We start from the raw sequence: 144,179 nt of genomic DNA on the forward strand, positions 1-144,179 counted from the left end.
GGGAGGGGGAAGAGTCCCATAGAATGGAGAGGGAAAGGGTCCCACTGAGTTCCTTTTTCCTATGGCTTATATAGGCTGCAGATCTTGGTGCCCTGATATCCCCTCTGATTGGTCACTATTCCCTTAGACTGGTTACTATGGTAACTCCTGAGCTCAAAGGTCAAACCTCACATGGGACATATGAGTTCTCAGCAGCCCCCTCCACCCGCCACCCACTTCCTTATTGTTTTCCTATTCCTTTTAGGCTTTCCTCTTCTCTTCTGGATGCTAGGCTTCCTTCCCTTTATTTTGTAAATAGAGACCTTTTGCTGTTCCCAGCTTCCTCATTCTATGGTAATGGACCTGTTGCAGCTTTTCAGCTCCCCTATTCTATAGAAATATTGAAAGGGCAAGGGCTATGCCCTCCATCTTGCCCGTATCCTCCATGTTGGGGTAGGAGCCATGTGCTCAGGCCCCTTTCTTCCTGGAAGCCCAGGCCTCTGCTGGCCACGCCCGGGATTTTAAACTAACCAATGACAATCCAGGGACATGCGCACCATAGAAATGACCACATCCTATGTAACAGGACCCGGCTTGCGCCTGGCCAATCGGCAGGGCCCACAGTCCCCTCACTCCACCCCCTATTAAAACCCTGTTTTTCCCAGGCGGTTTCACTCTGCTTCAGGTCACTGCATTGGCCTGAAGCAGGAGTCGGGCCGGCTAGCCCAATAAAAGGACCTTCTGCTTTTGCATCGAACTGGCTCCTAGTGTGGACTTTTGGGGATCTTGAGATCTGCGCATAACAAATATATCTTCTGCTGCTCTGTAGCCCTGTGCTTCTTCCATGGTCCCCTTAATTTCTAAAATTTCCTAAAACCTGTCTTTCTCATCCCGCAAAATTCCTGTTTCATTATAACTACACCAGTCACTGGATTTAGGAGCCTCATTAATCCAGCATGGAGGAACCTGGAAAGTATGAAGTTAAGTGAAATAAGCCAGTCAGAGAAAGACCAGTATCACATGATCTCACTCATATACGAAATCAAAATTGTTTTGGAGACATTGAAGCATGAAACAGACTGATGAATTTCAGAGGGAAAGGGGGATTTATCAAAGAACTTATATGTATACTAGAGGCCGGACGCATGAAATTCATGCAAGAGTAGACCTTCCTTCCCCTGGCTGCAGGCACTGTCTTCCCTCTGATACCTGGGACCCGGGGTTCCCTCCAGCCACCAGCATCCAGGACCCAGGCTTTCCTCTGGCTGCCGGCAGGCACACAGGACCTGGGCTTCCCTTGCAGCCCTGGCTTCACCTGGAAGTTTGTCTGGAAGGTCTAATTAGCATATTAAACTCATTAGTATAGACTAGAGGCAGACACAAGCAGGGCATATTTTGAGAGAAAAAATTTAAAAAACAACCAAAAAAAAAATAAACTAGTGGCAAAGGAGTTATTGGAACTTGGTTTTAGAAATACTTAGAAGTTTTCTTCTAATATTTTATTCTTTCACCTTTTTCTCCAGCTTTAAGTCCTGTTTATACAAAGGTAAGGAAATTAAATTTTAAAGTATGAAAAAACAGTGGGACTCCACATTTATTAAAAAAATATTTACTATTGCATGGGTGGGGAATTAAAGAACTGGAAAACTGATAAATATTTATCTAGTCAGCATAACCATCAAAACATGATTCATACAGATGTGTCAAATCCACTTCACAATAAATCAATAATAGCAAGAGGGTACCATTATGTTAGGCTTACTGACTCATGCTCCAAATTACTAATTCACAGGGAATGTATAACAATCTAATCTTTCCTATATTATCATTAACTTTCACCTTAGGAAAAAGAAAGAAAATGAGTAAGTGATGGTTCACTCAAAAACAAAATCAGTATCTGCTATTGATAGAGGCAATTATTGAAATGCATGATTACGATACATGTGCGCTGTATAAATGCATACATTTTATGTCACAGTTTCAAAAGGTCAGAAGTTTCTTGTCAGGCGAAATTACTGATTAATAGTTAATTCTTGCTAAAGTATGCATTCTCAATTGTCTTGGATTTCATTGTTGAATCTTTAAAATGTTTTCCTATCCATAGGCTGATTATATCATGAATTGATTAGTATAAAGCATATGGAAAAACCAGTGAAGACTTGATGGTATGGTGAACACACAATACAGTGTATAGATGATGTGTTTTGGACTTGTGCACCTGAAACATATATAATTTTGTTAACCAGTGTCACCCCAATAAATTAAATAAAAATAAAAAAATAAAATTTTTTAAAAAGAAAAAAGAGTAAGAGTACTGCTTACCAGATAAAAGTAACAATTATTTAATGAGCTAGTATATTATTACTATGACTAGAGGCCCAGTGCATGAAATTTGTGCATGGGGGGTGTCCCTCAGCCTGGCCTGCACTCTCTCCAATCTGAAACCCCTCTGGGGATGTCCGACGGCCAGTTTAGGGCTGATCCCTGTGGCAGTCAGACATCCCTCTCACAATCCTGGACTGCTGGCTCCTAACCACTGGCCTGCCTGCCTGCCTGATTGCTCCCAACTGCCCTCCCCTGCCTACTCGATCACCCCCAACTGCTTTCCCTGCTGGCCCGATCACCCCCAGCTGCCCTCCCCTGCAGGCCTGGTCACCCAGAACTTCCCTCCCCTGACTGCCATTTTGTGGTGGCCATCTTGTGGAGGCCATCTTGTGACAACGTTGCAGTGGTCATCTTGTGATGATGTCATGCGAGGGCGTCAGGCGACACAACCTAGGCTTTTATTATATAGGATGGGAAATAAGTGGTAAGAGGAACCATTTGAATTAAAGTTCATTGTAAGCCAACATTTTGCTATGTCTTTAGCATAGTGCCCATGCAAAATATTTTTTTCATGTTTATTACTGCCATTAGAAATATTTCTCTAAAGATACAAGAATGTGTTCTGCAGGTATAAGTTTCTATAAGAGATAAAAATGCATTCAGTAGCAGCAAAAGTTTCAGTTTAATTTTCAAATTCAATTATTTCCCTTTACTATGTCTGGGCTCTCCTAGGCTTTTCAGCTCTTTCCAAGCTAGTGCCCATCTTAATCTAATCCAAATTTCTGATTAAGTTTCAAAGATAATATGAAAGTTAGATTTCAGTGAGAAAGTGCAGTTAGCCTTAACTCACTTGGGGACATTTCTTCATCATTCAGTCAGGTCAGGATAACTGGGTGCAGTTCTGTGAATACAAGCAGAGAGCTCACTCTGTAAAGAGCCACAGTGAATCCTCACAAAATCAAAGTCTATGAGTATATTAAGATCGCCATTATTAATGATAAGAAGGAGAAAATAAAATTAATATTTGAAAAGAATCTGCATTTTATAAAATATTCTCAAATTCAACATGCTCTGTAATGAGCCAAGCTGTGAAGCATCATCCTATATAATAAAAGCCTAATATACTAAGTGTTCGGTAGTCCGGTCGTCCGTTCAACCACTCAGAACATAATATGCTAACGATATGCGAAGGCCACTCAACCTCTCACTATGACATGCACTGACCACCAGGGGGTAGATGCTCCTACTGGAAGGTTAGCTTGCTGCTGGGGTTCGAGCTATCGGGACTGAGTGAGAAAGGCTGCACATGCCCTGGAGCCCTCCTGCAGTCATTCCCTAGCTGGCCAACCTCCTGCACTCCTTCTAGGTTCTGATCATGCACCAGTGGGGTCCTCAGCCTGGCCTGCACCCTCTTGTAACCTGGGACCCCTTGGGGGATGTTGGAGAGCTGATTACAGCCTGATGGCAGAATGACCGTTGGCTATGATGTGCACTGACCACCAGGGGGCAGATGCTCAATGCAGGAGCTGCCCCCTGGTGGTCAGTGTGCTCCCACAGTGGGAGTACCGATTAGCCAGAAGCCAGGCTCATGGTTGGCAAGCACAGCAGTGGTGGCGGGAGCCTCTCCTGCCTCCATGGCAGAGCTAAGGATGTCTGACTGATGGTCCACTCCCTCCAGGGAGTGGGCCTAAGACATCAGTCGGACATACCCCGAGGCACCCAGACTGTGAAAGGGTGCAGGTGGGCTGAAGGTGCCCCCCTCCCCCGCCCCCCCCATGAGTGGATGAATTTTATGCACCAGGCCTCTAGTTATTATATATTTAGATAAATTAAATGGTGGTAACATCTGAATCTGAAATTTAGAAGTAAATAACTTTATTTTACTTTTTTGTTTGTTTTTATCTTTATTGTTGAAAGTATTACTACTGTACCCCTCTTTTTCCCCCAGAAGTAAATAATCTGTCTATCTATATAAAACCTAATATGCAAATAGACCAAATGGTGGAACAACCTAACAACTGGTCATTATGACGTGCGCTGACTACCAGGGGGTGTGCGCAAAACGTGGTGAGCGTTGGCCACGGTGGGATGGTGGAGCAGGTGAGCAGGGGTGCCAGACAAAGGCAGGACACCGGTCACTGTCATTGGGGCAAGACTCTGGTGGTTACTGAAAATTCTTTGCTACCACATGCTGCAGTCCTGCCCAGCACTCACGCTTGCTGCTGGCACCGGCCCCACTTGTACCAGTTGCCATCATCCAGTACCAGTCAGTGGCTGCTGACCCTGATTGCCCCTGAGGGCTTCTCTATCTCCCCCTGCTTCTGAGGGGTGACTGGGGCAGCAGCCTACACTCCCACCCGCTGTCAGCGCCAGCCCTGCTTGCACCCGCTACTGGCGCCAGACCCAATTGCTCTGCACTGTCAGTGGGTGCGAGAGGGGCCGGGGCCATCAGCGCATGAGAGCAACAGCAGCAGGAGTGAGGCTGCCATCAGACAGGGGACAGGCCATGGCAGGAGTGGTTGGGTAGGGGGACGGACGATGGGCTAAGACCCACCCCTGTGCCCAATGCAACCTTGTGGCCCACAATTCCTTTCAAGGTGCACAAGTTTGTGCCCTAGGCCCCTAGTATATAATAATAAAAGCATGATATGCTGATTACACCAGATGACCAAACAGTGGGATGACCTCTGGACAAAGCCAGGCTGCAAGGGCCGAGGCAGCTGGGGTTGCAAGGGCTGAGCCCCTTGCACAAATTTCATGCATTGGGCCTCTAGTGTGTATATATCCTAGGCAACCGAACAATTGGACAACCAAATGACCAAACAACTGAATGACTGGTCAACTGGTCACTATGATGTACACACTCAATGCAGGAGCAGCTTCCTGATGGTCAGTGTACTCGCACAGCCAACCTCTCATGGCTGGCCAACCTCCTGTGGTCCCTCGTCCTGGCTGACCAAACCTCCTGTGGTCCCTCCCCCCAGCAGGCCTGCCCCATTGGCCCAGATTGGGCTGGCTGGCCAACCTCCCACAGCCCATCCCCCCAGCCGGCCACCCTCCCTCAGTCCCGATCGCCAGCCAGACTGAGGGACCCCACCCATGCATGAACTCATGCACTGGGTCTCTAGTTTTATACAATGATTCCAATTTATTGAGTTAGAATACATTAAAAATTATATGCTGTTTTAAAAGGATGGAGCCACATTAATATTTATGAACTTTGGCATCTCATAAATTGAAAAAATAGGAGAACCAAGATGGCGGTGTAGGGAGTGGACCTGTGCATGCTGCTCTCTCACAGCATCATTGAAACTACCAACTATGAGGCAAAGAACCACCACTCAGAACCATGGGGAAGTTGGCCCAGTGGGAGATCTACAACTGGAAGAAAAGAAAGAAGCGCAGTGAGACTGAGTGGGAGCTATGGAGGCACCAAAACCAGAGGAACGCAGTCACACACCAGGTGGGCTGCAAATGGATTCGAGGTTTTTTTTCAATCGGAAGCGGTTACAAACCCTCGAATCCCCTGGGCTTGCTCGGGGTGGGTCTCTGAGTCCCCAGATCCCACAGGGAGAGGCGGCCATGGCCTTGCAGTGGTCAGAGAGCAAGAGAAGCTCTGACGCACAGCTGCTTGCAGGCACTGAGGGACAAGAAGTCCTGGTGTCCCAGGGAGGCGCGGGGCGCGGAGATGCTGCCATTGCTATTTCCTCCCCCGTGGCGACACCCTGAGACCCCGCCCTATCATCCGGGCTATACCAGAGGCACAAGAGGCAATGACTGTGCTTTTACAAACTCTCAAATCCACTGAGCTGGTTCGGGCGGGTCTCTGAGGCCCCAGGCCCAAAGGCAAGAGATGGCACAGCCTTCCAGGGGTCAGAAAGCAAGGGAGGCTCTGGCTCGCAGCTGCTCGCCAGCACTGGGGGACGCAAAGTCCTGGTGTCCTGGATAGGCAAGGGGCTGCTGAGTCTCTGCCCCTGCGACTCCCTGTGACCCCGCCCTACGCAATTTACATTCCCATCTGGGCTGTGCCAGACTCACAAGTAGAAACGCCTTTGCTTTTGCAAACTTTCAAATCCACTGAACTGGTTTGGGCGGGATCATGAGGCACCAGACCCTATGGGGAGAGGCAGCACGGCCTTGCAGCCATTAAAAAGCGAGGGAGGCTCTGTCGCACAGCCGCTCGCCGGCACTGGGGGACACAAAGCCCTGGCGGAGAGGCAAGGGGCCGTGGAGACTCAGCCAGTGCTATTTGCTCTGCCATGGCGACTCCCTGAGACTCAGCCCTAATCAATTTACATCCCCATCCAGGCTGTGCTAGGTGCACAAAAAGACCCACCTGTGCTTTTGCAGCCTAACCCAACAAATTACAGACTTCAACTGCTCGCAGCCATGGAAGACACACTCAAGAAGCAGACCCAGGAGAACCAAGATGGCAGCCTAAGGAAGAGACCTGTGCGTGCTGCCTCACACAACAACATCGAAATTACCAACTATCGGACAAACACCTATCATACAGAACCATGGGAAAGTTGGCCCAGTGAAAGCTCTACAACTGGAAGGAGAGAAAGAACATTGAGACTGAGTAGGATGTGCAGAGACACCAAGTACAGAGCCCAACCCAACAAACTGCAGATTTCAACTCCTTGCATAGAAAGAAGCGCATTAAGACTGAGTAGGATGTGCAGAGGCACCAAGTACAGAGCCCATCCCAGCAGGCTGCAGATTTCAGCTCCTTGTATCGGGGAGGGATGCAATCGGGGGGTGGAGTCGGGTCCAGGGCAGGCTGGGGCTGGGCCTGGCTGGGCCGGCGATGTGGAACCGCTGTACCAGCAGGCGCACAAACATGCCCACCGGTTCCAGTCTCGCGTCGAGCGCTGGGGGATGGCAGACAGGCAGTCTGTGCACTTGCTGGAGGGCATGATCCGAGCAGGAGTGCTGGATGTTCAGCCACCAGGAACACCTGGAGATTTTGTCTGGTGGCGAGCCGTCGGCAGGGGACAGAGGGCGAAACTTCCTGTTTCCCCGGTAAGGCTGGGATGGCCCCGGTGAGGTCGGGACAGCCCCGGTGAGAACGATACGGCCCCGGTGATGTTGAAAAGGCCCTGGTGAGGTCAGGATGGCCCCGGTGAGGTTGAAACGGCCCCAGTGTGGTCGGGACGGACCCGGTGAGGTCGGGACGGACCTAGTGAGGTTGAAACGGCCCCCGTGAGGTAGGGACGGCCCTAGTGAGGCTCAGACGGCCCTGGTGAGGTTGAGACTACTCCAGTGAGGTTGGGACAAATAAATGGGACCAGTATAGACTGATGAACAGGGGTAGATACAGAGGCAGAGCAACATTGAACAGAATGTCAAACTACAGTGGGAAGCCTGGGGAGGGTTGGGGGGGATTAAGAGATCAACTGAAGGACTTATATGCATGCATATAAGATTAACCAATAGACACAAGACACGGGGCGGGTGGGGGGGCGGTGGGTAGGGGCCTGGGGAATGTCAAGGGGGGAAAAAAGGAGACATATGTAATACTCTTTGGAATACTTTAAGAAATAAAAATTGTTTAAAAAAGAAAAAAAAGAAAAAAAATTGAAAAAATAATTATCAGTATATCTACACTAATTAAATAGAAACATGCAAATTGGTATCACTCTGCTATGCCCACCAGTAATCAGGCAAGTATGCAAATTAACCCAACAAAGATGGAAGTTAATTTGCATACACAGGCTCGAAGGAAAGACGGAAGTCTCTGGTGCAGCAAAGACTGAAGGCTGAAAATGACTGAAGAGGCTTGGCTTCTCTGCTGTGGATGGAGCAAAGGCCTGGGTCCTGGAGCCGGAGGAAAACTGGTGCTGGCAGCCAAGGGAAGGATGGCCTATTGCATGAATCTCTTCATGCAAGGGGCCTCTAGTATGTGTATATTGTTAAACTTCTTTTCTATTAGTGAACAAAGATCACTGCTCCTAAAATAAGGGCCACAGTCTTGTCAGAATCTCTTTTCTACTAATTGCTTTTTACCAATGTGTGTTGAGCTAGATAATCTTAATATTTTCTTGTTGATAAAGTTGAAAAGAGTATTTCCTTTGGATAAAGGATGGTTCAAAATATGCAAAATAAAGTTATTTAGGTGAGTAGATCAGATGCCTGAAAGTTGAAATTATAAAATCCATGCATAAAGTCTACAGCAAAACGGAAATGAAAACCTAGTGTAGCGAAAAGTTAGTTAGCAAAGGTTTAGAGAGCACAAAGCCATGATATTAAAAAGTAATACAGAATAAAATAGAGTATCAGTGACTAGAATAATTATATCTGCTACTCAAAACACCACCTTCTTTTTTTAAGTATTTTTATTGATTTCAGAGAGGAAAGAGAGACAGAGAGAGAGAGAGAGAGAGAGACATCAATGATGAGAATAATTTATTGGCTGCCTCCTGCATGCCCCCTATTGGGGATCAACACACCACCTGCTTAAGATGATTTTTAAGTTAAAATCACAAAGAATAAGTGAAATTTTCCCTTTGAAATTGTCATTTGGCTTTGAAGAAAACTAAGTAGTTTATTTTAGGTTCACTTCATATTATTATTGGTACTAAAATATCTCTTTGCTCTTACTAAAATAAACCATAACTCATCTCCTTCAACAGGTATCATCAAGTATTTTTTTAAAAATTCTTTATTGTTAAAAAAATAAAAAAATACAATAAAATTCTTTATTGTTTAAAGTATTGCATATGTCTCCTTTTTTCCCCCATTGACATCTCCCCAGCCACTCCCACCCACAAGTCTCCCCTGCCTTCCCTATCATCAAGTATTATTAGATTCTGTTAATCTATTAATTTATTAACTATGTCATGGTGCAAATACTAAAACATTGTTCTCCATAAGCTTACATGATGTATATTTTTCTGATAATATTTTAAAAGAAAATTTGAGGGAACATGACAAGTTTGGAGAAACAGATCATCTACTTAACATTGCAATACATTTTAAAATCAAATAATTATATCACTTTATATTTATTTGTGGTGGCATATTTTAACATATTTTGATACCTTATCTCACAGAGATATGCTCAACCCTGGCCTGTGGGTCTCATTATATAGTCTATATATCACTAATCTTATTTTTAAATTATTTAATTACAAAGTAAAAGCCACATTTCAAACTTTTCTCTAAGATAATGTTGTTTGACCAATTTAATAGAGTGTTGATAAAATCCTAACTGATTGTGCTTATTCTTATTATTTGGAACAGTGTCTCAAAGTTCATCTGTATAACATGGCTGTTCTGATATCTGCATTTCTATTATGTCTTTTTTGGGTTTTGCCATTAGCTTCTTGAAAAGGGAAACTATGTCTCTAGTATTATCCATAATTCACATCCTGATAGATCAAAAGCATTACTAACTTGGTCTATTTTCAAGCTTCATTGAGTTATAGCTTATTCATGTATAACTTATACACAATAAAATATATCTATTTAAAATTCACAGTTAAAAGGGTTTTGATAAATGTATACAAACATGTAATTATGACTAAAATCCAGTTTTGGAAAACTTCCATCACCTCAAAAAGTTCTTTGTGGCCCTTTGAAGTTTTTCTCAAAAACTTCCCTGCTCCCGGGCTTTGACTAATGTATTTTTGGTCACTATAATCTTGTGTATTCTAAACGTTCATAGGAATAGACTCAAAAGTAGTCTTTTGTGGTAGACTCCCATTCCTTAGAGTGAAGGTTTTGGGATTTTTCCTGATGTTGTATGCATCAGATGTTGGTTGGTTTTTATTGCTGAGTAGTATTCTATTCCATGGATGAACCACATTTTGTTTACCCATTCAAAATGAATGGCCATCTAGGTTACCATTTGTTGACTAATATAAATAAGGCTCCAATGCACACTTGAATATAAGTTTTTGTGTGGACACACGTCTTTCATGTCTTTATTCTTTTGGAAAGGTACCTATTAGACCCCTCTCTTTCCTTATGGACTCTGAATCCATTGAGTGGAAGAGAGAAATAGCAGATAAAAATCAAAACAACCCCTTTATTGTCTAAAAAAGTTATTGGAGAATCTGACTTAGGGTTGTAGAAAACTGGGTTTTCCAGTGTTGCACTCCAGAATTATACAAACTTATCCATTCTGTCACAGGCAGCTAGATCACTATAGGTTTCCTAGTCAGCAAATTCTGTTTACATGCAGGGATTCTTGTCCCAGCATCAAGAAGGGTTCAGGAATCTGGAAAAGGCTGTGCGCAGATGACATAGGAATCCAGAGACTAATAAAGAGTCCGAAGACGAGATATAATTTTGAAAGGCATTGGGGGTCAGAGGACCTTCAGCTAAAGGAGCTGAAGATGCCCTCCTTGTCTAGCACCTTTGCTTTTATTAACACAATTTGTCCTAAGGCAAGGTGGAGATAATACACTTCAAAGGGTAAGGTTTCAAAAGGTACAGAAGCATTGTCAGTTTGGGGAATAGCCTACTGCTCTTCAGGTGTTTGGCCAGTAGGAGGCAATAACATGTAGATTAAGATGCCCTTTAACTGTCTGGCAGCCACAATCAGTTTCCTATTCAGGTTTGGGGAAATGCCTTTAGCCATTCCCAACAGGTGACTACATGTGTGACTCAGCCCTGTGGAGTCCCCAAGTCTCATCAACCTTTTGATGAAACTCTTAAAATTATGACATGCTGGAATTGGTCTACAGCATGTTTATAAGATGGAGAGCAGGGCACGAAGGAGTGCTGTGATATAGGATGTTTGTTCACATAGAAATCAAGGTAGTAAAGTCAGCATCTTGAATCTCTAGCTATTTGTTTTCTTAACCCCTCATGTTAAGCCTCTAGTTAACCAGATGGTGGCTCTATCTGTCAGAGAAAGCCCACAATATGCTAGGTAGTCCTGTTCCTCCCTATATTGAAAGCCAGAACTGTCTTATTCAAATCAACTCCAAGGTTACTGCGTGCTCAGAAGGGACCCTTTCATTCCTTATCTTATTTCCAACCATAAATTATTTCCTTCACTATTTTCTAGCAGCCTCAGAAGTTCTGCAATTAAATCAAATGACATGATAAAGATATTCTACAAATAAAACATCAATAAGATGTCCCATATTTGAAATAAAATCCCTTACAATTTAAAATGTTGAAGAAGAAATTAAAGTTCCAAAATTAAAATGTATTTTAAGTTCAAGTGCAAAGATCTTAAAGTCAAAATCTTCTGCCCTTATAGATTAAAACACAAAAATATTAGAATCCCAAATCCACATGATGTATCTTTGTAAAGAATAAAATAAGAATATTAGTAATTATTTGAAAAAATATAAAAATACTAATATCTCCTATGCTTTCCATTTTCATAACTGTGTGAGCTTGGGTTTCCTTCATATAATTCAAACCAACACAATAGATTTATTGCAAGAAATTGAAATGCGGAATCAGGTACAAGAAAACAATTCTATATTATTAAGCCAGATGTTTAAGTGTTTACAAAAATGTAGGCAATGCCACTTTTTGTACTGCACTTATCTTTGCTTTAGGGAATAGAGTTACTTTTCATAAAAATGTGTTATTTATGACTATCAGTGAAGGAATACATATTGAGACATAGCCACTCCCATACTTTCAAAATACCAGTTTAATGTAAAATAACCATTGACCTTTTAAACCACATAATCAAATGCTTGTACTCTTAATACATTTTTAGTTTAATTTGGATTATTTTTGGTTGTGTTTTATTTTGTTTTTTAATTGATTATAGAATCAAAGTAGTCTGAAGAAAAAATTGCAAGAACTACGAGGCTAATATATATGTAACTCAAAACATTGAAATGAGGTCCATGAATCCTGGCTAGGTTCAGCCTTAAAAAAACCAATCTGCTTTACTCTTATATTTTGCATTTATTTTGTTGTTCTTATTCCTTTATAAAGCTGGTTAAAGCTTGAGCTGAATAAATGAGTTCCAGGTGAAGTACAGTGTCTATGATAAAGCTACAGTTTTGAAAGTCTTCCTTGTAGTGAGAGTTTGACAGTTATATTTGGGATGAAAGAGCCTTGGGAAAAGATAAAACTCAGGAGATGTGTTGGGGACTGCTTAGTTCAGATTTCCATCTGCCCAATTAGTTTTTTGATTTTAAGATTTTGATCTTAAATAAGGAATTCATGTTGCTACAAATTCAGCTGTTAGTATGTCACTTTTCGTAATAACTTTTATTAACCTTTAAAAATATATTTTCATTAATTTCAGAGAGAGAGGAAAGGAGGATAGATAGAAACATCGTTGAGAAAGAACCATCAATCGATCAGCTGGGGATTGAGCTCATAACCTGGATATGTGTCCTGACTGGGAATAAAATGGAGACCTCTTGGTTCATATTTGATGCTCAACCACTGAGCCACACATACCAGGCATAACTGTTATTAATCCTATATAATAAAGAACTAATATGCAAATGGTCATCATGCCTTCACACCATCATGCTGTAATGGCTCAGACACTTAACACTGGGGAGAGAGGAATGGGGACCATCCAGGCACAAATGAGCTCATGAGAGAGGAATAGGGACTAGCCAGGCTGCGGTCCAGGAGAGGAACAAGCTGCCCGCCCTGCAGTCCTGGGCACCAGTAGCTGTGCCTGTGCCTGAGGCCTGGGAGAGGGTCAAGCTACCCACCACGCAGTCTAGGGTTCCTGCGGCTGTGGCCCAGGCCAAGTCACCTACCCATGGTTCCCTGCAGCTGAAGCCAGCTTGGGTGGAGCCAGCCTGGGTCCTGGGTGCCTGCAGCAGTCCAGAGGGAGGGAAGCCCAGGTCCCAGGTGCTGGGCGAGGCAGAGGCAGTTAAAGGTGATCAGGCCAGCAGGGGAGCAGTTAGGAGCAATCACGCCAGTAGGGGAGCAGTTAGGGGCCATCAGGCAGGCAGGCAGAGATGGTTAGGGGTTATCAGGCAGGCAGAGGTGGTTAGAGGTGATCAGGCAGGCAGGCAGAGGTCAAAAGCCAGCAGTCCTGGATTGTGAGAAGCAGTTTGATATCCCCCGAGAGGTCCTGGATTAGAGAGGGTGCAGGCTGGGCTGAGGGACCCCGCCCCTCCCCCCCATTGCATGAATTTTATCCACTGGGCCTCTAGTCCTTAATAAAATACATAAAATATATAAAAGAAAACATTTTATATATTTTTCTGTGAGGGACACCCACCAATCTCCACCTTGATACTTAATCTGATAACTGCTTGTACAGGAATTGGTCCAACAGCTTTTTGTCATTAGAAGGAAGTAGCACATTATCAAATAAAAATGTAACAATAGCTTTCACTGGGGGTAAGCTAGTACTCAAGGCTAATGTTTTTATCTAGTGGTGTACTGCTTTATAAGGAAATAAATATATATGTTAGAGTCCTGGTGCACAAAAATTTGTGCGCTCATTGGGGGGGAGGGTCCCTCAGCCCAGCCTGTACCCTCTCGCAGTCTTGGAACCCTTGGGGGATGGACACCTGCTGGCTTAGGCCTCCTTCTCAGGGGGATTGGGCCTAAGCTGGAAATCAGACATTCTTCTGGCAGCCCGGCAGCCCTCAGGGGATGTCCACTTGCCAGGAGGGAGAAGACCTAAGCTGCAGTTAGACATCCTTAGCACTTCTGAGGAAGCAGGAGAGGGTCCCACCACCACCGCTGTAATGGCAGCCATCAGCCTGGTTTGTAGCTGAGCAGAGCTCCCCCATGTAGGAGAGCATTGACCATGGAGGGCAGCTCCTGCATTGAGCATCTGCCCCCTGGTGGTCAGTGTGTGTGTCTTAGTGTCCAGTCATTCCAAGTCGTTCTGCTGTTAGGGTCAGTTTGCATATTACCCTTTTATTATATAGGATAGAGGCCTGTAGCACGAGTGGGGGCCTGCTGGTTTGCCCTGAAGGGTGCCTCGGATCAGGGTGGGGGTGCCGCTTGGGTGCCTGGAAAGCCTGGGTGAGGGGCTGATGGCTGGCTGCAGCTGGTCACACCCCCTTGCCTGGATGAGGGGCTGATGGCTGTTTTCAGGCTGGCCACACCCCCTTTAGTGTGGGGGTCCCCAAAGGGGTGCCTGACCAGTCTGGGTGAGGGGCTGAGGGCTGTTTTTAGGCTGGCCTTGGTACTGAAGCTACCAGCCTCTCCTTTTTTTCTTTTTTTTTTTCTGGGATTTATTTACCTTCCTTAATTGAAACTTTGTTGCTGTCACTGGAGCTGAGAGCAGGCTCCTACTCACTTCAGCTCTGAGGCCATGGCCTGCTAGAAAGCAGGCATCTGGGTGTTTTTTAGCTTCTATAATCGAAACTTTTTGGCTGTCACTGGAGCTGGGAGCCGGCTCCTACTCATTCCAGCTCCGTGGCCAGGGCTGGCTGAATGCAGGTATCTGGGGTTAGTTTAGGTTCTATAATTAAAACATTGTTGCTTTCGGAGGTCAGAACCAGGCCGTTGCAGTCAGGAAACTTTGGCTTCCTCCATTACTGGAGAAAGCAAGCCTCCTGCTTGCTTCATCTGTGTGGCTGCTGGCCGCCATCTTGGTTGGGTTAATTTGCATATCATGCTGATTAGCCAATGGGAGGTATAGCGTAGGTATGGTTAATTACCATGTTTGTCTATTATTGGATAACATATATATTTTTCCATGAAAATATATAGTTTTTTTTGCATAAAGTAAAACCTGAAAAATCTCAAGGAAGAGAATACTTAGAATGTTTAGCATATTCAAAATAAAATAAATATGACTTTCTGGCAAAAGAAATTACATAAATTTAGAAATCTTCAGATATTTATTTTCAAAATGTTTGTTAAGTTCCCAAAATACTTTATTCTCCTCACATCTGATAATATTATAGAAATCAGCTACTTATGAATGAGCATGAGATGCAAAGAGAAAGGCCTTGACATAGTAGACTGTTAATTAGTTTGATTTAGTTGAACACCATCACCATCAACTAAATTAATGGCAATAACAAATTGAGAGAAAGAAATGAGTAGATAGGAAGTCACCATCTGCCCATGCCACACTCTTAATTGATAATAATTAAGTAATTATAGAATGAGAGAAAATTAAATTCAAACATCTAAGGCAGGGGTGGGCAAACTTTTTAACTCGAGGGCCACAATGGGTTCTTAAACTGGACCGGAGGGCCGGAACAAAAGCATGGATGGAGTGTCAGTGTGAACTAATATAAATTCAAAGTAAACATCATTACATAAAAGGGTACAGTCTTTATTTTTTTTAGTTTTATTCATTTCAAATGGGCCGGATCCGGCCCGCGGGCTGTAGTTTGCCCATGGCTGGTCTAAGGCATTTGACATGCCTGCTTATAACTCCGTGTCATTTAGAATGGATATTGTTTCACTTAGTCCCTGAGTTAGCTAGAAGTATAAAATGCTAAGGAAAGAAATCACTTCAGTGTTGTCTAATCCATCTTCATGCAACAAACACCTTTATTAAATTTTTTTTGATATATAGGCTCAACGAACATAACAGGGATTCATAAACAAACTTTACCTGTATTTTCTTACTGTGGTCCCAAGACAACACGATATTGTTATTGTCATGAGGCATTAACTATGGGAAGGCTGTGGATGATGATGGGTGTGATGCCATAGCACCTTTTGGAATATGGCTTGATTACTTTGGGTCCTCAGTTTTTAGTTGTAGTTCAAACAGGGAAGCTTAGGGATTAGGTCTGGTTTCCAAACATCATTCACACTCAAGCGAGATGTGAACAATAGGTTCTGACCAGAGGTTAGACTTGTTTCTTTCCCCTGCCCCAGCCTACTCTCCCATTATTATATGTACATTAGACAGCTATTTCCTTTTGATTTATTCATCCTAGAGGTGTATGATTAAAAATATGAGCTTATTCCTTGTCTCAACTAGTTTTCTTCATATAGTGAAAAGCAAATGAAAAAAGAAGCCAGTGGTATTTGTTTGATTTATCTACTGGTTCTGTGGTGTTCTCTCTCTCTCTCCCTCTCTCTCTCTTTCTCCCTCTCTCTCTTTCTCTCTCTCTTAGATATCATTTGTACTCTTTTCTCTCCCCTAATTCTCTTTTCTCAGGTGGTCACTTATATTGGGGTTATTGGTGTCATGAGTACATTTATGCTTTGTTCCCCTTGAGTCATCTCGTGCTAAGGTGAATTTTATCCTGTCTGGCTAAAGTGCTAGAGAGCAAGACACATAACCAGACACCTGGAGAGGAACAGCAGCGACGGGTGCAGCTCAATCCTATCCAAAGAGCAGCAGCCGTGCAAGTAGCCCCCCTCCATCCAAGGAGCAGTAGACTTGCAATCAACCTGTCCAAGTCCAAAGAGCAGTAGCCCCACAAGCAGCCCACCACATCAGAGGAGCAATAGCAGCGTGCAGCCAGCCCACATACAAGGAAGAGCAACCACATGAGCAATCTGCCCAAGTTCAAGGAGTAGCAGCTACATGTGTAGCCCGCCACGATCCAAGGAACAGCAGCTTCGTGATCAGCACACGCTCTATCTGAGGACCAGCAGCTGTATGAGAAGCTTCCCCCCACCACCAGAGGAGCCACCACGGCTGTGAACAGCACTCAACAGAGGAGCTGCTGCCAACTGTGGAGCAACTGCTACCACAACTGCCCAAGGAGCAACCGTAGCACGAGGAGCCACAGCCATCCAAGGAGTAGCCCCTGAATGACTCAACATCTAGGTATGTAGATGAGATCAACTATGGGTAGACAAAGTAACCCCCAAAGGAAAGAAAAGCAGCTAAGTGAAACAGAGGCATACAAAATGTCAGAAAAAGATTTCAGATTAAGGGTCCTAGAGTGCATAAACCGGATGGAGGAAAAAAATCAACAACTTATGTAAGAATAAAGAAGAAATGGATGGAAAAAATCACTAACTTATGTAAGAACCAAGAAGAAATGAAGAGTTGTATAGCTGCAATAAAAAAGACCATTGAAAGTTTCACCAGTAGCCTAGGAGAAGCAGAGAGCCGAATTAGCAAATTAGAAGACAGGGGAAAAAAACACACCCAAACTGAACTGCAATTGGAGAAAAAAATTAAAAGACAGGAGGAGAGCCTAGTGAGCCATGGGACAACATGAAATGAAACAACATATGGATAATAGGGGTGTCAGAAGAACAGAAAAAGGAGCAAGGTTTAGAAAATCTATTGGAAGAAATATTATCAGAAAACTTCCCTGAGATGGGGAAGAAAAAAGTCACACAAACAAGATGAACCCGAAAAGACCCATGCCAAGACACATCATAATTACCACGGCAAATGTTCAGGACAAAAAGAGAATGTTAAAGGCTCCAAGAGAGAGACGGAAAGTTCCATACAGGGAATCTCCCATTAGAATATCAAATGATTTCTCAACAGAAACACATCAGGCCAGAAAAGAATGGACGGAAACTAACAAAGAGATGCAAAGCAAAGGACTGCATCCAAGAATACTCTATCCAGCAAGGCTATCATTCAAAATTGAAGGGGAAATAAGAAGCTTCACAGACAAAAAAAAAAGGCTAAGGGAGTTCATCACCACCAAGCCAGCCATGCAAGAAATGCTAAAGGGAATGGTGTAAAAAGAGGAAAGAAAAAGCTAAGAAAGAAAACAGCCACAAAAAATAGAAATGGCTACAAACATATACCTTTCAATAATGACTTTAAAAGTAAATGCACTAAATGCTCCAATCAAAAGACATCCAGTGGCTGAATGGATAAAACAACATGATCCATACATTTGCTGTCTACAAGAGACCCACCTCAGAAGATGAGACTCACACAGACTGAAAGTGAAGGGATGGAAAAATAACTTTCAGGCAAATGGAAATGAAAAAAAAGCTGTGGTAGCAATACTTAGACAAAATAGACCTCAAAGTGAAGGCCATCACAAGAGATAAGGAAGGCCACTTCATAATACTAAAGGGATCCATACCACAAGAAAATATGGTACATGTATGCACCCAGTGCAGGGGCACCCAAATATGTAAAAAAACTCCTGGAAGATATCAAGGGAGAGATCGACAACAATACAATCACAGTAGGGGACTTTAATACACCACTGACATCACTGGATAAATCATCTAGACAAAAATTCAGCAAAGAAACAGCAATCCTAAATGACTCACTAGATCAGATGGACTTAATTGACATCTTCAGAATATTTCACCTCAAAGCAACGGAATATACATTCTTCTCAAGTGCTCATGGGACATTTTCAAAAATAGAACACATATTGGGTCACAAGCAAAGTCTCCCCAAATTTAAGAAGATTGAAATCATACCGAGCATCTTCTCAGACCACAATGACAGAATATTAGAAATAAACTACAATAAAAACAACCCAAATCACTCAAACACTTGGAAGCCGAATAGCATGTTATTAAATATTGATTGGGTTACCAATGAGATCAAAGAAGAAATTAAAAACACCCTGGAAAGTAATGACAATGAGAACACAACAATCCAAAACCTATGGGACACAATGAAAGCAGTCCTGAGAGGGAAGTTTATAACCCTACAGGCCTACCTTAACAAACCAAAAAATTGGTAGTAAATCATCTAACTCTACATCTCAAAGAATTAGAAAGAGAGCAACAATTAAAGCCCAGAGTGAGCACAAGGAAAGAGATAAAAAAGATCAGAGCAGAAATAAATGACATAGAGACCAAAAAAAAAAACAATACAGAAAATCAATGAAAACAAGAGCTGGTTCTTTCAAAGGATAAACAAGATTGATGAACCTCTAGCCAGGATCACCAAGAAGCAAAGAGAGAGTACTCAAATAAACAAAATCAGAAATGATAGATGTGAAATAACAACAAAACCCCACAGAAATACAAATGATTGTTAAAAAATACTATGGACAATTCTACTCCAACAAACTTGACAACCTGGAGGAAATGGACAAATTCCTAGAAAAATACAATATTCCAAAACTCAATCAGGAAGAATCTAAAAATCTCAATAGGCCAATAACTATGGAAGAAATTAAAGCAGTCATCAAAAAGCTTCCAGCAAACAAAAGCCCAGGACCAGACGGCTTCACAGGGGAGTTTTAGCAAACATTCAAGGAAGAACTAAAACCTTTCCTCCTCAGACTACTACAAAAAATTCAAGAGGAAGGAACACTTCCAAGCTCATTCTATGAAGCCAGCATCACCCTAATACCAAAACCAGGCAAAGACAACACAATGAAAGAGAATTACAGGCCAATATCCCTCATGAACATAGATGCCAAAATCCTCAACAAAATCTTAGCAAATTGGATCCAGCAGTACATCAGAAAGATCATACAGCATGACCAAGTAGGATTTATCCCAGAAATGCAAGGATGATACAATATCCACAAATCAATTAACGTGATACATCACATAAACAAATTGAAGGAAAAAAACCACATAGTCATATCAATTGATGCAGAAAAAGCATTCGACAAAACCCAACACCCATTTTTGATAAAAACTCTCAGCAAGGTGGGAATAGAAGGATCATTCCTCAACATAATAAAAGCCATATATGACAAACCCACAGCCATCATCATACTCAATGGACATAAACTAAAATCATTTCCCCTATGAACAGTAACAAGACAGGGATGCCCACTCTCACTATTCTGTTCGACATAGTACTGGAAGTATTAGCCACTGCAATTAGACAAGAAGAAGAAATAAAAGACATCCAAATTGGAAAAAAATAAAACTGTCTGTATTTGCTGATGACATGATATTATACATGAAAAACCCTAAAGACTCCATCAAAAAGCTATTAGCCAGAGGAAGGGGTCCCCAAGGGGCCTCAGATGGAGGGAGGGCACAGGCCGGGCTGAGGGACCCACCCGAGTGCACAAATTTTTGTTCACCAGGCCTCTAGTTGTATAGTATTTTAATCATGACTTTTATATTTTCCTACTAGTCTCGTTTTTCATCAATGACCTTGAAAATAAAAAGATCCCCTAGTAAAAATCATTCTATAAGCTCAACTCAGTGATGGGAATGATGGAAACTAACATACTGAAAGGCGAAATTTGCCACCTTTCTTCCTGAAATCTAAAGAACAAGCTGCTATTAGGGGAAGAAGGGAAAACACATACACTGCCTGTATCCAGTGTTTAATTTGCAGTAAAATGAAGTAAAGCATATTAAAGGGGGAAAAAATCCTGGTAAAATTGCCTGACTTGTTCTCTTCTGTATTCTATGTCAGGTCTTGCACATTCTCCAATTTTGTCTAGCCGCTGTAATTCTTGAAGGTGTTTTGCCCTATTAATTTCCCTTTGTCTTTGGACTCTTATTATTTCTTGTTTCCACGACGCTCTTCTAGACGTCATTTGATCACACTTCTTTTGAAGTTCTTTCATTTCTTCCTCCAACTGATCAGTATTATCTTCAGGGCTATGATTACATGTTGAAGCGGCTATAAACTCCTCAGTCTGCATGAATAAAAGAATAGAGTTTGGTTATGAAGATATGGACACCGGTCTGAAATTTTTTTTATTTAAGTTCTTTATAGTTTAACAACACAAAATTCTGAAACAAATCCAATAGCAATAAATTTTATCTGCACTTTAGTAGAGTCTTAAAATGTGGAAACCTTGAGTTACTCAGAATCAAGGCCAAAGTGAAAATGACCAGGAAGCCCAGAAATAGATTTACTATCCTTGTCTTTGCCACATAACGTCTGCACTTGATTTTAGACTCTTTCTTTTCTATGACTTTTTCATGTCTCTCCTCCACAAAATGAATATACATTGCCTCTTAGTAGAAAGTCCCATTCCTCTTCCCCCATCTTAACACTTCACAATTTAAAAAACATTTTTAGGGATATCATATTGAAGTATTCAGGACTGATTCACTAAATGCCTCCAAAAATTGCACTTCCAAAATAGATTAATTAATGAATCTTATATATTTGGACTCTAGTGCCATAATTCTTTTACGAACTACAAACTTTTGATGCTAATTTGAATTGCATTCCATGATGAGATGATTGCCTGGTTTACTGAGAAATTGCATCTCTCCCTGTACAACTTTAGCAAGATGAGCCCTACATTTTTCAGAACCAATCAAATGGGGGAGGGGGCTTGATTCAATAGTGCTATCTTGAAATTCTTTGTTACATCCCACAAGATAAGGGAGCAGACTAAACAAAAACAACGCCATCAATAACAACAAACTTGCTGGAATGTCAACGACAACAACTTGGGAAGAACTACTTTCCTTTGCATACAATGATTCTTTGGTAAGACAAGGTGAGTGATGCCGAGTTTTTGAAGCATGTCTCCAGATTGTTTGGCACTTGTCCATGAAATAGGTGCTGGCCTGAGTGCTCACTGGGTTGTGGTGAATAGGATATGGTGACTGTTGTGTGACTGCTATGTCGGGGTGCCATCTGACTTTCTCCCTAGGGGAGCTCACCCTGGAACCTAGCCGCCATGTTGAGCAGAACGAAACAGCCCAGGCTATATGGCCAGTCCTCACACAGGTATCCAGCTGAGACTGCCCCAGTGAATGTCACAGCCAAAAGCCTTCTGCAACTGTCTAACCAGAGAGTGAACCAGCCTCAAGATGATTCCATTTCTCAGCTTCATGTCATACCAGCTGGTGGAAAGGAAATGAGGTGGCCTCACTGCAGATTTGTGAACAAAGTAAATGCTATGTAAAGATAGGAGGTTTGGAAATGTTTTATTAAACAGAAATAAATAACTGGCACAGATATTGATAGAACAATAGAGTGCTGACGCTAAGGAAGAAACACAAACTCATGGGAATGCCTCTGAACAGGAGGTAGGTGGAACCCGACATAATGTATTGAAGTGTGAAAATGAACACCAGGAGGGCCTCCAAGAAACACTGAGAAAAGCCCTCATGGCTCCTGAGGAGGCTAACAGCAAGGGTTTCTGGGCAAGTGAAAAAAGTGACACTGAATGAAGATGACAGGGATTCTCTCTAGGAAGCTGCTGAAATTGAAATCAATGAGAAAGATAAGCTAAAGAAAGACAATCTACACTAGTACAAAAGAAACATGCAAATTGGTGTCAAACCGCTACCCTTCCCATTGGCTAATCAGGGCGATATGCAGATTAACTACCAGCCAAGATGGCGGCCAGCAGCCAGGCAGCTTGAAGCGAACATGAGGCTTGCTTGCTTCAGTGATGGAGGAAGCCAACGTTCCCCGCCTCTGCCGGCCTCTAAGCTTGCAGTTTGAAACATTGTTACATATATAGAAGCTAAACAAAACCCCAGAAACCTGCTTTCTGCCAGGCAGGAACTCAGAGCTGGAGTTGAAACAGTGTTTTGATTATAGAACCCAAACAAACCAGATACCTGCTTTCAGCAGCTGTGGCCTAAGAGTTAGAGCCAAGCCCCAGAGCTAAAGCTGGCCCAGAATAAAAAATAAAATAAAAAAAAGAGCGATTGGGGGCTTCAGTCACCCGCCAGCCTGAAAACAGCCCTCAGTCCTTCACCCAGACTGGCCAGGCACTCCAGTCGGGACCCCCAGCATGATCCAGGACACCCTTCAGGGCAAACCAGCCGGCCCCATAGGTAAAGGGTAATATGCCTCCTAGCACCGCAATCAGCGGAGCCACGAGGCCTCCCCGCACCATTATCAGCGTGACAGGGGGCAGTGCCCAAACCTCCTGATCGCCCCTGTGGCTCTGTGTGTGACAGGGGATGGGGCCACAACCTCCCTATCCGCCCTGCTCTGTTCGGGACAGGGTAAGGCACCCCAACCCCCTGATCAGCCCTGCTCTGTGCCTGATAAGGGGGAGCTCCCCAACCTCCTGATTGGCCCTGCTCTGTGTGTGACAGGGTGCAGCGCCCCCCCCCCCCCCCATAGGCCCTGCTTTGTGTGTGAAGGGGTAGAGCCATAACCTCCCCATTGGCTCTGCCCTGAGTGTGACAGAGTGTGGTGCCCCAACCCCCTGATCCTCCCTGCTCTGTGCATGACAGGGGGTGGTGTCGCAACCTCCCCATCGACCCTGCCTTGAGTGTGACAGGGGGTGGCACCCCAACCTCCCAATCGGCTCTACACTGAGCGTGACTGAGGGTGGCATCGCAACCTCCAGATCCGCCCTGCTCTGTGCATGACAGGGGGCGGCGTCCCAACTCCCCAATCCGCCCTGTTCTGAGTCCGACCAGGGAGTGAACCTAGGGATTGGGCCTGCCCTCTGCCACCCGGGAGCAGGCCTAAGCCAGCAGGTCGTTATCTCCCGAGGGCTCCCAGACTGCGAGAGTGCACAGGCTGGGCTGAGGAACCCCCTTTTCCCCCCTAGTGCACGAATTTTTGTGCACCAGGCCTCTAGTTATCTATAAAAGAACCTGGATTTATGGCTTTCAAGTACCCACTTCCCATTTATAGCTCTTCCTTCATGTCCATTTGTCAAATAATATGAAAGCAAAGAAATGGCTTTCAGGGCTAACATCAAATCCAGGAAAACAGGGTCTAAGAATGAAGCCATGACATATGAAAGTCCTTAAGATCTCAGAAACATTAACGTGGTGCCTCAAATTCCGTCAAGGATTTTCAGAATGTAAGAATTTTAAGGGCACTGTCCTACAACACCTCCAGGAAGCCCCAGGTGAAGAGCTTATCTGAAAACTATTTGTAAGGTGGCTTTTCTAATGCCATGAACCCCAATTAAATTCACAGGAAACTCAAAGCTCCTAAGAGAATTGTAGTAGCACAAACCCTGCCTGCTAGCTCCTGAAGGGAGACCAACACAGTACACAATTAAAGGAGGCCTGAGGGTTTCAGATGTTCTACAGGGAGGAAGCAGGCTGAGACAAGAGCTGTAAGCACAGGTCATTTCTTATGAAAAGGACAGAGCAAAGACTCAGAGGGCACAGCCAAGGTCCACAGAGAAGCATTTCATGGTTAGGAATACGTTTTCCTTTCCTCAGTGAGGAAACAGACAACACTGTGGAATCACTTTAAATCTCAGTGGGAAAACCAATGCAACGTCCTTTGGCACCATTGAAATACAAGTTCTCCTCTAGCTTCCTTCAAGCTTGCTTGTATTTTATTCCACAATGTTTCTCCACAGAAAAAAAACAACTGGCTGTAAAATTCTGAGATTTCATATTGAGCCATTTATTTTTTCTTTTAATATTTTTAAATCCTCGCCCAAGGATAGTTTTCCATTAATTTGTTTTAGGGAGAGTGAAAGAGAGAAGGAAAGAAACATCAATAGCCAGGGAGGAGCCCTCAACCTGATCAAGGTATGTGTCCTTGATCAGAATCAAACCCCACTCTATCCACTGAGCCAAACCAGCTAGTGCTCAAATTGAGACATTTCTGAAGAGGAATGGTGACAGTCCAGATTGGAATCTTTTCCTCCCCAGGCATTGAGTCTATGAACTATGAGTTAGACACAATGAAGAAAATGGCTAATTCAGCAGATCCTGTGACCAGGATTCCATGGAATTGAATTGAAATGGGAGTCACTAGGTTAGAGGTTAAAGGTTTGAATGGAGAAAAAAAGTAATGGGTGTCATCCCATCATGTTAGAGTGTCAGCAAAACATAAGCTGGCCGCAGGCTTTATCAAGATACAAAACATCTCAAAAAACATTCCACTACACTGACTTTTTTATTGTTACATAAAACAAGTGTTAATATGCAAGACAACTGGGAAAGAGTACTCATAAAATTTGATTTGGTACTGGCATAAGGACAGACTTTTCCATCCATGAAGTAGAAGGGAGAATTCCAGCATTAACCCTCACCTTTATGGCCAAGTGCTCTTTGTCAAGAGTGCCAAGTTAAATCAGATATGAGTAGTCTTTTTAACAATTTGTACTGAGGCAACTTAATATCCACATGCAAATGAATAAAATTATACCTGTCCATCATACCACATATCAAAATTAACTCAAAATGTAAAAGCTATAACTATGAAACTCTTACAAGAAAACATACGTGTATATCTTCAAGACTGGATTTGAGTATTTTTTAGATGTGAAAGCAAAAAGACAAAAATAGATAAACTGAACTTCATCAAAATAAAAAACTTCTGTGCTTTAAAAGACAGCATCAGGAAAAAAGAAAAGGTGAGCTACTGAATGGGAAAAATATTTGAAAATTCTTTGTCTAAGGGGTTTGTATCTCTAGAATTAAGAACTCTTAAAATTCAACAATAAAATACAATCCACATCCTCCCCAGCACTTGGCATTTGTGGATTTGTTGATGATAGCCCTACAGACAGGTGTGAGATGGTTCCTCACTGTTGTTTTGATTGGCATTTCTTAGATGATTAGTGACGATGAGCATGCAATAATATGTCTCTTGGCCTTCTGTGTGTCCTCCTTCTAAAAGTGTCTATTTAGGTCCTTTGCCCGTATTTTGAATGGACTCTTTATCTTCCTTTTGTTAAGTTGTGTGAGTTCCTTGTAAATTTTGGAGTTTAAACCCTTATCGGAAATAGCATTGCCAAATATGTCCCCCTAGGCAGGGGCTTTCTTGTTGTTTTGATGACGGTTTCTTTTGCTGTGCAGAAGCTTTTTTATTTTGATGTAGTCCCATTTGTTTATTTTATCCTTAGTGTATATTGTCCTAGGAGATGTATTGGTAAAGATATTACTACAACATATGTCTGATATTTTGATGCCTCTGGAGTCTTCTAAGATTTTAATGGTTTACATTTAAGACCTTTAACCATTTTGAGTTTGTTTTTGTGTATGGTGTAAGCTGGTGATATAGTTTCATTTTTTGCATGTGTCTGACCAAATGTCCCAGCTCCATTTATTGAAGGGACTGTCTTGACTAAAAGGAACCCTCCTGCACTGCTCGTGGGAATGCAGACTGGTGCAGCCAGTGTGGCAAACAGTATGGGGTTGCCTCAAATAGTTAAAATGGAACTCCTATTTACCCCAGTAATCCCACTTCTAGGAATATATTCCAATAAACCAGAAACACCAACCAGAAAGGATATATGGACTCCTATGTTCACAGCAGCACAATTTACAATAGCTAAGATTTAGACACAGCCTAAGTGCTGATAAACACATGAATGAATTGAAAATCGTGGTACATCTACTCAATGGAAAACTACACTGCTATAAAAAAGAAGGAACTTTTACCATTTGCAACAGTATGGATGCAACGGGGGGAGCATTGTGCTAAGTGACACAAGCCAGTCCCAGAATGATGACTATGATATATCACTCAGATGTACGGCATAATGATCAACAGAAACTGATGCACAAATATAGATCCAGAAACAAGGGACAGGAAGGTGGGGTTAGAGATCAACCAAAGGATTTGTATCCATGCATATTAGCATAACCAACAAACAAAGACACTGTGGCAGTGGAGGCGAGCCCTGGAGGGAGGCGAGTAGCCTGGGGCAGGAACAGTTAATCTGGGAAAAAGGAGACATGTAATACTTTAAACGATTAAAAAAAAAAGATAATCCAATTTAAAATGGGCAAAGGAATTGAGTAGACATATATTCAAAGAAAATATACAAATGGATATTAAGCATGTGAAAAGGTGGTCAACATCATTAGTCAATAGAAAATTGCAAATCAAATCCAACACTAAGATGCCACTGCATACCCACTGGGATGGCAACAATCAAAAGACAAGTAATGGCACATTTACAAGAATGTGGAGAAACTGGAACCCTCACACACTGTCAATGAAAATGCAAAATGGTGCAGCCACTGTCGAAAACAGTCTGGAAATTTCCCGAAGGTTAAAGATATGCACCAGCGATTCCATTTATATCTATACTAGAGGCCCGGTGCAAAAAAAATGTGTGCACTCCGGAGGGAGACGGGTCCCTCAGCACATCCTGTGCCCTCTTGCAGTCTGGACCCCTCAGGAGATAATGACCTGCTGGCTTTGGCCTGCTCCCAGGTGGCAGAGGGCAGGTCCAATCCCTAGGTGCAGCCCCTGGTCGGGCTCAGAGCAGGGCTGATTGGGGAGCTGGGGTGCTGCCCCTTGTCATGCACAGAGCAGGGTGGATCGAGGGGTTGCGATGCCACCCCTAATCATGCTCAGGGTACAGCTGATTGGGGGTTTGGGGCACCGCCCCCTGTCACACTCAAGGCAGGGTCGATAGGAAAGTTCCAGAGCAACTCTCTGTCACGCACAGAGCAGGGCTGATAAGGCGGTTGGGGCGTTGCCCCCTGTCATGCAGAGAGCAGGGCCCATTAAAGTGGTTGGACTCCATAAACTGTCACACACAGTGCAGGGCCGATCAGGGGGTTGGGGAGCTCTCCCCTGTCACGCACAGAGCAGGGCCTGTCAGGAGGTTGGGGCACTGCCCCCTGTCACACACAGAGCTGCAGGGCGATCAGGGGGTTGTGGAGCTCCCCCCATCAGGCACAGAGCAGGGCTGATCAGGGGGTTAGTTGCCTTCCCCTATTACGAACAGAGCAGGGTGAATAAGGAGGTTGTGGCCCCACCCCCTGTCACACACAGAGCCTCATGGCGATCAGGGGGTTTGGGCGCTGCTGATCCTGGTGCCAGGAGGCCTCGTGGCTCTGCTGATCCCAGTGCTGGGAGGCATATTACCTATTTACTATATAGAATAGAGGCCTTGTGCATGGGTGGTTGCTGGCTGGTGTGCCCTGAAGGGTGTCCTGGATCAGGGTGGGGGTCCCCGGCCAGCCTGGGTTAGGGGCTGAAGGTTGTTTTCAGGCTGGCAGGTGACTGAAGCTCCCAACCGCTCCTTTTTTTCTTTTATATTCTGGGCCAGCTGTAGCTCTGAGGCTTCGGCTGCTGAAAGCAGGTTTCGGGCCTTTGTTTATCTTCTATATTTGATACAATGTTGTGGTCCAGCTGGCTGAAGCCCGGCTGACTAAAGCAGGTTTCTAGGGTTTTGTTTAGCTTCTATATTTGCAACATAGTTGCTTAGAGTTGCAGCTGAGTAGCCAGCAAGTCAGGCGGAGAACGTTAGAGTCCTCCGTCACTGAAGCAAGCAAGCCTCCTGTTAGCTTTAGGCTGTCAGCTGCCGGCCGCCATCTTGGCTGGCAGTTAATTTGCAGATCTCCCTGATTAGCTAATGGGAGGGTAGCAGCCGTACAGCTAATTACCATGTTTCTCTTTTATTAGATAGGATTCCAAGGGAATGAAAACATATGTGCACATAAAAACTTGGACATGAATGCTCATTGCAGCATTTTTAACAAACCAGAAGTGGAAATAACCCAAAGGTTCATCAAATGATGAGTAAATTTAGAAATATGTAATCACTTCATACAATGAAATGTTCTTCAGCAATAAACAGAAATGAGGTACCGGTGATACCTGCTACAAGAAAGCAGTACCTTGACAACATTATGCTTCATAAAATAGCAGTCCTGATGGAGCACATATTATATCATTCCACTGATAAAAATGTGCAGAATAGACAACTCTAGGGAGACTGAGAGGACAGTAGTGGTCCCCTAGGGCTAGGAAGAGTGAGGAAGTGGAAGCTGGCACAGGGTGGTTGCTAAAGGGCACAGGGCTACTTTTTAGGGGGATGAAAATATCCTCAAGGTGATTGTGATGATGACTGTGGAACTCTTTGAATGCAGACAAAGCCACTGAATTGTACACTTAAATGAGTGACCTTCATGGTATGTTCATTATGTCTCAATAAAGCTGCTTCCAAAAGCTTTGTGATTTGGTGCCGGTGGCAGGGCTTAAGACATGGAGAGTTAACAGTAGGCCCTTTTTATGGAAAAGTGGTAAGGAAAATGCTGCCTTTTCCCCTGATGACAAGTCTTTAAAATAAATAGAAAAAATCTATATTTCACTGTTCAAAACATTGAATGATATCTATTTCCCCAAATTAGGTATTTTGGGGCCCCAAAACTGAATTATAATTACCTCCTGTATTAACCTGTCAGTCTTCATTTTCATTTCTATTAAACTTGGATTTAAATCTCTGTCGAAACTTTGCTCTTTGTTGAGATTCCTTTTTGAAATGTTTAAAGGTTCCTGAAATCTGCAGAAATGTACAAAAAAAAAGTGTCAAATTCTTTCAGAGTAAATATTTAATAATTAAACAGATATTATGTTCCTTCATTTAAAATAAATAAATCTATAAATTATGATCCTCTTATTTGTCCCAATCTAATTTGTTTGAAAACATACTAGCTAAATTATAATCTTATATGAATAAGATGAAAGACAAGTCATGACATGTGTGATATAGAGTTAATATAGTAACTGTATAGAGCTCTTATAAGTAAGTTATTATTAATATTCATTTTACTATGTTAATATAAAACATGGACCTGTTACCAAATATCAACTAAAACCCAGAGATAAGTATCTAAGGGGAAGAAGTAAAGCATAATGATATGTGAATATTTTGAAAAGACACAAAATACCTTTTGGTACCTACTGACAACAACCTACAAGAAGGAAAGAAAAGTACCAACATCAACCAGATCATACAAAATAGGAGGAGAAGCAGGAAACAAAACTCTTTGAAGTCTGAGTGTAAGGGGAAATGGGGAAGGAGAAGGGCTTTAGAAGAAGGGAAGTCAGAGAGATGTTGTGTAACAGTGTCCTCAAGTCTGCTTTAAGAAGAGATCTTTGCTGGCACAAAGTTAAAATGAAAGGACTATGAAACAAAAAAAAAAAAGAACAGTTAAGTGAGAAGAAAAGCACTGATGATGCGAATCAGAGAACAAACTTAAGAACTCAGCCATTAAACTGAAAGGAATCCATGTGGGGCTTCCCAGATATGGGAAAGATGCTGTTGTGTTTCTATGAGTGGTAAAAACAGGATTTCCCCACTTCTTCTTTAGGTCATACGGACATTTTTGTATGTATGATATCTTTTAAAACTAAAAAAAGAGAGAGAGAAAGATAAGCCGAACCAAGATATTAGCCTATTTGAATGCTGAAGGGACGCACACTAGGAAAGAAGATCAGCAGACAGAGAAGATATTTTGCAGAAATAAACATTCAAGATAGACGTGGAACTTGCAGTTGACAGGATATGCAAAAGCCATCCTCATTATGGTTTTAGGAATCATTAAATTACAACTATAATATTATAGCCCTCAAAACAGTTTCATATTGTGCTGTTTCTGCAGACAATTTTTAATTAGGATAATTGGTTTAATTATGAAAATTACAGATAGGAAATAATATTTTATTTTGGTTTTAATAAAGTAAATGATCTGAGCTATAATTTTACCTGGCCATTGGTTTTTGTAGATCACTCTTTTTCTTCATTTCTTCATGTAATCTCTGTTGCAGAAATATGTTTAAATCAATGCATTTCTTTGATTCTTCCTTTTGACGCTGACACTTTGAAAAAAAATTAAAGAAAATTATTTTTGGGAATCTAGACATTTACTTTTCTTTCTTAAAAATGTGATTTCTCCTGGGTTCAGAAATAATATGTGTGGACAAGTTTAGGAAATGTAGTAGACGGGTTTATAAACTAGATGCCAATCAGTACAGATTTCAAGAAAAATGACTTCTTACAGCAGCTTAAATTGACTTTACATTTCCACAACTTTCTTTCTGGAAATAAAATTGCCAAAATTTGTTAAAACAGATGTTTGGTATATAAAATAGTAAGTGCTAAAATACTATTTAAGGCTACGTTGACCATTCAGTTTCTAAAGGTGCCCTAGATACATTTTCATCAATAGGTCAAGATATTCCAGGTTGTATTCAATCACATCTTACTAAGGTCATCTTTGAAAAATTCCTATCACTTCCCATTACCTTATGATGATAATCTGACTTAGAATGAGATAAAGTCTCTCATTCTCTGCAAGTTTTCTTCCATAGGTTTCAGTTTCTCCTTTTTTATTAAATACTTTTCTCTTTCAATAAAGCGTCTTTTCTATATTATATAGTAAACATAACTTTTACTTGATTTGTGTAGCTTTTTCTATAGTCCTATGGTCCCCTTCCATTAAACTCTAACATTTTTACTACAAGGTCTCATCCGCATATTCATATTTTACCCACTCATCGGCCCTGCTCTGTGGGTGATAGAGAGTGGCGCCCAAACCACCCTCCATGGGCCTTGCTCTGTGTGTGACAAGGTAGAGCCATAACCTCCCCATTGGCCCTGCCCTGAGTGTGACAGGGTGCAGCGCCCCAACTCCCTGAAGATTTCTGCAGACTTCAGGAATTCTTTTCTTTTGTATTAGAATCAGAATTTCAATCCTATAATTGCACTAAAAAAATTTGAGGATCATCTTTTGTAGTCCTTTAATGCTTTACTTCTCAGCAGAAACTGATAACAATGACCACATACACTCTCTTGGTCTGGTTCTCCAACCACAGTGCATTTCTAAACAGTGACGACGATGTACAGTCCTCAAATCTTTCAATTCCGTCTTTATTTATCTTTATCTTTATTTTTGCTTGTTTTGAGGGATATGAAGTGGTAGCATGGTTATTTGGCTATTTTTCTTCACCTGTTGAAAGCCATGGACTAGAACTACATTGCAGTTGAGGATAAGAAGTAACAAGTTTAAGATACTCCATACCTTGTTTTATAATCTGACTAGAGGTCCAGTGCACAAAAATTTGTGCACTGGGGGGCGTCCCCCAGCCCGGTCTGACACCCCTCAGGAGATAACGACCTGCTGGCTTAGGCCTGCTCCCAGGTGGCAGAGGGCACGTCCAATCCCTAGGTGCAGCCCCTGGTCAGGCTCAGAGCAGGGCTGATTGGGGAGTTGGGTCGCCGCCCTGTCACACCCAGAGCAGGGGCAATCAGGAGGTTAAGGAGCTCCCCCCTGTCACTCACAGAGTAGGGCTGATAGGGGAGTTGGGACGCTGCACCCTGTCACACTCAGGGCAGAGCCAATGGGGAGGTTATGGCTCTACTCCGTCACACACAGAGCAAGGCCCGTGGAGGGTGGTTTGGGTGCCACCCTCTATCACCCACAGAGTATGGCCAGTCAGGTGGTTGAGGAGCTCCCCCCTGTCATGCACAGAGCAGGGCCGATCATGGGGTTGAGGAGCTCCCCCTTGTCACTCACAGAGTAGGGCCAATAGGGGAGTTGGGGCACCGCCCCCTGTCACACACAGAGCAGGGTGGATCAGGGGCTGGGGTGCTGCACCCTGTCACACTCAGGGCAGGGCCAATGGGGAGGTTATGGCTCTACCCTGTCACACACAGAGCAAGGCCTGTGGAGGGGGGTTGGGGGCGCCACCCTCTATCACCCACAGAGCAGGGCCGATCAGGGTGTTGGGGCGCCGCCACTGTCACCCTCAGGGCAGGGCTGATGGAGAGGTGATGGCTCTACCCTGTCACACACAGAGCAGGGCCGATCAGGGGGTTGGTGCGCCACACCCTGTCAAACACAGAGCCGCAGGGCGATCAGGGGATTGGGGAGCTCCCCCCTATCAGGCACAGAGCAGGGCTGATCAGGGGGTTGGGGTGCCTTCCCCTGTTACTAACAGAGCAGGGCGGATAGGGAGGTTGTGGCCCCGCCCCCTGTCACTCACAGAGCCGCAGGGAGATCAGGGGATTTGGACGCTGCCCCTTGTCACACTGATCCCAGTGACGGGAGCCTTGCTGCTCTGCTGATCCTGGTGCTGGGAGGCATATTACCCTTTTACTATATAGAATAGAGGCCAGGTGCATGGGTGGGGACCAACTGGTTTACCATGAGAGGTTTCCAGGATCAGGGTGGGCGTCCCCACTGGGGTGCCTGCCCAGCCTGGGTGAGGGGCTGAGGGTCGTTTTCCGGCTGGTGGGTGACTGAAGCTCCCAACCACTCCTTTTTTCTTTTCTTTTTTTATATTCTGGGCCAGCTTTAGCTCTGAGGCTTCGGCTGCTGAAAGCAGGTTTCTGGCCTATACCTTCTGTATTTGATACAATGTTGCGGTCGGCTGCCTGATGTCCGCTGACTGAAAGCCGGTTTCTGGGGTTTTGTTTAGCTTCTATATTTGCAACATAGATGCTTAAAGTTGCAGCTCAGAGGCCGGCAAGTAAGGCGGGGAACGTTGGAGTCTGCAGTCACGGGAGCAAGCAAGCCTCATGTTCTCTTCCAGCTGCCTGGCTGCTGGCCGCCATCTTGGCTGACAGTTAATTTGCATAAGGATATGCTGATTAGGCAATGGGAAGGGTAGCTGTCCTACGCCAGTTACCATGTTTCTCTTTTTTTTTTTTAATATATATTTTATTGATTTTTTTACAGAGAGGAAGGGAGAGAGATAGAGAGGTAGAAACATCGATGAGAGAGAAACATCAATCAGCTGCTTCCTGCACATCTCCTACTGGGGATGTGCCCGCAACCAAGGTACATGCCCTTGACCGGAATCAAACCTGGGACCTTTCAGTCTGCAGGCCGATGCTCTATTCACTGAGCCAAACCGGTTTCAGCACCATGTTTCTCTTTTATTAGTGTAGATTGTCTTTGAATATTTAAGTTAATAACTTAAATCTGATGTTTTGAATATTTAAGTTAAAGATATGGCTAGAGATTATATACTTGTCATATGAACATAAGTATATAATTAATACAACAGAAATTATGAGGACTTTCTAATGACAGGAAGATAATAGCATCAACCTGAGAATCCCTAAAATTCAGAAAGCTGATAAGATCAAAACTGATAATATCAAATTCAGACAGATGTAGAAGAGGAATACTATGCAAACATGAATTAGGGGAACTCCAGTCTAGCAGCAGACACAGACAGTGTTAATCTAAGAGGATCCTTTTAACCTTTTATTATAGAGATTATCTAACCAGAAGCAGAAGCAGATAGAATATTGTATTGATCCTCCATAGTTCATCATCCAGGTTCACAATTTTCTTTTTTTTCCTATAGCACTTCTCTTTTTTTTTTCTTTCTATCCACCTGTATCCCTTCTATGGTCTCTTCCATTGCCACACAAACTCTCACATTACACAAATCACCACAATGTTGTCAATGTTCATGGGTTTTCTCTATTATTTTTTCCTTTTTCACTTCACCCCTGCACCACACCCCAACACCATCAACACAACCAACAGACAAGTACCATATGATTTCACTCAGATGTGGCATTTAATGAACAAGCTGAACTACCAAGCAAAATAGAGACAGAATTATAGAGATCAGTCTATTTCTTTTTAAAAATCCAATCAGAGATCCATAAAGCTCAGCAGATCAAACCAGGTTCCTTAATCAATATTTCAAGCCTTGACCCCTGTACTAAGGTCACCTGTACTTTTTATTTCTTTCTCCCTTCTCGCTTTCATAGACAATATCTTCAGCCACATACTCATAAGCCATGAGTGATACGGACCACCTTTGGAGATAGCTGGTCTGGTACATTTTATGTTGATTCTTATTGGTTCTACTTTGAGTGTATGACCGTTATGTTCTGAATTTGGGGGCGCCTTTACCCTTTGGATGTTGACCAACTTTCTGTGTCTTGTTTTTCTCTTATAATACAAATGCTTTTTACAAGCAATAGATTATCAATTATTGGCCTTTAAAAAATAATAATAGTTTCCTATTCCATAGAGACCTGACCTATGGAAGTCTCCTGAAGTTCTTTTCACTGGCTTACTCAACTATATACTTTGAAGTCTTGAAAAATCTAGAGCTATCTTCTTGCTAATTTTGACTCCTCAGCTCATCATTGTGTTGTTCAAATATGTTGGTTTGAATCCCAAGAGCACCAGTGATATAAAAGCATTTAATTGTATCCTAACAATAGTTAACCTGAAATATTTTCAATGTACACAAACACAGGCACCCTCATATCAAATAATAGCCTCCACAGACTAATTATATTCAGAAAGACAAGATTCTCCTTCAAGAAGAAAATCAAAACCATGTGAAATTAGGCGCTAACATATTATCACAGATTAGATGACAAGTTCTGGAAGAAAATGAGTTCAGTGAGAGTTCCAACAGTGAGAGTACGCTTCATGGAGAAGGAAAGATTGGGAGCCAGGTCTGAATAGATGAAGCATTAGTCACCGGGAACAGAACCTGAAAAGACAAAATAGACAGCAAGAGTAAAGGTGGAGAGTTGCTGAAATCATCCCAGTTATTGGCCAGAGTTAAAATCCAATGGACAGGATACGAAAACCTATGTTCACACAATGACTTGTATACTCATGATCATAGTACAATTATGAATAGCCTAAAAGTGAAAGCAACACAAAGGTGCCTCAACTGATGAATGGATAAAGGGTTGAGCAGCACAATGAAATATTGTTCAGCAATAAAAATAAATGAATAAAATATTTATATATGTTATAATGTGGATGAACCTTTAAAATGTGACATCAAATGAAAAGAGCCCATCACAAAGAACTGCAATTTGTGTGATTACATATATATATATATATATATATATATATACATATACATATAATATTCAGAATAAGCAAATCATTGGAGACAGAATTCGGCTGATTGTTGCCTGGTGCAGGGCAAGATGATAAGCTGGTGGCAACTGCTAAGAGGTGTATAGTTGGTGTTTGGAGAGATAAAAATATTCTATAATTGATTGAGGTGACAGATGCACAAATATATATGTTTCAAAATATTAAATCATACAATTTAAATTTGCCAATTATATGTGGCTATGTGAATTGTATGGATAGTTTTTTTTAAATATTAGTAGGAGATCTAGATTTAATGTCCTTAACTGACTGTTGTGGTTATACATATTACAATGATCTGAATATTTCCAAGCTTTCATTTCTAAGTGAGTGAGAATGAAGGACATGCCTACTTCTATTGGTTACTATAATGACCTCCTGTACAACTTATTTTGAAATCTATGGAATATGGATTCACCAAAGTGAAGATAAGACATAAAACAATTTTCTGGAACATTTCCTTCAGCACTATCCTCTTATTTGATCTGGCTGCCTCATCAAGATAATGGAAATATCACTGAAAATATTGTTTTGTAGGGGAAGAAAAGCCTTTTGCCTTCTATGAAGAATGATGCATAATTGTGAATATTCCTAAAGGTAAATATTATAATAAAAGAGCATAAAATACAAATGGCAGAATAAAAGCCAGGGTTTAAGAAATAAGTGCACTATAAAGATAATAAAATTATAATAAATTAATCACAATGAAAATACAAAAGAAAGCTGCCCATGAATAGTTGTATCCTAAAACACTTCATATTATTTAACCAGCTATAGATGAACGATGACATGTTAAATTTCATACATACTTGACTTCTGCTTTCATCTAATTCCTTCTGCAACTCTTGTATTTGATATTGTGAACACATACAATGATGTGTTTCAACCTTCAGTGAAGCCTCTGTCATAGATAGTTTCCTTTGGGTATCAGCCAGTTCTCCTTGAAGTTGTCTCAGTTTTCTTTGGGTATCAACCAGTTCTCCTTGAAGTTGTCTCAGTTTTCTTTGGGTATCAGCCAGTTCTCCTTGAAGCTGTCTCACGACTCCCTAGTAAGTAAGATATTTCTGTCACTGATTTTATAAATCACATTATTATTAAATTATGTTAATGATAGATAAATCCACATACAGGATTGGGCAAAAGGAGGTTTACAGTTTTGAGAAGGTTACTTACTACTTAGAATATTCCTCTCCATATGAAACAACTATAAATTTACTTTTGCCCACCCTAGATGTATTTTGCTAGAGTCATATATTATTAACATAAAATGTAACTTTCAAAGTATCATTAGCTGACTCAATTCACCTTCTTTTCCTCATATGGACAGGTTCTTGTTTGCTAAATCAGGTAAAAGTCACAGAAAATGTAATCCTCCTGCCTAATCAGTACTAGATTGCTTAGACAGCTGACTCAGCCCCATTCTCAATCCCTCCTCCTCCCCTCATGAATCTCAAAGCTTTACAATCTACTGACATCGCAAAGAAAAATGGGTATGTAAGTGGATCCAGTGGTAGTAACTTCAATATTATGAAACATTTTCTCTCTTTATTTCTTTCTAACCAGAGGTTTCAATTAATTTCAGAGTTCCTGGAACTTTTAATCCCCTGCTCAAATCCTTCCAATAGGTTCCTATCTGAAAAGAAAAGTGAAGTCATTCCAAGGGTCTTTAAGACCCTAGGTAGCCTGGCCTTGACCTCCCTCCCTGCTACACATAAATCCTGCCACCCCTCAGCAGTCTGAAATGGAGATCCAATGCCAAATTAGTAAATCACAGAGACCTACAATGCTCTCTGTCTTGGACAAACAGCTCCAAATGATAGTAATTAGGCCTTAACATGAGAAATAAGACCACATTATTTGTAAAAATATTCAAACAAAATTGTAAATCGTATTTGAAAGTGTATTCAGGTATGCATTTGCTAAAACTCATCACATTTGTTCCAAGTTATGATTGAATGAAAATTAGATGCCTTTAAAAGATCAAGAGGTCATATGAACATATTCCTTGAGACTAAATATTTCCAAATTTAATTCAAATTGGCATGAATAAAACTAGCATGTCAACCTAAATGGACAAGGAGCCAGGGGAGGAAAGGTACTATGACATACGACATCTACACTTCAGTTCATATGGGAAATCTGAACTTGATTGTCAAGAAAACCCACTTAATTAAATCTTAATTTAAAAATACTCATTTGAGGCAAGAACATTTCCATTTATCTGCTTCCTAACAATATTAAAATTCGGTGACAGAAAGACTAAAATTATTATTCTATCAATATAAGACTTCAGTATTATCAACCTACATCTAATACCAATCTGGAACTTAACCTCTTAAAATTTCATGGGCAACACAATGTCTCTACTCAAACAAAGCACTTCTCAGGTCTAATGTTCATTTGATGGATAGAATGTCTACTTCTAAGATGATAGAACAAACTGCTTTATAATCTATACATTTTTAATATTCACCTGGATTCAACATTTAGCCATCCTCAAATATTGCTATGAATTCTCTTTGAGGAAATTTGAAAATATTTATCTGTCTGGATACTTACATCACTTTCTGCTTTATCATTTTCATACTGAAGTCTGCTTTCTTTTAAAAGATGGCATTCGTGGATTAATTCCTCACATGTTTCATTCAGCCTAAGACCTTGCTTTTTACTGTTGGCTGGCAACATTTTTATGGTATCCACAATCTGATCTTGAATTCTAATGACTGTCTCTCCTTTCTTCTCAGATTTGTAGTGAGCCCGTTCCAGTTGCTGTTGAAGCAACTTATTTTCACGCTGCAGGTGAGATAGCCTCTCCTGTATAGATTCCTGCTTTCCAATGTCTGCATTCACTTTCCCTTGTTCCTTTTGAGACACATTTTCAATTTCCTTCTTTTGACACTGCGTTTGGCTTTGGTCTCTTTCTCCATCTTCTAAAACTACTGCCCTTTCTCTGAGAGCATCTCTTGTGTGATGCAACTCAATTTCTAGGCGATTGACTTTATTTTTCAATATAGAAAATTTTTGAGAAAAAATCTCCATTATGTCACGTTTTAGATTAGACATATCAGATTTATTTTTGTCCTGGGAACAAATCAGTTCTTCTTTTTCTTTCTTGAAATCAACTTGTAGATCTCCTTTTGAAGTCTGACAATGCTCATGATCCTGTACAACAGTAGCCCGTCTAGACCTGTGTGAGTCCCCTTCTGCTTCCAGTCTTCTTCTGTTTTGTTGTTCATCCTCCAGTTTAGAGCTTAGCATTGTAAGCTCAGCTCTCAGAACTTCAAGCTGTGCATTGGGTTGAAGAAATAGTGTTTCTGTTATTGTCTTTTGAAGATGGTCAATCTTTTCTTTGACAGTCACAATGTCCACTGAATCATTTTTTCCATCCATTTCCGGGTTCTGATTTTTCACTGTGTCTAGTTCCAGTGTTAGCTTGGCAATTTTATTCTTCAACCTGCGATTTTCACGTAACAGTCGTTGTTCTTTTTCATCACTATCAGAAACCTAAGTAAAACCAAGGAGACTTTAGCGAACTCATTGAAATGCTATATCATGATAGCCTCTGAAATAAAGAAAACTTTATGTTTTTAAGTGTAGCTAGAGTTATTCATCTTTTACCTTATAAAAAGGTTCCAATAGGTGGATATCCCTCATAAAAATATAGAATTGCACTAAACCTCTAACTTGGTACAAGCCTACATTCTCCAAAGTTCAAAAATTTAATGTAAGTTGATGGATTTTTTAAAATGAAATGCAAACCACAAGGTACTTTCTAAGAATCTCAGAATTGGAAAGGGCTTTTTCTGAATCACTACCAACCCAGGATACATTAAGTAAAAGATGAATAACTCTAACTACACTTAAAAATTGAGCTTATAGACTGAACTTACAGCTACCTCACAGTGAGAGTATTAACCCTGCATATACTGGGAGAAACTAAATTTCCTAAAAAATATTTTTCAAAGATTATCTCATAGATAGTCTACTTTTTTAGTACTTTCAGTCATAAAAACTACCTCTACTAATAACTGATCATCTAGGCATTGTCCTAAGCTCTTCTACATCCATCAATGAACCCATTCGTTAACACAATCTGGAATGGAGGGGTTAAAAAGATAAGCAACTTCTGGATTTTCCCCAGGTCTCCAGACTCAAAAATTGTTGCTCTTATGAGCTCTTTCTATCCCCTTTGGCTTGCAAAGGTGTTTGGTCAGAATTCCATCTTGTAATATAGTGGCATTCTGTTCTTGAGAAAGTCGCCTCTGAGTGTAATTTAGTTCTTCAACAACCTAGGGACATGTTTCATTGAGTTTTTGATCTCATACCTTTAACAAAAAGTTCAAAGCTTAAGAACAGCTCCTTAAAAAACTGTTAAAAAGAAGTAGCATTTTTAAGCATAAGGATCTTTCATCTTCATGAAAAACTCAAATTTTAACTTAACGGATAGCTAAATTTGTCATAGAGCAAAAATGCAGTATTGTGAAAGAAAATTTATTTATGAACTTTTGAGTAATTCCATCACAGTGTCAAGGCAATTTATCCTGTATGTTAACATTTTTTAAACCCAAAATTAACATTGATGTGAATGGTTAAACTTAATTTATTGTCCCTTTCTTCATTTAGAAAACATATACAGAGTATCTACTACCTGCCAAGGATAGTAATAAATTAATAATTTTAGTCATAAATGTCACAGTTCATTTTTTGAATGAGATAACATTTTGGGCTTGTTTAAAATGTCTTAATGTACATTAAATAAAAAAGATACAATTATTGATAAAATACTGTTAGATATAGGAAATTTTTACCAAAGATAAATTTACCTTATTCCTTCTTACTGTCTTCAATGCCATCACTTGTGTTCTAGTGGTGTTTTCAACTTTGGGGCTCATTTCAACATTTTTAATAGATTGCTTTTCTTTTTTCCTTGTCTGCCCTGTATTCTTTTTACTTAACAGATCAGCTTTTTGTCTCTTCTCTTCTTCTTCTTGTGAGATCAATCTGCAGTTAAACACAATCAAAGCTGTGATCAACATAAAATGTACTGTTATATTTATATGATATCTTATGTAAACCTCATGGTAACCACAAAACATAAATCTCCAGCAGATTCACAAAAGATAAAGAGCAGGAATCCAAAGCCCATTACGGAAAATCTTCAATTCAAAAAGGAAGGCAGCAAGAGATAAAGAATGTAACGATGGAACTACGAAACAGCCAGAGAACAACAAGATAGCATTAGTAATCCTTTACCTGTCAATAATTTCTTTGTAAATGGATTGAATTTTCCAATCAAAAGGCCTGGAACGACCAGGGGTGGAGAACACACAATATGGCAGGCAGACGCTGTGTTGTAGAAATGTGCACCTGAAACCTGTAGTCTTTTGATAACCAGAGTCACCTCAATAAATTCAATGAAAAGGAAAAGAGGCATACAGTGTTTGATAGATTAAGTAATAAGACCCCACTACTTGTTGCCTTCAAGAGACTCCAATCATTTTCTTAACTTTCCAAAAAAAAAAATCCTCACCAGGGGATGTGCTCAAGGATTTTAGAGAGAGGGGAATGGATAGAGATACAGACAGACAGATAGAGAAACATCAGTGTGAGAGAGAACATCAGTTGGTTTTTTTCTCCTATGTACCCAGACCAGAGATGGAATCCACAATCTAGGTATATGCCTTAACCTGGAATCAAACCTACAACCTTTCGGTATATTGGATGGTGCTCCAACCAAGAAAGCCACACTAGCCAGGATTCAAGTCATTATTAAAGACTAAAAGCTCAGAGAGAGAAAAGATATCCCTTGCAAGGGCAAACCAAAGAGAATTCGTAGATATACTTATATTAGACAAAACAGAATTTAAGCCACAAACTGTAACAAGGCACAAGCAAGGCCTTCACATAACAATAAGGGGATCACTTCATAACATATATAACAATTGTAAATAGGTATGCACCCAACATTTGTTCCCCTAAAAATATTAAACAAATTTTAACAGAACTAAAAGGTTTAAATATCCAACAACACAATAATAGCAGGGAGCATCAATACCCCACTTTCAGCAATGATTTGATCATCTAGACACACTATCAACAAGGATATGTTAAACTTGAACCAAACATTAGAACAAGTGGACCTAATGGACATTTAGAGAGCAGTCATACATTTTTTTTTGAGAAATAGTGGAATGCTTTTCATTTGTTTTTTTAATTCATTAAGGTATTACAGGTGTGTCCTTATCCCTACATTACCCCCCATCCCCCCACTCATGCCCTCACCCCCCTGTTGTCTGTATCCATTGCTTAGGCCTATATGCTAGCATATAATCCTTTGGTTGATCTCTCCCCCTTACCCCCACCCTCCCCTACCTTCTCTTTGAGTTTTGACGGTCTGATTGATGCTTCTCTGTCTCTGGATCTGTTTTTGTTCATTAGTTTATGTTGTTCATTATATTCCACAAATGAGTGAGATCATGTGATAGTTATCTGGCTTATTCCACTCTGCATAATCATACATTTTTTACACCACCTCAAAGAGATAGCTATACTCCCATGTATATGGCAGCCTTATTCACAATAGCCAAGATATATGAACTAAGTGTTCACCAATAGATGAACAGATAAAGATATGTGGTATGTATGAATGTTTGTAGGTATGTGTATACTATGTATATAATTATGTGTGTCTATGTATACACACACACACACACACACATACATACATAGACAATAGATTTTTCTCTTGCATGAGAAAGAAATAGAATGATAGAGACTGGCTATTGTTATAAGAAATGTTAATCACGCTCTATTAACCATGATTATTTTGTTCTGATTAAAGAAAGAATGTTCTGATCTGGCTGGGTGCTCTCCCCACACCTCTGGGACATGGAAGTTTACCTGGAAATGTGGTCCATCTTCCTTAACTCCCTAATATCATGGAAAGATTAATTACCTTGTTGGAGCAACAATGGAGTCCCAGAGGTGCCCACACTTTGCAACCTCTCAGCTTGCATTGCCTGTGATCTGTAAACAATATACCCGTCTATTTCCTTTTGCCTATTTTCCCATGCCTGTAATACCCGTTTTTGTTACTTTTACATAACCATTCTTATTTCATTTGCCTACTTCCCCATGTCATCTTTATCATTCTACCCCATCTAAGCAGCCACTTTATTGGGGTCAGGGGTGGATGGTGTGCAGAGCAAATATTCTTGGATGACCTGCTGCTCTCCCATACTGCCAGCATTGTTGGAATCAATGCTCATACAGGAATCAAACCTGTCTCTGCTTCATTGGCTCAAGTAGTGACAGGCAGACTGGACTTCCTTGTTGTCAGGTTTCACTACCAATCGTACCCACATAGGTGAACCTTGAGAGCATTAGACTAGTAAACATAAGTCAGACAATGACAAATACTGCATGATCTCTCTTGCATGTGGAATCTAAAGTACCTAAACTCACAAAATCAGAGAGTACAGTGGTGGTAGCCAGAGGCTGAGGGTATGAGTAAAGGCGAGGAGATTTTGGTCAAAGGTACAAACTTCAGTTATAAGTCGATCACTTGTGGGGGTCTGATGTACAGCATGGTGATTATAGTTAACAATACTGTACTATGTGCTCGATGGTTGCTAAATGATTAGATCTAAATGTTCTCATCACTAAAAGAGAATTGGTAATTATGTGCTGTAATGGAAATGTGAACAAACCCTCCTGTGCTGATCACTTACCACCATAAAAGCGTATCAAATGAACACACTATATACCTTCAAAATATGCAAGGTTACATGTCAATTATGACTCAATAAAGTTCGGGGAAAAATAGAAATTTGAAATTTGAAAAAGTAAACTATCCACATGGCAATCTACACTAATTAAAGAGAAATAAGTAAATTGGTTGTCACTCTGTCATGCCCACTCACCAATCAGGATGAGTATGCAAATTAACCCAACAAAGATGGAGGGTTAATTTGCATATGCAGGTGCAGAGCGAAAACAGAAGGCTCAGGCCCGAGTGTAGATTGAGGACAACTGAAGACTGAAGCCTGAAGAGGCTTGGCTTCTCTGCTGCAGCCAGACCAAAGGCCTGGGTCCCAGGTGCTGAGGGAAAATTGGTGCTGGCAGTCAGGGAAAGGAAGGCCTATTGTGTGAATCTTCATGAAACTGGCCTCTAGTGTGTGTATATATATATATATATATATATATGCATTAATATATAGAGATATATCTAGAAAATGGCAGCAAACCAATTACTTATGATTTTCTTACAAAGTAAAATATTTGGCAACTTTTGTATACTCTAGCGTAGGATCTAGTCCTATATAATCAAAGCCTAATATGCAAATTGACCAAATTCGAGAATAACTGGTTGCTATGATGCACAGTGACCACCATTAGGCTGATGCTCAATGCAGGAGCTTCCCCCTGGTGGTCAGTGCCTTCCCACAGGGAGAGCATTGCTCAGTCAGAAGCCAGGCTCACAGCTGGTGAGCAGAGAGGCAGTGGCTGGAGCCTCTCCAGCCTGTGCAGCAGTGCTAAGGAGCAGAGAGCCAAGCAGTAAGGAGCAGCCAGCACACGGGCAGTAAGGAGCTAGGAGTCCCAGACTGTGAGAGGATGCAAGCCAGACTGAGGGAAACCCACCCCCCTGCCCCAGAGCATGAATTTCATACACTAGGCCTCTAGTATTATATACATAATGACCTACTCTATGTTTTGTATACATAATAACATATAATAAATGTCCTTAGACTGTGTATGTGTGTGTTTATACTAGTTATGTTTTTATGAAAGATCTAGCCCTGGAAGTGAAGTTATTGGGATAAAAGAATGACATACATGACATTTTGAAAAAAGCTCAATTACCCTTTGAAAAAGATGTGCTAATTTCACCTACCAATAGTGCATGTGGATGCCTTTTCCTCCAATGCGAAAATTCTGGTTTTATTTGTTAAATACAATAGTTATTATAAGTTCAAAAAAATGGTATCTCATTTTTTGTTGATTAGCATTTTCTAATTAGAAAGCAAGGGTCAATCTGGTATAAATTCAAAATTTTTAATCATGAATATTAGCTCAACTTGGAATTTGTTTGATAGGAAAAGAATAATTACCTACTGTTAAATACTGCTATAGGCTTACCTCTCAGAATCATCATTCTCCACAATAGGAAACTGGTGCTTATCACTTTGTTCACTCTTGCTTATCTGTCTCCCTCCAGCACGGTCAGTGTCATCATTAGCCCCGTCACACATGTTTCCTGACTCTTCCCTTTTACTATTTTTCTGCTCCTTCTTTTCTTCAACCTTTGATGAAAGTTTGATATTAAGGATATTGTTATTACCTCATTCATTAAGAACACTGTGTTTTCATTACCTTTTTCATGTGGCTTTATGACTTAGTTTTGCTATTACCTTATTCATTAAATAAACTGTGTTTTCATTAATTTTATCATTTGACTGCTGGGTATCAGTTTCTTGACTGTTGCCTTGATGTCTCAATCCATTTCTGTCACTGTCATCATCAGCACCATCAGATATGTTTCCTGATACTTCCTTTATACTGCTTCTCTGCTTAGTTTCTCCTTCAACCTTTGATGCATGTTTGATAGTAAAGATATTGTTATTACCTTATTCATCAAAAGATAGTGTTTTCATTAATTTAATGATATTAATGAAACTGCTATGACTTGAATCAATGAAAATATTTTGAGTGTTTTATTTGATCATAAAAGGTCATTGAAATTGCTGTAATTCTGCTTTGTTTCTGCTTCTATATAGAAGCCAAATTTTCCAAGACTTCTAAGAGTGATTTCTTAATTTTGTGCTCCTATTCACACAAAATCCACCCTTTGCTACCTAATATTCCCCATACTCACCCCATCCCATTTATCTCACAGAGACAATAAAATCAATGACAAAAAATGCAAATATCCTTCTTTTGTCTTTCCCACCTCTGACTTGCATTACACAGATTTAGAGGATGTGACATTGTGCCTCAGCAACAAATAGGAAGCTTTCCTCTTTCTTCACGAAGCTATTGTTTCCTATATTGCCTTTTACATTTTCCAAGGTCTTTAAAGGTACCAAAAAGTGTGGCATTTATAAAATATATGAGCCTAAGTTTACTACAATATAGGGGCATTGTGAAGCCAATGAATTGTTAGTTAAAGTACAATTAGAGAAAGTGTGTAATGCTCCCCTAATGTCACACTGCCAAGTCTTCGTCTTTAGGGCCTGATGAATTCTGCTGGCCTTACATTAATGACTCTCTGAGATGCCCCCCAACCATAAGGTTCATGGGTACCCAGTGGGTGATCGCTGCTATTTGCATAGCCTGTGACTTTTGCTGAGTGGCCTCACACCCAGAACTGAAGCTGAGTTGGAGTCTGTATCAACATGGGAAGCACCATTCACACCTACCTGGTGACTCACTTACCTCATGGGACTCACATACCAAAGGGAGCTCTTTCAGTGATTGACCCCAACACAAAGCTGGTAGGCAGAGATGAGACTCAGAGTGACTTGGGCTTGTTCTTAGCTGCCTCACAGGCTCGGTGCTGCTGGAAGGAGGCATTGCTGTGCAGCTTGGCCCCTCGCTGGTGCACCTAGGCCTAGCAGAGGCAGTCACAAACACTGCATCTCGTTGTAGCTCCACACAGGTTACCCAGCGGAAGTCACAGGCAGAGACTGACATTGACTTATAACAGAGTGCTCTAGCAAGAGGCTCCAGTGGGGAGCTACAGAACATGAATCAATGACTCCACAATCAGACACCCAAATGAAGATCTCAACAGGTACCACAGCATACTGGAGTGTATTAATTGACATGGGGTCAGCCTTCACATAGCATCTCATACACTGCGGTCAGCCAGCGTGAGCATCAACCCCATCCACAAATACGTCAGCATTAAGACTCTACAAAGGAGGGCACACACACAAGTGACATTCCTGGAGTGCCCAGCTCTGGTGATCTGAAAGAATGATGCCAATGAGCCTGACAAAACACCGAACACATAAGTCCATTTTACTAAGACTGGGAGACATAGTAGATCAATCCAATTCATAGAAACAAATACAAAGAGGCAGCTTAAATGGGGAGAAGAAGAACGATGCCAAAATGAAAACACACACAAAAACAATACAAAACAAAACAATACAGGATAAATCCCCAAAAATAAAGAGCTAAATGTCATGCTGCGACTCCTTAAAACAGTTCCTCATGTTGTGGTGACCCCCAACCATTAAATTATTTTTGTTTATACTTCATAACTGTAATTTGCTACTGTTCTAAAGTGCAATATAAATATCTGACATGCAGGATGTATTTTCAGGGTTACAAATTTAACATAATTAAAGCGTAGTGATTAATCACAAAAACAATATGTAATTATATGTGTGTTATCCGATGGTCTTAGGTGATTCCTGTGAAAGGGGCGTTTGACCCCCAAAGCGGTCCAACTGACAGGTTGGCGACCCACGTGTTGAGAACCAATGGCCTAGAGGCTTTTTCAGTCATGGGACGGCCCCTAGAGGTAAAAACAGATAATGGGCCTGCCTATACTAGCTTCTCCTTTCAGCAGTTTTGCAAGCAATACCAAATAATACATAATACAGGAATTCCCTTTAATCCTCAGGGAAAGGCAATTGTAGAAAGAGCTAATCAAACCTTAAAAACTCAGTTACAAAAACAGAAAGGGGGAGAGGGGTATTATCCTACTTCACAGAATCAGTTAAATCATGTCCTTTACACTTTAAATTTTGACAATAGGGTCACACAGCAGCCAAGAGGAGGCATCAACCTCCTGGTCCCGTGGCATCTGCCGATATGGCACGATGGAAGGATTTACAAACCGGGCAGTGGAGAGAGCCAGACCCAGTAATAATATGGGGAAGAGGCCATGTTTGTATCTTTCCAGCAGGTGCTTCTAACCCCATCTGGGTGCCAGAGCAAGCGGTGTGTCACGACCATGGATCCTGGGAGAACAACTCATCCCACCATTCAAGAAGCTGAAGATCACACCTCTGGTGATGATGCCAGCTCAGCCACAGGCCCCAAAGAAGGAGAATAGCAGAAGGCAGCTTGCTAAGGCCACCCAAGAAGCTAGTGTCCCTACATTGGGTCAACTGAAGAAGCTGACCACCGATACTCAGCAAGTGGTGAAAGAAGAGGCGGTTCAGGTAACACCCTCCAACCTTTTTGTTGCTGTGCTGGCGCTTGTCAGCTGTCAGGTAGGTATGGCTGCAGCTGACACTTACTGGACTTATGTTCCAGACACCCCTATGGTCAATCCAGCCTCCTGGACCGGAGAATCAGTGCCAGCATTTACTGACAACACTAATATGGTCCGGGGTATCTCCAACAAGCATATAACTCCTTCTTCCCAAGGTGATTATACTTATAATGGTTTTAGTGGGGAGCTCCCTATTTATTTATCTAAAAGGGGGACTTCAGGATGTTTGCAGCTTGGCCAAGAAAATAAGACGTCTTATGGAGGCACAAACATTGCTAACATTGCAGGCTCTTGGGATATGGCAAAATATATTCAGACAGTTACTAAACTTGGATTTCCTAAGGCCACCTGATGGCTGTCTGATAAGCATCCCCTGCCCCCCTCCTGCCCTAATAGCACCACTACTGAGTTGGGAGCATGTCCTCAATGGCAAGATTGTGCCAGTCCTGTACCACTGAGACATATTATTTTTGGCTCTGACTTGTATGTATTGGATTGGTCCCACAGGCTTGATGATAAATATCCCATCATGAGCCTATGTCACCAGGAGGTTTTGTAAGTAATGACCTGACCATGAAAACAGGAAATTTACAGAAAGATCTGTGGCTTTTAGCTGCTGCCCTTGACTTTCTTAATTTTACTGGCTCTTTCTTAGCTAATACTAACGGAGCTGTTCATCGAGCCCTTGCTATGGCTATGAGCTTGTGGCCAGCCCCCATATGTATTGGTAACTGGAAATGTGAACATCAACAGATTGGACACCCATTATGCTGTCCAATGCCATCACAGTAACATTACCAGCTGTGTTTCTAGGCATAACCTGAAGGAGGACATATTAATTTTAAAGCAGACTTCTTTTATTACGCTTCCTACCAACAGGAAAATGGAATCATGATGCGGGCCCTCAGGCATTGCAGGAATTACACTATTGTCCCAGGAAAAGCATGCTTTGGGACTTATTATTTTTGGTATTGTTACCCTAGTTACTGTTATTGCATCTGCTATAACTGCTTCTCTTGCATTGACCCAAAGCATCGAGAATGCGAAGCTGTCAATGAATTGGCTCAGAACACCTCAACTACATTTCAGGATCAAGAAGATATAGAAAAAAGGCCAGAAACAAACTTAAATGCTTTGGAAGCTGAGCTGTAGTGATAGGACTAGGTAATCAATTAGAAAGTATCGAGATTAGATAGCAGCTTCAATGTCTTGCTGCTTTTACATATATTTGTGTGACTTCAGCCCGTTATAACAGTTCTCTATGGGATTCAAATAAAATCAAGATGCACCTACAGTGAATATGGTCTCATAATAATATCAGTATAGTCCTAGTGCGGCAAGCCAAACATGTGCAAATCATTCAAAATAGTCATGATGATATTATATCTCCAGCAAAACTAGCAAAAGAATTGCTGGATGATTTAAAAGAATTTAATCCGTGGAATATGTTAAAAAACATGACCTGGTACCTAATTGGATTCCTTTGTGTACTACTAATCTTATCCTGCCTTTTTTCAGTCATCAGCAAGCTCCTGTGATCTCACGTCTGAAGTCTCCAAGTAGATGTCCACAAGATACATTTAAAAATAAAAATGAGGGAGATGTAGAGGGCCCCTGGGAAGGCACATGGGCATTTATACTTAATAACTGCCACCTGAACCCAAGGTGACAGGCAGAACCAGGTCCTGGATACACATCTTACCAAAAAGGCACAAGTGTTCTCAGCTTGACTTTCATTTTTGCCCAGGTGTCTGGGAGTGGGTTTTGTTATGTAAATCCAGTCTAACACCAGGAATGAATAGGACTCTGGCCCACCCAAGCCCCTTTATGTTGAATTTTAGTGAAACCTACTGGTATTTGGGGTATAAAATAAACACACTGCTTTGGTGCTGGGTCCCTGTCTGTCCCTCAGAAGAGGACGGTGGTCCCACCCGGTCCCAGCTTTTTTCTTCCAGCTTTGAGTCTTGTCTCTTTCTTTCATTTCTCAAATCCCCAGCAGCCTCTACTCAAATAACCAGACCACTCTCTTTCCAAGCTGCACACAGAAAAGAGAGACCGCTCCACACTAATATGAGGAGACGCGAGAAGATTTGACTTTGGGTGGTGGGCACATGGTCCTATATGCAGATTTCGTAAATTAGAAATCCACACACAAGAAACCTATGTGCTCATATTGTCTAATGTCACCCCAATGAAATTTAAATAAATAAATAAATGAATGAATGAATAAATAAATAAAATGCAAACCACAAAAAAGCTGGGAAAGCTATATTTATGTCAGACAAAATAGAAGTTAAATGTAAGGCTATAAAAAGAGACAAAGAAGGTCATTACATAACGATATGGAACCCATCCAACAAGAAGAAATAACCTTTATGAACATATATGCACTCACAAGAGGAGCACTATAATATATAAAGCAAATATCTATACAATCATAATTAGGAAGTACAGTACCCCTTTGACATTGATAGATCTTTCAAAAAAAAAAAAGCAAGAAGGTAAATGTATATATTTTAAAAGCTCCAAACAAAACTCAAATGAATTTCGTTGATACGTTCAGAGCATTATTAACCTAAAAATGCAGGGTATAAATTTTCTTCAAGTGCAAGAAAAGTTTCCTAGGTAGGCCACATGTAAGGCTATAAAATAAGTCTCAGTAAATTTCAGAAGACTCCAATCATTCCTCACATCTTCTCCAACCATAGTGGTGTCAAACTAGAAATCAATTACACACAAACACATGAAGGGTAAATAAGCTGCTACTAAACAGTGAATGGGTTAACAATGAGATCAAGGCAAAAATCAAAAAATACCTTGAAACGAATGAAATGGGAACATGATAATTCAAAATCTATGGGACAACGTGGAAGCTGTCCTAAGAGGGAAATTCACAGCAATACAGGCCTACCTCAAGAATGAAAAAAAGTCACAAATGAACAATGTAACCTTTACCAGAAGACATGTTTTAAATGAGCCTATTGGATTGCTTTAAAAGGTGTGTAATATGATCTTAATTTTGTTGATTGATTATGACAGTATTCTTTTCTTAGTGATTAAACTTCACCAAATATAAAATATACCATTTTAAAGTATAAAATTCAGTATCATTTGGCACATGTACCATGTTGTGCAGTGATCGCCTCTATTTAGTTCCAAAACCTTTCACCAATCCAGAAGGGAACCTTATTCCCATGAAATAGGAACTCCCATTCCCCCTACCCAGTCTCTGGCAAACACTTGTCTGATTTCTCTCTCTATTGACTCACTTATTGTGGAAATTGCATATAAAAGGAATCATGCAATAAAGTAAATACATTTTCTCCTTTGGACAGTGGGGCTCAATGGATGGAGCATCCTCCCATCCACTGAAGGGTCATAGGTTCAATTTCCAGTCAGGGCATATATAGAGGTGGTCAGATCAATCCCTGTCAGAGACCATCCTCCTTGCAGGTGGCTTCCAATCAATGTCTTTCTCTCTCATCAATGTCTCTCTCTCTCTCTCTCTCTCTCTCTCTCTCTCTCTCTTTATTTTTATTCAAAAATAAAACATTTCCCAATTTGAGGATTTAACTATAAAAAGACTAATTTTGAATTACGAACATAAAACAATGATAGGTAGGCCACTAGGAAATTTTACGGGTAAGTGTTACACAAAATTCAATTGAGTACAAGAAAGTTAATGTTACAGGAGACCACTTTACCTTGAAGACTACATTGTCTGATGTAGGACATGCAACAGCAATGCGACGTTTGCTGTACAATCCACAGCTCCAATGAGGGAATCCATGTCTTTAAAAAAGGCAACAAAATTTTCAGTGAAATATCAGCTTTCTGTATATCAAATAAAGATTCTTGATATAATTAACTCTAGGCCTATGTTTAAAAAAAGCTTTTAGTTTTTTATTTCTGTTGTCACCTCTCCCAGCCTATGAACTATTTCATGAACACACTCTGACTAGGATTAATTTGTTTTCACCACTTACTGGTTGACATAATTTTTATTTCCTGAACTGGAACACATATGATGACGTAAATCAAGGCAGGAAGATACATTGTTCCTTCCTCATCATCTGTCCCTGGTTCAAAGACTAATTGATTTCTGTCAAAAATGACAGTCTTGCTTTTTTTGCATGCAAACCACTTATTAAGGAGATCCCACTCCTTCCTTTTGTCCTCAAAACACACAGTAATTTCCCTGAAATTCTGGGAAGTTAAATGTCCAAATGTCAAAGAACAAATGCATATTTTATTAGCCTATGTAACTACATATATGTGTATATATATATACATGTATATATATAGTTACATACATATAACTATATATATATTTATTGACATGTGCTGACCTACTGTATGTTTTATACACATATTAACATAAAATAAATGTCCTTAAACTCCATATGTGTATTTTTACACAAGTCATGTTTTCATGTAGAATCTAGTTCTGGAACTGAAGCTATTGAGAAATGAATGACATACTTGAATTTTTGAAACAAGTTCAATTACCCTTCTAAAAAGATGTGCTAATTTCGTCTACCAATAGTGCAGGAAAATGCCTTTTTCCTCTCATGGGACAATTCTGGCTTTTATTTTTTACAGATAATAATTATCATTATAACTTGAAAAAATGGTATCTCATTGTTGATATGCATTTGTTTCTGATCAGCAAGCAAGGTTCTATCTAGTAAAAATGTAAATTTGCTAATTATGAATATGAGCTCAAATTGGGATTGGTTTTATAGGAAAAGAATAATTACCTACTGCTAAATACTGCTATAGGCTTACCTATCAGTATTTACATTCTCCTTAATAGGAACCTGCTTCTTCTCACTTTGTTCCATGTTGCCTTTCTTCCTCACACCAACACTGTCACTGTTGTCTTCAGCGCCATCATGCATGTTACCTGACACTTCCCTTTTACTACTTGTCTTCTTCTCTTGTTCTTCAACCTTTGATGAAAGTTTGATATTTTTATTACCTTATTCAATAAAGGACTGAGTTTTCATTAATTTTGTCATTTGGCTTTTATCATTTCAGTTTGTTATTACCTTATTCATTAAAATGACTGCATTTTCATTAATGGTATCATTTGGCTGCTGGTTATCAGTTTGTTCCCTGTTGCTGTGCTGACTCAATCCATCATTGTTACTATCACCACCAGCACCATCATACATGTTTGCTGACTCTTCCCTTTTTCTACTTTTCGGTTTCTTTTTTTCTTTAACCTTTAATGAATATTTGATTTTAAGGATATTGTTGTCACCTTATTCATTAAAACAAGTGTGTTTTTATTGATTTTGTCATTTGGATTTATCAGTTGTGTTTGTTATTACCTTATCCACTAAGAAGGCTGTGTTTTCATTAATTTTATCATTTGGAAGCTGGGAATCAGTTTGTTCACTGTTGATTTGCTGTCTCAATCCACTTCTGTCATTGTCATCATTAGCACCATTATACATGTTTTCTGACACTTCCCTTTTACTGTTTATCTGCTTATTTTTTTCTTCAACCTTAAAGTTTGATATTGTGGTTATCATTATTACCTTATTCATTCAAAAGTTATATTTTCATTAATTTTATTACAGTAACTAAATTGCTATGACTCGAATCAATAAAAATATTTTGAATGTTTAATTTTATCATAACAGGTCATTGAAATTATAAATTCTGCTTCATTTCTGTTTCTGTATAGGAGCCCGATTTTCCAAGATTTCTAAAGGAGCTTTCTTAATTTTGTGCTCCTATTCACATTATATCCACTCTTTGCTGCCTAACATTTTCGCTCCTCATCCCCATCCCATTTATCTATCAGAGACAATGAAATAAAAAGACAAGCATGCAAAATTTCCCACTTTTGTCTTTCCTAGCTGTTCTTGCCTGACACAGATAGATTTAGAGCATGTGACATTGTGCCACAGTAACAAATAGGAAGGTTTCCTCTTTTTTCAAGAAGCTATTGTTTCCCACATTGCCTTACATTTATTTCAAGGTCTTTAAAGGTATCAAAAGTGATGGCATTTATAAAATATATGAATCAACATACTTCAACAATCCAGCAGAGTGATGCCAATGAATTGTTACTTAAAATACAATTTTGGAAAGTTAGTAATGCTCTCCTAATTCACAAAGCTAGTCTTGGTCTTTGGGGCCTAATGAATTCTGCTGGCCTTGCAGTATTGACTTTTTGATGTGCCTCCCAACCATAGGCCCTTGGGTACCCAGTTTGTGACAGCTGCTATTTGCATAGCCTGGGACTTTTGCTGAGTGGCCCCAGAGCCAGAAATGAAGCTGAGGTTTAATCTGTATCAACATAGTAAACACCATTCACACCTACCTGGTGACTCACTAACCTCATGGGACTCACGTACCAATGGGAGCTCTTTCAGTGATTGACCCCAACAGAAAGCTAGTAGGCAGAGGTGGATCTCAGAGAGATTTGGGCTTTGTTCTTAGCTGCCTCCAGGGCTTGGTGCTGGTGGAAGGAGGCATTGCTGTGCAGCGTGGCCCCTCCCTGGTGCACCTAGGCCTAGCAGAGGCAGTCACAAACACTGCATTGCTTTGTATCTCCACACAGGTCTCCCAGGGAAAATCACAGACAAAGACTGACATCGACTTACAACAGAGTGCCCACCACCACCATCTCAAGAGGTTCCAGTGGGGAGTTACAGAACATGAAGCAATTACTCCACAATCAGTACACCCAAATGAAGATTGCACAAGGCACCACAACATACTGGAGTGTATTACTTGACATGGTGTCAGCCTTCACATAGCATCTCATACACTGTGGTCAGCCAGCGTGAGCATCAACCCCATCCACAAATAGGCCAGCATCAAGACTCTACAAAAGAAGAGCTCACATAACACACACAAGTGACATTCCTGGAGCACCCAGCTCTGATGGTCTGAAAGATTGTGCCAATGAGCTTGACAAGACAACTAACACATAAGTCCATTGTTCCAAGACTGGAAGGCATAGTAGATCTACCCATATTCCTAGAAACAAATACAGAGAAAAAGCTTAAATGAGAAGAACACAAGAGATGCCCCAAATGAAACACACACACACACACACACACACACACACACAACAAACAAACAAACAAACAAACAAAAAACCATAGGATAAATCCCCTGAAAAAAGAGCTAAATGAAATGGAGGGGAGAAATGCACCAGATTCAAGGTTGAAGAATACGGTTACAAAGATGCTAAAGGAATATACTGAGAACTTCGACAATGTCAAAACAAGTAAAAAAGGATAAATGAATCATAAAACATCCACTCAGAAATGAAGAGTACAATACTTGAAATGAACAATACAAAAGAAGGAATCAACAGCAGATAGATGAAGTATATATTCGAATCTTTCACTTATAAGACAGGTAGCAGGAAACACCGAATTAGAGCAAATATATATATATTTGCAAGCAAAGGCTTGCCTATCAGTAGTATATATATATATACACTTTCTTTTTTTTTTAAAGTTAAAACTTTAATTTTATAGATAATTCTGGAATATCTATTAAATATTTTTAGTAGTATTTTGGGTAGACAGAACAAAATCAATGGAATTCTTTTTTTTTCTTTTTTTTCATTTTCTTTTTTTTTTTTTAATTTTTCGATAAAAGTATTACAAAGGGTATTACATAAGTGTCCTTCCCCCCTCACCCGCCCTTGACAAACCCCTGCCCTCCCTTACCCCCCAGTGTCTTATGTCCATTAGTTATGCTTATAAGGATGCATACAAGTCCTTCGGTTGATCTCTTACTCCCCTCCCTCCTGTCCCTCAACCCTCCCTGGCCTTCCCACTGCAGTTTGACAATCAGTTTGAGGCAGCTCTGCCTCTGTATCTATTATTGTTCAAAAGTTTGTAATGGTCTTTATTATCCATGAATGGGTGAGATCATGTGGTATTTTTCCTTCATTGACTGGCTTGTTTCACTTAGCATAATGCTCTCCAGTTCCATCCATGCTGTTGCAAATCCTAAGAGTTCCTTCTTTTTTACAGCAGCATAGTATTCCACCATGTAGATGTACCACAGTTTTCTAATCCATTCATCTACTGATGGGCACTTTGGCTGTTTCCAGATCTTAGCTATGGTGAATTGTGCTGCTATGAACATAGGGGTGCATATATCCTTTCTGATTGGTGTTTCTGGTTTCTTGGGATATATTCCTAGAAGTGGGATCACAGGGTCAAATGGGAGTTCCATTTCCAATTTTTTGAGGAAACTCCATACTGTCTTCCATAGTGGCTGCACCAGTCTGCATTCCCACCAGCAGTGCACAAGTGTTCCTTTTTCTCCACATCCTCTCCAGCACTTGTCGTTTGTTGATTTGTTGATGATGGCCATTCTGACAGGTGTGAGATGGTACCTCATTGTTGTTTTGATTTGCATCTCTTGGATGATTAGTGACTTTGAGCATGTTTTCATATGTCTCTTGGCTTTCTGAATGTCCTCTTTTGAAAGGTGTCTATTTAGATCCTTTGCCCATTTTTTGATTGGATTGTTTATCTTCTTTTTGTTAAGTTGTATGAGTTCCCTATAAATTTTGGAGATTAAGCCCTTATCAGATATGAAGTTGGCAAATATGTTTTCCCACGCAGTGGGTTTTCTTGTTGTTTTGTTGATGGTTTCTTTTGCTGTGCAGAAGCTTTTATTTTGATGTAGTCCCATTTGTTCATTTTCTCTTTAGTTTCAACTGCCCTAGGAGCTGTATCAGTGAAGAAATTGCTTTGGCATATGTCTGAGATTTTGTTGCCTTTGTATTCTTCTAGAATTTTTATGGTTTCCTGTCGTACATTTAAGTCCTTTATCCATTTTGAGTTTATTCTTGTGTATGGTGTAAGTTGGTGGTCTAGTTTCATTTTCTTGCATATATCTGTCCAATTTTCCCAACACCATTTATTGAAGAGACTATCTTGGCTCCATTGTATGTTCATGCCTCCTTTGTCAAAAATTAATTGAGCATATTGGTTCGGGCTAATTTCTGGACTCTCTATTCTATTCCACTGATCTATATGTCTGTTCTTGTGCCAGTACCAGGCAGTTTTGAGAACAGTGGCTTTGTAATACAGCTTGATATCTGGCATTGAGATCCCACCTACTTTGTTTTTTCTCAGGATCGCTGCAGCTATTCGGGGTCTTTTTTTATTCCAGATGAATTTTTGGAGAGTTCGTTCTAGATCTTTGAAGAAGGCCATTGGTATTTTAATGGGAAGTGTGTTGAATTTATAGATTGCTTTGGGTAGTATGGACATTTTAATGATGTTGATTCTACCAATCCAAGAACATGGTATGTTCTTCCATCTCTTTATGTCTTCCTCTATCTCTTTTTTCAACATCCTGTAGTTTTCCGAGTAGAGGTCTTTTACCTCTTTTGTTAAGTTTATTCCTAGGTATCTTAATTTTTTTGGTGCGATGGTAAATGAGATTGTTTTTATAATCTCTCTTTCTGAAAGTTCACTATTGGTGTATAGAAATGCCTCCGATTTCTTGGGGTTAATTTTGTATATATACACTTTCTTTAATGAGAGTAGTTTAAGGGACTTCTGGGATAACAGAAATCATAGCCACATCCACATTAGAGGGGTACCAGAAGGAGAAGTTTGAGAGCAAAAATTAAGAATCTATTTAAAGAAATAAAATAACTGAGACATCCCTGACCTGGGCAAGAAAAATACATAGAAGTGCACAAAAAGGGAGTCCCAAACAAGATGAACTGAAAGAGGCGTAGACCAAGCCACTTCATAATTAAAATGGCAACAGTTAAACACAAAGAGAGGATCTTAGAAGCAGAAATTAAAAACAAATAGTTACCTACAAGGGAGACCCAATAAGTCTGTTAGATGCTTTTTCAACAGACACATTTCAGACTGGTAAGAATTAGTACAAAATATTCAAAGTGATGAAAAAGAAGGACCTACATCCAAGACTACTCCACATGGCAAAGCTGATATTTAATATTGAAAAAGAGATAAAGAACTTTCTAGGTAACCTAAAGGAGTTGATAACACAAAAGGAAGACAGTATTAGAGGAATTTTTAAAGAGATTTATATAAAAAGTAAAACTAAGAGGCAGTAGACTTAATTATAAAGAACAAAATAGCAATAAGCAAGTAGCTATCAATAATCCCTCTAAATGTACATATCTTTTTTTAAATATAGATTTTATTGATTTTTTACAGAGAGGAAGGGAGAAAGATAGAGAGTTAGAAACTGTGATGAGAGAGAAACATATATCAGCCACCTCTTGCACACCTCTTACTGGGAATTTGCCCCGCAACCAAGGTACATGCCCTTGACCGGAATTGAACCTGGGAACTTTCAGTTTGCAGGCCGATGCTCTATCCACTGAGCCAAACCGGTTATGGCAAATGTATACATCTTAAAAGCTCCAATCAAAAGACATAGAGTAGATAGGTGGATAAGAAAACAAATTCCCCACATGTGCTGTCTTCCAGAGAACAACATCAGCAAAACATACATACATACTGATAGTAAAAGGATAGAAAAAGATATTTTCTGAAAATACAACCAAAAAGGCCCGATCTGGTGGCTCAACTGGCTAGTGTTGTTCCTAGACAGCAAGTTTGCTGGTTCAAACTCTCATTAGGACATATACAAGAAGCAAGCAATGAATGCATAAGTAAGTGGAACAACAAATTAATGGTTGTCTCTCTATCTCTCTCTCTGTCTGTCTCTCTTGCTTTATCTTTTTCTCTCTAAAAATCAATCAGTAAAAATTCAACTGAAAAGATGTTCACCCGGCCAGTGTTGCTCAGTGGTCAAGTGTTTACAAAGGAAACAAGAGGTGACAGTCTGATATCTGGTCAGGGCACATGGGGGCATGCAGAAAGCAGAGGATGGATATTTCTCTCTCATCAATGTTTTTATCTGTATATCCCTCTCCCTTCCTCTCCCTGAAATAAATAAAAATATAAAAATGAAATCAATAAAACATATTTTTAAAAAACTTAAAATGCAAACAACGAGGGGTTGTGGGAAGAAAGGGGTCCTAATATGAGGTGACAGGAGAAGAGTTGAATTTGGGTGGTGGGCACATGGTCCTATTCACAGATTTGGTAAATTAGTAATCCACACATGGAACCTATATGTTCATGTAGACTAATGTCACGCCAATAAAATGTAATCAAATAAATAAATTAATAAAATGCAAACCACAAAAAAAGCTGGGAAAGTAATACTTATGTTGGGAAAAAATAGAAGTTAAATGTTAGGCTATAAAAAGAGACAAAGAAGGTCAATACATAATGATATGGGATCAATCCAACAAGAAGAAATAAACCTTATCAATATATATCCACCAACCAGAGGAGCACTTCAATGTATAAAGCAAATATCAATATCATCATAGTTAGGGAGTTCAATACCCCATTGACATTAGTAGATAGATCTTTCCAAAAAAATCAAGAAGGTAAATGTATATATCTTAAAAGTTCCAACCAAAACTCCAATGAATTTTATTGATATGTTCAGAGCATTATTAACCTAAAAATGCAGGGTATAAATTTTCTTCAAGTGCACATGGAACAGTTCCTAGGTAGGCCATGGAACTGGTAAGGCTATAAAACAAGCCTCAGTAAATTTCAGAAGACTGCAATCATTCCTCACCTCTGCTCCAACCACAGTGGTGTCAAACTAGAAATCAATTACACACAAACACATGGAGGGTAAATGACCTGTTACTAAAAAGTGAATGAATTAACAATGAGATCAAGGAAAAAAATCAAAAAATACCTTGAGATGAATGAAATGAGAACATGATAATTCAAAATCTATGGAACAACATGGAAGCTGTCCTAAGAGGGAAATTCATAGCAATACAGGCCTACCTCAAGAAATAAGAAAAGTCTCAAATGAACAATGTAACTTTTACCAGAAGACATGTTTTAAATGAACCTATTGGATTGCTTTAAAAGGTGTGTAACATGATCTTAATTTGATTGATTGATTATGACAGTATTCTTTTCTTAGTGATTAAACTTCACCAAATATAAAATATACCATTTTAAAGTATAAAATTCAGTATCATTTGGCACATGTACCATGTTGTGCAATGATCACCTCTATTTAGTTCCAAAACCTTTCACCAATCCAGAAGGGAACCTTATTCCCATGAAATAGGAACTCCCATTCCCCCTACCCAGTCTCTGGCAAACACTTGTATGATTTCTGTCTCTATTGACTCACTTATTGTGGAAATGGCATATAAAAGGAACAATGCAATAAAGTAAATATATTTTCGCCTTTGAACTGTGGGGCTCAGTGGATGGGAGCATCATCCCATGCACTAAGGGTCATAGGTTCAATTGCCAGTCAGGGCATATATAGAGGTTGTCAGATCAATCTCTGTCGGGGACCATCCTCCTTGCAGTCAGCAGCCAATCAATGTCTTTCCCTCACATCAATGTTTCTCTCTCTCTCTCTCTCTCTCTCTCTCTCTCTCTCCCCATCCCTCTACTCTCTCTAAAATCAAAATAACAAAAATAAAACATTTTCCACCTTGAGGATTTAACTATAAAAAGACTAATTTTGCATTATAAACATAAAACAATGATAGGTGGGCCACTAGGAAATTTAAGGGTGTTATACAAAATTCAATTGAGAGCAAGAAAGTTAATTTCACAAGAGAGCACTTTACCTTGAAGACTACATTGTCTGATGTAGGACATGCAACAGCAATGCGACGTTTGCTGTACAATCCACAGCTCCAATGAGGGAATCCATGTCTTTAAAAAAGGCAACAAAATTTTCAGTGAAATATCAGCTTTCTGTGTATCAAATAAAGATTCCTTATATAATTAACATTGGGCATATTTTAGACACAATGATGAGAGAGAAACATTTATCAGCTGCCTACTGCACACGCCCTACGGGGGATGTGCCCACAAACAAAATACATGCCCTTGACTGGACTCGAAACTGGGACCCTTGACCCTGTAGGCTGACGCTCTATCCAATGAGCCAAATCGCTTAGAGCAAGGGCCTATGTTTTAAAAAAGCTTTTCGTTATATACTTCTGCTGTCACCTCTCCCAGCCTATGAAGTATTTAATGAAAACACTCTGATTAGGATTAATTTGTTTTCACTACTTACTGGCTGACATAACTATTATTCCTTGAACTAGAACATATCTGATGACCTAAATCAAGGCAGGAAGATACATTGTTCCTTCCTCATCACCTGTCACTGGTTAAAAGATTAGTTGATTTCAGTCAAAAAAGGCTTTCTTGCTTTTTTTGCATGCAAACCACTTATTAGGGAGATCCCACTCCTTCCTTTTGCCATCAAACACACAGTAATTTCCCTGAAATGGTGGAAAGTTAAATGTCCAAATGTCAAAGAACAAAAGTATATGTTGTTAGACTCTATAATATTATATATATATATATATATATATATATATATATATATATATACATATGTACTGACCTACTGTATGGTTTATACACATAATAACATAAAATAAATGTCCTTAGACGGCATATGTGTATGTATATACAAGTCATGTTTTCATGTAGGATCTAGTTCTGGAAGTGAAGCTATTGGGAAAGGAATGACATACTTGAATTTTTGAAACAAGCTCAATTACCCTTCTAAAAAGATGTGCTAATTTCATCTACCAATAGTGCAGGAGAATGCCCTTTTCCTCTCATGGCCATTCTGTTTTTTATTTTTTACAGATAATAATTATCATTATAAGTTCAAAAAATGGTATCTCATTGTTTGTTGATATGCTTTTTTTCTGATTAGCAAGCAAGGTTCTATCTAGTAAAAATGTAAATTTGCTAATCATGAATATTAGCTCAAATTGGAATTTGTTTTATAGGAAAAGAATAATTACCTACTGCTAAGTACTGCTATAGGCTTACCTATGAGAATTTTCTTTCTCCTTAATAGGAACCTGCTGCTTCTCACTTTGTTCCATGTTGCCTTTCGGCCTCACACCAACACTTTCACTGTTGTCTTCAGCACCATCATGCATGTTACCTGACACTTCCCTTTTACTACTTGTCATCTTCTCTTGTTCTTCAATCTTTGATGAAAGTTGGATATTGAGGATATTGTTATTACCTTATTCGTTAAAAGGAGTGTGTTGTCATTAGTTCTGTCATTTGGCTTTTACCATTTGGGTTTGTCATTACCGTATTCATTAAAATGACTGCGTCTTCATTAATGTCATCTTTTGGCTGCTGGTTATCAGTTTGTTCCCTGTTGCTGTGCTGACTCAATCCATCATCATCACTGTCATCATCAGTACCATCATACATGCCTCTTGACACTTCCCTTTTACTACTTTTCTCTTCCTCCTCTTCTTCAACCTTTGGTGAAAGTTTGATATTATGGTTATTGTTATTACCTTATTCATTCAAAAGTTATATTTTCATTAATTTTATTACCGTACTGAAATTGCTATGACTTGAATCAATAAAAATACTTTGAATGTTTAATTTTATCATAACAGGTCATTGAAATTGTAAATTCGGTTTCCAGTCTGTTTCTGTATAGGAGAGGGATTTTCCAAGATTTCTAAAAGGGCTTTCTTAGTTTTGTGCTCCTATTCACATTACATCCACTCTTTGCAACATGACATTTCCCCTTCTCACCATCATCCCATTTATCTACCACAGACAATGAAATAAAAAGACAAAGATGCAAAATTTCCCACTTTGGTCTTTCCTACCTGGGTCTTGCATTACACAGATTGGTTTAGAAGATGTGAATTTGTGCCTCAGTAACAAATAGGAAACTTTGTTTTTCTTCATGAAGATATTGTTTCCCATATTGCCTTTTACAATTTTTTCAAGATCTTTAAATGTATCAAAAGTGGTAGAAGTTAAAAATATATGAACCAATATACTACAGCATTGGAGCAGAGTGAAGCCAATGAATTGTTAGTTAAAGTGCAAGTTTGGAAAGTGAGTAATGTTCCCCTAATTTCAGACCAAATATTGGTATTTTGGGCCTGATGAATTCTGCTGGCCTTACCCCAAAGAGTCTCTTAGGTGCCAACAAACCATCAAGTCCATGGGTACCCAGTGGGTGATGGCTGGTATTTATGTATGCTGGGACTTTTGCTGAGTGGCCTCACACTCAGAAATGAAATTGAGTTTCAAACTGTCAACATGGTAAGTACCATTCACACCTACCTGGTGACTCACTTATCTCTTGGGACTCATATACCAATGGGAGCTCTTTCAGTGATTGACCACAACAGAAAACTGGTAGGCAGAAGAGGAACTCAGAGTGACTTGGGCTTTGTTCTCAGTTGTCAGGAGGGCTTGGTGCTGATAGAAGCAGGCATTACTGTGCAGCTTGGCCCCTCCCTGGTGAACCTAGGCCTAGCAGAGGCTGTCACAAACACTGCATCACTTTGTATCTCCACACAGGTCGTTCAGGAAAAATCACAGGCAAAGACTGACATTGACTTACAACAGAGTGCCCACCACCCCCATCTCAAAAGGCTCCAGTGGGCAGCTACAGAGCATGAACCATTATCTCCACAAGCCAAAAACTGAAAGGAAGATCTAGGCAGGCACCATACCACACTGGTGTGAATTACTCAACATGGGGTCAGCCATCACACAGCAGCTTGTATACTGTGGTCAGCCATCCTGAGCAGCAACACCATCCACTAATAGATAAACATCAACAGTCTACAAAAAGAGGGCTCACATCACACACAAGTGACATTCCTGGAGCACTTAGCTCTGGTGATCAGAAAGAATGTTCCAATGAGCCTGACAAACACTTAATACAGAAGGCCATTTTTCCAAGACTTGGAGGCAACATATGTCTACCCATATTCAAGGAAACAAATATAGAAGGAAAGCTTAAATGGGAAGAAAAAGAAATGTGCTCTAACTAAGAAACAGGAAAAAATCCCCAGAAAAAGCAAATAAATGAAATAGAGGCAAGATACGCACCAGATACAAAGTTCAAAAGCATGGGTACAAAGATGATCAAGGAACATAGTGAGAACTTCAACAAAGAGACAGTATGTATGAAAAAGGATAAATAAATCATATAAAATACCCAGTCAGAAATGAAGAAATAATACCTGAAATGAAGAATACACAAGAAAGAATCATAGCAGAGAAGATGAAGCATAGAATAGAATCTTTGACTTAGAAGAGAATATAGCAGGAAGCAACCAATCAGAGGAGCAACATATATCCTATCTAATAATAGAGAAACATGGTAATTAGCCATACCTCCGCTACCCTTCCCATTGGCTAATCAGGGCGATATACCAATTAACTGCCAGCCAAGATGGCGGCTGGGAGCCAGGCAGCTTGAAGCAAACATGAGCGTTGCTTGCTTCAGTGACAGAGGAATCCAACGTTCCCCGCCTGCCTTTCCGGCCTCTGAACTTGCAGTTTAAGAAACATGGTTACAAGTATAGAAGCTAAACAAAACCCCAGAAACCTGCTTTCAGCCAGCCGGGCTTCAGCCAGAAGGACCACAACATTGTTTCAATTATAGAACAAAAGCAGATCCCTGCTTTCAGCCAGCCGGGATCTTAGAGCGGGAGTGAGCAGGACCACAACAGTGTTACAATTATAGAACCCAAACAAACCAGATACCTGCTTTCAGCAGCTGAGGCCTCAGAGCTGGAGGCAAGTCTCAGAGCAAAAGCTGGCCCAGAATAAAAAAAAAGAAAAAAAGGACAGGTTGGGAGCTTCAGTCACCCGCCAGCCTGAAAATGGCCCTCAGCCCCTCACCCAGACTTGCCAGGCACCCCAGTGGGGAACCCCACTTTGAAGGGGGTGTGACCAGCTGCAAAGAGCCATCATCCTCTCATTCAGGCTGGCCAGGCTCCCCAGTGGGGACCCTCACCCTGATCCAGGACATCCTTCAGGGCAAACCAGCCGGCCCCCACCCGTGTACCAGGCCTCTATCCTATATAGTAAAAGGGTAATATGCCTCCCGGCACCGGGATCAGCAGAGCAGCAAGACCTCCCAGCACCAGGATCATCATGACAGGGGGCAGCGACCAAAACCCCTGATGGCCTTGCTGCTCTGTGTGTGAAAGGGGGAGGGGCCACAACCTCCCTATCCGCCCTGCTCTGTTTGTGACAGTGGAAGGCGCCCCAACCCCCTGATCATCTCTGCTCTGTGCCTGATAGGGGAAAGCTCCCCAAACCTCTGATTGCCCTGTGGCTCTGTGTGTGACAGGGTGCAGTGCCCCAACGCCCTGATTGGCCCTGCTCTGTGTGTGACAGGGTGCGGCACCCCCCCCCCCCCCCCATGGACCCTGCTCTGTAGAGCCATAACCTCCCCATCGGCCTTGCCATGAGTGTGACAGTGGCGGTGCCCCGACCCCCTGATCGGCCCTGCTCTGTGGGTGATAGAGGTTGGCACCCCAACCCCCTGATCCACCCTGCTCCGTGTGTGACGGGGGGTGAGGCCTCAACTCCACAATCGGCCCTGCTCTGTGCATGACAGGGGGGAACTCCCGAACCCCCTGATGGGCCCTGCTCTGTCCGTGATAGGAGGGAGCTCCTCAACCCCTTGATCGGCCCTGCTCTGTGCGTGACAGGGGCTGGTGCCACATCTTCCCCATAGACCCTGCCTTGAGTGTGACAGGGGGCGGTGCCCCAACACCCCAATCGGCCCTACCCTGAGCATGACTAGGGGTGGCATCACAACCTCCAGATCCGCCCTGCTCTGTGCATGACAGGGGGCGGTGCCCCAACTCCCCAATTGGCCCTGCTCTTAGCCCGACCAGGGGCTGCACCTAGGGATTGGGCCTGCCCTCTGCCACCCGGGAGCAGGCCTAAGCCAGCAGGTCATTATTTCCCGAGGGGTCCCAGACTGCGAGAGGGCACAGGATGGGCTGAGGGACCCCCCTCTCCCCCCCTAGTGCACAAATTTTTGTGTACCGGGCCTCTAGTACTTTTATAAAAGTACACATACTTTTATAAAAGTATATGTAAAGAAGAGATACTTGCCAAAGCCGGTTTGGCTCAGTGGATAGAGCGTCGGCCTGTGGACTGAGAGGTCCCAGGTTCGATTCCGGTCAAGGGCATGTACCTGGGTTGCGGGCACATCCCCGGTGGGGGATGTGCAGGAGACGGCTGATCGATGTTTCTCTCTCATCGATGTTTCTGACTCTCTATCTCTCTCCCTTCCTCTCTGTGAAAAATCAATAAAATATATATTTAAAAAAAAAAAAAAAAGAAGAGATACTTTTATAAAAGTGTCTATACTAATAAAAGGATAATATGGTAATGAGACTGGATAGACTGGACATCTTCTGGACATCCTTTTGGATGTCCTTCTGGACAAAGCCTCAGTGGTGGGGGCCAGGGCAGAGGGGGTTATTAGGCAAGCGGGAGAGAGTAGTTTGGGGCGATCAGGATGGCAGGGGAGTGAGGTTAGGGGCACCAGGCAGGGAGGCAAAGGGGTTAGAAATGATCAGGCAGGCAGGCAGGCAGAGTGGTTAGGGCCAATCAGGTAGGCAGGCTGGTTAGTGGTTAGGAGTCAGCTGTCCTGGATTGCGAGAGGAAAGTCCACCTGCAGAATCGGACCTAAACTGGCAGTAAGACATCCCCTGAGGGGTCCCGGATAGGAGAGGGTGCAGGTCAGGATGAAGGAACCACCTCCAGTGCGTTAATTTTGTGCACTGGGACTCTAGTATATATATAATTTTTCTTAATAAGACTAGTTAAGAAATTTCTTGGATAACAGAAAACATAGCAATGTCCTTAGGCACACCAGAAGGAAAAGAACAAGAGCAAACATTAAGAACCTACTTGAGGAAATAATGATTGAAAACTTCCTTAGCCTGGTGAAGAAAAAGACACACAAGTGCAGGATGCAAAGAGAGTCCCAAACAAGAAACTATATAATTAAGATGGAAAAGCTTAAAGAAAAGGAGATCTTAGAAGCAGAGAGGGAAAACCAGATAGCACCCAATAAGGGAATCCCCATAAGTCTATTAGATGCTTCCTCAACAGAAACATTTCAGACTAGAGTTATTGGTACAAAATATTCAACATGATAAAACAGAAGGACCTAAAACCAAGACTACTCTACTCATCAAAAGTATTATTTATAATTGAGAAGGAGATAAAGAGCTTCCTAAGTAACCTAAAGAAGTTCATCACACACTCACACAAAGAAACAGTGTAATGGGAAATATTAAAGTGGCTTCTATATAAAAAGCAAAAGAAAAAGGCAGGGGTCATAATTTTAAAGAATAAAATAGCGCTAAAACCAGTTTGGCTCAGTGGATAGAGCGTCGGCCTGCGGACTGAAAGGTGCCGGGTTCGGTTCCGGTCAAGGGCATGTACCTGGGTTGCAGGCACATCTCCAGTAGGAGATGTGCAGGAGGCAGCTAATGGATGTTTCTCTCTCATCGATGTTTCTAACTCCCTATCTCTTTCCTTCCCCTCTGTAAAAAATCAATAAAATATATTTTTTAAAAAAGAATAAAATAGCAATAATCCTGTACCCATCAATAATCCCTGTAAATGCCCAGCAGGGGGCATATATGTCTTAAAAGCTCCAATCAAAAGACAGCGTTAAATGGATGGCTAAGAAATCTAGATCCTTATATCTGCTATCTACAAAAGAACAGCTTCAGAAAAAGATACACACATACTGAAAGTAAAAAGAAGGAAAACGATATTTCCTGATAATACAAACAAAAAGGGCCCTAGTCTGGTGTCACACTTGATTAGAGTGTTGGCCCCATATGCCAACTTTGTGGGATATACAAGAAGCAACCAATGAATGCATAAATAAGTGGAGCAACAAATCAATGTGTCTTTCTTTTTCTGTCTATCCTTTTCTCTCTCTCTCAAATCAATAAATAAAAATTCACTTAAAAAATATTCCCATGGCCAGTGTTGCTCAATAGTCAAGTGTCTGCCTAAGAAACAAGAGGTCACCAGCCTGGTCAGGGCACATGCCCAGGATACAGGCCAAATCCTCAGAGGGTGGCATTCAGAAGGCAGAGGATGGATGTTTCTCTCTTATTGATGTTTATACCTCTTTATCCCTCTCCCTTCCTCTCCCTGAAATCAATAAAAATGTATTTAAAAAATAAAATAAAATACATTTCTTAAATATTTTTAAATGCAAACCACAAAAGCTGGGATAGCAATACTTATTTCAGACAAAATAGAAGTTAAATCTAAGACTATGGAAAGAGACAAAGGAGGCCATGACATAATGATATGGGATCAATCCAACAAGAAGAAATAACATTTATGAACAGGAGCACTTTAATCCATAAAGCAAATATTGATACAATCACAACTAAAATATTAAATACTCCATTGACATCAGAGAATAGATCTTACAAAAATAATCATGAAGATAACAGCACCCTTAAAGGACACATTTTACCTGATGCATTTCATTTTTATTTTCAGAGTATTATTACCCTAAAATTCAGGGTATAAATTTTGTTGAAGTGCACAAGGAATAATTTCCAAACTAGACCAGGAGTAAAGCCATAAAACAAGCCGCAGTAAATTTAAAGAGATTGAAATCATTTTACACATCTTCTCCAACCACAATGGTATCCAACAAGAAATCAAGTGGAGGAAAATAAGAAAAAAGAAAACCCTACAAACACACAAACCCTTGGAGAGTACAGAGCAGTGAAGGGGTTAACAATGAGATCAAGGAAGAAATCAAAAGATACCTTGACACAAATGAAATGAGAACTTGACAACTAAAACTCTGTGGGACCTCATGAAAGCAGTTCTGAGAGGGAAACTCAGCAATACAGGCCGATCTCAAGAAATAAGAAAAATCTCAAATTAACAATGTAACCTTTACAAAAAGACATGTATTAAATGAGCCTATTGAAGTGGTCAGCAAACTTGTGGCTCAGCAAACCGCAGCTCATGAGCCATATGTGGCTCTTTGGCCCCTTGAGTGTGGGGGTATTTTGTGGAAGACCCACACTCAAGGGTCCAAAGAGCAGCATGTAGCTCGCGAACCACCGTTTGCCGCCAAAGTGCCTATTGGATTGTTTTAAAAGGTGTGTAACATGATCTTAATTCTAGTGATTGATTATGACAGTATTCTTTTCTTAGTGATTCAACTTCAACGAACATCAACCATTTTGAAGTGAAAAATTCAGAAGCATTTGACACATGTTCCATGTTGTGCAATGATCACCTCTATTTAGTTCCAAAACCTTTCATCACTCCAGAAGGGAACCTCATTCTCATGAAATAGGAAATCTCCATTCCCCTACCCAGTTTCTGGCAAACACTTGTCTGATGTCTGTCTCAATGGACTCACTTATTGGGGCAATAGCATGTAAAAGGAATCATACAATAAGGTAAATATATTTTGCACTGTGGCCTGTGGGTCACAGTGGTTGGAGCGTCCACCCATACACCGAAGGGTCATGGGTTCAATTTGCATTTCAATATTCCCATGTTATCAGTTCTATCCCTATTGTGGAAGATGCAGGAGGCAGCTAATCAATGTTTCTTTCTCACATAAAATCTCTCTCTCTCTGTTTCTCTCTCTGTCTTTCTGTCAATCTCTCTCTCTCTCTCTCTCTCTCTCTTTCTCTTTCTCTCCACCCTACCCCTTCTACTCTTTCTAAAATCAATAAAACAAACAAATATTTCCTTACTTGAGGATTTAACTACAAAAAGACAAATTTTGCATTACAAACATAAAACAACGATAGGTAGGCCACTAGGAAATTTTAAGAGTAAGTGTTACACAAAATTCAATTGAGAGCAAGAAAATCAATTTCATAAGAGAGCACTTTACCTTGAAGACTACATTGTCTGATGTAGGACATGCAACAGCAATGCGACGTTTGCTGTACAATCCACAGCTCCAATGAGGGAATCCATGTCTTTAAAAAGGCAACAAAATTTTCAGTGAAATATCAGCTTTCTGTATATCAAATAAAGATTCTTGATATAATTAACTCTAGGCCTATGTTTAAAAAAAGCTTTTAGTTTTTTATTTCTGTTGTCACCTCTCCCAGCCTATGAACTATTTAATGGACACACTCTGCCTAGGATTAATTTGCTTTCACCACTTACTGAATGACATAACTTTTATTCCCTGAACTGGAACACATCTGATGACCCAAATTAAGGCAGGAAGATAGGTTGTTCCTTCCTCATCATCTGTCCCTGGTTCAAAGACTAAGTGATATCAGTCAAAAATGCAGCCTTGCTTCTTTGGCATGGAAACCACTTATTAAGGAGATCCCATTCCTTCCATTTAACCTTAAACCATATAGGACTTTCTCTGAAATGGTGCGAAGTTAAATATTCAAATGTATATATATGTGCTGGTAGCCTTCCCACTCCCACATCACACATTTGTAGGCTCCATGCAGTCTCCAACATTTAAATCTTCAGCTTATGAAGGCACAGACTCATGAAACAAGCATGGGCTCAAATGACCAAGAATAGGAGCTCATGTTTCTCTTGCTCTTGGAAAACAAAATAAATGGAGTGTGAGTGATCAACTCATAACACAGGTGTGTCACCCGACTCCATTAGTGATTTGACATCTAGTCTTACTCCTACTCAACCCTCTGTGTACATGGGAGTCACATCAGCTAATTGGAAAACAGGTAGAGGGCAGAAGACACCTGCCTTGGGCCATAGATCTATGTAGTTCAGCAATCTCCCATCCCCTAGGACTCCAGGGAACCTAAGCTCCACTCTGTGAGTCAGAGTTCAGGTTGATGAGACCATAGTTGTATTTGTGATCAAAGGAATCTTTCCAGTGCCTCCAAATTTTTTTTAAATATCTTTCTAAAGAAACCTTGAATGTTCCTAGTTCCTCCAATTAAACAAATAACAGAAAAACAGCAACCTCTTCAGGACATCCTTGAGCCCAATATCTTAATCTGCCAAATCTTGTGGCCTTCCTTCTTAAAATGTATCTTTAACTTGTCTTAAACCCCAATATCTCCATCTGTTTTCTAAAACTCTATTCCAATCCCAAACCAGTGTTGTTCCTCTCGAAACCTGGGATTCCCCTTCTAAATCCATTCTTATCTTCTATTGACTGCATTTGTTGCCCACTCCCCATATTTGTATTATGAACCTCACCTGCAGAATGATAAAGAAGGAAGAGTATTACACTCATCAACGTGAATTTACAAGTCAGTTCCACCCTTTACTATATCCCAATAAGTCATTTTAAAATCTTTGAATTTCCAGAACTCCATGCATACAACCACTTGGCCAGGACATTAAACACTGGTTGAAGAGCTGGAGGGAATTGTGTTTAATTAATTTTCAGGCTGTCTTAAATTCCTGAAATTCTATGTGCCTTTGATTCTGTCTATAGAAAAATGGAGAACACCACAGCTGGCAGAATTGGGAAAAAAAATTACACAATGAAAGAAACGCCCAAAAAAGTAGAGAATAAAAAATTTTAAAGTCAAGAAGTCATGTGAGAATTAAGTAAGAATATGGGAACAAAGAAGAAAACCTCATACAACTAGGCAAATGTAGTAGCCTGAAAAGAAAACCAGACTGGGAAGACAATAAATAAAGAAATCAATTAGAGATATCCTCTAAGTACCTGCTGAATTTAATTAAGACAACAGGCTTTATACGTAGACATTCTCTACTTACAGATAAGTAATTCATTCCAAGATGTATAAATATCATTTTAACCTAAGCAGGCCTTGCTTAGGTAAACCTTTTGGTTCTGTGGCCATAGCTAACTGCTATAAACCCTAATAGCTTTGGCGGGAAAAATAAAGGTTCTATTTACTGGTACCACTACAATTGTCAAGAATAGTAAGGTAAGCCCTAGCCGATTTGGCTCAGTGGATAGAGCGTCATCCTGTGGACTCAAGGTTCCATGTTCAATTCCGGTCAAGGGAATGTACCTTGGTTGCAGGCATATCTCCAGTAGGGAGTGTGCAGGAGGCAGCTGATCGATGTTTCTCTCACATCAATGTTTCTAACTCTCTATCTCTCTCCCTTCCTCTCTTTAAAAAAAGATCAAGAAAATAAATTTAAAAAAAGAATAGTAAGGTAAGTGCTTGTACTAACTAGGTCTTTTAGAAAAACTCTAAATCAGAGTTAACACACAATCAGATTTACTTTCTGAGTTGATCTGATTCGCATCTGTATCTGAAGCCAGTGCTACACAGGAATTTATCAGGGATGTTGAGGAACAACAGAATAGATTTGGAAGTCAAACAGGTGGACACTCGCTAACTATAGAATCAGGTGTCAATTCCTCCACCTCCCTGAACCACAGTTGTTTCATTACTAAAAAGTTGCCGAATGAATACAATAGCACAGCTACTTTGAAAGTTATTGTGATGACTAAATAACACAGGTTAGTTACATAATATAGGGTCTACTCTAGCCAATAGTAGACTACTCTACAACTGTTAGTTTCTTTTCTTAATATTCCTGTAGGTAATATATTGTTTCTAAAAATCCACAAAATCCTACCTGTGTGAAGGCTCTTCTTCAGAGATCTCATGTACTATTAAGGAAAAAAGTAAAATACATTTTAAAACAATAATATAAAAATACAGGACATTAAAATTACCTGAGTAATTCTTAGAAAGTATTCCTTTGGGACCACACACCACATACCAGGATAAATATTAATCATAGTGTTGGTAGGCCATTAATACATTAATAATTCTTACTTTATCTTTTTAAATATATCAAATGCAAGATAGAAAGAATAGAATCTGATATTTACGATGAACATAATCCCAAACAAACCGCATTCGGCTGACAGAAAATGGTATGGATAGTAGAAGCAGAATCATAAACTAAAAGTATCAAACTTATATAGTATAAATTTTCTGGACTCCTTTCATTAAGAAGGTTTAGAAGAGAGTGTACTTATTTTTCCATAGCACAATTAAACTTCTCCAGTTCTTCAGTGAAGACTCACTAGTTTAGGATGAAACACTCTATCACAAAAAAGCTTGGTCTTTGCCAGGCACTACACTATCCAGCCTAGCAAAACATAGGAAACCAATACTTTCTGGCAAATTTTGTTATTGCAAAATAAGTAGAAAAGACTTTGTGATTCCAGTTGTATAAAGTAGAATCCCTTGAGACTGTCTCCTTCCAATGCTAGCTTGTATCTGTTCCTACCTCATAGAGCAGGGGAGTCCAGACAGGGAGGGCTCTGTAGTAGTGCTAGAGGTCATTTTTCTCAACCCTGCCCAGCAGGTGGCAAAAGCCTGTAGAAATCAAGCTTGTTCTGCTTGTATGGCTTATGTCATCAGAGCCTATGCTGATGAACAACAACAAGCCACAAAGGAGAAAGAACGACTTGGAAAGCTACAGCCAATTTCCTTGACATTTTAATGTTTTAAACACGCAAAAAGATACCCACTGTATGATTCCAACTATACAACACACAGGAAAGGCAAAACTAGGGAGACAGTAAGAAGATCGGTGGTTTCCAGGGCCAAGAGAGACGGGAGAGGATAAATAAGCAGAGCACAGAGGCTCTTTAGGGCGATGAAATGAATCTCTATGATAATCTTAATGGTGGATTCATGCCATCATACATTAATCAAAATCCCTAGAATGTACACCAAGAGTGAATCTTACTGTAAACTACGGACTTTGGTTGATAATGATGGGTCAATGCAGGTTCATCCAAAGTACCTCTATTGCAGGATGACAAAAATGAGCAGGGCTGTGTGTAGGGGATGTGGGGTTCGTGGGAAGTCTCCACACGTTGCCTTCCTTTATGCTGTGCACCTAAACCTGCTCTAAAACTGTCCTTTTAATTTTTACAGCTTCTGAGGAACATGCTATTAACATTTGTCAACATATTTATGTTATTTTCAAGACACACTCACCTTGTAAATTAATATAAAGACCCAAGTATCAGAATATGGGGATTATCCTCAGAATTGATTTAGCCATTTGAAAAGACATAAATAAAGCCAATAATTTTAACTATATAGTAGGAAAGAAAATAATGGATAAATATGATTGAATAACTTGCTTTATATTTACAAACAGGGATTAAGTGCAACATACACCAAAACTGAATCATCCATGTAATTGAAAGACACGTTTTATTATAATTTCAAATCAGCAATCATTATGATAATTTTATCTAAAAATTATTTTGAAACATTAATTGGTTTTAAAAAAGCATATAATTCCCTAATATTGGCCTAGTAATTTATGTACAAATACCTGTTAAATACTCAACAAGAGTCAGAAAAATAACCAGCAATACAAGCAATTATGGATGATGCGACAGAAACCAGCACCATGTTATATTATTATATTACCGGCTCTAAAAAAACAAGTACGACAATGCCAAAAACTCAGCGAGGGCCATACATTGTGCTGAAACATGTCATGCAGCAGGCCTCAGATTGTTATTTTTAGAAAGTCCTGCTTAAAACGCTACCCTTTATTTGGGGTCTGAAATCTTGAATCTGGGGAGGGGGCTCCCACCTTTCCCTATCTGATAAGAGTGGCCCCAGTGCCCAAAGAGTGGCACAAGCAATGAGGGTCATGCTGAACACTTGCTTTTTTTCTGGGAATCTAGAATTTTGGTACATGCTATAGGGAAGATGGTTATGTGAGTAGCGTGCCATGAAAACCTTGCCACTGAATCTAAGAAGACTTGTAGATGACATATTTCATGTGTGTGGTCAAAATTTGACGCTGGAATAATTCAGCACATCCTGGTAACAACACAGAGAGAGGACTCTTGGTAGCTTGTGCCTGGCCTCCCTCACACTTTGTCACACAAACCTTTCACTTGGCTGATTTTGCTTTTGTCCTTTCACTGCAATAAATCTCAGGTAGGTGCATAACTATATGCTGAGTCCCATGAATCATTCTAGTGCAAAGCAAACTTAGGTGAGGGTTTAGGAACTTCTAACACAATTTCATTATGTGAATTTTTTATAATTTTGGTTGATACATGATTACAGTCAGAACTTGATTTCATAGAATACCTTTCTTTGATTTTCTTTTGCTCCAAGGTTGTTTTAGAGATTTCTGTAGACCAGTGACTATTGAAATAAAGGAATGAAAGGGATAAATAAAACATTAATGTCAGAAAACAATGTTAAACAAGCAGCAATCCTATTTACTCAGAATAGAAGATACAGAATCCAAATGATTGACAACATATTCCATAATATAGATGTTCCTGTAAAAAAATTGCCCCCATACTGACAATTTCCTCCAACTAAGCAGGCTTTAATCCTTTCTGCAATAGTAGTTATGAGACAATCAAATAACTGGGATAGCTACAGAAAAACAATAATTATGACACGTCGTGTAATAGCGTTTTAGTGCTTGCAGAGTTCTTTCTATTTCCTCCTAATCCTTTTCTTAATTTCTTATAAACCTGCAAGCATAGCTCGCCCATTAAAGGCAGTTGTTGGGAGGACAAGTCAAAAAGTCAAAGAAATATTATGCAATGTAGTGATATCCATGGATATTCCACCAAACTCAACATGTATGGGAACATACTGTTTTTTCCAGATGAACTGTGGCTCTTTCCTGCTCGTCTCACAAATTCCTATTCTTCACGTCCAATCTAAATGCCAGTGCACTGCCTGGAAACCTACAAATCACCTTGTATTTCTCTCTCCCGACCAACATTTTACATTGATTCATCACAAAATTATATGAACTTGACCTCTTCTCTGTCTCTACTTTATTTTGATACTGTCAACTGCTCTAATCAAACAAAGGCTCTTAACAGAGATGGCTCTCACAGGGGAAAATTCCAAACAACTATTCTTGTTTCCTCTTGAATTTATAAGATTTTTTGAGCAGAAAAAATGAGAAAGGCATACACCTAGAAAGCAACAACATTTTTAAACACAATAAATTGAGCTTTATGACTTATGGATAGGTGATACTTCATAATAGACTAATGCTAGCCCAAGGAGCCAAAATCTCCCTTTGTTTCCCAGTATCTTTATGTGCTTTCCTATCATCTGTCATTTACATGGTGGTTGTGGGAGGGTGGGAGGCAGTGGGCCTCAGCAAATGAAGGACCACAGGCCAAATACAAGCTACCATTAGGTTTAGTAAAGAAATGTCTCACTGGAACACAGTCCTGCCTGTTCAATTAAAGATTGTCTAGGATGGCTCTCACAGTACAATGGCAGACTTGAGTAGATATGACAGACCACCTGGCCTAAAATCAAGCCCTTTACAGGCAAGCCTTGCTGATACCTACTTCATATCACAACCAGAGGGCCTTAATCAAATCCAATCTTGTTACACTTCTGCTCAAAACTCCAATGAATCCCTGCAGTGAATATGCTGGCTCCCTACCTCAGGCTCCACACTTGCTGGAAAACCACAACTCTGTTTGGACATTCACTGTCATGATACATAACGAAGGTGGTATCTCCCAAGCTCCAAAAAGAGAAAAAATTATACTGAGCTCATCACAGTAACTTGTTTAGGAACAATCATGTGATGTAACCCAATCTTATAATATGTTAGAAAGGGTAAGTCAAATGCAAGGCAATCAGGTTTCTTCCGATTTAAAAGAAATATATAGGCCAAGCCAGTGTGATTCAGTGGATGGAGAGTCGTCCCATGCACCAAGAGATGGCTGGTAGGATTCCCTTTTGGGCACATGCCCAGGTTGTAGGCTGGATGCCCAGTATGGGTGGTCTGGAGGCAACTGAGCAGTATGATTGTTTCCTTGCCATTTCCATCTCTCTCTCTCCCTTTCCCCTCTTCTCTCACTAAATATCAATAAAAACAAATTTTTTTAAAAAATTAAAGGAAGCACATATCTCAAAATCACTAATCAGGAAATGCAAATGAAAGCCATAATGAAGTGCCAGGTCCGTGCTCTCAGAATGGCTGTCATCAAAATATAAATAAATAACGAGTGTTGGCGAGGATATGAAGAAAAAGGAAACCTTTCTCTACTATTCATATGATTGTAAAGTGGTTCAGTCATTGTAGAATGCAGCATGGAAATTCCTCAAAAAAGTTGGAATTGGAACTGCTATTCCACTTCTGTATATTCACCCAACAAATACATCAACAGGAATTTGAGAAGATATCCACACCCCTTTGTTCACTGCATCATTATTTACAATAGCCAAGATATATAAGCAAACTATGTGTCCTTATATAGATAAATGAATAAAGAAGATGCTATATATAATATTACTTCGACATAAAAAGAATGAAGCCTTCCTATTTAGAGTAACACCCATGGACCCAGAGGAGGGTTATGCTAAGTGAAATAAGACTGAGAAAGACAAATACCTAATCATCTCACTGACATGTGCAATCTAAAAGCACAAAGCAAATAAAAGAAAAGCACACTCCATAGCTACAAAGAACAAAGTGATATTTGCCAGAGGTTACAGAGTTGAGGAGATGGATGAAATAGAAGAATATGAATAAGAAGTGCAAAATTCTAGTTATAAAATACATAGTGCAGGAGAAACCAAGATGGCGGCATAGGTAAACACTAGAAATTGCTGCCTCGTATAACCACTTCAAAAATACAACTAAAGACAAAATGCACCTCATCCAGAACCACAGGAAGGCTGGCCGACTGGAAATTCTACAACTAGAAGGAAAGAGAAAAGCACACTGAGACTCAGAGGAGGTGCAGTGTGGAAGTAAAGTGCAGAGATACGGAGCCGCACATGGAAAGGGCTGGCAACTGAGGACACGGTTCTCTTTTTCAATTGGGATGGAGACAAAAGCTCCCAACTTCTCTGAACGCCAGTTCTGGGTGAGTCTCTGGGGATCCAGACTCATACGGGGAGAAACTGCACTCTCTGGCATCGGGCAGAACTCGAGGACAGCTTTCTCTCAAAGGTGCTTTCAGCAATTACTGCAGAATTGTGAAAACAGAAACTTCTAGAACAGGGCTGAGGATCAGCCATAGCTGTTTGCTCCGCCGGTTTATTCCCTGAGACCCTGCCTCACCTAAACTGTGTGCAAAGGTTTTGTATATGAAAGCCGAGGCCCTTTGTAATCTAAAATTACCTAACTAACTGCAGCTGGGTCAGAGAGACACTGAACATCCAAAAGAAGGCCCAAGGCCCCACAGCAGCTTGCATTACTTCACAGCTAAGCCACATCTGGGCAGCTCCAAACCCCAAAGAAAGAAAAGGAATCTGCAGATCTCTCAGTAGCTCCTGCTGGGTAGCCTCAGGCAGAGGCTAAATGAGCACCACCTCAGAGATCCTAGAGCCAGTGTACTCAGTGGTCAGAGTGGCACCATCCAGATTACGACTCTTCAGATCCATAAGAGACAAACTCAGGGGGCAGATTCAGTGAGCACCAAAGCCCCACTGAAGCAAGTCTTGCCCCATAAGGGTGTCTCCAGCAAAAAATTCTCCCACTGCAGAAATAGCTGCTTCTCACAGCCCATTGGCCTGGAGTTCAATTCCTCCCTGTGATACCTACAACAATCAAGGCTTAACTACAACAAGACTGTGCACACAGCCCACAAAGGGGTGCACCAAGAGTGTCCACCTCAGGTAATTGGGGAGGAGGAGGCACTGGGCCCTATAGGACACCTAGCACACAAAGCCACTCTATCAACACAGGGAAGCAGCCAAAATGCGAAGACAAAGAAACAGGTCACAAATGGCAGAAATGGAGGAAAGCAAACTCTAGATATAGAGTTCAGAACCATGGTTATAAGGTTTTTCAAGAGTTTTTTAGAAACTGCCAATAAATTTAGTGAGACCCTCAAGGACTTAAAAAAGGACCAACTAGAAATTAAGCATACACTGACTGAAATAAAAAATATTATACAGAGACCCAATAGCAGACTAGAGGATCCCAAAAATCAAGTCAAAGATTTAAAATACGAAGAAGCAAAAAAATGCCCAAACAGGAGAACAAAAAGAAAAAAGAATCCAAAAATATGAAGATAGAGTAAGGAGCCTCTGGGACAACTTCAAGCATACCAACATCCAAATTATAGAGGTGCCAGAAGGAGAGAGAGAGCAAGATATTGAAAACCTCTTTGAAGAAATAATGACAGAAAACTTCCCCTACCTGGTGAGAGAAATAGACTTACAAGTCCATTATGCTCATGGAACACCAAACAAAAGGAATCCAAAGGGGACCACACCAAGACACATCATAATTATATGCCAAGAGCAAAAGATAAAGAGAGAATCTTAAAAGTAGCTAGAGGAAAACAGTTAGTTACCTACAAGGGAGTACCCATAGGACTGTGAACTGATTCCTCAATAGAAACTATGCAGGCCAGAAGGGAGTGGCAAGAAATATTCAAAGTGATGAATAGCAAGAACCTACAACCAAGATTACTTTATCCAGCAAAGCTATCATTCAGAATTGAAGGTCAGATAAAGAGCTTCACATATAAGAAAAAGCTAAAAGAGTTCATCACCACCAAACCAGCATTATATGAAATGCTGAAAGGTATCCTTGAAGAAGAAGAAGAAGAAGAAAAAGGTAAAGATAAAAATTATGAACAACAAATACATATCTATCAGCAAGTGAATCTAAAAACCAAGTGAATAAATAATTTGATGAACAGAATAAACTGGTGAATATAATAGAATCAGGGGCATGGAAAGGGAGTGGACTGACAATTCTCAGGGGGAAGGAATGTGGGGGTTGAGGGAAGAAACTGGACAAGAAACATACACCTATGGATGAGGACAATGGCAGCGGGGGGGCCGATAAGGGCAGAGTGTGGGTGGAGGAATCAGGTAGAGGGGAGCTATGGGGGGAAAAAGAGGAACAACTGTAATAATCTGAACAATAAAAATTCAATTAAAAAGTAAAATAAAATATGTAGGCCACAGACATCTACTGTAGAGCAAAGGGAATGTGTCAATATCTTAATATCATGGCATGGTGATAGATGGTTACTAGACTTATCAGGATGAACACATTGTAAGATATGTGAATGTCAAACCATTATGTCATACACCTGAAAGTAATATATTCTTTGCCAACTAGACTTTAACAAAATAATTGAAATTGAACAAAGCAGTCCTTTGGCCTTCACATATTGTCAGGTGAAAATAGGATGCTTTGGAGCCATCGCTAATTAGCTCACCAGGAAAGCAGCCATAAGCACTGACAACCTCACAGCTGAATAAGGGACAGCACCTGGGATCCTGATGACATCACTGAACCACCAAAACAATCCTGGCTCCTATTGTTTCAGCCTCTTAATTAGGCCACCCATTATAACCTGAAGCTAAAAGCATTCTGTCTGATAAATTTCCCAAGGTCATAGGATAAGATCTAGTGCTCTCTGCAGTCCTAAAGACTTTCATAAGCTTACCTTAGCTAGGCACTGACCTCATTCCAAACCATTCCCACAGCACACATTTTGCACATTGAACGGTACAGCTGAAAAACCCTCCAAAGTTAAGGTGCACATCATAGCGCTTGGACTCATGTTCCTGTTGCCAAACATCACCCTTCTGCCCCTTTAACCTGTAAAACTTTTTTATCTGCAGGCTTAATTTAAATCCCACCCACATTTTCATTTTTTTTATTTACTTTATTTGTGTGTAGGTGAATTTTAGAGGACATTTATTATTAAAGTTGGGGGTAGTCCAACAAGAAGAGCCTGGAGAAATGAGCTTAAGCTCACTAAGGAATCAGGTTTAGAGGGTTTGTCCAGGCTGAATTGCTAGTGACTTTTGTTGCTCTGTTTGTAAGCCTCCTGGGGACCATATGAGTTTAGGTGCATCCTCCCTTTGAGGAAAGAAATTGAGGAAGGCTTGGGTGTGCAGGCATGTCTTTATTTTTCTTTAATTGTTAACACCTTTTAAACATTGATTTAAGAAAAAGAGAGTGAGAGAACATTGGTTTTTTTGTTCCACTTATTTAAGTATTCATTGTTTGATTCTGGTATGGACGATGACCAGGGATCAAACCCACAACCTTGGCCTATTGGTACAATACTTTAAGCAACTGACCTACTGGCCACGGCTTCACCACATTTTTAAAACTCTAATTCTCATCATGGACTTAAAGTTGCTGGCACATGCTACACACCAATAAAAAAGAATAATGATAAGCTCCTAGTGTGTTCTACCACCCAGCAAGCACTGAATAAAGTATAGTAACTAATAGAAATGGCAATAACAAGCTCCTGGAGGCCAAAGGCAGTGTTTTAAAACATTTCAATTCTGCAACATCAGAATAGCATTCAGTACTGAAAAGGCACCTGGCAGTTAAATAGTACACCAGCAAGCAGACAAATTAATAACTGAATTTTGACATTTTCTTTGAGAATTCTGATGTGATAAACACAGAAATCAGAGACAGCTGTCATATTATGAGCTCAAGGGCAAAATGATATTTCATCTTTGTATTTCCTATAAGTTGCAAAATCAACATACACAAGTCCTCCGGAAAAAGTCTACTGAGGTGTCCTCACACAGTTCAGGTTCAGATTGCACACTGAAGTAGGTGCCACACCTGGGTAGTCCACTGGCATTTTTGTCACTGTTAAACACTTTTGTACTTTTATTATAACTTATTGAGTCCCAAGTTGGGGTATTTGTATATTTATTATGATTATCTTTTGATCAATGGCAATAGAGCTTCCTGTTCTAAAGAAATTGCAGTGTCCTGACTATTACCCAACAAACAGGAGGAAACATCTTGTTCTAATGCATCAACATATCTCATTCTGTTCTGACTTCTAAGGAATGAAGTTGATTATAGTGAGGCCTTTTTGGCATAATATGTAAATAATCCTATGATTCTCAACAGGTATTGCCTTTATGACTTCTGTGCTATTGGTAGGTCCTCAAAAAACAGCCTCAGTATACACAGACTGTGGGGCTCATTGGTTGAGGCTTGACATTGAAGCAGGAGGTCAAGGTTCCATTAGTGATCAAGGCACATGCCCCCTTTGTGGACTAGATCTCCAGTGTGGGGGATGCAGGAGGCACATAGTCAATGATTATCTCTCATCTTTGATGTTTCTCTGTCTCTCTCACTGTTCCTCTCTGAAATCAATATAAATGTATTTAAGAAAAACAACAACACAATTTCATTGGGATAGTTGCACACTAAGTGGTATAGTTCTTATTGTTTGCCATTTGTATGTGGTACCAGGAAAGTATTGGTGAGTTCTCACTTTTAGCTACTTTTTTAGTGAGACAAGTCACTATGTAAAAACAGGTTTTCAGCCCTACCAAGTTTTGCTCAGTGGGTAGAGCATCGGCCTGCTGACTGAAGGGTCCTGGGTTTGATTCTGGCCAAGGGCACATGCCCGGGTTGCGGGCTCAATCCCTGGTGGTGGGCATGCAGGAAGCAGCTGATCAATGATTCTCTCTCATCATTGATGTTTCTATCTCTTTCTCCTTCTCCCTTCCTCTCTGAAATAAGTAAAAATATATTTTAAAAAAAGATTTTTAAAATAACCAAGTTTTCATGTACTAAATATAATCCATTGCCTGGAAACACTAAACAAAAGGTCCATTTTGTATATCAAGTCGTATAGTTTACATGTGCAAATAGAGAAAAGATACAACATCCTAACTTAATATCTTGTTTTTTACATAAAGATATCATATAGAATTTTAGGGATTAATAGTAAATAAATGAACTTCTTTTCAACCAATATTGACCCAGATTTTAAAATTACCTACAATTAATTTTTTAAATAATACTGAATACTAATCTATTAACAAAGAGGTTAAGAAAACCTTCACGTGCAACTTACACATTGTTTGTTTTTTATTGCTCCTCCATTAGCAAAACTTCCTTACTCTTCATTCATCTATGGTAGGAGCATCAAGAGTAATTTACTATCAGAAGTCTTACCAAGATTGTTAATTCCAGAATATTTCAAAAGTCTTCTTTTTTCTTTTTTTTCAGAGGTTGCTTGTTGCTTGCTGTGAATAAAAAATGGTAATAAATGATATTACCATCTTAATACAAACACAAAAATTATTTCCAACTGTTATAAATTCTCACCATATGTCAGATAATATCAGAGTTAATATTAAAACATTAGTTGTACTACACACTTCAAATTTGTAAGTTCCACAAACTTCTGATGAAGCATGTTATCTTTAAAGAAAAGCAGCATAAAAGAGTCAGGCTTTGCAGGCAATCTAGCTCCGTGAATTAATTAGACTTACCTTGACTTAATGGCAAGTCTTTTGAACACAGACTTCTTAGTTGTATGAACACGGCTATTTGTTTCCAAACAAGTCTCTTTTTCTGTGGCTTGAGGTCCTCCTCTACAAAATAAGAATCTAACGGCATTACTTTAGAAGGTTGCTAGGAGATTGGAATGAAAGAACACATCAAAAAGAGATGCTCAGAGAAAGAGTACGGCAAAGGAAAAATCTTTTCTTGAACTTTATTTGTTGAAACTGTGTTGGAATCCCAAAGAAAGCCTCATGTGGGTTTTTGATAGTTTCTAACACTGAAATGTCACAGTTTTCTGAAAATGCTATTAATTTTGGTAATTACCTGTCCTTTCTTTGTGGTTTGTAATTCAGGGGATGTCCGTTACTTTATAACTTGCAACTAAATTTATATGCAAATATATTATCTCATGAAATCAGATAGCACAATGTTACCTTAGTTTTGTTTTGAATAATGTGAATTATAGAAAACTAATAGAAGTTTTAAAGAATTATAGAAAACTAAGAGAAGGGACTACTACTATCCCTTCGCTACCTCCTCACACTGTGAACCAGCAGATCTTCATGAGAATGATGCTTATTCTCTCTGTCCACTCCCAATTGGCTTGGAAGATAGAATCCTACTTGTCACACATGGACACTGATGGGTCATGCACCCATAGCAATTGTTAGGACTGATAATTTACTTTTGAATCAGAGCTTCCTGTTGATTGGATTCCATGTGAGACACAATTTAAAATATTTTGAAACCAAAGGAAATTCAACTCACTTGCGAATGTTTTATTGTTATGGCAAAAACATCACCTGAGGGGCCAACCTCAATTTTAGAATCTCAGGCAAGCTGGTGCCTACTACACTGGGAAAGGCAATATGGAACCTTCCAATATCTAAACAAAGATGCTCTATAGGATTTAAGGGGAACCCGGGGAACAGAACTGGTGACAAAGGAGGAAGGAATGTCTGGTCTTTTCCTGCAGCATTATTTGAACCTCTCTGACAGCTTAGAATGGTTCCAACTAACACTTGTTTCTTCTATCCTAAGGCCTTCCTTGTTTCTCTGTCCCCAGCTTTAACAAATGTACTCTCCGAAAATAAACAAAGAACGAACAATTGTACCCTTCCGTCTGATGAACTTTCAAAACTCTTGTTACCAAAAATTCCACCATTTTTTCATTGTTTACGTATTTGGCAAGTGAAAGTGGTGTGAATTTATCCTGTAGAGCAGAAGAAACAATTTGTAATTTATAAAATTATATATATCCAAACTGAATATAAGAACTTATAAAGATCATCTGAACTTAAACATACAATATATAGAAAGTAAATAAAAAGCAGTCCCTTTTGCCCTGACTCCTGTTCTTACTGGTTGAGCATTGGACTGCACATTGAAGGGTCTATGTTTGATTCTCATTCAAGAACATATACCCAGGTTGCAGCCTTGATCCCCAACCCTGGTCTGGGCCTATGGGGAAGGACCCACATATAGGTGTTTCTCTCTCTCTCTCTCTCTCTCTCTCTTTTTCTCATCTCTCCCTTCAATTCTCTCAAAAACAATGGATAAAAATATGCGTTGATGTCGATGAAAAAAAACATAGTAGCAGCCCTTCTCTCCTCACCTCTGAACAGTCACTGACTGCTTCTTCCCTTTAAAATGTCCTCCACTCCCTCTTCAACAGATTAACTCTGACATCATTCCCCAAAACTCACCTCAAAGATTTACAGTGTGGGTTCCAAGATTCTATGTTCCTGGTCTTACTATCTGCCCTGGTACACTGTCGTCATTATGTTGCCTGTGGACTGGGACCTCTTCTCACTTGCACTCACACAGCTCCCCTTGCTGGGTTTAGGTCTCCTCTCCCCACCCATCCCCAGCAGCACCATTTCCTTGGCCCCTGTCAGCATGGCAACCAGTCCCCACCATCACTTCACTCCTCCCTGCCTTCAGTCCTTTGTGGGATCTGAGCCTATCACCTACTCCCAGATACTAACAGTCAGTTTTTCCTTCTGGGGTGGAAGGGTAGCTGGGAGGCAGAGCTTTGCCCCTTCCATGGACCCCACATTTCTCCAGCCCTCCCTGCCTGGGCTTTGGAGTTGTTTCCATGGTGACTGGGCCTGATTTATTGTACTCAGTATATGTAAGTGAGAAACAAAATGCTTGTTCCCAGCTGAGGTGGCTCAGCAGTTGAGTGCTGACTCTTGAACCAGGAGCCAATGTAGGGCTTGTATGCTGGATCGTCCAATGGGGGTCTGCAGGAGGCAGCCAATGGATGATTCTCTGTCATCATTGATATTTCTATCTAACGCTCCCTTCCTTTATCTTTAATAACAATAAAACTACAGTATTTTTGAAAAAGGCTTGAAACTGAAGTAAAAACATGTATTTCAAATATTTTGTAAATAAAGTTACTTGATCTATACCTCATTTCTCACTTCCACATTTGCCATACAGGAAAGTAGCTTTTCCACTATTGCCGTGTTTTGACCAAGGACAGCATAGTGAAGAGGAGTGTTTCCATGGATGTCCATTACGTTGGGATCGGCACCGTGGTCTAGTAGAGTAATGGCAAATTCTTCTTGCTCATTTTGAATGGCCTGTCAGTATTATGGAAAAAAATAGGTGATAAATTCTAGTAATGCAAAGTAAACATTGAACAAATTATTCTAAGTAATTAAATTAAAACCAATCTCAAATTCACATAGTTGGCTAATACATACATAAATTAGAGCTGTTTTAGTGTCAATATCAAAGAGATCCAATGGGCAATGTCTGCGAGCTATCCTTCTCACCACTCTTCGATGGCCCTTGCCACAGTCCATGTGCAGAGCAGTCCTATGAAAGTGAGAGGACTCCTTAGGAACTTAGAGTGCACTACATGCAAGCATACAATTGTCCACGTAATTGTAAACATTTCTCTCTATACCTTCAAATTAAATCTTGGGTTTTCTTCTGGAGACAGTACAATATTTATTAGGTCTTGTTACTTACCCTATTTGAATAGAGAGAGGATGACCTGAGGATGCAGGTCAACTCGGTTCTGTTCCTATCATAATTGTCACTTATTAGATATCACTCGGCCTTTCTGTTCCTCAATTTTCTCAACAACAAAATAGGGATAAAAATAATAGGTATCTCATAGGACACCATTGTTGGCTTTCATGAGAATCTATGCAAAGTATTTACTACAGTTCTTAGCCCAGGGAAAAATAACTCAATAGTTGTTAGAAAATATCAGTATCATTATTATTACTACCAATTTACAGGAACCACATTTCAATTAAATAAAATGATATCATCATATACCTGCTTTGCAGATCTATTATAAGCATCAGAAAGAACATAGTATTTCAATGCTTCTAAAATGCTTATTTTCTCACAATTTAAAATCTCTGATATTGGAATCCAATTTTTAACTCAGAAAGTCTTACAACCATTACTGGCAGCATTTAAAAAATTAATTAATACAAAATATACTGTCAATTGTACATCCATGGTACCTTACATTAAGGGAAATATTGCTAAATATAACATTCATCTTGCAGTTTTGTCAAATGGTTGGCATTTAAATTCATATTAATTCCTAATATCTTTATGGTGGTAAAGAGGACACAAAAGGAAATCAAGAAAATTTTCAAAGGTATTTTTGACTTTGATTTTCAAGAAAATTTAAGTCAAAGGTAAGTCAGGATTCAAATATTTAGGATGGCTCATTTTGTTCAATATTTAGATTTATAGATTGTAGGTAAATCAGATGTTCCCAATGAACAATACTAGTATTTCTTACTATTATACATCGTCAAAAGGCCAGTTAAAGGTTATCTTTTACAGTTTCCTACTTTCAGAAATACTTTTGTTTGGAAACAGATAGAAAAATCTTCAACCTGATGATGCCCTAATATTTCAATTATGAGCTTCTCATTTCGATCATGTTGGGCAACATGAAATTGTAAGAATGAAAGGGCCTGATTTGGAGGGAAAGGATCCTGAGTAGAATATGTCCGCTACATAATAGCTACTCATGTTATATTTCATTTAAAAATGGATTGAGAGAATGCATACACATAGAGGAAGAGTTCAGTATTTTTAAAGAAATCTTTATAGATTAAAAAAAACACTTCAGCATTAATAATAATCTTTTACATTTTCGCTCTTTATTAAAAAAGTTTATGGTTAAGAGTATTACAGATCTCCTACATTTTTCCCTCATCGTCACCCTCCACCTGGTTCCTGCCTCACCCCAGTCCTTTAACACCCTATTGTCTGTGTCCATAGGTAAAATCTTAGGTTAATCTCATCCTGCTCCTCTGTTCCCCCTTGTCACTGAGATACAGAAGTCCGTTACATGTTTCCATGCCTCTGGTTCTATTCCATTAATTGGTTGTTGTTTTTGTTGTTTTTTTCATTAGATTTATTGTTTATTTATTTTGATTTTTACATTCAATTGATGATCTATAATAAGGAAAGCATAATATGCTAATTAGACCAGAGGTCTTTCTGGGTATCCTTCGGACGAGTTTGAGATGAAGCCAGGGCTGCAGCCACAGGATCAAGGAAGCTTCCATGACTACCAGGGAGGAATCCAGGCTGCCCCTGAAGCTGCAAGGAAGGGATCCATGTAGCTGCCATGGCTGTGAAGGCTTATCCTTGCACAAATTTCGTGCATTGGGTCTCTAGTAGATACATATATATTGACATATTACTGTTTCTATTTTTAAATTTTTGCCTTATTCTTCTTCTGCTGCTTCTTCTGCTTCTTCTTCTTCTTCTTCTTCTTCTTCTTCTTCTTCTCCTTCTTCTCCTTCTTCTCCTCCTTCTTCTCCTCCTCCTCCTCCTCCTCCTCCTCCTCCTCCTCCTCCTCCTCCATCTTCTTCTTCTTCTTCTTCTTCTTCTTCTTCTTCTTCTTCTTCTTCTTCTTCTTCTTCTTCTTCCTCTTTTTCATTTTTCTTTCTCAAGAATACCCATCAACATTTCATTTAACACTGGTTTAGTAATTGTGAACTCTTTTAGTTTTTTGTTGTTTTTTTTGTCTGTGAAGCTCTTTGTCTGACCTTCAATTCTAAATGATATCTTTGTTGGGTAGAGTAATCTGGATTGTAGGTCCTTGCCATCCATCACTTTTTATAATTCCTGCCACTCGCTACTGGGCTGCAAAGTTTTTCTTGAAAAATCAACTGGCAGTCTTACAGGTATTCTTTGTAGGTAACTAATTTTCTCTAGCTGCTTTTAAATTCTCTCTTTGTCTTTAACCATTGGCATTTTAATGATGATGTGTCTTGGTGTGTGCCTCTTTGCCTTCCTCTTGTTTGGGACTCTCTGTGTTTTCTACACTTGTAAGTCTATTTCCATTAGCAGGTAGGAAAATTTTTTCTGTCTTTATTTCTTCAGATAGGTTTTCAATATCTTACTCTCTCCCTTCACCTGCTGGCAGGAACATAATGTAATTGTTGGTATGCTTGGAGTTATCCCAGAAGCTCTTTACACTGTCTTCATATTTTTGGATTCATTTTTCTTTTTGCTCTGCTTACTGGGCATTTTCTGTTTCCTCATATTTCAAGTCTTAATTTGATTCTCAGGATCTTCAACTGTACTGCTGAATCCCCCAAAATTATTCTTGACTTCAGTTAGTGTGTGCCTAATTTCTGATGGATCCAGGTCCTTTTTTATGTCTTTGGTGTAGTCATTAAATCCTTGAAAGTCTCACTAAGTCCTTTGAAGCTCCATTAAAGGTCCTTGAGCAACCTCATAACCATTGCTTTGAACTCTGTATCTAGTAATTTGCTTGCTTCCATTTCATTTAGTTCTTTTTCTGATGATTTCTCTGGTTCTTTCATTTTTGATAGGTTTCTTTGTTGCCAAATTTTTGGCTGCTACCCTGTGTTTGTTTCTATGTACTAGGTAGAACCTCTATGTCTCCTGGAATTAGTAGAGTGGCCTTGTATAAGAGGTATCCTGTGGCTCAGTCTCTTTAGGAACCTGAGCTGGGCACTCTAGGTGAACCCCTGTGTGGGCTATGTGCAGAATCTTTTTCTGTGCCTTGACTGCTGTTGGTGTCACTAGGTGCAGTTGACCTTCAGGCCAAATCGGTGTGAGGATCAGCTGGGACTACATTGAAAGAGATGTTGTGCAGGAGATACATTTTTCTTGTTTGAGATATTTTAGCAAAGTGTGAAGCCTGACCCAAGACATGCTATTCATATGTTAAAGGTGGTACAAAGCATGTGAGTGGTATTCAAATTGCATGTGGTGGGGTCTCAGAGAATCACCAGGGTAGAGCGAACAGTTTGAGACAAGCTGATGAAAACTCAGATATGGGTGCCTGTCAGTTCTGGGATGGGGGAAGTCTCAGCACAGGAACAATGACCTCTGTGAGCACCTCTGTCTCTGAGAAAGCTGCCTCTGAGTACTTGCCCTGATGCCAGACAATCCAGTTACTCCCCGATTGTCACAAGTTCCTTTCAAGCTGCCACCACCAGGATGGAGTACAAAGTGTTTCAGTCCAAGTAAGTTCTTGTGCTGGCCCTTTAAAAGGAACTACCTGGGTCTCCCACAATGTGTGTTCTTGTCAATCAGCCACAATGCTTGCTCATTTTCACAGCTTGAAGTTAAAGGGAATTCTCTCCCCTGCTCTGGAACCCTGGGTTGTGGGCCTCATGTAAGACTGGGACACCCTTGCTTCTCACAGGAAGTCACCATAAACACAACATATATCAAGATTAGAAAAAGACGCCACATGTTGTTGTGGGACCAGCCCATTCAGTGCCTCTGCCCTTCCTACCCACCAAAATGTGCTTCTTCTTTACTTCTCTAGCTGTAGGAATTCCATTCACCTGGATGTCAGGTGATTCTGAATGATGGTTAATCTGTATCTGTATTTTAGTTGTAATTTTGATGTGGTTATTGGAGGTGGCAAGTACCAGGGTATACTTATGTAGCCATTTTAGTTCTTCTGTGCTTTCTATTTTTAATTATATTTTTTTAAAAAATAACTCAGTTAGAGAAAGAAAGAAAAATTTCAAGTGACCTCACTTAATTGTGGAATCTAAAGATCAAAATATACTGATGAACAAAATACGTCCAGAGGTAATGATGAATAGAATAGAACAACAGATCTAGGGATGGTGGTGATAGGACAGAAGAGATTAAACAAAGAGCATATATGTATAACCCATGGACACAAACAATATTATGAGAAATTTCCTGTGGTGGAATGGGGTGTGGTTTAGGTGGAAGAAGGACAAAAAAGGGACAAAATGGGAGAGTTCTGTAATACTGCAAAAACAACAAAAAAATATATACTTTTTTAAAAAAATTATTTTTAATTGATTTTAAAGAGAGAGGAGGGTGAGAGAGAAAAACATTGATGTGACGGAGATGCATCAATAGGTTTGCTTCCATAAGCACCTCAATCATGGATCAAATCTGAAACCTGGATAGTTCTCTATTACCAGGGACAAAACCCAAGACCTTTCAGTGTACAATAAGGTTAATGGATGATGCTCCTACCACCTTAGCCATACTGATCAGGGTGCTATTTTGAAATTTTTAGGTTCATAAGCACACTAAGATGTGACTAATCTATAATAACTTTCATATTATATGTAATAAAGCTATATAACATAAAACACATGTGTATAATTATATATACATAAGTGTATATATGTATGTATATATATATATATATATATATATATATATATATACAGTAATAAAAGACAAACATGCAAATTGACCAAACCTTTGCCATGCCTTAAGTCATGCCCACCATCCAATCAGAGTGACTATGTGCAAATTAATCCAACCAATATGGCAGCTGGCAGCCACAGGGCTGGAGCAAGCAGGAAAATTCGTTCCCCAGTGATGGAAGAAGCCAAGCTTCCCACCAGCTATGGCCAACTCTGAGCTCCACTGAAGGCATCAAAGTTTCAATTATAGAAGATAAATAAACCCCAGATACCTGCTTTCAGCCGGCCCTGGCCAGGGAGCTGGAGCGAGCAGAAGGCTTGGGTCGCTCCTAGTGTTGGTGGAAGCCAAGCTTCCTGGCATCATGGCCTGCTCTGAGTTCCATTCAAGGCTACAAAGTTTCAGTTATAGAAGATAAATAAATCCCAGGAAAAAAAAGAGGCTGGGAGCTTCCATCGCTGGCGGGGCTTGGCCAGCCTGAAAACAGTCCTCAGCCCATCGCCCAAACTGTCCAGGCACCCCAGTGGGGACCCCCACCATGAAGGGGGTGTGACCAGCTTTTAACAGCCATCAGCACCTCACCCAGGCTGGCCACGCACCCTAGTGGGGACCCCCACCCTGAAGAGGCATGTGAGCAGCCTGCAAACACACATCATCTACTCACCCAGGCTGGCCACACACCCCAGCGGGAGCCCCACCCTTATATAAGACACCGTTCAGGGCAAACCAGCCAGCCCCCACCTGTGCAGCAGGCCTCTATCCTCTTTAACAAAAGGGTAATATGCAAACTGACCCTAACAGCAGAATGACTGGGTATGACTGGTCACTATGACACACACTGACCACCAGGGGGCAGACACTCAATGCAGGAGCTGCCCCCTGGTGGTAAGTGCACTCCCACAGTGGGAGCTCTGCTCAGCCACAAGCAAGGTAGATGGCTGCCAGCACAGTGGTGTTGGCAGGAGCCTCTCCCACCACCTCAGGCAGTACTGAGGATGTCCAACTGCAGCTTAGGTCTGCTCTCTGCTAGTAAGTGGACATCCCCTGAGTGCTGCCAGGCTGCCGGAGGGATGTCTGCCTGCCAGCTTGGGCCCAACACCCCAGGGAGCATTCCTAAGCTAGCAGGTGGACATCCTCCAAGGGGTCCCAAATTGCAAGAGGGCATAGGCCCAGCTGAGAGACCCCCCCGAGTGCACTAATTTTTTTTCACTGGACCTCTGTTGTGTGTGTGTGTGTGTGTGTGTGTGTATGTGTGTGTGTGTGTGTATATATATACATTAGTGGCCCAGTGCTCAAAATTGTGCGCAGGTAGGATCCCTGCCTGTGTTCTTGTTCCAGTATTATGAAGGCTTCAGAAAATCTGGAGAAGGCTTTGCACACATTATATAGCAGTCCAGAGATCCAACATAATTTTGAAAGGCATTTGGGGGTCAGTGGAACCTAGGTTAAAGGAAACTAAGATCTCCTTGTCTCAGGACCCCATGCTTTTGATTAACACAATTGGTCCTGAGGCAAGGCAGAGATATATACTTCCAAGGGTCAGGGTTTCCTATACAGAGGCATTGTCAGATTTAGGGGAATTAAACTACAGCTATTCAGGTGTTTGGCCAGTAGGAGGCAATTACATGTAGATTAAGATGCCCTGAGCTGTCTGGCAGCAAACTATCAGACAGTCCCTTTTGGGGTTTGGGGAAATGCCATCAGCCATTCCCAGACTCAGCCCTGCTGTCATGCTGGGATTGGCTTCTGGCAGGGCCCTAGGCCTAGTCTGTGATCTGGTCCATCTTCTCCCTGCTCACAAGTCCCCAGTCCTGCCTGCCACCGCCACCAATCCAGTTCCCCTCACCATTCCCCAGTCCTACTATGCTGCCGCCACCCACCCAGTAACCTGACGAGTCCCCAGTCCCGCAGAACTGACACCCACCCTGGTTCCCCATTCACCATCTGATGATCAGAGCCTGCGAGCTTGGGGGAAGGGTCCAAGAGGTCGTTGATGCACCTCATAGCGACTGGTAGAGCAATCGTTCTGGTCGTTACGCCATTATGGTCACTGGGCTTTTATTTTACAGGGCTAGTGTCCCAGTAACTTAAATTTGTGCATGAGGGGTGGGTGTCCCTCAGCCCCGCCTCTGCCCTCTCCAATCTTGGACCCCTTTAGGGATGTCCAACTGCTGGTTTAAAGATCAGGCATAAAATGGCAGTCGGATATCTCTCTCGCAATCTGGGACTTCTGGCACCTAACCGCTCACCTGCCTGACTGCCTGATCACCCCAGGCTACCCTGATTGCTGGCCTATATGCCCCTAACTACCCTCCCGGCCAGCGTTCTTGCCCTCAACTGCCTTCCTGCCAGCCTGATTGCCCCAACTATCCCCCTTGACAGCCTGCTCACCCCCAAGTACCCTCTCCTCCTGGCTTGATCACCCCTAACTGCCTCTGCCTCAGCCCTGACACAATGGCTTTGTCTGGAAGAAAATCCACAAGGCCTCCCAAAGGTCTCCCGGCCTAAATAGTATATTACCCTTTTATTAGTATAGATAGAGGCCTGGTGCATGGCTGGGGCCAAGCTCATATTCCCTGAAGGGGTTTCCTGATCAGGAAGGGGGTCCCCACTGGGGGCATTGCTGACCTGGACAAGGGACTCAGGCAGATTGTAGGCTGGCCATGCTTCCATCAGGGTGGGGGTAACCTCTGCGGAGCATGCCCAGCCTAGGTGAGAGTTGAGGGCTCTTTTCAGGCCAGTCACACACCCTTTGGTGTGGGGGTCCCTGCTGGGGGTGTGGCCAGCCTGGGTGAGGGGCTAGTAGCTGCTTGCAGGCTGGCCATGCCCACATTGGGATGAGGTTTTCTGCTGGGGGCGGGGTTGGCCTGGGCAAGGGGCTAATTGTCTTTTGCAGGCTGGCCACAACCCCATGGGGTGAGGGTGCCCACTGAGGCTAAGGGGGCCTGGGCAAAGGGCTGAGGGCTGTTTGGGGGTACTTTGCAGGCTGGCCAAGCTCCTGGCTTTGTCCAGAAGGACATCTAGTGAGCACGATTCATATGATTGCCCTTCCTGAAGATGCTTTTATTCATAATAATATTTGCTAGAATTTCCGTACATGTTCAAACATGAAATCGGATTTTTTGAAAAGGAAATGTTCATTTTTAATATAAATGCTCAGAAATAAATTTTATCACATTTTGCATCTATTTTTCACTAATTAAGATCATAGTCTGTTTGTGTGTATGTATAACCAAAATGAGTTTTTCTTATTAAGACATTGTTATTTTCAGAAGTACTGAGTGAAACAAACTATAAAACTTAGATTTTAGTATAAATAGAATTGATGGGTACTGGGAATATATCTATACTAGAGGCTCAATGTAAGAAATTTGTCTGGGGGGGTGGGTATGTCCCTCAGCCTGGATTGCACCCTCTTGAAATCCAGGATCCCTCGAGGGATGTCCGACTGCTGGTTTAGGCCCCGTCCCTCAGTGGATATCCCTCTCACATTCTAAGACCACTGGCTCCTAACCACTTGCCTGCCACCCTGCCTGCTCTGACTGCCTGTAGGATTGCTCCAAACAGCATCTGCCTCGTCTCCCATACCCGGGACCTCCGCTTTTCTCCTCCAGCTGGCTGCAGACACCTGGTACCCAGGCTTTCCTCCCTTTGGCCAGCTACAGGCACCTGGGACCCCGTGCAGTTCACACGTGGGCTGGCCTCAGGCACCCAGAACCCCCAGCAGCTTCGCCCAAGCTGGCCACAGGCACCCTGGGCCTGAAAGGCTTCGCCTGGGCCCCTGCTCTGTCAGAAAGGTCATCCAGAAGGATGTCTGGAAGATGTCTGGTCTATCCAGTCTAATTAGTATATTACCCCTTTATTAGTATACTAGCAGATTTTTAAATGTGCTGCTCAGGGCTGAATTTCTTATTGCAAATGTCAAAAACAACCTAAATTTGAAACAGCAGCATAAGGACAATCTTCAAAAACTGGGTGGATGGAAAATATTATTTTACTCTTTTACCTTATTCCCTTTTTCCCAGGGACACTAAATATATTCTCATTTGTCCATTGGTCACCTATACTTATGCAAAAAAATACTGTGTTCATTTTCAAGTTATAGTTTTTTGTTGTTGATCTCAAAGACTTCTCTGTAAAAGGAAGACATACCTTTCCTCTGATACACATATACCGCAAATATTTTGCAAGAACATTTTCTTTCTTTTGCTGAAATTATTTTATGGTAGACAGAGTGTATGAAACATTTTAAAATATATTTTCATTGATGAATACAATATATTTTATTCAATATTGAGAGAGAATCATTGATTGGCTGCCCCCTGCACACTCCTACAAAGGATAGAACCCGCAACACAGACATATACCCAGACTAGGAATCAAACCATGACCTCCTAGTTCTTAGGTCGGCACTCAACCACTAAGTCATGCAGCTGGAATAGAACTTTTTATATTGCACAATCAACCTCCAGAAATCCCGTGCTTCAAGTCTTTGTCAACATTAAAAAACAACAACAAAGTATAAACAGACATTTGTGTATTCTCCTGGTACTTTTCTCATTTTGCATATTTAAAACTTTTAATCTGAGATTTATTTGGAGTAATCAAAATATAGCTAGTTTTATACAAACACTTAACATGGAATCCTCCACCATTTTTCACTGACCTTTTCCTACAAATATGAAATGTCACCAGTATCTAGTACTAAAGTGTTACATATTTTTGGAGGTTTGGGCACTTTCCATTCTGTTCCAATCATTTATCTGTCCTTTCAGCTATTAGTAAACTGATACTTTGTGGAAATTTATAGCACACATTAATAGCTAGAAGGGTAAACTTGTGTCTACTATGCAAAATTTGTCTTAATTTCATTCCAATGATGGGAGATAACATGTAACTCAAAAAGTTTAAAGTATATTGAATTGGTTGGTAAAACTAATAAACAGGACAAGCACACATTTTGAGAAACTCAGTCATCATAATCAGGACCACAGCCACCTTCCCGTTTCAAAGTTGCATCTGAGTTCCCTCCATAAAGAACATAGGTTATTAGATTTTATCCAAGGAATTTTTAGCCCAGAAGTGGATCTATTATGAGAATTATCTCTCTCATTGTGCACTTTTCTATAGTATGTAACATCATGCTATAAAAATGTGTATGGTATCCAATGAACACACTCTGATTAGGATTAATTTGTTTTCACTACTTCCTGGCTGACATAACTTTTATTCCCCGAACTAGAACTCATCAGATGACCTAAATCAAGGCAGGAAGATACATTGTTCCTTCCTCATCACCTGTCACTGGTTCAAAGATTAATTGATTTCAGTCAAAAAAGGCTTTCTTGCTTTTTTTGCATGCAAACCACTTATTAGGGAGATCCCACTCCTTCCTTTTGTTCTCAAACCACAAGGTAATTGCCCTGAAATGGTGGAAAGTTAAATGTCCAAACGTCAAAGAACAAAATGTATAAGTTGTTAGCCGATGTAATAATATATATATATACTGACCTACTGTATGGTTTATACACATAATAACACAAAGTAAATGTCCTTAGACTGCATATGTTTATGTTTATACAAGTCATGTTTTCATGTAGGATCTAGTTCTGGAAGTGAAGCTATTGGGAAAGGAATGACATACTTGAATTTTTGAAAAAAGCTCAATTACCCCTCTAAGAAGATGTGCTAATTTCATCTACCAATAGTGCAGGAGAATGCCCCTTTCCTCTCATGGGACAATTCTGGCTTTTATTTTTTACAGACAATAATTATCCATATAACTTTAAAAAATGGTATCTCATTATTTGTTGATATGCATTTGTTTCTGATCAGCAAGGAAGTTTCTATCTAGTAAAAATGTAAATTTGCTCATCATGAATATTAGCTCAAATTAGAATTTGTTTTATAGGAAAGGAATAATTACCTACTGCTAAATACTGCTATAGGCTTACCTATCAGTATTTACATTCTCCTTAATAGGAACCTGCTGCTTCTCACTTTGTTCCATGTTGCCTTTCTGCCTCACACCAACACTGTCACTGTTGTCTTCAGCGCCATCATGCATGTTACCTGACACTTTCCTTTTACTACTTGTCTTCTTCTGTTGTTCTTCAACCTTTGGTGAAAGTTTGATACTGTTATTAACTTATTCTTTAAAAAGAGTGTTTATTCATTAATTTTGTCATTTGGATTTATCATTTGTGTTTGTTATTACCTTATCCACTAAGAAGGCTGCGTTTTCATTAATTTTAACATTTGGCTGCTGGGAATCAGTTTGTTCACTGTTGATTTGCTGTTGCAATCCACTTCTGTCACTGTCATCGTTAGCACCATCATGCACATTTTCTGACACTTCCCTTTTACTACTTTTCTCTTCCACCCCTTCTTCAACCTTTGATGAAAGTTTGATATTATGGTTATTGTTATTACCTTATTCATTCAAAAGTTATATTTTTATTAATTTTATTACAGAAATGAAATTGCTATAACTTGAATCAATAAATATATTTTGAATATTTAATTTTATCATAACAGGTCATAGAAATTGTAAACACTGTTTCGTATCTGTTTCTGTATAGGAGCCGGATAGTCCAAGATTTCTAAAAGGCTTTCTTAATTTTGTGCTCCTATTCACGTTACATCCACTCTTTGCTACCTGACATTTCCCCTTCTCACCCTCATCCCATTTATCTACCAGAGACAATGAGATAAAAAGACAAAGATGCAAAATTTCCCCCTTTTGTCTTTCCTACCTGAGTCTTGCATTGCACAGATTGATTTAGAAGATGTGAATTTGTGCCTCAGTAACAATAGAAAACTTTGTCTTTCTTCATGAAGCTATTGTTTCCCACATTGCCTTTTACAATTTTTTCAAGATCTTTGAATGTTTCAAAGGTGGTATTTAAAAAAATATCAACCAATATATTACAACATTGGATCAGAGTGAAGCCAATGAATTGTTAGTTAAAGTACTATTTTGGAAAGTGAGTAATGTTCCCTAATTTCAGACCAAATCTTGGTATTTTGGGCCTGATGGATTCTGCTGGCCTTACCCCAAAGAGTCTCTTAGGTGCCAACAAACCATCAAGTCCATGGGTACCCAGTGGGTGATGGCTGGTATTTGTTTATAATGGGACTTTTCCTGAGTGGCCTCACATTCAGAAATTAAATTGAGTTTCAAACTGTCAACATGGTAAGTACCATTCACACCTACCTGTTGACTCACTTATCTCTTGGGACTTATATGCCAATGGGAGTTCTTTCAGTGATTGACCCCAACAGAAAGCTGGTAGGCAGAAGAGGAACTCAGAGTGACTTGGGCTTTGTTCTCAGTTGCCTCGAGGGCTTGGTGCTGGTAGAAGCAGGCATTGCTGTGCAGCTTGGCACCTCCCTTGCACACCTAGGCCTAGCAGAGGCTGTCACAAACACTGCATCACTTTGTATCTCCACACAGGTTGCTCAGGAAAAATCACAGGCAAAGACTGACATTGACTTACAACAGAGTGCCCACCACCCCCATCTCAAGAGGCTCCAGTGGGCAGCTACAGAGCATGAACCATTATCTCCACAAGCCAAACACTGAAAGGAAGATCTAGGCAGGCACCATACGACACTGGTGTGAATTACTCAACATGGGGTTAGCCATCACACAGCAGCTTGTATACTGTGGTCAGCCATCCTGAGCAGTAACACCGTCCACTAATAGATAAACATCCACAGTCTACAAAAAGAGGGCTCACATCATACACAAGTGACATTCCTGGAGCACTTAGCTCTGGTGATCAGAAAGTATGTTCCAATGAGCCTGATGAACACCTAATACAGAAGGCCATTTTTCCAAGACTTGGAGGCAACATACGTCTACCCATATTCAAGGAAACAAATATAGAAGGAAAGTTTAAATGGGAAGAAAAATAAATATGCTTTAAATTAAGAAAACGGTAAAATCTCCAGAAAAAAACACACACAAATAAATGAAATAGAGGCAAGATAAGCACCAGATACAGAGTTCAAAAACATGGGTACAAAAATTCTCAAGGAAGATAGTGAGAACTTCAACAAAGAGACAGTATGTATGGAAAAGGATAAATAAATCATATGAAATATCCACGCAGAAATGAAGAATACCTGAAATGAAGAATACACAAGAAAGAATCATAGCAGAGAAGATGAAGCATAGAATAGAATCTTTGACTTAGAAGAGAATATAGCAGGATGTAACCAATTAGAGCAGCAATATATATAATTTTATAAAAGTACACATCCTTTTATAAAAGTATATATAAAGAAGAGATGCTTTTATAAAAGTATCTATACTAATAAAAGAATAATATGGTAATTAGACTGGATAGACTGGACATCTTCTGGACAAAGCCACAGTGGTGGGGGCCAAGACAGAGGGGGTTATTAGGCAAACCGGAGAGAGTAGTTTGGGGCGATCAGGATGGCAGGGGAGTGAAGTTAGGGGCATCAGGCAGGAAGGCAAAGGGGTTATAAATGATCAGGGAGGCAGAGTGTTTAGGGGTAATCACTCAGGCAGGCAGGTGAGTGGTTAGGAGTCAGCTGTCCCGGATTGCGAGAGGAAAGTCCAACTGCAGAATCAGGCCTAAACTGGCAGGAAGACATCACCTGAGGGGTCGCGGATTGGAGAGGGTACAGGCCAGGCTGAAGGAACCCCCTCCAGTGGGTGAATTTTGTGCACTGGGACTCTAGTATATATATATATTTGTTCTTAATGAGACTAGTTTAAAAAATTTCTTGGGTAACAGAAAACATAGCAGTGTCCATAGGAGCACCAGAAGGAGGAGAAGAAGAGCAAAAATTAAGAACCTATTTGAGAAAATAATGATTGAAAACTTCCTTAGCCTGGTGAAGAAAGAAGACACACAAGTGCAGGGTGCAACGAGAGTCCCAAACAAGACACTTTATAATTAAGATGGAAAAGCTTAAAGAAAAAGAGATCTTAGAAGCAGACAGGGAAAACTGGATAGCACCAAATAACGGAGTCTCCGTAAGTCTATTAGATGCTTTCTCAACAGAAACATTTCAGTCTGATAGTTACTGGTACAAAATATTCAAAGTGATAAAACAAAAGGACCTACAACCAAGACTACTCTACTCATCAAAGGTATCATTTATAATTGAGGAGGAAATAAAGAGCATCCTATGTAACCTAAAGAAGTTCATCACACACACACAAAAAGAGACAGTGTTATGGGAAATATTAAAGTGGCTTCTATATAAAAAGCAAAAAGGCAGGGGACATAATTTTAAAGAATAAAATAGCAATAATCCAGTACCTATCAGTAATCCCTGTTAATGCCCAGCAGGGGGCATATTTGTCTTAAAAGCTCCAATCAAAAGACCGAGTTAAATGGATGGCTAAGAAAACCAGATCCTTATATGTGCCATCTACAAAAGAACAGATTCAGAAAAAGATACACACATACTGAAAGTAAAAGGAAGGAAAATGATATTTCCTGAAAATACAAATAAAAAGGGCCCTATTCTGGTGTCACACGTGGTTAGAGTATTGACCAAATATGCCAACTTTGTGGGTTTAATCTCTCATCAGGGATATACAAGTAGCAACCAATGAATGCATAAATAAGTGGAGCAACAAATCAATGTGTCTTTCTTTTTCTGTCTATCCTTTCCTCTCTCTCTCAAATCAATAAATAAAAATTCACTTAAAAAATATTCCCATGGCCAGTGTTGCTCAACAGTCAATTGTCTACCTAAGAAACAAGAGGTCACCAGCCTGGTCAGAGCACATGCCCAGGATACAGGCCAAAATCTCAGAGGGGGGCATGCAGAAGGCAGAGGATGGATGTTTCTCTCTTATTGTTGTTTTTACCTCTTTATCCCTCTAGCTTCCTCTCCCTGAAATCAGTAAAAACGTATTTAAAAAATAAAAGAGCAAACAACAACAAAAGCTGGGATAGCAATACTTATTTCAGACAAAATAGAAGTTAAATCTGAGACTATAGAAAGAGACAAAGGAGGCCATTACATAATGACGTGGGATCAATCCAACAAGAAGAAATAACATTTATGAACACGAGCACTTCAATCTATAAAGCAAATATTGATAAAATCATTGTTAAAATATTAAATACTCCATTGACTTCAAAGAAGCAATTCCCATTTCAATATTCCCAAGTTATCAGTTCAACCCCTATTGTGGACCATGCAGGAGGCAGCTAATCAATGTTTGTTTCTCACATCAAAGTCTTTCTCTCTCTCTCTCTCTCTCACTCTCTCTCTCTCTCTCTCTCTCTCGTACCCCTTCCACTCTCTCTAAAATCAATAAAACAAACAAATATTTCTTTGCTTGAGGATTTAACTACAAAAAGACTAATTTTGCATTACAAACTTAAAGCATAAAACAATGACAGGTAGGCCACTAGGAAATTTTAAGAGAAAGTGTTACACAAAATTCAATTGAGAGCAAGAAAATCAATTTCACAAGAGAGCACTTTACCTTGAAGACTACATTGTCTGATGTAGGACATGAAACAGCAATGCGATGTTTGCTGTAAAATCCACAGCACCAATGAAGAAATTCATTTAAAAAAAACAACAACAAAATTATAAGTGAAAGATCAGCTTTTTGTATATTAAATAAAGATTCTTTATATAATTAACACTGTGCCAATGTTTAAAAAACCTTTTAGTTATCTATTTCTGCTGTCACCTCTCCCAGCCTATGAACTATTTAACGGACACACTCTGCCTAGGATTAATTTGCTTTCACCACTTACTGGATGACATAACTTTTATTCCCTGAACTGGAACACATCTGATGACCCAAATTAAGGCAGGAAGATAGGTTGTTCCTTCCTCATCATCTATCCCTGGTTCAAAGACTGAGCGATGTCAGTCAAAAATGCATTCTTGCTTCTTTAGAATGGAAACCACTTATTAAGGCGATCCCATTCCTTCCATTTACCCTTAAACCATACAGGACATTCTGAAATGGTGGGAAGCTAAATATTCAAATGTATATATATGTGCTGGTAGCCTTCCCACTCCCACATCACACTTTGGCAGGCTTCATGCAGTATCCAACATTTAAATCTTCAGCTTATGAAGGCACAGACTCATGAAACAAGCATGGGCTCAAATGACCAAGAATAAGAGCTCATGTTTCCCTTGCTCTTGGAAAACAAAATAAATGGAGTCTGAGTGATCAACTCATAACACAGGTGTGTGACCCAACTCCATTAGTGATTTGAAATCTAGTCTTACTCCTACTCAACCTTCTGTGTACATGGGAGTCACATCAGCTAATTGGAAAACAGGTAGAGGGCAGAAGACACCTGCCTTGGGCCATAGATCTATGTAGTTCAGCAATCTCCCATCCCCTAGAACTCCAGGGAACCTAAGCTCCACTCTGTGAGTCAGAGTTCAGGTTGATGAGACCATAGTTGTATTTGTGATCAAAAGAATCTTTCCAGTGCCTCCAAATTTTTTTAAAATATTTTTCTAAAGAAACCTTGAATGTTCCTACTTCCTCCAATTAAACAAATAACAGAAAAACAGCAACCTCTTCAGGACATCCTTGAGCCCAATATCTTAATCTGCCAAATCTTGTGGCCTTCCTTCTTAAAATGTATCTTTAACTTGTCTTAAACCCCAATGTCTCCATCTGTTTTCTAAAACTCTATTCCAATCCCAACCCAGTGTTGTTCCTCTCGAAAACTGGGATCCCCTTCTAAATCCATTCTTATCTTCTATTGACTGCATTTGCTGCCCACTCCCCATATTTGTATTATGAACCTCACCTGCAGAATGATAAAGAAGGAAGAGTATTACACTCATCAACGTGAATTTACAAGTCAGCTCCACCCTTTACTATACCCCAATAAGTCAGTTTAAAATCTTTGATTTTCCAGAACTCCATGCATACAACCATTGGCCAGGACATTAAACACTGGTTGAAGAGCTGGAGGGAATTGTGTTTAATTAATTTCTATGCTTTCTTAAATGCCTGATATTCTATGTGCCCTTGATTCTGTCTATAAAAAATGGAGAACACCATAGCTGGCAGAATTGGAAAAAAAAAAAATTACACAATGAAAGAAACGCCCAAAAAAGTAGAGAATAAAACATTTTAAAGTCAAGAAGTCATGTGAGAATTAAGTAAGAATATGGGAACAAAGAAGAAAACCTCATACAACTAGACAAATGTACTAGCCTAAAAAGAAAACCAGACTGGGAAGACAATAAATAAAGAAATCAATTAGAGATATCCTCTAAGTACCTGCTGAATTTAATTAAGATAACAGGCTTTATACATAGACATTCTCTACTTACAGATAAATAATTCATTCCAAGATTAATAAATATCATTTTAACCTAAGCAGGCCTTGCTTAGGTAAACCTTTTGGTTCTGTGGCCATAGCTAACTGCTATAAACCCTAATAGCTTTGGCGGGAAAAAAAGGTTCTATTTACTGGTACCACTATAATTGTCAAGAATAGTAAGGTAAGCCCTAGCGGATTTGGCTCAGTGGATAGAGCGTCATCCTGTGGACTCAAGGTTCCATGTTCAATTCCGGTCAAGGGAATGTACCTTGGTTAAGGGCACATCCCCAGTAGGGAGTGTGCAGGAGGCAGTTGATTGATGTCTCTCTCACATCAATGTTTCTAACTCTCTATCTCTCTCCCTTCCTCTCTGTAAAAAAAAAAAAAATCAATAAAATATATTAAAAAAAGAATAGTAAGGTAAGTGCTTATACTAACTAGGCCTCTTAGAGAAACTCTAAATCAGAGTTAACACACAATCAGATTTACTTTCTGAATTGATCTGATTCGCATCTATATCTCAAGCCAGTGCTACACAGGAATTTATCAGAGAAGTTGAGGAAAAATGGAATAGATTTGCAAGTCAAACAGGTGGACACTCATTAACTATAGAATCAGGTGTCAATTCCTCCACCTCCTTGAACCACAGTTGTCTCATTACTAAAAAGTTGCCTAATGAATACAATAGCACAGCTACTTTGAAAGTTATTGTGATGACTAAATAACACAGGTTAGTTACATAATATAGGGTCTACTCTAGCCAATAGTAGACTACTCTAGAACTGTTAGTTTCTTTTCTTAATATTCCTGTAGGTAATATATTGTTTCTAAAAATCCACAAAATCCTACCTGGATAAAGACTCTTCTTCAGATATCTCACGTACTATTAAGGTAAAAGGAAAATACATTTTAAAACAATAACATAAAAATACAGGACATTAAAATTACCTGAGTAATTCTTAGTTAGAAAGTATTCCTTTGGGACCACACACCACATACCAGGATAAATATTAATCATAGTGTTGATAGGCCATTAATACATTAAGAATTCTTACTTTACTTTTTAAATATATCAAATGAAAGAACGAAAAGAAGGGATCTGATATGTACAATGGACATAAACTCAAACAAAAACCATTAGACTGACAGAAAATGGTATGGATAGTAAAAGCAGAATCATAAACTAACAATATCAAACTTATATAGCATGAATTTTCTGGACTCTTTTCACTAAGAAAGTTTAGAGGACTGTACTTATTTTTCCATAACATAATACAACTTCTCCAGTTCTTTATTGAAGACTCGCTAGTTTAGGATAAAACACTCTATCACAAAAAAGGTTGGTCGCCAAGCACTACACTTTGCAGCATAGCATAACATAGGAGACAGACTCTTTCTAGCAACATTTCCAATTGCATCATAAGTAGAAAAGACTTTGTGATTCCAGTTGTATAAAGTAGAATCCCTTGATACTGTCTCCTTCCAACGCTAGCTTGTACCTGTTCCCACATCATAGAGCAGGGGTGTCCAGAAAGGGAGGGCTCTGTAGTAGTGCATGAGGTCATTTTTCTCAATCCTGCCCAGCAGGTGGCAAAAGCCTGTAGAAATCAAGCTTGTTCTGCTTGTATGGCTTATGTCATCAGAGCCTATGCTGATGAACAACAAAGCACAATAATTATCACATGTCATGTAATAGTGTTCTAGTGCTTACAGAGTTCTTCCTATTTCCTCATAATCCTTTTCTTAATTTCTTATAAACCTGAAAGCATGGCTTGCCCATTAAAGGCAGTTGTTGGCAAGTCGAAAAGTCAAAGAAATATTACCCAGAATGTGGGGATATCCATGGATATTCCACCAAACTCAACATGTATGGAAACATACTGGTCTTTTCAGTTGTACTCTTGCTCTTTCCTGCTCATTTCACAAAGTCCTATTCTTCATGTCCAATCTAAACGCTAGTGCACTGCCTGGACACCTACAAAATACCTTGCATTTCTCTCTCCCCGCCAATGTTTTACATTGATTTTTCACAAAATTATATGAACTAGACCTCTTCATTGTATCTGCTTTGTTCTGTTACTGTCAACTGCCCTAGTCAAACAATGGCTCTGAACAGATGGCTCTCACAGGGGGGAAATCCCACCAACTATTATTGTTTCCTCTTAAATTAATAAGATTTTTGGAGCAAAAACAATGAGAAAGACATAGACCTAGAAAAACAATGACATTTTAAATGGAATAAATTGAGCTTTCTTATTCATCTCTGCATGAATAGGTGAAACTACATAATAGACAAATGCTAGCCCAAGGAGGAAAAATCTTCCTTTGTTTCCCAGTCTCTTTATGTGCTTTCCTATCATCTGTCATTTATAGGGGGTGGAGGGGTTGACTAGGAAATGCGAAACTACAGGTCAAATACAAGCTGTCATCAGGTTTTGTAAAAAATGTCTCACTGGAACACAGTCCTGCCTGTTCAATTAAAGATTGTCTAGGATGGCTCTCACAGTACAATGGCAGACTTGAGTAGATGTGACAGACCACACGGCCTAAAATCAGGCCCTTTACAGGCAAATCTTGCTGATACCTCCTTCATATCACAACCAGAAGGCAGTAAGCAAACCCAATCTTGTTCCACTTCTGCTCAAAACTCTTGAGTCCCTGTGGTAAATATTGCTGGCTCCCTACCCCAGTCTCCACTCTTGCTGGAGAACCAAAACTCTGTTTGGACATTCACTGGTATGAAACACAATGAAGGTGTTATCGCCCATGCTCCAAGAAGAGAAATAATTATACTGAGCTCATCACAGTGATTAATTTACCACTAACTGGTTTAGGAACGGTTATGTGATGTAACCCACACCTATAATATGTTAGGCAAAGTCAAATGCAAGGCAACCAGTTTCTTTCCATTTAAAAGGAACACATAGGCCACGCCAGTGTGATTCAGAGGATTGAGAGTCGTTCCATGCACCAAGAGATGGCCGGTAGGATTCCCATTTAGGGCATATGCCCAGGTTACAGGCTTGACACCCAGTATTGGTGGGCAAGAGGTAGCCGAGCAATGTGATTGTTTCCTTGCTATTTCCATCTCTCTCTCCCTTTCCCCTCTTCTCTCACTCAATAAATATAAAAACTTATTTTTTTAAAAGATTAAAGGAAGCATGTATCTCAATATCACTAATCAGGAAATGCAAATGAAAGCCATAATGAAGTGCCAGCTCACTACTCTCAGAAATTCTGTTATCAAAATATCTACACTAATAAAAGGAAACATTCAAATTGGTGTCACTCCGCTATGCCCAACAGCCAATCGGATAAGTATGCAAATTAATCCAACAAAGATTGTGTATTTAATTTGCATACGCAGGCACTGAGCAGAGAATGAAGGCTCTTGCCAAAGTGAAGCCTGAAGACTGTGAAGACTGAAGTCTGAAGAGGCTTTGTTGCGGAGAAGCCAAGGCTTGCTGCGGTCGAACCAAAGGCAAGGATTCTGGGTGCCTGAGGAAAACCTTAAGTGATGGCCATGAAGCTGGAGGCTTGAGTTGCACCAGATGATAGAGGAAGCCAAGCTTCCAGCTGGCCCTGGCCTTTGCTCAAGGGAGAGAACAACATGCACCCATGGCCAGGAGTTTGAGAGGTCAACACAGGGGGGCCCGTGCTACAAGTTTCCATGGTGTGGCTGGGGGCAGGCCCTCAGTGGACACACACACATACACACACACACACACACAAAACAAACAAACAAAAAAAACACACACACATGAGGTGCCTGCTCTGAGCCTCCATAGTGTAGATGGGGGAAGGTTCCCAGAGGACACAAACACACACACACACATATGGGGTGCCTTCTCCGAGCCTCCGCTGAGGCTGGGGGCAGGTCCCCAGAGGGGACAAACACATACATTACACAAACAATTACAGAGTAAACTGGTGAATATAATAAAATCAGGGGCATAGAAAGAGAGTGGACTGACAATTCTCAGGGAGGAAAGGGGTGTGGGGTACTGGAAGAGACTGGACAAAAATCCTACACCTATGGATGAGGATAGTGGGGGTGGGTAAGGGCAGAGGGTGGGGTGGGAACTGGATGGAGGGGAGTTACGGGGGAGGAAAAGAGGAACAACTGTAATAATCTGAACAATAAAGATTTATTTAAAAAAAACACGTGATACATCACATAAACAAATTGAGAGAAAGAAAACACATAGTCATCATTTGATGCCGAAAAAGCATTTGACAAAGTCCAACACCCATTTTTGATAAAAACTCTCAGCAAGGTGGGAATAGAAGGATCATACCTCAACATAATAAAAGCCATATATGACAAACCCACAGCCAACATCATACTCAATGGGAAAAAACTAAAACCACTTTCCTTAAGAACAGGAAAAGACAGGGATGCCCACTCTCACCACTCCTGTTCAACATAGTCCTGGAAGTATTAGCCATTGCTATTAGACAAGAAGAAGAAATAAAAGGCAACCAAGTTGAAAAAGAAGAAGTAAAACTGTCCTTATTTGCAGATGACATGACATTGTACATAAAAAACCCTAAAGACTCCATCAAAAAACTATTAGACTTAATAAATGAAATTGGCAATGTAGCAGGATACAAAATTAAAGCCAAGAAATCTGTGGCATTTCTATACACCAATAGTGAACTTACAGAAATAGAGACTAAAAAAGCAATCCCATTTACCGTCACACCAAAAAAATTAAGATACCTAGGAATAAACTTAACAAAAGAGGTAAAAGACCTCTACTCAGAAAACTTCAGGACATTGAAAAAAAAAGATAGAAGAAGACATAAACAGATGGAAGAACATACCATGTTCATGGACTGATAGAATCAACATCATTAAAATGTCCATAGTACCCAAAGCAATCTATAAATTCAACGCACTTCCCATTAAAATACCAACAGCATATTTCACAGACCTAGAACGAACTCTCCAAAAATTCATCTGGAATAAAAAAAGACCACGAATAGCTGCAGCAATTCTGAGAAAGAAGAACAAAGTAGGTGGGATCTCAATACCAGATATCAAGCTGTATTACAAAGCCACAGTTCTCAAAACTGCCTGGTACTGGCACAAGAACAGACATATAGATCAATGGAATAGAATAGAAAACCCAGAAATCAACCTGAACCAATATGCTCAATTAATATCTGACAATGGAGGCAAGAACATACAATGGAGTCAAGACAGTCTCTTCAATAAATGGTGTTGGGAAAATTGGACAGAGACATGCAAAAAAATGAAACTAGACCACCAACTTACACCATACACAAGAATAAACTCAAAATGGATAAAGGACTTAAATGTAAGATGGGAAACCATAAAAATACTAGAGGAATCCAAAGGCAACAAAATCTCAGACATATGCCAAAGCAATTTCTTCACTGATACTGCTCCTAGGGCATTGGAAACTAAAGAGAAAATAAACAAGTGGAACTACATCAAAATAAAAAGCTTCTGCACTGCAAAAGAAACCATCAACAAAACAACAAGAAAACCCACTGCATGGGAGAACATATTTGCCAATGTTATCACTGATAAGGATTTAATCTCCAACATTTATAGGGAACTCACACAACTTAACAAAAGGAAGATAAAGAATCCAATCAATAAATGGGCAATGGACCTAAATAGACACTTTTCAAAAGAGGACATTCAGAAAGCCAAGAGACATATGAAAACATGCTCAAAGTCACTAATCATCTGAGTGATGCAAATCAAAACAACAATGAGGTACCATCTCACACCTGTCAGAATGACTATCATCAACAAATAAGCAAAGGACAAGTGCTGGAGAGGATGTGGAGAAAAAGGAACACTCCGGCACTGCTGGTGGGAATGCAGACTGGTGCACCCACTATGGAAGACAGTATGGAGTTTCCTCAAAAAACTAAGAATGGAACTCCCATTTGACCCTGTGATCCCACTTCTAGGAATATATCCCAAGATAACAGAAACACCAATCAGAAAGGATATATGCACCCCTATGTTCATAGCAGCACAATTTACCATAGCTAAGATTTGGAAACAGCCTAAGTGCCCATCAGCAGATGAATGGATTAGAAAACTGTAATACATCTACATGATGGAATACTATGCTGCTGTGAAAAAGAAGCAATTCTTACCATACGCAACAGCATGGATGGAACTGGAGAGCATTATGCTAAGTGAAATAAGCCAGCCAATGAAAGAAAAGTACCACATGATCTCACTCATTTACGGACAATTAAGACCATTATAAACTGATGAACAAAAATAGATACAGAGGCAGAGCAACATCGAACAGACTGTCAAACTACAGTGGGAAGGCCGGGGAGGGTTGGGGGTGGGGGGTGGGTAAGAGATCAACTGAAGGACTTGTATGCATGCATATAAGCATAACCAATGGACACAAGACACTGGGGGGTATGGGAGGCCAGGGGAAGGTCAAGGGGAGAAAAAAAAGTAGACATATGTAATACTCTTTGTAATTTTTTAAGCAATAAAACAAAATTTTTAAAAAAAATTGTTGAGTCCCAGGTTGGACTGTTTGAATATTTATTATCATTATTGTTACCAATGACAACAGAGAGTCTTGTTCTAAAGAAATCCCAGTGTCCTGACAATTATCCAGCTAATGAAGTCAACATATCTCATTCTGTTTTGACTTCTGATGAATGAAGTTGATAATAGTGAGACTTTGTTGGTATAATATGAAAAATTTGCTATGCTTCTCAACAAGCATTGCCTTTCTGACTTCAGTACTATGGGTAGATATCTTAAAAAAAAAAATCTCATTGGGTTTCTTGCACACTGGTTAAGTGTTGTAGCTCTTATAGTTTGCCATTTGTTTGTGCTGCCAGAAAAGTATTGCTGAGTTTCTAGTTGTAGTTATTTTAGTGAGACAAATCACTATGTAATAATAAGTATTCATTTGCTAAATGTAATTCATTCACATTTAAAACTAAACAAAAGATCTGTTTTTAGAACAAGTACAATTTGGTATAATATGCATATAGAGGAAACATACACCATCCTAACTTAAAATCTTTTTTCTTTTTTACATAAAGATACCATATGAGATTTTAGGCGTCAGGACTAAATAAATGAACTTCCTTTCAAGTGATGTTGCCCCCGATGTTAAATTGCCTACAATTAACTTTGTTAATAACACTGATTACTATTCTATTAAGAAAGAGATTAAGAAAAACTATACATGCAACTTAAACATTGTTTGGTATTTTTCCCCTGCTCTTTCATTATTAAAACTTCCTTATCCTTACTTCATCAATGGTAGGACCATTAAGAGTAATTCACTATTTGAAGTCTTACCAGCAATGCAACCTTCAGATTTTTGGGGTCCCCTTTCTTCTTTATATTTACCAGTAGAAGTTAGTGGTTGTTTACTGTGTACAAAAAAAGGTGTTAAATAATATTACTTTTTAATATTAATATAAAAATATTTTCCAAATGTAATAAGTTCTTAGAATATTTCAGATAATGTCAGAACTAATATTAAAACTTTAATTATCCCATACACTTTAAATTTGTAAGTTGTATAACTATTTTATGAAGTATGTAATGGAAAAAAAAGATATCACAGTCATGATTTGAGGAAAGTATAGCTCAGTGGATTAATTAGAGTCAGCTTAACATAATGGCAAATGTCACACATCCTAGTTCTATAAGCAACAGCTCTTTGTTATCAAAAAAATCACATTTTTGGCTCAAGGTCCTCTACAAAATATGAATATTACTACCTTAATTCAGAGAGGAAGATTAAATGAGATAATAGAGCAAAAACATATGCTCAGAAAACAGTGAAGAAAAGGAAAAATTGAGTTATGAACTTCATTTGTTGAAACTATTTTTGGTTCCCAAATAAACCCCAATGTGGGCCTTTCATGGTTTCTAACATTCAAATGTTGCAGTTTTCAGAAAATGTTATGAATTTTGGTTATTACCTGTACTTATGTTGTGGTTTGTAATTCAGGGCATCTCAGCTATTATGTAACTGGCAATTAAATTTATGTACAAATAGATTACAGAGATCACTTCGCCCTGAGCATATTCTATTGTTATTTAATATAACATAATGAAGTCAGATAGCACTATGCTCCCTTCTTTATGTAGCAAATCATACAAACCACAGAAAACTAATAGAAGCCAGGACCTGGCCTGGGTTAATACTATCCCTTCTCTACCTACTCAAACTGTGAGCCAGCAGATCTTTATGAGAATAATGCTTAATCTCCCTGTTCACCCCCAATTGACTTGGAAGATACAATCCTACTGGTCACCCATGGATACTGATGAGTTATGCCTGGGGCTTTAGCAATTGTAAGAACCACTAACCTACTTATGATTCAGAGCTTCCTGTTGACTGGCTTCCATGTGAGGCATAACTTAAATATTTTAAAACCTGAGGCAAATTCCAGTCACCTGGGAAATTTCATTGTTATGGCAAAGAGATCACTTGTAGGTCCAATCTAAATTATGGAACCTCAGGCAAGCTGGTGCTTACTACACTTGGTGAGGAGATATGGGACCTCCCACTACCTTAACAAAGATGTTTCATAGGATATAAAGTGACCTTAGGGTATAGAGATGGTAAAATAGATAGATAGATAGATAGATAGATAGATAGATAGATAGATAGATAGATAAGAAAGGAACATCTGGTCTTTTCCTGCAGCATTATTTGAATCTTTCTGTCAGTTTAGAATTGTTCTAAGTAACACCTGCTAGCAGAAAAAAACAAACATGAAGCTCAAAGGATAACCATCCCCACAGACATGGGCTAAGACGTGAGCTCCCTATAAGCTTTCCAGTGTGTGAGGGAGGCTGTGGGTGGCTAGAGCTAGGAGGCCCAGCTGTCACAATAGGGTGCTGGTAATTGGCATAGTGGCTAAGCACACAAGCATATGTATGTAAAGTAAATGTAGGTGTGACCCTGAAGTCCAAATGTGAGTCAACATGAAGACTCAGGAATCTGGAATAGCAAGGCCAACCCGGGAGTAAAGATCAAGTGTGACTATAGGAAGGGTTTAGATGGCAACTCAACAGCAATAGAATCAATGGATTCAACAGAAAATTTAGAATGTACTTTTTGACATCTTCATCTGACTTATGAAAGAAGATTGTCTCCCTTGGCCTTAGGGAATCCTTTATGTTCCTGAAAAATTCAAGGGGGAGGGTATAATAGGAGATAGTCCCCAGAAACTACAGGTGTTTCTGCTACAGTGAACACTTCAAGACCCCGAATAACTAGTTAGAAAAATCAGAGCTGAGATTTTATTTGTGACCCCATGCATAGGAGTTTTACTTGGAATGTAATGGGTAAAAATATTAAAAGTTCTGAGATAAGAAATATGGCTCATTGTTTCTTCAAAGTAGGTGAGCCTTTGCTTGTTTTGGGCTAATTAGCTATTCTAACTGACTGGCATTCCCAAAGTGCCAGAACCAAACTATGAAATCTCACCTGGTACATAAAAAGGAACAGTAAAATGATTTTAAACCTCATTTTAGTAATAACTAGCTTTTTAAAACAAACACAAACTAAAACCACTCAAAAAGCATATTCATCAGCAGTCCACCCATAGTTATCTTGAGAAAATACATCAGTACCTTGCTGGAAAAGTAGCCAGACTGTATTTGTGGACGCATCATTTCCAGCAAGCATGAGGGCTATATATATAATACAGAGATCGCTTCACTCTCAGCATCTTCTATTACGTTATTTAACTTGATATACTCCCCAAGTTAATACCCTGTTTGTGTGTCTCAAATTGACCATTTACATGCTGAAGTGTTCATCTGTGTAAATTACCTCCAAGGCTAAAATGAATGGAACAGAAGGGCTACTCTTGTCCCACTTAGGTACTGCTAACTTACAGTCCTCTCACAGATAAGAAACTATGCTGAACTCACTAATCTGAATTAGGGGAAGATTTAAATGGAGAACCGCCACTTGGCCAGGATGTTAAACTCAGCTTGAAGTAATAGAGTGTTTTGATTAATTAATTGCTAGGCTTACTTAAATCCTGAAATTTTACCTGGCTTTCATTCTGTCTATAGAAAAATGGAGAACACTGGAGATGGCAGAAATGGAGAAAATATAACACAATGAAAGAAACACACAAAAAAAGTAGAGAAGAAAGTAAAACAATCAAGAAAAATCATAGAAAAGGGGAAAATGACTCTAGGAAAAAAGATAAAACTTCATACAACTTGGCAAAAATACCAGCCTGGAGGGAAAACCAGACTGGGAAATCAGCAAATAGAGTAACATAACATGAACTACACATAGATATTCTTTTCTTACAGATAAGCAATTCATTTCAGGAAGATTTCATATCATTTAACCTAAAAACACTTGCCTGATTAAGACTTGCTGAGGTAAAACATTTCGTTCTTTGGCCATAGCTAACTGAGTGGTGCCCTAAAAACTTTTGTGGGAAAAACAAGGCCCTATTTACCACTACAATTGTCAAGGGGAGTAAGATAAATGTTAGGACTAACTGGACCTCTTAGCAAACTCGAAATCAGATTTAACACACAATCAGATTTGATTTTCTGAGTTGATCGGATTCCCATCTATATCTAGTTGCCTGAGCTACCCAGGAACTTATCAGTGTATGTTGGGGGACAACAGAATCATTTGGAAGTCGGGCTGATTGAAAGTCAAATCATCAGTCATTCCCTTGCTGACAATGGAATCATGAGTCAATTCATCCACCTCCCAGAACCACATTTGCCTCATTAATAAAAAAGTAGGTTACATTAGCACACCTACTTTACAAAACTATTATGACTATGATGTAACACAGGTAATGACATAGGGTCTAGCCCACAGTAGAACACTCTAGAAATGTTAGTTTCTTTTTTCTGTATTCCGGTAGTTATCATAAAATTTTTAGAAATCCATAAAATCCTACCTGCTTAAAGAGTCTTCTTCAGAGACATCAATCACTATTTCTTAAAAAAAGTAAAATACATTTTAAATCAATAAGAATACAGGGCTTTAAAAGTGCCAGCTTAATGCATTGTTAGAAAGTATTACTTCAAGACCACATCTGAAGACTATATTAGAGTGAACAATAATCCTATTATTGGTAGGTCAGTAATACATTAGGAACATTTACTTTCTCTTTTTAAACATATAAAATGCAAAAAAAAAGAGAGAATGGGGTCTATCAAAATTTATACTTCCCTGTGAAATGCTACGTGCAATGAACATAATCCTAACCAAACCCCAACAGACTGACAGAAAATTGCACTTTGGGTGGAAGCAGAATCATGCACTAACCATGTCAAATTTAAATAACATGAGTTTTCTGGCTTCTTCCGTTAAGAGCAGTCAGAAGAGAGTACACTTATTTTACTGTAACTCAAACAACATCTCCTGCTCTTGAGTAAAGACTAGCTGGTTGAGGATTAAACACTCTTATCATAAGGAAGCTTGGGCATTAGGCAAAGCAAAACATAGGAAAGAGATTCCTTCTGACCCCATTTCCAATTGCAAGATAAGTAGGAAAGACATTGTGACTCCAGTTGTATGAAGTAGAACCCCTTGAGACTGTCTCCTTCCATTGCTAGAGTGTATCTGTTCCCATCTCAGAGAGCAGGGTGGCTCATACAGTTAGTAGTGTGTGAGGTCATTTTTCTCAACTCTGCGTTAGGTGTCAAATGCCTATAGAAATCATTCTCTTTCAGCTTGTACAGCATATGTCATCAGATCCTACAATTATGAAGAACAACAAACCTCTAAAGCCAAAGAACATCTTGGATGACTACATCCAATTACCTTGGAATTCATTTTTTAAACATTCAAAAAGATATCAACTGTATGGTTCCAACTATACAACATTCAAGAAAAGACAAATCTCAGGAGACATAAAAAAGTTCAGTGGTGAGTTTGGGGAGGAAAAATGGCGACCAGCAGGAAGGTAGGGAGGGAGAGAGTGTGAGAGTGCAAGGAAGAGTGTGGACGTGTGTGGTGAGTGTATATGAGCTAGGGACAGTTAGACTCTGCAGGTCTTCTAAGGGGCTGCTAAACCCGGCAGTCTTAGGCGGCGGAGTCCCGCTCCTGGCGTGGACACTCCTGGGCGGCCAGCAAAGGCACAGCGACCACGCCATCTTGGGAAACAGCGCTGCTTGAGACTAGGATCCTGGCCTCAGCACCACCCAGTCTGATCTCAGAAGCATACCAGGACCCTGCAGCTACTGGGGACAGAGCTACAGACCACAGCTACAGACCTTCGGACACCAAAAGTTCAGAAATCCCTGCGGCAGATCCTTGAGTACCAGAGCCCATCCCCCCTTCCCCCAGGCTCTCGGGCAGCGCCAGAGTAACTAACTGATAGACCTACCCCTTGCCGGGGCCTCAGCGCTGCAGGAACTTTGGCCTGGAAGTGCGTGAGTACCTTGGAACTGATCCTACACGCACTGCGGGCTTCAGAGCCCTGGGCTGGGAGCAATCGCGCGAACGGGAGTTTGTCTGCCTAGCACAGGCCCAGGGACCCTGTTTCACAGGGCAGGAGGCAGCACCAAGCACCAGTGACTTGACTGTGTTTCTTATCACCTGCGCCTGAGATCCTGATTTCCTGTGCATTCATACTAAGAGCCAGTGAATCCAATTCCTGGTGCAAGGGCACACAGGGACCCTGATTCTCAAGGTGAGGTCACGCGAAGCAACAGAGACTCTGATACTGGACTCTTGGGGAACTCTGACTCCTGGCGCAAGCTAGGGGGCTCTGCTCTGGTTTTCAACACGCTCCAGGGGGGCCTCTATTTCAGCACAGTGCAGGCAGGGTCCCTAATTCTAAGGGCACGTGAGAGGCCACATTGAGTGTTGGCAACACTGACACAGAGTGAGCCTGGTTTCCACCAACCAACAACAACCACACATCTTAGTGTCAGAGCTCTTCAGTGACACTAGGGTGGTGGGAGCCTCCCACTGCACACGGCCCAGGCCCACGCAACTCGACCTTTGAACCATCAGGAGATAATCAGAATGAAGAGACGACACAACACCCAGAGGAAAGACAATGAGGAATCACCAAGAAAGGAAATTAATGAAGTTGAAGCATGCAACATGACAGAAAAAGAATTCAGAATAATGGTTGTACAATTCATTCACCGGATGGATGAGAAAATCAACAACCTAGAATCAGGAAGAAATGAAAAGTGATATAGCTACAATCAAAAACACCATGGAAAGTTTCAACAGCAGACTAGAAGAAGCAGAAGACCGAATTAGTGAGTTAGAAGATAAGGCAGAGAAACAAGCTCAATCTGAACAGCAACTGGAGAAAAAAATTAAAAAACAGGAGGAGAGCCTAAGGGAGCTTCGGGACAACATGAAACGAAGTAACATACGCATAATAGGGCTGCAAGAAGGACAAGAAGAGCAGCAAGGATTAGAAAATCTATTTGAAGAAATAATGACAGAAAACTTCCCAGATATGGGGAAGAAAAAAGTTACACAAGTACAGAGAGTCCCAGGCAAGATGAACCCCAAAAGACCGACACCAAGACGCGTCATAATAACGATGGCAAATGTACAAGACAAAGAGAGAATCTTAAAGGCTGCAAGAGAGAAACAGAGAGTTACCTACAAAGGATCCCCCATCAGATTATCAAACGATTTCTCAACAGAAACACATCAGGCCAGAAAAGAATGGACGGAAATTTACAAAGTGATGCAAAGCAAAGGACTGCATCCAAGAATACTCTATCCAGCAAGGCTATCATTCAAAATTGAAGGGGAAATAAGAAGCTTCACAGACAAAAAAAGGCTAAGGGAGTTCATCGCCACCAAGCCAGCAATGCAAGAAATGCTAAAGGGACTGGTGTAAAAAGAAGAAATCAAAAGCCCAGAAAGAAAGCAGCCACAAAAAAATAGAAATGGCTACAAACAAGTACCTTTCAATAATAACTTTAAATGTAAATGGACTAAATGGTCCAATCAAAAGACATCAAGTGGCTGAATGGATAAAAAAACATGACCCATACATTTGCTGTCTACAAGAGACCCACCTCATTAGAAGGGACTCACACAGACTGAAAGTGAAGGGATGGAAAAATATCTTTCAGGCAAATGGAAATGAAAAAAAAGCTGGGGTAGCAATACTTATATCTGACAAAATAGACCTCAAAGTGAAGGCCATAACAAGAGATAAGGAAGGCCACTTCATAATACTAAAGGGATCAATACAACAAGAGGATATAACCCTGATAAACATATATGTGCCCAATGCAGGAGCACCCACATACATAAGAAAACTCCTGGAAGATATCAGGGGAGAGATCGACAACAATACAATCATAGTAGGGGACTTTAATACACCACTGACATCACTGGATAAATCCGCTAGACAAAAACTCAGCAAAGAAACAGCAATCCTAAATGACTCACTAGATCAGATGGACTTAATTGACATCTTCAGAACACTTCACCCCACAGCTGCAGAATATACATTCCTCTCAGGTGCTCATGGGACATATTCAAAAATAGACCACATATTGGGTCACAAGAAAAGTCTCCACAAATTCAAGAAGATTGAAATCATAAAAAGCATCTTCTCAGACCACGATGGCATAATGTTAGAAATAAACTACAATAAAAACAACCCAAAATACTCAAACACTTGGAAGCTGAATAGCATGTTATTAAATATTGATTGGGTTACCAATGACATCAAAGAAGAAATTAAAAACATCCTGGACACTAATGACAATGAAAACACAACAATCCAAAACCTACGGGACACAATGAAAGCAGTCCTGAGAGGGAAGTTTATAGCTCTACAGGCCTATCTCAAAAAACAAGAAAAAATGGTAGTTAATCATCTAACTCTACATCTCAAAGAATTAGAAAGAGAGCAACAAGAAAACCCCAGAGTGAGCACAAGGAAGGAGATAATAAAGATTGGAGCAGAAATCAATGAAATAGAGACCAAAAAAACAATACAGAAAATCAATGAAACCAAGAGCTGGTTCTTTGAAAGGATAAACAAGATTGACAAAGCCCTAGCAAGGCTCACCAAGAAGCAAAGAGAGAGGTCCCAAATAAACCAAATCAGAAACGATAGAGGCAAAATAACAGCAGACCCCACAGAAATACAAATGATTGTTAAACAATACTACGGACAACTCTACTCCAACAAACTAGACAACCTGGAGGAAATGGACAAATTCCTAGAAAAATACAACATTCCAAAACTCAATCAGGAAGAATCTAAAAATCTGAATAGGCCAATAACTATGGAAGAAATTGAAGCAGTCATCAGAAAGCTTCCAGCAAACAAAAGCCCAGGACCAGACGGCTTCTCAGGGGAGTTTTACCAAACTTTCAAGGAAGAACTAAAACCTATCCTCCTCAGATTACTACAAAAAGTTCAAGAGAATGGAACACTTCCAAACACATTCTATGAAACTAGCATCACCCTAATACCAAAACCAGGTAAAGACAACACAATGAAAGAGAATTACAGGCCAATATCCCTCATGAACATAGATACCAAAATCCTCAACAAAATCTTAGCAAATCGGATCCAGCAGTACATCTGAAGGATCATACACCATGACCAAGTAGGATTTATCCCAAGGATGCAAGGATGGTAAAACATCCGTAAATCAATAAACGTGATACATCACATAAACAAATTGAAAGAAAAAAACCACATGGTCATATCAATTGATGCAAAAAAAGCATTCGACAAAATCCAACACCCATTTTTGATAAAAACTCTCAGCAAGGTGGGAATAGAAGGATCATACCTACACATAATAAAAGCCATATATGACAGGCCCACAGCCAACATCATACTCAATGGACAAAAACTAACACCATTTCCCCTAAGAACAGGAACAAGACAGGGATGCCCACTCTCACCACTCCTGTTCAACATCGTCCTGGAAGTATTAGCCATTGCAATTAGACAAGAAGAAGAAATAAAAGGCATCCAAATTGGAAAAGAGGAAGTAAAACTGTCCTTATTTGCAGATGACATGATATTATACATACAAAACCCTAGAGACTCCATCAAAAAACTACTAGACTTAATACATGAATTTGGCAATGTGGCAGGATACAAAATTAACCCCAAGAAATCCGAGGCATTTCTATACACCAATAGTGAACTTTCAGAAAGAGAGATTATAAAAACAATCCCATTTACCATCGCACCAAAAAAATTAAGATACCTAGGAATAAACTTAACTAAAGAGGTAAAAGACCTCTACTCAGAAAACTACAGGACGTTGCAAAAAGAGATAGAGGAAGACATAAAGAGATGGAAGAACATACCAGGTTCATGGATTGGTAGAATCAACATCATTAAAATGTCCGTACTACCCAAAGCAATCTATAAATTCAAGGCACTTCCCATTAAAATACCAATGGCCTTCTTCAAAGATCTAGAACGAACTCTCCAAAAATTCATCTGGAATAAAAAAAGACCCTGAATAGCTGCAGCGATCCTGAGAAAAAACAAAGTAGGTGAGATCTCAATGCCAGATATCAAGCTGTATTACAAAGCCACTGTTCTCAAAACTGCCTGGTACTGGCACAAGAACAGACATATAGATCAGTGGAATAGAATAGAGAGTCCAGAAATTAGCCCGAACCAATATGCTCAATTAATTTTTGACAAAGGAGGCATGAACATACAATGGAGCCAAGATAGTCTCTTCAATAAATGGTGTTGGGAAAATTGGACGGATATATGCAAGAAAATGAAACTAGACCACCAACTTACACCATACACAAGAATAAACTCAAAATGGATAAAGGACTTAAATGTACGACAGGAAACCATAAAAATTCTAGAAGAATACAAAGGCAACAAAATCTCAGACATATGCCAAAGCAATTTCTTCACTGATACAGCTCCTAGGGCAGTTGAAACTAAAGACAAAATGAACAAATGGGACTACATCAAAATAAAAAGCTTCTGCACAGCAAAAGAAATCATCAACAAAACAACAAGAAAACCCACTGGGTGGGAAAACATATTTGCCAACATCATGTCTGAAAAGGGCCTAATCTCCAAAATTTATAGGGAACTCATACAACTTAACAAAAAGAAGATAAACAATCCAATCAAAAAATGGGCAAAGGACCTAAATAGACACCTTTCAAAAGAGGACATTCAGAAAGCCAAGAGACATATGAAAACATGCTCAAAGTCACTAATCATCCGAGAGATGCAAATCAAAACAACAATGAGGTACCATCTCACACCTGTCAGACTGGCTATCATCAACAAATCAACAAACGACAAGTGCTGGAGAGGATGTGGAGAAAAAGGAACACTCATGCACTGCTGGTGGGAATGCAGACTGGTGTAGCCACTGTGGAAGACAGTATGGAGTTTCCTCAAAAAATTGGAAATGGAACTCCAATTTGACCCAGTGATCCCACTTCTAGGAATATATCCCAAGAAACCAGAAACACCAATCAGAAAGGATATATGCACCCCGATGTTCATAGCAGCACAATTCACCATAGCTAAGATCTGGAAACAGCCTAAGTGCCCATCAGTAGATGAATGGATTAGAAAACGGTGGTACATCTACACGATGGAATACTATGCTGCTGTAAAAAAGAAGGAACTCTTACCATTTGCAACAGCATGGATGGAACTGGAGAGCATTATGCTAAGTGAAACAAGCCAGTCAATGAAGGAAAATTACCACATGATCTCACTCATTCATGGACAATAAAGACCATTACAAACTTTTGAACAATAATAGATACAGAGGCAGAGCTGCCTCAAAATGATTGCCAAACTGCAGTGGGAAGGCCAGGGAGGGTTGGGGGACAGGAGGGAGGGGAGTAAGAGATCAACCGAAGGACTTGTATGCATCCTTATAAGCATAACTAATGGACATAAGACACTGGGGGGTAAGGGAGGGCAGGGGTTTGTCAAGTGCGGGGGGGAAAAAAGGACACTTATGTAATACCCTTTGTAATACTTTTAGCGAAAAATAAAAAATTAAAAAATAAAAAAAAAAAGATCAGTGGTTTCCAGAATTTAGGGGGAAGGGAAGGATTAATAAGCTGAACATGGAGGATTTTTAAGGCAGTGAATGGATTCTATATGATACTGTAATGGTAAGTATGTGCCATCATACATTTGTCCAAACCCATAGGATGTTCAACACCACGGTGAACCTTAATGTAAAATTTGGAATTTGGTTGATAATGATGAGTCAATGCGCATCCATCCATTGTAAAAAATATACTTCACTGTTACTGGGGGGGTCAAAAATGAGCAAGGCACCAGACCTGCAAGGCTCAGTGGTTGAGCATCCAGTTAGGAGCCAGAAGATCAATGTTTGATTTCGGGTGGGGGTACATACCCCAGTTGTGGGCTTGATCCCTAATGTGGGGTGTACAGGAGGCAGCAGAACAATGATTACCTCTCACCATTGATGTTTCTATCTCTGTCTCCCTATCCCTTCCTCTCTGAAACCAATAAAAATAAATTAAAAAAATGAGTAAGGCTGTGTGTATCTGAGTTTATGTGGCTTATGGGAGATCTCTCTACTTTCCATTCAATTTTACTGTGCACCAAAAACTGCTCTAAAAAATAAGTCTTAAAATGACAAAATAAAAAAGGCTTATTAGTTTTTATTTTAAAAAGGTATTCCTCCAGGGATGCAAGGCTGGTACAATATCCACAAATCAATAAACATGATACATCACATAAACAAATTGAAAAACAAAAATCACATAATCATATCAATTGATACAGAAAAAGCATTTGACAATATCCAACACCATTTTCTGATAAAAACTCTCAGGAAAGTGGGAATAGATGGATCATACTTCAATATAATAAAAGCCTTATATGACAAACCTATAGCCAACATCATACTCAATGGGCAAAAAATAAAACCATTTTCCCTAAGAACAGGAACAAGAGAGGGATGCCCTCTTTCACTACTCCTGATCAACATAGTACTGGAAGTGCTAGCCATAGTGATCAGACAAGAAGAAGAAATAAAATGTATCCAAATTGGAAAAGAAGAAGTAAAATTGTCTTTATTTGCTGATGACATGATATTGTACATCGAAAACCTTAAAGACTCCATAAAAAACTACTATACTTAATAAATGAATTTGGCAATGTAGCAGGATACAAAACTAACACCCAGAAACCTTTGGCTTTTTTATACACCAATAATGAACTCACAGAAAGAGAAACTAAAAAAACAATCCATTTACTATTGCAATAAAAAAATAAGATATTGAGGAATAAATTTAACCAAAGAGGTAAAAGACCTGTACTCAGAAAATTACAGGATGCTGAAAAAAGTAATAGAGGAAGACCTAAATAAATGGAAGAATATACTATCTTCATGGATTGGTAGAATCAAGATCATTAAAATGTCCATACCACCCAAAGCAATTTATAGATTCTAAGCAATCCCCATTAACATACAACAGCATATTTCAAAGACCTAGAACAAACTCTCCAAAAATTCATCTGAAATAAAAAAAAGACCTCGATTAACTGCAGCAATATGAAGAAAGAAGAACAATGTTGGCGGGATGACAATACCAGATATCAAGCTATATTACAAAGCCACTGTTCTCAAAACTTCCTGGTACTGCCACAAGAATAGACAAATAGACCAATGGAATAGAACAGAGAACCCAGAGATCAACCAAAGCCATTATGCTCAATTAACATTTGACAAAGGAGGCAAGAACATACAATGGAGTCAAGACAGTCTCTTCAATAAATAGTGTTGGAAAAATTGGACAGATACTCGCAAAAAAATGAAACTAGACCACCAACTTACACCATACACAAAAATAAACTCAAAATGGATAAAGGACTTCAACATAAGACAGGAAACCATAAAAATCTTAGAAGACTCCATAGGCAGCAAAATAGCAGACATATTTTGTAGCAATATCTTTACCAATACAGCTCCCTAGGGCAATGGAAACTAAGAAGAAAATAAACAAATGGGACTACCTCAAAAGAAAAAGCTTCTGCACAGCAAAAAAAAAAAAAAAAAAAAAAAAAAAAAAAAAATCAACAAAACAGTAAGAAATTCACTGCACGGGAGAACATATTTGCCAGTGTTATCTCTGATAAGGATTTAATCTCCAAAATTTGCAGGGAACTCCAACAACTTAACAAAAGGAAGATAAACAATCCAATCAAAAAATGGGCAAAGGACCTAAATAGACACTTTTCTAATGAGGACATACAGAAGGCCAAGAAACATATGAAAACATTAGAGGCCTGGTGCACGAGATTCATGCACTCAGGGGGGGTCCCTCAGCCCAACCTGCACCCTCTCGCAGTGTGGGAGCCCTCAGGGGTTGCCCAACTGCCAACTTAGGCCCACTCCCCATGGGCCTAAGCTATCAGTGGGACATTCTTTTTTTAAAAAAAAAATTTTATTTTATTGTTTAAAGTATTACAAATAGTAGTATATATATCTCCCTTTTTTTCCCCCATTGACTTTCCCCCAGCCTCCCCTAGCCCCTAGCACATGGCCTTACCTCACCACCCAGTGCATTGTGTCCATTGGTTATGCTTATATGCATGCATACAAGTACTTCAGTTGATCTCTTACCTTCCCCCTCCCAACCTTCCCCAGCCTTCCCACTGTAATTTGACAGTCTGTTTGATGCTTCTCTGCCTCTGTATCTATCTTTTTTTTCATCAAGTTATAATGTTCTTTATTATCCATAAATGAGTGAGATCATGTGGTATTTTTCTTTCACTGACTGGCTTATTTCACTTAGCCATGGAGGAGGGAGAGGTTCCTGCCACCGCCACTGTTCTCTCCAGCTGTGAGCCCGGCTTCTGGAAGAGCAGTGCTCCCCCTGTGGGAGGGCACTGACCACCAGGGGGCAGCTCTTGTGTTGAGCTGCCTTCCCCCTGGTGGTCAGTGCATGTCATAGCGACTGGATGTTCCACTGTTTGGTCGATTTGCATATTAGCCTTTTATTAGATAGGATGTTCAAAGTCACTAATCATATGAGAGATGCAAATCAAAACAACAATGAGGTACCATCTCACACCTGTCAGAATGGCTATCGTCAACAAATCAACAAATGACACGTGCTGGCGAGATGTGGAGAAAAAGGAACCCTTGTGCATTGCTGGTGGGAATGCAGACTGGTGGAAAACAGTATAGTGTTTCCTCAAAAAATTAAAAATGGAACTCCCATTTGACATAGTGATCCCACTTCTAGGAATGTATCCCAAGAAAACAGAAGCACCAGTCAGAAAGGATATATGCACCCCTATGTTCATTGCAGCACAATTCACCATAGCTAAGATTTGGAAACAGCCTAAGTCCCCATCAGCAGACGAGTGGGTTAGAAAACTGTGCTACATTTACACAATGGAATTCTATGACACTGTAAAGAAGAAGGAATTCTTACCATTGGCAACAGCATGGATGGAACTAGATAGCATTATGCCTAGGAAATAATCCAGTCAGAGAAAAAAAAAAATTACATGATCTCACTCATTTGTGGAATATAATGAGCAACATAAACTGATGAACAAAAATAGAACCAGAGACATAGAAGCATCAAACAGACTGTACAACCTATGAGGGAAGGTGGGAGGTGAGGAGGTAAGAGATCAACCAAAGGACTTGTATGCATGCAGATGAGCATAACCAAGGGACACACACAGTAAGGGGGTAAGGGCTTGTGGGGAGGGGGTAGTGGGGGAGAAGCCAATGGGGAAAAAAGGAGACTCATGTAATACTTTAAACAATAAAGAATTTTTAAAAATGTATTTCCTGAATCTGCTATTAACATACATCAACATATTAATGCTATTTTCAAGAAACAGTCACCTTGGAAATGAAGATAAATAGCCAAGTATCAGAATATGGGTGTTATCCCCACTATTGAGTGAAGCATATGGAAAGATAAATAAAGCAAATAATTTCCATTGTATACTAAGACAGGAAAATAACTAATAAATACGATTGAAAACCTTGCTTTATAATTATAAACAGGGTTTAGTGCAATATAAATCAAAACTGAATCATCCATATAATTAAAAGTCACGTTTTCTTCTAATTGTAAATCAGAAATCTATGCTGATTTTATCTAAATATTACCTTAAAGCATTAATTGGATAAAAAGTAAAGCTTGCCAGAACCGGTTTGGCTCAGTGGATAGAGCGTCGGCCTGCGGACTGAAAGGTCCCAGTTTCGATTCCAGTCAAGGGCATGTACCTGGGTTGCGGGCACATCCCCAGTAGGAGATGTGCAGGAGGCAGCTGATCGATGTTTCTCTCTCATCGATGTTTCTAACTCTCTATCTCTCTCCCTTCCTCTCTGTAAAAAATCAATAAAATATATTTTCAAAAAAAATAATAAATAAATTAAAAAAGTAAAGCTTATAATTGCCCAATATTGCCCTAGTAATTTATGTACAAATACCTGTGAAATACTCACCAAGGGTCACAAATGTAACCAGCATTGTAAGCAATTATGGATGATGTGACTGAAACCAGTACCATGTTATGTTAAATATTATTTGCTCTTAAAATAAATTCTTAGATCAAGACTAAAAGGTCAGTCAGTTTTGCTGTGCAAAAGTATTTCATGCAGCAGGCCTAAGACTGCTATCCTTAGAAAGTCCTGCTTAAATGGCTGCCCTTCAGTTGGTGTCTGAAAACCTGAATCTGGGGAGGGTTTCCCCCTTTCCCTAACTGAGAAGAGGGGCTCCCTGAGCCTAAATACTTTGTACAACCAATGGGGTTCATGCTGAACACCTGCTTTCTTTCTGGGAATCTAAAATTTTGGTACATGCTATGGGGAAGATGCCTATGTGGCTAGCATGCCATAAAAACCTCTCATTGAGACTAACAAAATTGGAAGATAACATAGTTCACGTGTGTTGTCATAATTATACACTGAATCACTAAGCACCCAGGTAATTTCACAGGGAGAGGGCTCTTGGAAGCTTGTGCCTGGTGTCCTCCACCCTTTGTCACACACAGCTCTTCTCTTTGCTGATTTTACTGTGGTCTTTCACTATAATAAATCTCAGGTATGAGCACAACTATATGCTGAGTCCTATAAATTTTCTAGTGAATAAACAAACCTAGGGGTGGATTTAGGATCCTCTAACAAAATTGCATTATGTGAAAACATTATTTGAATTGATTTCAAAAAGTACCTGTCATTGATTTTGTTTTGGTCCATGCTTCTTGAGTTTTCCGTAGATCTGTAACTATTGGAATAAAGACATGAAAGGGATAAATCAAACATTGATGTCAGAAAATAATGTGAAATAAGCAACATTCCTATTTAGTCACAATAGAAAATACAGAATTCTAATGATTGACAACATGTTCTTTAGTATCAAAGTTTCTATAAAGGAAATGAAGACATCACACTGACAATTTTCTCCAACTAAACAAGGTTTAATTCCTTTGTACAACAGTTGTGAATCAACCAAGTAACTGGGATAACTGCAGAAGAACAGTAGTTATCATATACTAGAGACCCGATGCATGAAATTCGTGCAAGGGTAGGCCTTCGCAGCCCCGGTTGCCGGGCCTCTCCAGCCCCGGCTGTCTCGTGGCCTGGGCTGCCTCAGGGCCATGCCCCCCACCCATGTCCACCACCCACACACCCCAAATTCCCTGGCTCCCCAGGGCCCCCTGATTGATCATCCCACAGACACTAGCCTGGTCCTCCCTCTTTGGGATGATTGCGGAGCCCTCCGATTGATCGCCCCTCTGACTGGTTGCCTGGGCCTCCTTCTGAGGGGCGATTGTGGGGTGACAGCGGGCCCTCTGACCAATTGCATTGCTCCCTCCTTGGTTGGCCTGGCGTCAGTGCGTGCCATAGCATGTTCGTCCTATTCTTTATGTCCAATCTAAATGCCAGTGCACTACCTGGAAACCTATCAATCACCTTAGATTTCTCTCTCCGCACCAGCTCTTTACATGCAATCATCACCATAGTCATATGAACTAGACCTCTCTACATTCTCTGCTTTATTTGGCTACTGTCAACTGCACTAGTCAAACATAAGCTCTTAAAAGATGGCTCTCTGAGTGTTGGGGAATACCAACAAATATTATTGTTCCTTCTTAAATGAATAAGATTTGTTTAAGCAAAAGAAATGAGAAAGACATAGGCCTAGAAAACAACATTTCAAATGGAATAAATTTAGCTTCCTATCTCATTTGACCATGGAAGCATACAACTTTCAAATTGAACTGATGCTCATCCAAGGAGGCAAAATGTTCCTTTGTCTTCCAGGCCCTTTATAAGGTTTCTGTACCCTCTATTCTCTACAGGAGGGGTCAGCAAACTAGGGCCCAAAGGCCAACACAAGCTGCCAGCTGGTTTTGCAAATAGTTTCACTGGAATACATCTGTGCCTATTAACTTACAGATTCTCTAAGACTGCTCTCACACTACAATGGCAGACTTGAGTAGATATGACAGACCACATGGACTAAAATCAGGCCCTTTGCAGAGAAAGGTTGGTGATCCCTGCTTCACACCACAATCAGAGGGCCCTTATCGAATCTAATCTTGTTCCTCTTCTGCTCAAAACTCCAATGAATCCCTGCAGTAAATATTTCTGGCTTTCGACCTTAGTCTTCATTCTTGCTGGAGAACCACAACTCTATTTGTACATTCACTGTCCTGATACACAAAGAAGTAGGTATCTTCTTTGTGTATCAGTTCCAAAAGGAGAAATGATTATAATAAGCTCATCAGAGTCACTAGTTTACCTCTAATTGGTTTAAGTATGAGCATGCGATTAACCGAAGCCTATAAAAAGCTAGGGAAGTCAACTGCAAGCCTCTCAGTTTCTTCCTATTTAAAAGAAAGTCATAGGCCCAGCCAGTGTGGTGCAGTAGATGGAGCCCACTGTCCCAGGCACCAAGAGGTCGCTGGTGATATTCCAGGGCAGGGCAGATGCCAGGGTGGCAGGGTTAGTCCCCAGGAGGGGGTGTGCAGGAGGCACCTCGTGGATGTGATGGCTCTCTCTCATTGATGTTTCAGTCTCTGTCTCCCTTTTCTTTCTCTCTAATGTCAATTAAAACATATTATTTTAAAAAATTAAGGAAACACATAGCTCAACATCACTAATCTTGGAAATGCAAATGAAATTCATAAGGAAGTACCCTCCTCACTCCTCTCAGAATGGATGTCATCAAAATATAAGTAAATAAGTGTTGGCAAGGATATGGAGAAAAGAGAAAGCCTCATGCAATGTTCCTGTGATTGTAAATTGGTACAGTCACTGTGGAAAGCAGCATGGACATTCCTCAAAAAAATAAAAATAGAACTGCCATTCTACTTCTGGGTATTTATCCAACAGAAACATGAACACGAATTTACAAAGTTACTTGCACCCCTATGTTCACTACAGCATTATTTACAATAGCCAAGGTATGGAAGCAACATAGGTGTCCTTCAATAGATAAGTAAATAAAAAGATGCGAAATTTATAAACACACACTCACACTCATTATGCATATGCATAATGAAAAACTCCTCAGACATAAAAAACAATAAATTCTGGCCTTTTATGGAAACATGGATGGACCAGGAGGATCTTATGCTAAGTGAAATAAGACAAAGAAAACAAATACCATAGGGCAGTGAGGGCGAACCTTTTGAGCTCGGCGTGTCAGCATTTTGAAAAACCCTAACTTAACTCTGGTGCTATGTCACATATAGAAATTTTTTGATATTTGCAACCATAGTAAAACAAAGACTTATATTTTTGATATTTATTTTATATATTTAAATGCCATTTAACAAAGAAAAATCAACCAAAAAATGAGTTCCCGTGTCACCTCTGACTCGCGTGTCATAGGTTTGCCATCACTGCCATAGGGTCTCACTTGTAGGTTCAATCTAAAACAACAAAACAGAAACAGACCCCATGGCTACAGAGAACAAACTGCTGGTTGCTAGAGCACAGTAAGCAGAGGTGATGGGTGAAATAAAAGAATATGAAATGCAAAATTCCAGTTATAAATTACATAAGCCAGAGGGATGTAGTGTACTGTGCAGCACAGGAAATGTGTCAATATCACAATAATTTTGCTCGGTGATAGATGGTTACTAGACATATCATTGTGAAACAAGGATAATTATAAAATCCTAATGCAATCTGGCACCCAGTAAGCACTAAATAAACTATAGCAAACCATGGAAATTAAAATGAGCTTAACATGCTCTTAAAGAGCGATGACTGTTTTTAAAATGTTTCAATTCTGCAACATCAGAGTAACACTTAGTACCTGAAAGACACCTGAAAGTTAAATGGCAGACCATTCAGCTGAAAAATGAGTAACTGAATTTTGACATTTTCTTTGAAAATTCTGTTCAGAAAAACAGAGAAATAAACCAGCGACACCTCTCCCACATTATGAGTACCTTCAAGATCAAAATGCTATTTCATTTATTTCCTATAACTTGCAAAGCCAATCTATACAAACCCTCTGATGAAGGTCTACCAAGTCCAAGGTGTCCTCATACAGTTCAGATTGTACAAAAAACCAGGTGCCACATTTGGCATTTTTGTTATTGGGAAATATTTTTGTACATTTATTATAATTTGCTGAGTCTCGGGATGTGCTATTTGAATATTTATTATCATTTTCTTCTGATTATTGGCAACAGAGCATCTTGTTCTAAAGAAATTCCAGTTTCCTGATAATTACCAAAGTAATGAAGTCAACATATATCATTCTGTTTTGACTTCTGAGTAATAAAGTTGACAATAGTGAGACCTTGTTGGTAGAATATGAAATATACCCTGTGCTTCTCAACAAGCATTGCCTTTCTGAGTTCTGAACTATGGGCAGATGTCTTTATAAAACAATGTCGTCAGGATTCTTGTACACTGGCTAAGTGTGGCAGCTCTTATTGTTTGCCATCTGTTTGTGATACCAGGAAAGTATTGTTGAGTTCCTAATTATAGTTACTTTTTTGGTGAGACGAATCACTATGCAATAACAAATATTCATTTACTAAATATAATCCATTCACAGTTAGAACTAAACAAAAGATTCATTTTTACAACAAATCAAGTTTGGTATAATGTGACACATAGAGGAAACATTCACCATCCTAACTTAACATCTTTTTTCTTCTTAACATAAAGATATAGTATGGGATTTTAGGGGTCAGAACTAAATAAATGAACATCTTTTCAAATGATATTGCCCCAGACTTCAAATTACCTACAATTAACTTTGTTAATAATACTAGACTACTATTCTATTAAGAAGGAGTTTAAGAAAAACTATATATGCAACTTCCACATGGTTGGTATTTTTTCCCTCTCTTTCATTAACAAAACTTCCTTATTCTTACTTCATCTATGGTAGCAACACCAAGAGGAATTCACTATCAGAAGTCTTACCAGGAGTACGACTTTCAGATTTTTGGGGTCCCTTTTTTTCTTTAGTTTTAGAGGTTATTTTTTGCTGGCTGTGTACCAAAAAAAAAGAAAAAAATGGTGATAAGTAATATTACTTTCTTAATATTAACATAAAATATTTTTGAAATATAGTAAGTTATTAGAATATATCAGAACTAAAACTAAAATTGTAATTGTACCACACATTTTAAATTTGTAAGTTCTACAACTGCTTTATGAAGTATGTAATTTCTAACAAAATAAGGTATGATAGTCATGATATGAGGGCAGTCTAGTTCAGTGAATTAATTAGAGTTAGCTAGACATAATCACAAATGTGTTAAACTCACACCTCCTATTTCTATAACCCACAGCTATTTCTACTCAAACAGTCACTTTTCTTGGCTCAAGGTCCTCCTCTACAAAATAAGAATCTTATTACTTTATTTCAGAAGGTTGTAACGAGGATGGAATGAGATAATACAGCAAAAGATATGCTCAGATAAATAGTAAAGCAAAGAAAAAATCTAGTTATGAACTTTATTTGTTGAAACTATTTTTGAATTCCAAGTACCATAAATCCCAATGTGAACTTTTCATAGTTTCTAACATTCAAATGTTGCAGATTTCAGAAAATGTTAATAATCCTGGTTATTACCTCTACTCAGGTTGTGGTCTGTATTTCAGGGCATCTCAGCCGTTGTGTAACTGGCAACTGAATTTATGTACAAATGTATTACCTCATGAAGTCAGATAACACCGTGCTCCCTTCTTTTTGTAGCAAATCATACCAACCACAGAAAACTAATAGAAATCAAGACCTGGCCTGGACTAAGACTATGCCTTCTCTACCTACTCAAACTGTGAACCAGCACATCTTTATGAGAACGATGCTTAATCTCCCTGACCACCCCAACTGTCTTGGAAGATACAATCCTACTGGTCACCTACCCATGCTGATGAGTCAGGGATGTGCCCTTAACAATTGTAATTACCAATAACCTACTTTTGATTCAGAGCTTTCTGTTGACTAGCTTCCATGTGAGGCATAATTTTAAATATTTTGAAACCTGGGGTAAATTCAAATCTCTCAGGGAAGTTTCATTATTATGGCAAAGAGATCACTTGAGGGGCCAACCTCAATTATGGACCCTCAGGAAATCTGGTGCTTACTACTCTGAGAAAGCAGTATGGGGCCTTCTACTACCTAAACAAAGATGCTCCATAGGATATAAAGTGACCTTGGGGTATAGATATAGTAACAAAGGAGAAAGAACTTCTGATCTTTTCCTGTGTCATTATTTGAATCTCTGTGGCAGCTTAGTATTGTTTGTAAGTAACACCTGCTAGCAGAAAAACAAAACAAAAACCCATGAAGCTCAAAGGATAACTCAGCCCCAAAGGTCTGGGCTAAGAAGTGAGCTCCATATAAGCTTTCCCGTGTTGGAGGGGGGCTGTGGGTGGCTAGAGCTAGGAGGCCCAGCAGCCAGAGTAGGGTGCTGGTAATTGGCATAGTGGCTAAGCATACAGAGTACATGTATGTAAACTAAAAAAAAAAGGTGTGACCCCCAAGTCCAAGGGTGAGTCAACACGAAGACTCAAGAATCTGGATCAGGAAGGCCAACCTGGAAGCAAAGATCAATCATGATTATATGATGGGTTTCAATGGCAACTCAACAGCTATAGGATCAATGGAAAAAACATAAAAGTGAGACTGTCCTTTTTTACATCTCCATCTGACTTGTGAGAGAAGATTGTCTTCCTGGACTTAGGGAATCCTTTATATGCCTGAAAAATTCAAGGCCGGGGGGGAGGGGGGGGCTAGGGGGATATAGGAGATAGTCCCCAGAAACTACAGATGTTTCTGCTACAGTCAACACTTCAAGACCCCAAATAAGTAGTTAGAAAAATCAGAGCTGAGATTTTAACCCCATGCATAGTGGTCCTAGGTGGAATGAAATGGGTAAAATCTTAAAAGTTCTGAGATAAAGAATTTGACCCAGTGCTTCTTCTAACTAGCTGAGCCTTTGTTTGTTTTCTGGCTGATGACCTAGACCAGTGGTCGTCAAACTGCGGCTCGCGAGCCACATGCGGCTCTTTGGCCCCTTGAGTGTGGCTCTTCCACAAAATACCGACTTCCGTGCATGGGCCACGAAGTTTCAATTGCACTGTACGTGCATGCCCGCATGTGGCATTTTGTGGAAGAGCCACACTATAGGGGCCAAAGAGCCGCACGTGGCTCACGAGCCACAGTTTGCCAGCCACTGGTACAGGGTATAGCCCACAGAAGGGCACTCTAGAAATATTAGTTTCTTTTCTCTGCATTTTCTTAGCGAGCATATAATTTTTAAATTTTCATAAAATCCTACCTGCTTAAAGAGTCTTTTTCAGAGACATCCATCACTATTTTTAAAAAAAAGCAAAATACATTTTAAATCAACAAGAATATAGGGCTTTAAAATTACTGAATTAATGCATTGTTAGAAAGTGTAACTTTGGGACCACACCTGAAAACTGTACTAGAGTAAATATTATTGGTAGGCCATTAATGCATTAAGAACATTTACTTTCTCTTTTTAAACATATAAAACTAAAAAAAAAAAAGAAAGAAAAATGGGATCTATCAAAATTTGATACTTACCTGTGAACTGCTATGTACAAGGAAAAATAATGCTAACCAAACCCCATCGGACTGACAGAAAGTTTTATTGTTAGTGGAAACAGAATTATAGACTAACCATGTCAAACTTAAGTAGCATGAGCTTTCTGGCTTCTTCCATTAAGAGCAGTTAGAGGAGAGTATACTTACTTTGCCATAACACAATACAAATGTTCCAGCTCTTAGGTGCAGACTAGCTAGTCTAGGATGAAACACCCTTATCATAAGGAAACTTTGTCACTAGCCACTACACTTTGCTGCACAGTAAAATAGAGGAAACAAATTCATTCTGGCTCCATTTCCAATTAGAAGATAAGTAGGAAAGACTTTGTGATCCCAGTTGTATAAAGTTGAACTACTTGAGGCTGTCTCCTTCAGTTGGGAGAGTCTCTCTGAACACCCGTCATAGAGCAAGGTGGTCCAATAGTTAGTGCTCTGCAATAGTGTGTGAGGTCATCTTTCTTAACCTTCCCATTAGGTGAATATGCCTATAGAAATCATTCTCTTTCAGCTTGTATGGCATATGTCATCAGATCCTATGCTAATGAAAAACAACAACAAACAACTAAGGCCCTCGAACATCTTAGATAACTACATCCAATTACCTTGGAATTCATTTTTCAAATATTCAGATACCCACTGTGTGATTCCAACTATACAATGTTCAGGAAAAGGCAAATCTAGGGAGACGTAAAAGAGATCAGACGTTTCCAGGGCTTAGGGAGAAATGAAAGATGAATAAGCAGAGCACAGAAGATTTTTAGGGCAGTGAAGCGATACTATATATGATATGATGATATGGTGGGTATGTGCTTTCATGCATTTGTCACAATCCATAGCATGTACAACACCCAGAGTGAACCTCACTGTAAACTAAGGACTTTGGTTGATAATGATGAGTCAGTGCATGTCCATCCACTGTAATAAGTATACTTCACTGTTACTGGAGGTCAAAAATGAGCAAGGAACCAGGCCTGCGTGGCTCAGTGGTTGAGCATTGACCTAGGAACCAGGAGGTTAAGGTTTGATTCCCAGTAGAGTCACATGCCTGGGTTGTGGGCTCGATACCCAGTGTGGGGTGTGCAGGAGGCAAACTATCAATAATTCTATCTCATAATTGATGTTTCTATGTATGTCTCTTTATCCCTTTCTCTCTGAAATCAATAAAAAATAAATTAATAAAAATGAGTAAGGTTGTATATATTTGCATTTGTGGTTTATGGGCACTCTCTATACTTTCCACTCCATTATACTGTGCACCTAAAACTGCTCTAAAAAATATGGTTTAGCCAGCACCGGTTTGGCTCAGTGGATAGAGCATCGGCCTGCGGACTGAAGGGTCCCATGTTCGAATCCGGTCAAGGGCATGTACCTTGGCTGCGGGCACATCCCCGGTGGGACATGTGCAGGAGGCAGCTGATCAATGTTTCTTTCTCATTGATGTTTCTAGCTCTCTATCCCTCTCCCTCCCTCTCTGCAAAAAATCAATAAAATATATTTTAAAAAACATATATGGTTTATAAATTTTTGTTTAAAATAATGTATTCCCTGTATCTACTACTAACATATGGTATATCAACATATCAATGCAATTTTCAAGATACAGTAACCTTGGAAATTAAGATAAAAACCCCAGTATCAGAATGTAGGTATTATTCCTGCCATTGAGTGAAGGATATGAAAAGACATAAATACAGCAAATACTTTTAAATATATACTAGTGCAAGAAAATAACTGATAAATATGATTGAATACCTTGCATTGTATTTATAAACAGGGATTTAGTACAATAAAAATCATCCATATAATTAAAAGACACTTTTTCTTCTAACTTTAAATCAGAAATCATTATGCTGAGTTTATCTAAAAATTATCTAGAAGCATTAATTGGATAAGAAGGAGAGCTTATAATTGCCTAATATTGTCATAGTAATTTATGTACAAATAGCTGCGAAATACTCACCAAGAGTCACAAAAGAAACCCTCATTGCAAGCAATTATGGATGATGCAACTGAAACCAGTACCATGTTATGTTAAATATCACTTGCTCTTAAAATAAATTTTTAGATCAAGGCCAGATAGTCAGGGCTATACCTGCTGTGCAGAGAAATTTCATACATCAGGCCTAAGATTGCTATCCTTAGAAAGTCCTGCTTAAATGGCTACCCTTTGGTGGGTGTCTGAAAACCTGAATCTGGGAAGGGTTTCCCCCTTTCCCTAACTGAGAAGAGTGGCCCCGTGTGTCTAAACACCTTGTACAACCAATGGGGTTCATGCTGAACACTTGCTTTCCTTCTGGGAATCTAGAATTTGGGGACATGCGATGGAGAAGATGCCTTAAAAACCTTTCACTGAGTCTAACAAGACTGGTAGATGACATATTTCACATGAGTTGTCAGAATTTGACACTGGAATATCTCAGCACATCCTGGTAACTTCACAGGGAGGGGGCTCTTGGAAGCTTGTGCCTGGTGTCCTCCACCCTTTGTCACACACACCTCTTCTCTTTGCTGATTTTACTGTGGTCTTTCACTATAATAAATCTCAGGTATGAGCACAACTATATGCTGAGTCCTGTAAAGTTTTCTAGTAAATAAGCAAACCTAAGGGTAGGTTTAGGAACTTCTAATAAAATTGCATTATGTGAAAACATTATTTGGATTGATGTGTTATTCATGATTACATTACAGAAGTTGATTTCTCAGAATACCTATCATTGGTTTTGTTTTGGTCCAGGCTTCTTTTCGAGTTTTCAGTGGTTCCATAACTATTGGAATAAAGACATGAAAGAGATAAATCAAACATTGATGTTAGAAAATAATGTGAAATAAGCAACATTCCTATATAGTCACAATAGGAAATACAGAATCCTAATGATTGACAACATGTTCTATAGTATCAAAGTTTCTATAAAGGAAAGGAAAACATCACACTGACAATTTTCTCCAACTAAACAAGGTTTAATTCCATTGTACAACAGTGTGACTTAATCAAGTAACTGGGATAATTGCAGAAGAACAGTAATTATCATATATACTAAACAAGTGTTCTAATGATTATTAAGTTCTTTTTATTTATGACTAATCTTTTTTATTTCTTATTAAACTAAAATCATGGCTCACCTATTGAAGGCAGTTGTTGATAGGATAAGTCAAAAAGTAAAAGAAATTGTATCCAAAATGTAGGGATATCCATAAATATTCCATTAAACTCTACCTGTATGGAAAAATACTATTCTTTCCTGTTGAACCTTTGCCCTTTTCTGCTCATCTGATGAAGTCCTAGTCTTCATGTCCAAACTAAATGTCAGTGAACTACCTGGAAACCTATAAATCGCCTTAGAATTCTCTCTCACCACTAACTCTCTATGTGCAAACATCACAAAAGTCTTATGAATTAGACCTCTCTACTGTCTCTGCTTTATTTTCTTTCTGTCAACTGCCCCAGTCAAACATGGGCTCTTAACAGATGGCTCTCACGGGGGGGGGGGGGGGGGGGGGGGGGAGCGGGGGGGGGCGCGGATACCACCAAATATTATTGTTCCCTCTTAAATTAATATGTTATCATTAATCAAAACAAATGAGAGAGAAATAGACCTAGAAAACACCAACACTTTAAGTGGAATATCTTGAGCTTCCTGACTCATTTCAGAATGAATGAAAGCTTCATGATGGATTAATGCTAGTCCAAGGAGGCAAAATGTTCCTTTGTCTCCCAGGTTCTTTATGTGGTTTCCTTCTATCTATCCTCTACATGAGGGGTCAGCAAACTAGGGCCCACAGACCGATACAAGCTGCCATTTGGTTTTGCAAATAAAGTCTCACTGGAATACAGCCGTGCCTCTTCACTTACAGATTCCCTATGACTGTTCTCACAACTACAAGGGCAGACTTGAGTAGATATGACACACCACGGGACTAAAATCAGGTCCTTTGCAGAGAAAACTTGTTGATGCCTGCTTAATACCACAACCACAGGGCTCTTATCAAATCTGATCTTGTTCCTCTTCTGCTCAAAACTATAATGAGCCCTAACCAGTTTGGCTCAGTGGATAGAGTGTTGGCCTATGGACTGAAAGGTCCTAGGTTCAATTCCAGTCAAGGGCATGTACCTTGGTTACGGGAACACCCCCAGTACGAGGTGTGCAGGATGCAGCTGATCAATGTTTCTCTCTCATTGATGTTTCTAACTCTCTATCCCTCTCCCTCCCTCTCTGCAAAAAATCAATAAAATATATTTTTCAAAGAGTAACCAAGATGGCGGCAGAGGTAAACACCTGAAATTGCTGCCTCGCACAACCACTTCAAAAATACAACTAAAAGACAAAACAGACACCATCCAGAACCACAGGAAAGCAGGCTGAGTGGAAATTCTACAACTAGAAGAAAAGAGAAAAGCACACTGAGACTCAGAAAAGGTGGGGAAGTAAGTGCAGAGGTACACAGGCGCATGTGGAAAGGGCTGGCAACTGAGGACGAGGTTGTCTTTTTCAATCGGGAGGGGGTCACAAGCTCCCAACTGCTCTGAACTCCAGTTCAGGGCGAGTCTCCAGGGACCCAGACTCACGGGGAGAAATTGGACTGTATGGCATGGGGCGGAACTCGAGGGCGGCTTTCTCTCAGAGGTGCTTGCAACGATTACCTCGGGACCCTGAGACCCAGGGCCTCTTAGGGCAGGGCTGAGGATCAGCCATAATTGTTTCCTCCACCCTGTTGATTCCCTGGGACCCCACCCCACCCAAGCTGTGTGCAGAGGCTTTTGCATATGAATGGCCTGGCCCTTGGCTATCTGAAAATTACCTAACAAACTGCAGCTGGGCCAGAGAGACCCAGAACATCCAAAAGAAGGCCCAAATCCCAAAGCAGCTTGCATTGCTTCACAGCTGGGCCTCATTTGAGCACCTCCAAACCCCAAACAAAGAAGAGGAATCTGCATATCTCTCCTTAGCTCTTGCTAGGTAGCCTCAGGCAGAGGCTAAATTAGCACCTCATTAGAGATCCAAGAGCCAGTGCACCCAGTGGTCAGAGTGGGACCATCCAGATTACAACTCCTCAGATCCATAAGGGACACACTCAGGGGCCAGACTCAGTGAACACCAAAGCCCCACTGAAGCAAGTCTTGCCCCATAAGGGTGTCTCCAGCACAGAAGTTCTTCCACCGTAGACACAGCTGAAACTCACAGCCAATTGGCCTGGAGGTCAATTCCTCCCACTGATACCAACAACCATCAAGGCTTAACTACAACAAGACTGTGCACAAAGCCCACAAAGGGGTGCACCAAGAGTTTCCACCTCAGGTAATTGGGGAGGCTGAGCCACTGGGCCCTATAGGACACCTAGCACACAAAGCCACTCTATCAACACAGGGAAGCAGCCAAGATGCCGAGACAAAAAAACAGGTCACAAATAACAGAAATGGAGGAAAGCAAATGACTGGCTATAGAGTTCAAAACCATGGTTATAAGGTTTTTCAAGAATTTTCTAGAAACCGTGAATAAATTTAGTGAGACCCTCAATAAATCTAGTGAGACCCTCGAGGATATGGAAAAGGACCAAGTAGAAGTTAAGCATACACTGACTGAAATAAAGAATATTATATAGAGATCCAACAGCTGCCTAGAGGATCGCAAGAATCAAGTCAAATATTTGAAATACGAAGAAGCAAAAAACACCCAACCGGAAAAACAAATAGAAAAAAGAATACAAAAATACGAAGATAGTGGAAGGAGCCTCTGGTACAAATTCAAGCGTACCAATATCTGAATTATGGGGGTGCCAGAAGAAGAGAGGGAACAAGATATTGAAAACCTATTTGAAGAAATAATGACTGAAAACTTCCCCTACCTGGTGAAAGAAATACACTTACAAGTCCAGGAAGCACAGAGAACCCCAAACAAAAGGAATCCAAAGAGGACCACACCAAGACATAACATAATTAAAATGCCAAGAACAAAAGACAAAGAGAGAATCTTAAAAGCAGCAAGAGAAAAACAGTTAGGTACCTACAAGGGAGTACCCATATGATTGTCAGCTGATTTCTCAACAGAAATTGTGCAGGCCAGAAGGGAGTGGCAAGAAATATTCAAAGTAGCCGAAGCCAGTTTGGCTTGTGGATAGAGTGTCAGCCTGCGGACTGAAAGGTCCCGAGTTCGATTCCGGTCAAGGGCATGTACCTGGGTTGCAGGCACATCCCCAGTAGGAGATGTGCAGGAGGCAGCTGATCAATGTTTCTAGCTCTCTATCTCTCTCCCTTCCCCTCTGTAATAAATCAATAAAATATATTTTTTTAAAAAATAAGAAATATTCAAAGTAATGAATAGCAAGAACCTACAACCAAGATTACTTTACCCAGCAAAGCTATCATTCAGAATTGAAGGTCAGATTAAGAGCTTCACAGATAAGAAAAAGCTAAAGGAGTTCATCACCACCAGTATTATATGAAATGCTGAAAGGTATTCTTTAAGAAGAGGAAGAAGAAGAAAAAGGTAAAGATAAAAATTATGAACAAAAATACATATCTATCAACAAGTGAATCTAAAAATCAAGTGAATAAAAAATCTGAAGAACAGAATAAACTGGTGAATATAATAGAATCAGGGGCATAGAAAGGGAGTGGACTGACAATTCTCTGGGGGGGAAGGAAAGGGGTGTGGGGGGTGTGGGAAGGGACTGGATACAAATCGTACACCTATGGATGAGGACAGTGTGGGGGGGGAGGGGTAAGGGCAGAGGTTGTGGTGGGAACCGGGTGGAGGGGAGCTATGGGGGGGGGGGGGGAAGAGGAACAACTGCAATAATCTGAACAACAAAGATTTAATTTAAAAAATTAAATTAAATTATATATATTTAAAAATAAAAACTACAATGAATCCCTGCAGTAAATATTCCTGGATCCCTACCTTAGTCTTCATCCTTGCTGGACAACCACAACTCTATTTGGATATTTACTGTCCTAATATACAAAGAAGGTGGTATCTCCCCAACTTCAAAAAGAGAAATCATTAAACTAAGCTCATCAGAGTCACTAGTTTACCATTAACTGGTTTAGGAATGAGCATGGGATTAACCCAAGCCTATAAAATGTTAGTGGAAGTCACATGCAAGCCTCTCAGGTCTCTTCCTATTTAAAGAAACACATAGGCCCAGCCAGTGTGGTTCAGTAGGTTCAGGCAATTGTCCCATGCACCAAGAGGTCACTGGTTATATTCAAAGTCAGGGCAGATGCCAGGGTGGCAGGGCTAATGCCTGGGAGGGAGCCTGAATGAGGCAGCCCATGGATGTGATGGCTCTCTCTCATTGATGTTTCAATCTCTCTCTCCCTTTTCTTTCCTTTCCTTCTAAAGTCAATAAAAACATTTTTTTTAAAAAAATAAGGAAACACATAGTTCAATATCACTTACCAGGGAAATACAAATGAAAGCCATAAAGTACCACCTTACTCCTCTCAGATTGGCTGTCATCAAAATATAAATAATGAACAAGTGTTGGCGAGGATGTGGAGAAAAGAGAAAGCCTTGTGCACTGTTCATGTGATTGTAAATTGGTACAGTCACTGTGGAAAGCAGCATGGACATCCTCAAAAAATTGGAAATAGAACTGCTATTCCACTTCTGGGTATTTACCCAACAGAAACATGAACAGGAATTTGAAAAGATATCTGCACCCCTATGTGCACTACAGCATTACTTACAATAGCCAAGATATGACAGCAATGTAGAAGTTCTTCAATGGAAAAGTAAAGAAAGATGTAGAATGTATACACACACACACACACACACACACACATCATGAAGAATTACTCAACACACAAGCAATGAATTCTTGCCATTTATGGAACCATGGATTGACCAAGAGGGTCTTATACTAAGTGAAATTAGACAGAGAAAATTAAATACCATGTGGTTTGACTTAGAGATGCCATGTAAAACAACAAAACAGAAACAGACCGCATAGCTACAAAGGACAAATTGACAATTGCCAGAGGGTAGTTAGCTGAAGAGACAGGTGAGATAGAAGAATATTAATGAGAAGTGCAAACTTCCCATATAAAATATATAAGCCATAAGACATAGTGTGCATTAAAGGGAATGTGTCAATATCTTAAAAACTTTGTTCAGTGATAGATAGTTACTAGGCATATCATTGTGAACACGTCATAAGGTACATAAACGTCAATCCACTGTGGCTGCACACCTGAAAGCAATATAATGGGTGCCAACTCTACTTTAACAAAATGTTAAAAAGGAACATTAACAAAAGGAAAAAGAAACATCTAAGGAAAAGCAGTCCTTTTGGCCTTCACATATTGACATGTGAGAATAGGATGCTTTGGAGCCTTTGCTAATTACTAACCAGGAAAGCTGACATACCATAAGCACTGAGAGCCTCACAGCTGAATAAGGTATAACAGCTGGAACCCTGATATCACCACTGAACTACCTGCTTCCTATTATTTTGGCCTCTGATAATTAGGGCACCTAGTATCTGAAGCTGAAAGCATTCTATCTGATACATTTCCCAAGGTCATAGGATAAGATCTAGTCCTTTCTGTAGCACTGAAGACTTTCACAAGCCTGCCTTAGCTAGGCCCTCACCTCATTCCCAACCATTCCCATAGCACACATTTTGCACCTTTGAAACTCTACTGCTCATAATTCTCACAAAGTTCACGTGTACATCTTGGCCCTTGCCCTGTTGTTCCTGCTACCAAACATGTAATCTCTATAGATGTTCCTACTGCCAAACATCACCCTTCTGCCCCTTTCCCTGGAAAACTTCTTTGTGGTCTGCGTGCTTACTTTAAAACTCATCCACATTTTTATTTTTAAACTTCTTAAAAATTAATTAACGATAGAGAAACAGAGACAGAGAGAAACACTGGTTTGTTGTTCCACTTATTTATGCATTCATTGTGTGAGTCTGACCAGGCATCAAATCCACATCCTTGGCACATCAGGGACAATGCTTTAAGTAACTGAGAAACCAGGCCAAAGTCTCAGCCACATTTTTAAAACTCTAATTCTCACTATGGACGTAAAGGGTCTGATACATACTAAACACCAATAAAATGAATAAATAGGGATAATTATAAGATGCTAATGAGCTCTGGCACCTAATAAGCACTAAATAAAGTACAGTAAGTAATAGAAATGACAATGATATTAACAAGCTCTTAGAGGGCAATGACTGTTTTTAAAATGTTTCAATTCTGCAACATCAGAATAACACTTAGTACCTGAAAGACACCTGAAAGGTAAATGGCAGACAATTCAGCTGAAAAATGAATAACTGAATTTTGACACTTTCTTTGAAAATTCTGTTTAAAAAAACAGAGAAATAAACCAGGGACACCTCTTCCATATTATGAGCATCTTCAAGGTCAAAATGCTATTTCATCCTTGTATTTCCTATCACTTGCAAAACCAAACTACACCAAGTCCTCTGATAGAGGTCTATTAAGTCCAAGGTGTCCTCATACAGTTCAGATTGTACAATGAACTAGGTCCCACATCTGGCATTTTTGTTATTGGGAAACATTTTTGTACATTTATTATAATTTGTTGAGTCCCAGGAGAGGCTATTTAAATATTTATTATCATTTTCTTCTGATTATTGGCAACAGAGCATCTTGTTCTAAAGAAATTCCAGTTTCCTGATAATTACCAAATTAATGAAGTCAACATATATCATTCTGTTTTGACTTCTGAGTAATAAAGTTAACAATAGTGAGACCTTGTTGGTAGAATATGAAAAATACCCTGTGCTTCTCAACAAGCATTGCCTTTCTGAGTTCTGAACTATGGGCAGATGTCTTTATAAAACAATGTCGTCAGGATTCTTGTACACTGGCTAAGTGTGGCAGCTCTTATTGTTTGCCATCTGTTTGTGATACCAGGAAAGTATTGTTGAGTTCCTAATTATAGTTACTTTTTTGGTGAGACGAATCACTATGCAATAACAAATATTCATTTACTAAATACAATCCATTAACAGTTAGAACTAAACAAAAGATTCATTTTTAGAACAAATCAAGTTTGGTATAATGTGACACAGAGGAAACATTCACCATCCTAACTTAACGTCTTTTTTCTTCTTAACATATGGAGTGTGGGATTTTAGGGGTCAGAACTAAATGAATGAACTTCTTTTCAAATGATATTGCCCCAGACTTCAAATTACCTATAATTAACTTTGTTAATAATACTAGACTACTATTCTATTAAGAAGGAGTTTAAGAAAAACTATACATGCAACTTCCACATGTTTGGTATTTTTTCCCTCTCTTTCATTAACAAAACTTCCTTATTCTTACTTCATCTATGGTAGCAACACCAAGAGGAATTCACTATCAGAAGTCTTACCAGGAGTACAACTTTCAGATGTTTGGGGTCCCTTTTTTTCTTTAGTTTTAGAGGTTGTATTTTGCTGGCTGTGTACCAAAAAAAAAAGAAAAAAATGGTGATAAGTAATATTACTTTCTTAATATTAACATAAAATATTTTTGAAATATAGTAAGTTATTAGAATATATCAGAACTAAAACTAAAATTTTAATTGTACCACACATTTTAAATTTGTAAGTTCTACAACTGCTTTATGAAGTATGTAATTTCTAACAAAATAAGGTATCATAGTCATGATATGAGGGCAGTCTAGTTCAGTGAATTAATTAGAGTTAGCTAGACATAATCACAAATGTGTTAAACTCACACCTCCTATTTCTATAACCCACAGCTATTTCTTCTCACACAGTCACTTTTCTTGGCTCAAGGTCCTCCTCTACAAAATAAGAATCTTATTACTTTATTTCAGAAGGTTGTAAGGAGGATGGAATGAGATAATACAGCAAAAGATATGCTCAGATAAATAGTAAAGCAAAGAAAAAATCTAGTTATGAACTTTATTTGTTGAAACTATTTTTGAATTCCAAGTACTATAAATCCCAATGTGAACTTTTCATAGTTTCTAACATTCAAATGTTGCAGATTTCAGAAAATGTTATTAATTCTGGTTATTACCTCAACTCAGGTTGTGGTCTGTATTTCAGGGCATCTCAGCCATTGTGTAACTGGCAACTGAATTTATGTACAAATATATTACCTCATGAAGTCAGATAACACCATGCTCCCTTCTTTTTGTAGCAAATCATACCAACCACAGAAAACTAATAGAAATCAAGACCTGGCCTGGACTAAGACTATGCCTTCTCT

This window comes from Myotis yumanensis, unplaced genomic scaffold, assembly GCF_028538775.1.
Source record: "Myotis yumanensis isolate MYYU_CA2020_CCGP unplaced genomic scaffold, mMyoYum1.0.hap1 SCAF_1, whole genome shotgun sequence".
Classification (NCBI taxonomy): Eukaryota; Metazoa; Chordata; class Mammalia; order Chiroptera; family Vespertilionidae; genus Myotis; species Myotis yumanensis.